Source organism: Epinephelus moara, chromosome 12 (assembly GCF_006386435.1).
Source record: "Epinephelus moara isolate mb chromosome 12, YSFRI_EMoa_1.0, whole genome shotgun sequence".
In the NCBI taxonomy this organism is placed as follows: Eukaryota; Metazoa; Chordata; class Actinopteri; order Perciformes; family Serranidae; genus Epinephelus; species Epinephelus moara.
Genome location: NC_065517.1, coordinates 11,647,085 through 11,772,434, shown reverse-complemented (window position 1 = coordinate 11,772,434; position 125,350 = coordinate 11,647,085). Strand labels below are relative to the sequence as shown.

General features: G+C 40.2%; 2 protein-coding genes and 1 non-coding gene across 3 annotated transcripts; 2 read left to right on the top strand and 1 right to left on the bottom strand.

Annotated features, from left to right (window-relative positions):
• Positions 1-11,952: 11,952 nt before the first annotated feature.
• mei4 (meiosis-specific, MEI4 homolog (S. cerevisiae)) lies at positions 11,953-107,666 on the bottom strand. The gene is made up of 6 exons (XM_050059008.1): positions 107,535-107,666; positions 107,041-107,170; positions 87,615-87,860; positions 79,087-79,610; positions 59,375-59,506; positions 11,953-12,322 (listed from the first exon to the last, which is right to left on the bottom strand). The coding sequence occupies exons 1-6, from the start codon at positions 107,664-107,666 to the stop codon at positions 11,969-11,971; spliced, it is 1,518 nt and encodes a 505-aa protein (XP_049914965.1). The 3' UTR covers positions 11,953-11,968.
• On the top strand, positions 87,034-87,105 carry trnae-uuc (transfer RNA glutamic acid (anticodon UUC)). The gene has a single exon. It is a non-coding gene; the product is annotated as a tRNA-Glu (tRNA).
• A 1,923-nt stretch (positions 107,667-109,589) lies between the features above and the next one.
• Positions 109,590-123,261, top strand: LOC126399177 (snake venom 5'-nucleotidase-like). Its single transcript, XM_050059006.1, has 5 exons — positions 109,590-110,146; positions 118,349-118,571; positions 121,211-121,399; positions 122,835-122,903; positions 123,197-123,261. The coding sequence occupies exons 1-5, from the start codon at positions 109,796-109,798 to the stop codon at positions 123,259-123,261; spliced, it is 897 nt and encodes a 298-aa protein (XP_049914963.1). The 5' UTR covers positions 109,590-109,795.
• The last annotated feature ends 2,089 nt before the right edge of the window (positions 123,262-125,350 follow it).

The following is a 125,350-nucleotide window of genomic DNA, read 5'->3' as shown; positions in this document are numbered from 1 at the left end:
CTGCATCAGAGCAGAAGAGCACGTTTTAAAATACATTTATTTTATCAATTAGTTATTAACTTTTACTATTTTTAGCAACTTGCCCGATCGGGCAAGTGAGTTGTTAGTTTACATGCCCGACCTTGAGTTTTACTTGCCCTGGGCAATCGGGCAATCGTTATTGTTGAGCCCTGCGCATAAAAATTTAAACCTGCATTACTGAGACAAGACAGACCTGACTGAGGATGGAAACATTTATATAATTTATTTAGCAAATGCTGTCATCCAAAGTGACATACAAATGAGGTATATCTAAGCCACCATCAAGGAGAGACTGTTGTTGGATAAATGTTTCATTGTAGCCTTTGGAAAGTGACAAAAAATTGTCCCCCCAATTTCCACTTGGTTTGAGGCATACTGACATATTATCTGTCCCATATGTCACCAGAACTCTGAAAAATTTGCTTGGGTGATGCAAGAAGGTATAAATGTCTTAAATGAAACAACTCTGTTACCAAACACCCACTCCATTTCTGCACAAAAATACAAAATTAATCACTTCATTTTGCGCATTTATATTTCAGGCACTGAGCCAGTTCTCTTACTGAGAATTATAAAGCAGCTTGTTTACAGTGTAAAGCACATTTTGACAGATATTGACTGACACACTGCTTGCTTGGATGTTCAAGATTTTGATCATCTTGTTCTCTTTGCTACAGCCGGAGAACTCCAGCTTCCTCAACAAGCCACTGAATTCACAGCTGTACAAGGTGCTGCTCTGTTTGGCTGCCCTTCCTGTGAGGTGAAAAGCGATCAATACAGAATGACGAAAAATACACTGAAGGTAAACTCACCGTGATTGTATGGAGGCATGCATCAGAGATGATCTGAAGAGACCACAGCTTTTAAGGTTGCAAGAGTTTAGCTTACTGTTTGCTGAATATTTTAGAGGGCTGCACAGCAAGAGGGAGGTAATGAAAATTTCTGACAGAGGTTAGATCAAACCAACCAGTAACACAAGAAAATGAGAGTCCTTTCCATTCACTCTACTCCATGGCTTATTTAGGAATTCTCAGAGCGGTCGACATGCAAAGCACAGGCCAAAATTGCTCTAGAGACATTGTAACTGAACTTAAGCATTGACCAACATGTTTTTAAAAAATCTAATCATGGCCATTCTGGGTTGAAGTAATTACAGACCGATCTGGAGCTGCTAAAAGTAAATTTGCATCAGAGAAAGAAAACAGAACTCCCTAAGTGCATCTGAAAGCTTGTTTACAGTTACCTTTACCGCAAGCATAAATTAATAACCATGTAAAGGCATCAGTTATTTTCTAACAAAGGAACGTGCAGCCAAATATACTGTAGATTGTACAGGTGAGTTCAAAATAATCCTACAATGATAACAATAAAAACACCAAAACATTTAAATTTGCAATAATAATATATGTAATAAATATAACTCAGATTTTACTGATGACAAATTTCAATATTTTTAATATTATGCTGCTAAGAAATCAAGTTAACCTACTAATTTGAGGGTGGGGGTTGGCCAGAAATATGTTTTCTCTCATTTAAATGCCTACAACAGATACTATCAGGTAAAGGCAGGCAGCCAATATACAGATTTAACCTGATTTTACCCCCAGTTGTTTGGTAGCCCCCGTCTAATTTTAGAACCAGGTCAAATTTCATGATAAATGTCAAAATTGCCAAACACTGTCTGGCTCTAGCTTTTTTTAATGTAAGGATTTGCTGTTTTTCTCTGTTTTATATAGTTCTAAATTGAATATTTTTGAGTTTTTGACTGCTCCTTGAACAGTCCTGGGAAATTGTGCAGGACTTTGTTCACATGCCTGACATCTTACATGTGAGCTAACTGATCGATAAAATCAGATTCCTCCACTTATTCTGAAAATCACAAATAGTGAAGTGTGTGATGGAAATAGTCAGCTGGTTTTTCAACAATCATTTGCTTGCAAGTCTTACTTGAAAATGTTCAGATTGGTGATGAGGTCACTGGGTGGGGAAGCTTAATAACAAACATAAACCTCATCTGCTGTGGCATTCAAAGCTCAGCTACACTGCCGGCTGCGATATTGACTATGTGCATCCATTACTGCTTGTGTTGATAAATGAATGTCATTAATGAGTAGCGGAGAGAGCACCTGGTAGCGATGGTCACAATAAGCCTCTGGAAAGCCCAAGGAGGCAGTTAGCGGGAACCCCTGGAGGACAGATGCTGGCTGTCAAATTAGTCTGAATTAAAGATAAAATCATCCATTTACTGGACTGTCTAACCAGGCAGGATGGATTCACACATGTAAATCGGAGTAAGTGGCACAAAGCTACAGTCATTCTGTTGCTCTTTTTCCGACTTTGACACAAAGATTTCACAAGAAAAAACTACTGTGTTTCATTGTTTGCAATGTTTAATTTTTTTTAATAAAAATCAGATTTTCTTCAGTACAGTTTCGACTTCATAATTCATGTCAATGTTTGGCCTATGTGAGATTAAGATGACAAATCTACAAGAGTGAGGATGGCTGTCTTCTATCTTCATGAGGTCACATAATGACAAACAAGAGGAACTGTAAATATGTGCGGCTGCATTGATTTTCAGCATAAATCCTGACACTCCCCCTAATATTGTTCGATATTAGTGCAGTAGTGTATTGAAAAAAAGCTCTCATTTTCTGTATTGAGATTGATAGACGCTGTCTCCTCCTCCTCTGTGTATTTCCGCTGATATGCTGAGAAGTAATGTGTCAACTGAACGTGGCCGAAGTGTAAATAATGCTGTCATCTCCCAGTGATGCAAAAATCTGCAAAATTAAGATGAACGAGCAGAAGTCATCCACAATTTACAGCCAAACCAGATTAGATTCATCAGCCTGACTGCGTGCTCATGGAGCAACCAAGCCAGTGAGATGGGGCAAGGACTGTTTGTACTCAGACTATATGACAGCAGGTTATTTGGGGCCTAGAAGAACTAACAGGGGGTATTACTGAACATGTTGTGTAACTGGAGGAACATAAACAAAACAGTTCTGTAGTGAGACGGTAAATTTAAAAAACTATTTGGCTCCACTGAAAAGGAAACATATTTATTGGAAGCTTTCCATCTCAGAGCAATTATGTCTACACTACAGGAATAAATGCTAAAACATTTGGTCAACAGATGCTTCCATGCTTGAGGTTTATTGCAGCTCTTAAAGGACAACTTCCGTATTTTTCAACCTGGGCCCTATTTCCCCATGTGTATGTGTGCGTATGATTCATGGGTACAACTCGTTCTAAAATTGGTTCAGTATTGAGCCGGAGCCGCGAAACGAGCTAAAACGGTAATGGGGCAAATACATCCCATATAAGTTTGCGCATTAAAAGTGTTTTTTTTCGCCACTGACCAGTTCAGATCGCCAGTGCTATGAGTGGAGTCAGCTGTCAGTCAGTGTTGGAGCAGAGAGGGGGAGGGCGGCCCCGCTGGGTACTGTAAGTGAGTATGTGTGTATGAAGTGTGTGTTTTTTCGCCACTGACCGGTTCAGATCGCCAGTGCTATCCCTGTAAATAGCATACTAGCCTTTCCCTTACCTCTGGGCTGTGTGATGTCACAAGCTTTTTCCCTTACCTCTGGGCTGTGTGATGTCACAAGCTTTGCTCCACTGTGTCTGTAGCTCTCTCTACACTGCGTTCCAAATTANGGCCCGTTTATTTGAGCACTCCAAAAACTCTGGTAACACTCCAGGGGGTAGCACGTAAAAGACTCCGTCCTCTGACTCTTCTAGCGTAACACACACTTCACACACACACTCATTTACTGATTGATTGATTCAAATCCAGTAAAATCAGAATACATTTGAATTACGGATCAAATCTTCCTTGGGTTCACTTTTCAGCATTTGTAACATCAATTACAAATAACTGTAACTCAGAGATCTGCATTCACCTAGTGAATAAGTAGGCTAAGTAATGATAAGTTAATGATCAAATGTGTCACACACATTAAAATATTAACTGTTCATTGATATCAGGGCTTGCAGAACCAAATATTTCCCACTGTTCCATATTTAAAACTTCCCACTAGAAACCCAGCAGGAGGCTTCAACTGTGCAGCAGCTATAGGAAATGGAGGGTTTGTCGCAGAGTGAGTGGAGTCTGTTAAGGTGCTTTCAGACCTTGCTTTGGTCCGAATCAGGGGCTAATTTTGTTTTCCAAAGTTGTATAATTGCCTAGAGTTGGTGCGTTCTCACGGCAGCATTTATAAGCCAACCAGATCAAATGCCTTGCGCAAACAAGCTGCCATTGATTGGTCAGAATTTCCATGTGGGAAAAATCCAGTAAGTAAACAAAGAAGAGTACAACATTTTCTAATGGGACAACTACGGGGGTTGACTTTAGCGCTGGTCATCGTGTACTATATTGCTTGCAAATCACAGAGTTTGAAAACGAGGCGTGGCTCCAACTAGAAAACAATGTTTTGATGGACTGGATGCACTGAATGCGCATATTAAGGCAGTACAGAAGGAGGTGCACATTAATGAGTGTGATTGCTGTGTTCACACCTGCCAAAACAAACCGCACTTTGGGGGCAAATGAACTTTGGTTTGATTGAACTGAAATACATGGCAAGTGTGAAAGCACCCTTAGAGTGCTATTCTTCAAAAACAGTAACAATATATGGACATCATTGGAATAACTAGAATAACCATCTCGCAGCTGTATGCCTCTGTGAACCAGTCAAGTTACACAGTTTACTGTCCAGAGTCAGACTCATATGTAACCATGAGTTGACAATGCTTCAAATATGGATGTTGCTGCAAAGAAGCTACAAATTCTAAAACATGGATGCTTCACACACATCTTCAACTTGGCAGCACAGACAATCTATACAATCAATTCAATATCTAACCAAATGTCTCCGCTTCTGTTCCTGAAATATGACACTGATAAATGGCCAGAAATGTGTTTTTGAACAACAATGGGATGTCACTTAAGGTGACCTTGATCCAGGATATAAAATTTAATAATTTCGTCATTTTATTCTATTCGACATTTATGTAAAATTTTGTCATAATTGGCGTATGAATTCTTGAGTTATGGCCAAAAACATGTTTTGTAAGGTCACCGTGACCACCAAAATCTAATCACTTCATTTTTTAATCTAAGTGGACATTTGTGCCAAATTTGAGGAAATTCCCTCAATGTGTTCTTGAGATATAATGCTCATGAGAATGGGTTGGACGTATGTACGGACAGACAGATGGACAACCTGAAAACATAATGCCTTTGGCCATGGCTGTCACTAGCACTGAGGCATAATAACACCACAGTAAGCTGTTAGATGAAGATAATACGTTTTGGGGGGATACCTGCAAACCAGCACACCTCCAACACATCATAAAGGAATAATACACCGCAGCGGAGAAACACAGTTACTCTACCAGCATGGTCAAGTGGCTTGTTCACGGCTCAGTCGGACATGACCAGCTGCACATCCTGATTCTGTGATATCGAAGATTCATCTCACTTTAGGGCTTTATATTACAGAAATTACATTATCTGTTAGTGTGCCATTATTGTTCAACTCGAATGTTAAAATTGCATTTGCAATTTTAGTGCTTCTGTGTATCTGCAGGCAGTGCCAGACCTTGCACATTCGGCACCCTAGCTCCAAAAAGTTTATATTATGATTAGAACTGTTATTACTATACTATGAATATCTTTCATATTTATCTTTTTTATGTATTTATTACATTACTGGGTGTAATTTTGGCTGCCTATGTTGCCAAAAGGAAGATCTGCCACTCTTTGCAGGTTGATGCCCATCCTGCTTTTAGAGAAAGTGTAATATGTGGAATGAATTCACGACCTCTGAAATGTATTATCTGAACCCATACATGACTGACAGTGAGAAAACAAGTCCTCTGCTTTCTACTCCCTAAAATATGTTCTAATATCTGGCTTTTGTCCAACCAGAGAGTCATTTTTGAGGTCGTTCCCAACTGGCATCCTCTCATTTCAATAAGCGTTTGCCAGACCAGTTATGAATATCTTTTTGAGGGTCTAATTTGGTGTGCTAATTGCTCCGCAGCAATAAAATAATTAGCTGCCGTTACAGTTGATTTCTGAAACAGCTGTCAAATAAGGCCAATGATCTAGAACATCAGACACTAAGCATCTGGGAGCGCATCAAAGTTCAATTAGTTCTCATATCAATCAAGGTCAAAAAGGCCTCAAAAGTCATCTACATCGGCCCAAATGGCTCAAAATTCACTGAGTCCTTAATGATAAAATGGAGAGTCTTAATACCCCTTTTCAGCTCTCTTTAACCCTCTTTTGAATTCAGAATACACGGACATGGAGTGGTTTAATCCTCTTCTCTTGCTCAAAGCATTGTGATGAATGTTTCTTTAAATCAATTCTCCCACAAGTTCAAGAGAATACAATTCTCTTTCCATCTGTTTTATCTCCATATGTAGTGTCAGTGTCAAGTCAGTCCATTTTGTTGTCTCATTTTAAAACTCTTTTGTTAAATCTAGCATTAAAAATGACCCACAAAGCAGCATATACTCCTTACTTTTACTTTTAAAGCTTCACTTTCCTGTCATCAGTAGAAATATAAAGGGGATAATACATGCTGAATTTATTAAACATCACTTTGCGATTTAAAAACCTGCACACGATCACATGCCACATTTTAAAACAGACTACGCTGGCTTTAACAACACCAGGCTTCTTTCAGGATCAGCCATCAAAACCTCTTTAACAGCAGCCACTGAACATATGGAAAATTTATTTTCATATCAATCAAGGTCGTCCAGATTTAAAGAGTCACAGAGCTCATAAATCATCCGCTCCTGATGGGAGGGTGTGGATATGCCTTACCAAAGCATTATTTACCCAATCTGCTAAGGTTTTTTTCTGCAGGATTTGCACACTAAGCCACCTCACACTCTCGCTGATTTATGTTCTCTTACCTTATTTCAAGCTTTTCATGCTTTTCATAATAGCCACAATAATTCATGGTCGAGCGGTCCAGTGTGCTGCCGGACACTCATTTTATCTCATCTAAAACTACAAACAGCAAAATAAATATACATATAGTACAGTGAGTAGTACGGTAAGTTTTGTTTTTATTGTTAAATGCCGAATATCTTTAAATGATAAGGCTTGTGTTATATATTTTTGTCAAAGAATCCCATGACAAGACGTAAACCAATAGTGTTTTAGTGCGTCTCTCAATACTTCCTGACTTCCTGTTTGTGGCTCTCAGCTCCAAGGCAATTGGTTCCTATGGAAAACATACATTTTTAAAACACAAATATATAGTTTGATTTTCAAAATGGCTCAATAATTTACTTAAAAGTTGGTCACTGTAGCTTTTATTAAACAAACAAAAGTGCATTTATTGGGGACTACTATAAGCTGCGGATAACTCAACATTTGGTGCTCTAGTCAGTGTTTTGGGCAGCAGGATGGTGTATGTAGGATTGAGTCAAAATAAACGACAGTGTATGTGTTCATGGTAGTGAGGGAACATGTCGCCCAGTGCAACAGTTTGGCTCACTGATGTGTTCCTTTTCTTTCACACATAACAGTTTTACTTCAACGTCCTGCCCCCTCTTCCTGTGCAAACTTTGTCATTTGTTGACACAGCTTAGGGAGACATTGTAAGTGCTTGCTTTGATGCTGTCAATCGCCCTACGGAGGAATCGCTGTCACACAGAAATGACAGAGGCATGAATCAAGATCCTGATAATAATACATAATACTATTAACTGTGCAGCCCCCTATGAAAATATACCAGGATTTGAATAAACATACAACACTTGTTGATTTGGTCTTTTCATGGGATTTGTCGACAGAAAGTAAAATATAGAATATCATTAGACAAAAAAGATGCTTTTAAGCACTTCTCTTGTTAATAAATAATACATGACTTAAGCTGGGGTAGGCAGTTTTGTTTTGACATCATTGGGCAAAAATCACATAATAAACTTTGAGCAAATCATAATTCGAGTGGACTGAAAGAACTCTAGCCTTTTTCACCTCCTATGGACTCTAGCCCCTGATGAGGGACTTTGGCTAATCACAGGTCAGAGAGACATTGTTCCTGCTGGCTATTTTATAAATGTAGGTGATCTTCTGTGAAAGCCTGATTCAATGGCGGAGAATCCTGCAGAGAAACGTGCTATTCAAGCATTGGTAACAACTGTCTACACGGCAAAGAAACCCAAAAAAGTAAGACAGAAAAAAGAAAGTTTAAAAGACAGTCTGACGAACGCAACAAAACGTGTCAGTATCAGCAAACTGTTTCGGAGATAGAGAGAAAATGTTGCCAAACAAAGCCAAAGGCTCATTGCTGCTGCTTCAAATTCATGTTTATGTATTTAACATTAGCTAGAGCCTCGAATCACAGTGTGTCCACTGCCTCACTCCTTGCCATTACAGACTACCTCGCCAGGAGGACAACAGGCAGCAGCTCTAGAGACGGACCCCCAAACAGAAGCCACAGTAGCCAAAAGCGGATCCAAACCTCTGCTCCAGGGGACTGGACCACCCTGACTCGCCGCAAAATCAGGAAACGTTCTGTTGCTGCAATTAAGGTTAGTCCTGGTGCTGCCACTGACCACCTGCCTGCTGTGATATCAAGTGCTGGAGGGTTTGCGCTGGCCGAATTCGAGCTGCTACAGCCACCAATGGAGCTGCAGCCTGCTTTACACCGGCAGAAGCTGTTGATAGTGGCAGGGAGCAAGGCGGAGGGACCATGGGGTGGCTAGCAAACTAATTCTTGTGTCATTTGTAATAAACAGAGAGGGAGCAGGGTATGAATGAATGTGCTGTGCACAAGTGTACAATGAAATAAAATTAAATAATGAATTCAATGTATGGGAAACACTGAGTTACTGTATGAAGCATGTGCATATGCTGGTGGCTGATTGGTGGGAGGAGCTTAGGGAAAGAGAAGAGAAAGCTGCAGGAGGTCAGTGTATTTTCAAATACTGCTGGGATTTTCAGCTTTTTCCAGATTTCTGCCCACCCCAGCTTTAATGTATTAGTAGGCAGATTCTAATATCCTATAGCTTCCTTTCATGATCCAAATGTAAATCTCTACTGATGAAACAGCTAATCCGCATATGCTAAGACTCTCAGTTGGGTTCTCTGCTGATGACGCAACCCACCATTTTCTGCAGCTGTCAGTCCCACTGAGGCACATTAACCATCAGTGCACGTATGAGCAGTCCATTTTGATTTTTTTAAAGCGCTGCCTATCCCTGCTGTGCTCTCAACAGGATATGAAAGATGAGGAGATCACAGACAGAGTCGGGCAGAAACCCAAAGCAGACTCAATAGTGGCGATAGCTATCTGCGCAGCCGGGACCCATGAGCCTCTGGTAATTCGTGACGTACCAGGAAACTTATTTAGCTGCGCTCATGCCCGATCCATTATTGCAGACACCAAATAAGCAGCGGGAGAGGAGAACATCACTGCAGATGGAGGCACTCGCTTTCTTGAGGAGAGGGTAAGATCCAAACCTGGGAATGATGAAAGGCTAACAGAGCATTAGGAAACAGATGCAGGCATAGCATCCATTAGCAGAGGGCTGCTGTAGCTTCCATTTCAATAATCTCTACTTGTGCAAGCCACGGCCTAATTTCCACTGGAGATGGGAGGAAACGTCCACCTCAGTTTTTAAAATACTTTTTTTTTTGTCCTTCTTTCTTGCTTGAATTACTCACTTATTTCTCTTATCATTGCCATCTGACAGTCCAGCTGCCGAACCCCATAGAGAAAAGAGGAGTTAATAAAAATGCTGATAAACTCGTCAGATTCAGCTCTAATTATCAGCATGAGCTCACAGCAATAGACAGAATGAGCAGCAGCAAATTACTTCTGTATTTCCGGTTTGCCCTTTAGGCTATGTAAAGGTAGACTGCAGGTACAAGGAAAGGAAATACAGCAAAGTCCACTGCATGTTTTGGGGGTGAAGAAGCCCCCCATTTCATCTGTATTTCTATTTACAGTGAATATTCCACTCAGCTAATGTTGATATTGGGTGAGCTGTGTTTTTTCTTTCTTTCCATTAGTGAATATTCTTCTAAAGAGATGTTAGACCTGAACAAGTATGAGGCAGCTCTTCTCAGAAAAGAGGCAACACAAAATGTATCCGCCATAATCTTTAAGGGCTCTATAAAGGAAACTAAATGTGATTTTAAGTAGGGTTTGTGTATCAATTTGCATTTGTAATGTTTTGATTAGAATACCATTAATATTAAAGGAGCACCAACAACCAATTTCACCATAATGTGTTACAGTAGATGCCAGATTGATGAAAATGCAGGAAATAGCTTGTCAAAAATAAAAGGATCATATTAGAAAATAAAGTATTCTATTAACACTAAAAAAAGACCTGAAAGCATCCAAATGTCACTTAAAACTTGCCAAAATAAACACATATTTCAGTTGTCGAGGTGTACATATATATACATATATGGAACAGTTGTGAGGAACTGCGAACAGCACACATTTTAAGTTAAAAGGTAAAGAATTAAACACGCATCTAATGAACAGAAAATTCTGCCATCAGAACGGCATGTTGGTATAAGTTTAGTGCAGATGTACATTTTTTCGTTGTTACTTTTGAAGGTAAATAAGTTGCATATTATAAGACATGGATGTGTATTAAGTTTAAGCTTCAGTCAGCTGCTTCTTTTTGAGTCTGCAGCAAGTTTTTGTTTTGTTATTGTGTTGTAATGTTTTGTTTTTAATCCATACGTGTAATTACCAGGGGTGGGGGAAATGATCGATATTGCGATATTTTGCATGGCAATACTCAATACGCAGACGCCAAGTATCAATTTTTTTTACTATATGCATATTTTATATTGCAAAAACAAAATTTTGGTAGCCTACTAGAATAATGTGAATTACTTATAATATTCAGCATATTGCAAAACGTATTGCAAACCTTACATTTTGTAAGGCCTCTGGTGATTCCCACCCCTATCAAAACAAATTTTCACCTTCAAGATGAAGCGTACTCTTCACTGTACCACATAAAATAATAGGAGTGCCATTACACATACTGCATTCTAAATGAATCAGAAATGAAAACTGTTTCCTCACATCATTTTATAAAGTTTTAACACTTTTCCCTAACCATTAACAAGACAGAGATGATATCAATCCATTTCTCACACGTGTAGTATTTTAAGATCTTCACTGAACCCCTGCAGGAAGTACAAAAACAGATATCTCCCACTGATTCAACACCAGAGTCTCTAACAGTCATGGTGAAGGATAATGTAGAGAGCCTCACATAAATTAAACAGGCCTTTTTAAGCACTCTTCACTGATGCATTACAGATTGGGATTCATATTAGTACATTATTAGTACTTAAAATAATCAATAGTAATTTTGTGCCTTGCACTGATGGTTTCAGTTTTATTACTCAATTTAAAAAAGCACTTCCAAGTCAAACAAGTCGCTACAACACTGACAGGATAAAACTTTTTAAAAAAGGTTTTGTTTTTTACTCAATTACAGATACATTTAATGACAGGATAGATAAGTAAACAACTATTAGAAAATATTTTTTCTCACTCAGTCATGCAGTTATGAATTTCACACCAGTTAGCAGAATGAACAAATTAAAACAGAATGAGCCCAAAATACAAACATGTCCCACATTTTTTGGCAGCTATTGCAAACTAAACTCCACTAAGCATGTAAAAAGATTAAAATCCAAATGTGTTGGTATTTGCCAACTACTTCTACGTCAACAATAATTTTTTGAGAGTGAACAATAAGAGAAGCCTTGATGTCCACCTTTTGACAGAATACTTTCAAATAATCAATTTTAGTATGTGTTACTTTTCCCCAACCTGAACTTTCTGGGCTTTATGTGAAATACAGGTGGATAATAAGTATGAGTATCATTGAATAGCAGTCACTGTCCACTAGGTTTAAGTGCTCGATATCTTAACTAATGTTGTACAGAATGATCCTGGACCAAACCCTGACGTTTCAAACTATTTTGGTCATATGAGGAAGTGGAAAGCAAACCCCTGAATGTGCCTGATGGCCCCTGCTCTTCCCTGTGCGAGGAGGTGAGGAAACGTCCTATCCTCCACATGCCAAAGCAAAACAAGGGGAACTCATCTGACAGTAGAAAGACGCGCTGCTCCAAGTGACTGAGGAGGCCCGTCTGCTCCGACCCCACCTCCACCCTGCACGGTACCTCTGACTTCTGCAGGAGCTCCTCCAGGATCCAGAACAGGTAGCACGAGTTCTGATGCTGGTCCACGGGAAACTGGTCGAGCCCTGAGCTCTCCTGCCCCTAAAAAAGAGGAACACCAACAACAGAGCTGCAGAATTTGTAAGACACAACACTGTGACATGATGTGGATCAGTGTTAAATGATAATAAAGGAAGGAAGTGAAGGAAAGTGCAAAAAGCAAAAGAACGCTCAGCCTGTGGTGGTCCCTTGTTGGCCCTTTGTGGTTCAGAATGTAACTGAAACACATAAATCTGATGGAGATTTGTAAATGCAAAATTGATTTCATTCATTAGTTTGCTTCTGTGGTGTTTCCAACAGTTGAAGCTTCTTGCTGAAGTGGCTGATAACTGCACAACTGTTAAAACTAGACTAAATATCAAAACAAAATTGTAGATCATCACCTTTATTTTAATAACATTGAAGACTATATCTTTAACATACAGTATAACCACTTCTACAGGATCTCCTTGTCGGATTTCTCGACAAAAGAAAAGGTGAAAACCTTTACATACAGGGCAGATTTGTCTCTGTGCTGATTCAGGAGTCCCCCGGGCTAAACAAACCCAAAAGGTCATCTTTTTCAATTTGACAGTTTCCTCCATCTCTGCTGTTGCCCAAGCAGCAACCATCAGGACCGAAAAACGAAGCCAAACAAGGAAGTGCCAAAAACTGCAGTTCCTAAAATGGCCACTTGAGGCTGGGTCCAGAAGCGAGTCAATCCTCATAAGTCCTGTTTCCACCAAGCAGTATGGTACGGTTCAGTTCGGTACACATTTTTCTCTTTCCACTGTGAAAAGTTGTGGATGGTACCAATGGAACCGTTGCGTACCGTCCCCATTTTTGGTCACCCCTCTGTTGGGGTACCTAGCACACATATCTGGTACTAAAAGGTGGAGCTGTGAACACTGCAGTCTGTTGATTGATCAATAGCGGATGGTCACTCTGCTCAGCGCTGAGTTGTGGCTGGTTTTGAGACTTTAGTACCCACTGGTCATACCGTGGAGAGTTTTATTAGTAAACTGGAACTACAAAATGAAAGGAAGTTTTGCTGCCTCTTGCAGCAGCTGCAGTCAGAGAAAATATAACTTCATTCACTGGGCCAACTGCCAGCAACTTTTAAGGTGGAACGTTAACTTGTAATGTTACTCAACGCATGAGTTGACGATATGAATCAATCAACACAGATTAAATATTCCATATGACAACTTTAACCATTACTTTAGTCTTTATTTTACATACACTTTTAGTAATGAGTGGATCTTCAAGCATTTATATATATACATATACATATATATGTTGGGGGGATGTTTATATAACAATTAAAATTTCATTAGGGCTTTAAATTAGGCATATCTAAGGGCAGGGCTGCTGGAGTGACAGTTTGTCTACAAGGCGTCGCTACATTCTATGAGTCAGATCCAGCCCTTGCTCCTCCACAGCTCAAAATGGCGAACTTGAGGCTTCAAAACAGCAGCAATGGGACACTTAAAACAGTGTAACTGCACTGTTTGCTGCCATTACAACCCTCTGGACACATCTCAGAGCAGCAGCCTCTCCAGCAGCAGCTTTGAACTCTGAAATGTTGAATATGTCAGAGCTTCCTACCACATTTAAAGGTCAACCAGCACAAGTGTAGAAACTACTGCGACCAAGATGTAGACATTAAAGACGTCCTTTAAATTACATGTCATGCCGAGCTGTTTCTCATCAGTGTAATCCGAGGACGAGAGCGCAGTAAGAAACCAGCAGAAAATGTGAATCATAACACAAATTAACCAACACTGGAGTAATTCTCCAGGGATGAAGGTTTATACATGATGTTGCAACATGCTGCAAATACTTGCACAAGCTATTTAGCAACACATGACACACACACCAAGTTCAAGGCATACAATTCACAAAACACTCCAAACCAAATGTTAATTATTCAAATAAACAGAAGCTCCTGCATTTCTTCCAGGCGATATCTCACTGTGCCTTTGTTAATGTGTGTGTGTGCGCGCCTCATTTTTTTTGCATGCGAAAGTTTCTGTGTGTGCACCTCTGTGTGTGTGTGTGTGTGTGTGTGTGTGAGATGTCACAGAGAAAAACAACCGCCAGATGGCTGTCAGGTATTCCTCCAGGCCTAAGCTTTCAGAGAGCTGACAGAATGTGACAACAACACCTCTTAACCCCTTACACACACACACACACACACACACACACACACACACACACACAGGATTGGGTCACTTCGCACTTTGCTCTAGAGTGCTCAGAACTCCATTTTCTTTTTATCTCATGATTCACTTTTTCACTTTAGCTTGCCTGAAAACTGTTTCTGTAGCTACACTCACAAATTATTAAAGACAGAATTCTCCTGATGATCAATGACTAAAAAGTGTAATCAATAACATTTTACTGGCTCTTTGCACAAAATGTCAGCAGTGTGTCTAACGTATCTGTTGCTATGTTACCACCAGTTATGCTCAAAGCACCTGAATTACTTTCTCCAGAACCCTCAGTAAACATCAGAGCCGCCTTTCAAACACTGGGGAGCTTTGATTCGTAAAAACTTCAACACTTATTAAATATCTTAATATTAAAGCGGAAACAGAAAACTTTCTCCCTTAGCATTTCCAATTGGTATTATTCTTGGTGATATAAAAACAACTGTATCGCTGTCCATTTCCTTTGGAGCCCAGAAAACTAGCAACCATACAGAACAAAAGCTTATTCATTCAGTCTATAATGGAGCATGGTTATTTTAGCTAACTAAATCTACACTAAAAACTAAAACTAGGTGTGAAAGAACATTTTTGTTCACTGAAATAAAAAACAAACAAACAGATTTTAGACAAAACACAGACTGAACTGAAACAGTATTGCGTACTTGCAACTGACTAAATTAAAATAAAATATACAGAAAATGTCTTTAGTTTTAGTCTTTGTCAATCTGGTCAAATTTGTTGAGCATGAGGTGGCAGTGGTGCATAAGTTTAGAGACTGCGATGTCTACATGACTGTGAGTTGCCTTTTAAGTGTTTGTATTGTAAAGCCCAGTTCAGACCAAAGATTCGTGACGAGATGAGCTGAAACAGGCAACTACTTGCGATGCACCGTTCTGCAACGTTCTAAAAACCTGCTGGTTCACACCAATGCAACTAGATGAGATGGTGTATCATCTCTATGCAACAAATCTATGAAACTCTGCTCTGTTTGCAGCTTTTCAAGCTTATTTGGTGGCTAAATATAATTTGTAGCTTCTTAAAATATGAATGAGGATAGTGATAGTGAGATACTGGCTACAGTTGCATTTGTAGTAGTGATGAAACAACGAAAAACAGGAACAAAATTAGCATTGAATGGACTGTATTCATAATAAATATGCCACAATAATATAAATAACTAATGCCAATTAATCAGTCAGTGAGAATGTGTGTGTGTGGGGGGGGGGCATATGTTCTAAAAGCAGCCGTCGGCGATTTGACTAGCGGAGTTGCAGGTGACACCATCAGCCGGCTTGAGTCGAGCTCAGACTGGCCAGTTCACACTGCACAAACTAAACTAAAACTAAACATTTTTAAACAGCAACAAATAAACTGAAATGAGCAAGCTCACTCTGGGAACTTACTGAAGCTAAACTGAATTGGAAACAAATATTTAAAATGAAATAAAAATAAAAACTAAAAGAAAAAACTACAAACCAAAAGAAAATAAAACTATAATAGCTCTGTAATGGAGACATGAAAGCAAATAGAAATGGTACCAGTCTGCCAGCGTGACTGGATCGTCAGTCAGTCATCATTCTCCAAGTGGATGTCTTACCCAGTGGCAGACAGGTGGCACAGTGAAAACGAGGCTAATAAGGAACCATTCTAATTGCAGAGGGTGTCACTGTCACATTGTGCAATCAACATTTATTTCATTATGACACTTTAGAGCAAAAAACTTGCCTATTGCCATCTTGAAAATAGATTGAATGAGAAGCATGAGAAAAAGTTTAATCAAAGTGATGAATCCACAGAGACATCTGCAGTTTAACCCAGCTCTACTTAGCTGTTTAATATTTGCTTTGTTTTTACAGCCACCAGCCTCACTGTTGTACTTCGGGCTCAGCGCTGTGATAAAGCCACTGTTCACAGCCTGCTCAGCAGCAAACAGCTGCCAGACACAGTTAGAGACTAGCTGGAGAACACGGTGGAGCATTTAGCAGCTAAAGAGACAGATATTTCCCTCAGGAGCTGGTGGAGACCAAAAACAGAGCTAAAAGAGAGTGAATATTGACTTACATTCATCAGGTGGACACAACACCACTCCTAATGAATCATCATGTTGTTATACTCATTTTATCTTATCAGGTCACACAGGAAGTAAATACATAGATGAAACTTTGGACTGTGTTCATGCTATCTTTTTCATGAATCCTTAACTTAGTAACATTGGGCAGATACACTCATTATTCATGAATATGTCTTCACAGTCAATGACACTGATGAGCAGAAAGCTTGCCATGAGAGGAAATCTCTGCTTTTTCATTCATCTTTGAATATCAGTACACTGATTCAAAGGCCTAGTCTGTAATTAAGAGGAACTCATACATTAAAGCCATAGAAACCTACTGTATACATTAATTAAAAGCTGCAGTGAGGTATAGATGCTCAATCATCTTTTACTGCAGTGCTTTCAAGCATGACTGGTATAAATAAATCTACAGCAACATGAAAATATATGCACAACAGACTCCAATCATGCGTTAAATTTGCGTTTGATTTGTCAATTAAGGGACTGTGCTATACGTATATATGCACGCATATTTGGTGAAACATTGCCATTAAGAGATGGAGCCAGGCAGCATGACACAGAGGCTTCAGACATTCACACTGTCTGCTGCAGCAACTGTCAACAAGATGGAAAGGACATATTGCATCTGAGTAAAGGAGGGAAGGGAAGACTGCAGCATGGCATGGTTTAGCAAATCATTGTTAGAGGTACTTCATCCACAAAAATGATCATTTGTATATCAATTACTCACCCCGTGTTACATCAAATTCGTGAAGAAGACTTTTTACATGTCTTCACAGTGAAAAGAAAAGCCCATTTGTTTGAGCTCTGCTCCTGAATTTCATTGAGCAGAGTTCAAACACACACGATTGCGCCAGGTGCCAGGTGTGCTACTCGTCCCTGTGTGAGACAGTTCATGTGGAAGTGTTCTAAATAGTGGTTTTAGCAAAATCAATGTGTTTGGGAAGTACTGAGCATTCAACTGGATAAATGGTACTTTACAAATGACACAGATTATACTGTATGAGTTGTGTGAGAGTTTGTGAATGGATGTTTTGATGTAGTTTCACACAGACCCCAAGACTTGAATTCATCAAGAATTTTCTCTGTTTTTGGAGTTTTAGTATATCTTGGAAGCATGTGAGAAAACAAAGTTTCCTTTGGAAGTTCAACGTAACATGGGCTGAGTAATTCATACACAAATGGCCATTTGAAGTATTCCTTTAAAAAGAAGATAATTTTAGCTCTATCCATGAACAGAGTCTCGATGTTTGGACAGGGGTCTCTCTTTTAAACTCAGCACATTTAAATTGTCATCTTGTAAGAGATTTGCCAATATTGTTGGATGATCCATTTAATACCAAGAACCTGCAAAAACATAAAATTAAATGAAGCTGCAAGTGTGGGAATTAAAGGATTTACGAGATTGAGAATGTTACGATTTATTTTAAACATGGTTTCAGTTAAACAGACTAAGCAGTGCATATCCTATTTGCAGGCTTTGCCGTTAATTAATATGCAGATTTTAAATCAGAAAAACAACTACGGCTCTACACACACAGGAAAGGTATCAGTTTCCAGGTCTCATCAGAAACCAGAGGCAGCATAAAAACAATTTCAGCAGCCTGGCCGCTGCAGATGGCTGCCTACCACCTCACTGATCTAAGGGTTGCTAATAACAATAACATTCATGATTACTTGTTTGGATTTGTTTGGTCTATAAAGCTCAAAAAATAATGACAAAAGCCCATCACACAGCCAAAGAAGTTGACTTCAAATGTCTTGTTTTGTCTGATCAGCAGTGCAAAACTTGAAAATATTCAGTTTACAATTATATAAAAAAGAAAAATCTTAAGGATTGGCATTATTGCTTGATCAGTGACTTAAATGATTAATCAAATATCAAAATTGTTACTTCACTGTCCATCAATGATTGACTGAATTATCATTTCAGCATGACTAAGGTCACAAAATTGATTAATTTAATTATTTAAAGCTAAGTGATAACCATTAGAGTAACCACTGAGATAGCAGCACACAACAAAATCCAGACAAGAGATGGAGAACTATGTTTGCTTAAATTTATTTTATTTTATTTATTTTTTTTTACCATTTTTAATTATTGTTTGGATCTTTAAGTAGTTTAATGTTGGAGAGAATAGCCAGACAGGTAATGGATATTTTTTAGACCAGTTTATTAGTCTTTCATATCATTATCCTTTTTACAAAAACACTGGAGTTGAGACAATGAATCTGCAATAATTAATGAAACAATAAATAAATAAATCTTTGAAGTCATTTGTGAAGCAAAAATGCTTGACATTCTCAGATGTTTCTTTCTCAAAAGTGAGGATTTGCTGTTTTTCTTCATTTTAAATTACTCTAAATTTATTATCATTAGAATTTAGACTGCTTGTCAGGAAAAACATGTCATTTCAATATGTGACTTTGAGAACGTTTCTGAGGCATTTTTGAGGCAGTTTCTGATATTCTATAAATGAATAAAGCTGGGGTAGACAGAAATCTAGAAGAGGCAAAGAAAAGGCTTCACACAATAACCCAGTGTTTCCCATGTATTAATTTATATCATTCTATAGTTACAGCTCTTTCGCTCAGTCCCTTCTTGCCCTGCTCTATCTCTCTGTCACAATCAGACCACAAATTAGCAAGCAAACCACCTCACCCCCTCTTCTGCTGAGGGGGGGAACAGGCAGCAGCTCAGGAGATGGACCTTTGGTCAACAACTTGAAATCTGCGGGCACAACGCCCCAACGCTCAGTGTTACAGCAGGCTGGTGGCCAGCAGCAGCACAGAGTCTACCCTCTGCAAAGGCAGCAACAGAAAGTTTGCTGATCTGGCAGGTAATCGGGGTTGTCTGGTCCCCAGTAGCTGAGGTTTGCACTGACTGAATCCTGGCTGCCAAGGCGGCTGACTGAGGTGCGTCTCCGGAGCTGCTGCCTCCTTGCAAGGTGGTCTGTAGTGGTGGGGAATGAGGCGGAGGACATGCTGTTATTCGAGGCTCTAGTTAATGTTAGCTACATAAACATGAACGTGAATCATCTGCAGCTATGACCGTTTGGCTTTGGCTTGCAGAAGGCTAAACTATGAGCAACATTTTCTCTTTATCTCTGAAATGTTCTGCTGATATTAAAACGTGTTTTAGTTCATTTATTGTCAGACTCTTACAGACTCTCTTTTGAATAAGTCTGTCTTCCTTTTTTGGGTTTCTTTGCAATGTAGGCAATTGTTGCCACTGCCGGAATAGTAACTGTCTCTGCAGTTGATTCTCCGCCACTGAATCAGGCTTTTATTTATATTTTGGAACAGCCAATAGGAACACCCTCTCTCTGAAATGACCTGTGATTGCCCAAAGTCTCCCATCACAGGCTAGATTTTTCTAAAGCCTGAAAAATAAGCTAAGAGGAGGCACTGAAGTCTAATGTTCTCTCAGTCAACTTGAATTACAATTTGTTCAAAGGTTACAATGGGATTTTTATCCAATGATGCCAAAATTGAACTGCCTACCCAAGCTTTGACTAAAAAAAAAATCATTAGTGGCAGCTTTATATTTTATACACATATATATATCTGCTGATATATCTGGAGGGGGCATTTTTGGTCAAGCTCTAGAGTAACAGTTAACATGGGATGGAAATGAAATCAGTGAATCAAAACTTGGGCAGCAAGGTGTCCCTGCCATTGTTTAAAACATGCAGCAAAAGTTTGCTCATTTAAGGAGGAAGATCATTTAAAACCACTGAGCTGGACAAACACTGTAATTCGAAGTAAAACAAGAGGGTGTCTTACAAAAGATGAAGAGCCACAGAGCACTCAGCCAAGGTACATAACTGCCAATAAACACTGTGCTTCAAAATGCAGTCTGACCACAGGAAATAAGGCTGTCCAACAGAAACACCGTTAACTGTAGTCTAAGACATGAAAAGCTCATTCTATCCTCACTGTTTGCTGCTTCTGCACATCAATCTGTTCTGGTCTGACACACTCAGACACAACAAACTACTCAACTCATCAGCCATCATATTTTTTAAATTATGCTTATTTGTTTTGTTTACACTATCTGGTGCGCTGATGCAGCAACCTGCACAAACTACCACCATTATACTTTTTATATGTGATCTATTTGGCAGCCAATCATCACCTCTAAAAAACAATATACAGTACCAGCAGTTTAATTTCACAATAACTTATAACAGCATTCAGGAAGTAGAGGTGGTTTATGTCAGTTAGGCTGATAAGAGTTGGCCTGAGATATTCTTACTTTCATTTCCAACCTGTCCAACGCCAACATGCCCGAAGAATTTATGAAGCCATGAAGCGGGATTTGATGGGCAGCAGAAATCGATAACTGGATTGAAAGTCTAGAGGGAGCTGTGATGGAACTTCTGTCAGGAATAAACACAAACAGCACAACTACTCTTCAGCCAGAGGGGGTAACTGAAATGGCCGCTTGAGATGAAACAACAGAGTGGATCTGCTGGCCTCTTCATGTGCAACCTGCTTTAGAAATCCTTTCCACATGAAGTCTTGCCTTGCTTTGAGCACCAAGCCAAGTCCAGACAACAGCTACTATTGATTCAATACCTCTCTGACACAATATCAACTTCACGAATACCTTTACAATATACGTGAGATTCATTTTTTGCCATACTTGTAGAAACATAAGCATGTTTTCTGCAATTCTACTTATAAAGGCCCAGTGTGTAGGGATTAGGGGGATATATTGGCACAAATGGAATATGATATAATAAGTTTGTTTTCTTTAGTCTATAATCACCTGAAAATAAGACTCTTGTTTTCGTTACCTTAGAATGAGCTGCTTACATTTACATAGGGAGCGGTTCATTGTCTACAGAGGTCACCATGTTGCACCACCATGTTTCTACAGTAGCACAGAACAGCCAAATCAAACACTGGCTCTAAAAAGGGCCATTTACGTTTTTGCAACACCATAGTTAGCAGCCCCTTTGCAACCAGAGTGTCAGAAAAACACTGTTTTGGTTTTTTTTAAACTTGAAACTTGAGGAAGACACTTCTGCGGATACTTCGGCTCACAGTAAAAACCACCTGAAAGTCTTACCAGAGAAAACAGGTGAGCACACATGAGCAGGAGCTGGGCGAGCAGCCCGTCTGCAGCATGTCAAAGAGTGTTGAAGAAACACTGATTTGTAACATGGAACTGCTTTATTCAGCGGTTTTCCTGGTTTAAATCATTGGGTCTGTTTGTTTTGGAAAGGAAAAGACCAGTGCACCTAATCTGGCTCCTGGTAAAAACCTCCTGAACAATGAACACTGAAGGAATTCTAACTGGGAGAAGTTTCACCTGATTGCAATCTGCAATCCTCACTGCTAGATGCCACTAAATCCCACTAAATCTTACACACTGTACTTTAATCTATACATTCTCAAACATGGAATGCATTTTGAACACAACACACTCAACAAGACCTTTGCCTGTATTAAACAATGTTTTTGACTTTCTCCAGCAAACAGCACACAGAAGGGACTGTAGTAATCCATACGCAGCCAGTTGAGGTCGTTGATGAGCACAAGTACAAACAAACACTTCATAAAAGTTTACAGCCAAGCTGGCAGCTCTGTGAAGCTGTGCTTGAGCTGGGTGCTAACATCAGCATGCTAATATGTTCACAATGACAATATGACAATACTAACGTGCTGATGTTTACAGTATTCACCACCTTTATTTAAAACCATGGATGGCTGTTTTATGCTATTCCATCTACACGAGTATATGTCCAGATATTTCAATTCATTTACAATTTTGACCTGATTATGGCCCTAGATGAAAAGTCAGGGACTACCAATGTCATTAGGGATTCATGCTCTGGGTGCCATACATATCTGTACCAAATTTGACGGCAATTCATCAAATACTTGTTAATATATTTCAGCCTGGACAAAAGTGGTGTACATACCAACCAACTACTTACTCACATAGCCCTTTTAGTTGTTACGATCAAGTGGCAACCTCCAGGGTTAAAATAAAATGAAGCCAACATGAAGTGTCAAAAACTGCAGTTCCTCTAATGGCCACTTGAGGCAGGTTCCAGAAGCCAGTCAATCCCCATAGTATGGGGTCAGATCAGTCTCATAATGAATGAACTCACGCAGGGTTTTTCACGAATGCACATGCTCTGGTTCACAGTTGTATTTCAGATTCACTAATGCACACGATCTGTTTCGCAAATGCACACACTCTGGTTCACAAATATAATGTTTATGCAAACTTGTAATATAAATTCAGAAATGCACACGATCTGTTTCGCAAATATAATTTTTATGCAAACTTGTAATATAAATTCGGAAATGCACATGCTCTGCTTCACAAATATTGTTTTGAGGCACATTTGGAATATAAATTCACGGATCATGCAAATCGCTGAATGTGCATTTACAAACTGCTTCTCATTTGTGAACCTCTCTACATTTGTGAGAGAAATCTGTGTGGTGAATTTTGAGACTCCCCTGACATTGCAGGTCAGCGAACGTCACCACTGGCTGAAAAATCTGTCAATCAAATTTATGATTCTGATTGACAGATTCATCAGTTAATCAGGTGTGTTCGCTTTCAGCCAATCGTATGGCTCCTTACATTTTCTACACACTTTTAAACCAATCGTAGAGCTACTGAGCTACTGTTTGCAGTGTTCAAACGGTGGAAGAGACATGGATCAATCTCAACCTGTAAGTAACACATTTATCTTATTATCCCCTCGTTGTAAATCATGCAATGTTATTGAATTATAATGAGCTGAAGCGTTCTGCTCAGCTAGGTAACATGTTTGAATGAACATAAACTATGAATACACCCTATGTAAGGAGCCATACGATTGGATGAAAGCGAACACACCTGATTAACTGATGAATCTGTCAATCAGAATCATAAATTTGATTGACAGATTTATCAGCCAATGGTGACGTTCGTGGACCTGCGACGTCAGGGGAGTCTCAAAATTCACCACACAGTTTTCTCTCACAAATGTAGAGAGGTTCACAAATGAGAAGCAGTGTGTAAATGCACATTCAGCGATTCGCATGATCTGTGAATTTATATTACAAGCGTGCCTCAAAATAATAGTTGTGAAGCAGAGCGTGTGCATTTCCGAATTTATATTACAAGTTTGCATGAAATTTTTTATTTGTGAACCAGAGCGTGTGCATTTGCGAAGCAGATCATGTGCATTAGTGAGTCCGAAATACAACTGCGAACCAGAGCATGTGTATTCGTGAGAAACCCTGCGTGAGTTCATTCATTATGAGACTGATCTGACCCCATACCATAGACACCTATGTTAAAATGCCCACCTTTACAGCAGCAATAAAGATATTCACAGATATTTAGCCTGTTAAAAAAAATGGTTTTAGTCTCTATAGCTAATTTCCCCCTTCATGACAATTGTTCGCGGGGGTGAATTTTTATATGACTCAACTGGTTTACATTTTATTAAGGCTTAAAGTTATGCATAATTAAGGATGGGCCACGTTGACTGACAGGCTGTCTGCTGACAGTGTCCTCAGCTTCTCAGTCAGATCCGTCCCTCACCCAAATATGGTCAACTCTGGCTTCAAAAAACCAAGATGGCGACGGCTGCAATGCCAAACTTGAGGCATCAAAACTGGGGACCACAATCCAATGGGTGACCTCACCTAGCTACATCCATTATTTATACAGTCTATGGTTATGATGCACTTTCGTATTTTAATAAACTGTATTTTTGTTGTATGTTATTTTGTTTGATCTATCAAAGGTACTAAGATGTGTGTACTCTTTGCTGTGTATACTTTTTAACTGACCAACTGTTGATGAATACAGTAAGTGACCTGATAGTGATACAACCATCTGCAACACAAAACAAATGTATGCCAAAAGCGTAAAATAGAGGGGTCAATGGCCCCTACTATCTAACTGGCCCCCTTGCTCAGATCACAACCATCTTCGAACTCAACCTTCATTTTGATCTCAGTTACACACCTGTAATGTTTCATGACAGCATCTTGCATGGTTGTGATGCTATCATGGTGACAAAATTTGTCCAAAGACAGACTTATAAAGTTTTAAGTTTCAATATGCACATTGAGTTGTAGCGTACACACTACAACTCAATATAGTGTATACTAATGTAAGTTTTATACAAGTTATTGAAAGTCATATAAAACTTGTAATGAGTTATGTATAATTTAGATTAAAGCTGTCTGCAGTGCCAATGCTTCTATAATGGCTACCAGTGTTTATATTCCTCTAACAGTGGCAGCCAAAGAACAACAGAGCAGAACAAACAGAACATAAGACAATCAATAAAAAGGACAGAAAGATTTGGAGATAAGAACATTGGATGGGGTGATGGAGGGCTCATCTGCATGTATCCTAACCAGAGTCCTTTTCTAAGTGAGAGGGTGAAAACAGCAGGACAAACTGATTGTGCTGTCTGTTGGCTCGTTAGCACTCCTTGGGGATCTGGCAGGCCGCAGGCTGACAGTGACAGGATTCACTGCAGCCTTTTAATAATACTGATAAACTACCACCTCTCTCCACGCCAGCTACAGCACCGTTTTTCACTTCCAGGCCAAACTGCAAAGTCAAAATGAACTTCATCCTCAACATCTCCTCCCCCAGTAAGGGACTTCAGCTAAAGGTTAAAACGTGAGAGTTCAGGTGAGGCTGAGGTCGAGGGGAAGGTTATTCCGTAATCGACTTTCCGGGTGAGCATGAAGATGAGTTCTGGCTTTGAAGCTCGGCAACAGGATGCTGTGGAGAGTCTTTGACTATCTGCAGGAGGTTGCAACTTTAACACAGAGGCTTGTGCACTACAACTGTGCCCTCAAAAGGTGATAATTAGCTGCCCTGAGAATCACGTCATTAAAACTGAACACAATCATCTGTGTTTGCATGGTGCAACATGTTCACAGCTGCTGTTCTGTGGATTCAACTGAAATTTAGTACGTGATTTTTGCTATTTTTCAAACACTGTATAAGTTATAACATACATTACTTGTGTTAACCCCAACAAACACCACAGGACTTTGTGTCGGCTATAACATGAGTCCTTTGTCAATGCAACAATGCCTTTTGTCGGCTGGATGTGTAAAGGGGCAACTATTTTCTAAAGAAAAAGAAGGAGACATGTTATTGATCCCAAAGGGGAAATTCAGTTTCTCTACTCTTGTTATAATTTTACACATCACACACACACAGGCCCGAAAAATTTGCACACATACGCAAACAGGATCTAAACACAGGGGGCTCTAGTTTCGCAGACCGGGCAAGGCGGGGGCGCAGCGCACCTGCGCTTCGCCAACTGGGTATGGCCAGGCGGATTTTGCAAGTTTGGCACACCGTGCGCCTGGCGCAGCTACTCCTTTTTCCTACCTCCGTCCCTCCTACCTGCGCAAGTCGGAAAGAGGGAGGGGAGAAGGCGTGGAGTGGGTTTTACACACATCACACCAATCAAATGAGCCCCTCTCCTCGCCCTTAAATGCGCCGCGCGAAGGCGTAATGAGAGTTTACTCAATTCGCCATGGCAGAAGAGAGCAGCAGCGTCAGACGGCCAAACTTCTCCCAGGAGGAAACTGATGTTTTGGTCCGGGAGGTCCAAGCTCGCAGTGTCCGAATATACGGAACTGCGAGCAGACCTCCACGGGCTGATGATGCAAAGGTAGCCTGGGAGGAGGTCACCACAATTGTAAATCAATGTTGCGTTTCTCTCGTGCGCGCGCGCTCTCTCTTTCTCTCTCGCAGTCTCACTCTGTTTCTTTTCTTTTGACTTTTCTAAGATGACAGATGCTGAATATATACTCCCTATCTGATGCTGTGGCTGTTTGTGGTTGGCTGAGAGGGATGTGAACTCATTAGTTTGCAGCTGTGTGTTGGGTTTCCATTACGCGTGCCAAACGTGCCAAATGGTGCCAATCCCCTTTGATCTGACATCAGATGTGACGGGACAGTCGATATAGAGATACATTTATGTGCTGATTGCAGATAGCTGCATTGAATAGTGTTTTTTGGGCATTTATTGCATTGTTAATGTGCCTGATACTCTGGAAACCTGCCTGTGAGGTTTTGGTGACGTGCGCACTGTCCGCCGGTCAGCCAAACTTCGGCTTACACTGGCTGCGTTCCGCCTGCGCTGACAGTAGACCTGGTTTCAGCTGGCGAGCTTTTAGCGCACCTTCGGCGAAGCCTTTTGGCACGAAACTGTCACTGCACCAAGGTGGATCTGTCGACACCTCCCCCTGCTGCGCCGCCACACCCATCTCAGCGCACCTCGGTCTGCCAAACTACCAAACTGCGCCAGGAAACTAGAGCCCAGGGAATAATGGAGAGATGTCAGAGCAAGGGAGCTGCCCATGGACAGGCGCCCTGAGCAGTTGGAGGTTTGGTGTCTTGCTCAAAGGCAAGTCCCCATGGACTAAGCCACTGCCACCAAAAATGTTTCTAATAGATTTTATATAAACTGGTGTGTTTCTGTGAGTTTGTTGGCCAAAAAATTGCTTTAATTACTTTACTGAGAAGGACTTGGTTTGGGTAGTTTTTGTTTTCATTGCAAATGGTTCATGTTTCTACAAAATACACATTTGTCTTTGTCTTTAGCCATGCTAGCAGCCAGGCTGTATGGATCTTGGTCAGTCAGTCTACCACTTTGGTCCAGACTGAAATATCTCGACAAATACTGGATGGATTACAATGATTTTTTTACAGACATGCATGGCTTCCAGAGATGAATCCTACTGACTTTGGTGACAACTTTCACAACTTTCCTCTAGTACATGTTCCCCTCAGGAGGAACTGTAATAACTTTGGTGATGTGTTACCTTTTTGCCATCATATTCATAAGCATTAGCAAATGCACACTAAAATAAGATGGTAAATATGGTAAAGATTATACCTGCTAACATCAGGATGTTAATATCATCCTTGGGAGCATGTTAGCATGCTGATGTCAGCATTTAGCCCATAGCACCACTGTGTTAAGTACAGCCTAAAAATGCTGCTAGCATGGTTGTAGACTCTTGTCCCTACATAACAAAATAGCATGTATTAAAGTGATAACCAGAGTTTGAAGGAAATTTTAAAGTAAAATTCATTCTTGACCTCTGCAACAGGTATTTGACAAAAAAAATTCAACTGAAGGTCCATTTACTATGTTTTTTTCCCCAGAGCTTTCAACCGTTCCACATGGTCTTCAAGGACTTAAATATCATCCATTACAGTTCAGTTTTATCAAACTATTTTTAAGGTCAAGAATGAACTTAAATGCTTGGCTGAGAGTACTTTGGATGAAATCATAACAGGTGACTAAGTAGCAGACGTTGCGCTAGACTTTTTCGTCACCGGTCATTTTGACCGTCAGGGTCATAAAAATCCGGTCATAATCTATTTTTACCGGTCATTTTAATTTTCGTTTTTAAATGATAATAAAGATATTCAAAGACATTTAGTTTTCATTCGTTCGTTTTTAATAAATCCAACAAGCAAGTTATAAAGTGTGCATTAATAAGGACATGAACGAAAAGATGAACAGACATCCACACACCCGTGCCATTAGGCTTCGCCCTGGACACACCGGACGGCAATTTTCATACATGAAAATTAGTTGAAATGAAGTTCAATTAAAGTGACAGAATGAATGTAATAGAGTAAAATCTCCTGACGTGACAGAATCATGTATGAAACAGTAAACAGGGTCACATGGGTCAGTTTCCACCATAACTCTACGTCGCCCTTCAAATCGACTGTCATTACTCAAAGTCTCAACACTGTGGTCTAAAGGAAGAAATAAGAAATGGCTCATCAGTATCCAGACAGTGTTGAAATACCAAGCAGTAGAAGATTTCATAGTTTGGGGTTCCTCGTAGAGACGCTTGAAAACTCTGTCAAAAGAACCAACTGACATATCTATGCCTGCAAAGGAACGCTGTTAATTACCACTGGTGGGATTTGAAAATGTGAAAGGCCTTTGCACTGCAGTGGATGAGGACCTGGACTGTGGTGAGGAGACAATTCATGGATCTGTATGCAGCAAGGGAGCCTGAAGCACCATGACCCAGATAACATCAGCTGCCTTCAGATTATAAAGCTGCACCCTGAATGGGATTTAATGGTCCATTTGATTAGACCTGGAGCTTGTTACTGTTCTGGACTGCGTCACAGGCAAGCCGGCAGCCTGCACCTGATGGAGGGAGAGTCAGACTGAGGGGTGGAATTGAAGGTTTCTCATGTGAGAGAAAATACAAGAATGAAGACAGATTAGAAGATGGATATGAGGGGACCACTTCATGAAAAGGGTTTGACTTTAAAAAAAAACACCACTGCAACTAACATTTATTTTTATTTGATGATCCTCAATATTCTCAATTGATCTTCAAACGGTAAAAAAAAAAATACAAAAGATGCTTCTTTTTTTTACCAAAGCCCGATGTGATGCCTTTTAATTGCTCTATTTGTCTGACTAACAGTCCAAAAAAAAACAAATATTCTGTTTCCCATGATGTCAGATGGTTGTCAAGAGTAACAATACATCAATATTTGTCAATACCACGTGTTTGATACGATCCCCACAAGCCATCTATGACTGATGCATCCCACATGTGTATATTTCCACTGCTCGAATATTCTCCAACTAACAAACACTGATGTTATGGATTATCTATTAATAGCTATCATCAGTCGAATGCCATGGTCACAGGCCTTGAAGTACGTAATGCTACAATGTAACTCTGCTGTGGTGATGGTAAGTGAAGGAACATCAGCGAAAAACAGAAATGCTAAAAGCAATAACGACATAAAGAATGGGTAGGCAGGGGAAAACCTTTGACCAGTGTCAGAAATTAGCAAGGGCCACGGGCCATTTGGCCCGCAATTTATCCAAGAATGCCCCCAAAAACCATGTTCCAGGAGCCAAAATTGCCCCCAAGTTTTCGAAACAACTATATGTATTTATATTTTTAACAGTATTACAATCTGACATTAAAGTATAATTTTATTTTCATTAAATTAATTTACCGTCACGTCTACAACTCATTTTCCAGACATAATCAACGAGATTGCACTGATTACGTGAGAGTAATCTGACAGAGAAGGGGAGGGGGCTTTGCTGTACCATAAGTATAAATTAACCATTTCTTGGGTGATCTGTGTCTACACAATGACAAATTAATGAAAAATTAAGGTAGAATGAATGTTAAATTTTAAATTAACTTACTTCCAGGATTGCATCTAAGGAATTTATAGTAATTTGGCCTTTTTAACAGTAAAAGTAACTGTAATGTGGTGAAACATTAGTACTGCTATCAGTAGATTAATGGTTAAATCATCACATTTAAACTGGTTGAATTATAGGAAATCTGAGTGATATTTTGCAACCATAACTTTATGTAACCCATTATTTATTTCATTTATAGTGGTTTCTACTGAAGAGTGAAGACACTATCTTAGTTGGTTTTGCTTTTCATGTGCTTATTGTTAGAACATAATTACAATTTTTTGATGGCCCCCAAACATTTTGAAAATGCCCCCATTTTTTAGACCGTGGGGGCCAAAATTGCCCCCAAAATATTTTGTTAATTTCATACCCTGCCTTTGACAATAGTAATAATAATGTTCATTACTATTAACATTTTTATAAGTGTTCTGGTGTGTATGCAGGGGCTTTTCCTATATTAGCGCTGTGTGCAGGTTGTTAATTTAAAAAAAAAAGAACGAGAAATAATACATACTTTGTGTGCCTAAGACTCTTCTTTTTAGGATTAGTGTCTAATCAACTCCAACCCACAAACATCATTACATCTTGGAAAAGATTAGAAACATTAACAGAAATATAGGACATCACTGTTCTCCAACTGAGCCTTGCCATCTTCAAGCCAACGAGAAAACAAAGGACAAAAGCTCTGGCAAAAAAACTGTGTTCATAAGGACACCCTCGCTCATAAAGAGAAGCAGATTGAGAAAATACAATGTGGTGTGTGCTGCTCTTAAGTTTTGTGTTTTTGTCTTCATTTTCCAGACACAATAAATACTTTTTGGACATTTTCTGTGGGTGGGACTTGCACTCCTGTAGTTTGGGTACAGATGATCTCACCTCTTAAGCTCTGGGAGTTGCTTTGTGCTACTTTGAAAACTCACATATCAAAGTGCTAATTGCCAGAACTTCTACAGCTGATAAATGCTGCTAATTAGCTTTCAACCTTCTGTGACTCGCCGCTTTACTGCTGTTTGTAACTCTGATGTTACTTCAGAGTTTACATCAATACCTTTTTTCCTGGAGGTGTTGCTTTATTTATTTTTTTACACTGTCGGATCTACATCGCTGAAAAAGACAAAATAATAATCCAGAGATGGAGAATACAGAGACAAAAACAGACATCAAGGGAAAAGATTATGAAAGGAACAAGGTACATAGAAAATGCAAAATGCAGAGAAAGAAAAGCTCTGACGGGAAGAGATTGATTAAAAAAAAAAAAGGAGAGAAAGAACATGTGACAGAGTCAAACAGAGAGTGAGGCAGTAAAAGTGGAGAGAGTGAAGGAGAAGCTGACAAAGAGTACATAATGAAGCTGTGCTCGGCTGGGAGTGTGAAGGGCAGTAATTTACTGATCAAGGACAGAGATTGATTTGTCACCAGAGTGGAAAAGAAAGCCCACAGCGTGAGTGAGAAGCTTCAGCCTACTCTGTACAACAATACTGTGGGTTAACCGGCACAGTATTACCACATAAATGCATAGAAGTTCAGCCTGTGTTGACCCAGAGTGCAACTTCACTCTTCGGTCTGCCACAACTGCCCGGTCCAGTTGATGCTGAAGCAGGGCTAGTTTCTCAGTGCTGCTTCCAAGTCAACACCACATGTGGAGATTCAGTAATTCATTTATGTTTCTGCTGCAACACAACCTGTTAAATATATATTGTTAAATATATATATAGTTTAATTGCTAAACAAGTACTTTTTCTTTTCTATTCTGGGTTTATTTTTGAATTTCTACATGTATCTTGTACAGCCTTAACCACTTCAAACAATTTCCCCTTCTTTCTCTTTCTCCGATCATTTCTCTTAATAATAAAAGCCAATAATGTCACATTATGAATATTACCCAGCATCTATTACAAGGTTAAGCTTCCTTGAAATCAAATTAAACGACAAATACTGCCTGTTTCACTTACAAATAAGGTTGAATGATGATGGTGGAAGACTATATACAAGACAAGTACAGTTTTATCATCTAGCCAAGATAGTTATGATATGGCAGCACATACTGCATACTGTAATAAAATATTCTATTTATATCATCATTTTTACCCATTCTAGTTAAACTAAGTTAGTATTTGTTAAGTGAAAACTTTCTCTCTGTTTTAATGAAACTTAATCTTCATTTTTTTAAGAGACCTTCCAAACGTTGATTAACTGGTACTTCAAATGTTGCTGCTCCAACTGCTTTGCTCTCTCTCAACATTTACTTAAACATTACCACCAACTTTCTGATAAGAAGTAGGTATGACACTCCATGAGATCAATGCCTCTGATAAATTACTAATGTCCAACTTCAAACAGAACTTAAAATAATGACAAGAGACATGAAGACAAAAAAGGTCAACATCTAAGGCGTAAAATTACCTGAATCTTCCATATCGTTGGGCGCACAGGGCAAGCACACCAGGCCCTCAAGAACACAGCTCAGCCTTGCAGCCAATTTTTCACTGTGGCCATTTTTGGTACTGCAGAAAAAAAAAACCTGCGTCTCACAGAGTATTTTCCCCATAGGTCACCATTATAAAAGAAATATTATGACTCTTTTTATAATGAATATTTGATACATGGAGGTTTAATATTTGTAAAATATCCCTGGAAGCCAGAGAAGCTATTTAAAAATCTGTGATGTCATCACATTGTAAAGTCTATGAGCCAAGCCTGAACTCGCTGGCAGGGCCAGCAGAAGAAACACTACTGCACATATGCAGTGGGTTGCATACCACAGGAGTAAACCTGGAAGCCAGAGACTTTTTTTGGCATATACACCAGGTGAGGAACTCCATTGACATGAAAAGCCACCATCTTGGGGTCTGGCATCTAGGTAGTATTATTATTATTAGGGGTGGGGGGAAAAATCAATACAGAATAGCATTGTGATATAACGTAAGCCACCTGCTCCACCAAAAAAAATCGACCAGCACTGAACACACTTAGCTTGATAAAACTACCATCCAACTCTGAGAGAGCTAGGAAAATAACACAGTCCATCACTTACTTCATGTGCAAAGATCTGCGTTCATACGGCGTTGTTGAAAACAAATGCTTTTGTTACAAGCTAAAAACACTGGAACCCTTGTATGTGACTCCATCCCGACATTTTTTTAAATTCATATATTGCAATATATCGCAATAAATTGTATCGCAATACTTGGCGTATTGTATCGCAACAGTGCAATGATATCATATCGTGACCCAAGTATCAGGATGATATCATATCATGAGTCCTCTAGCGATTCCCACCCCCTAATTATTATCAATCTATGACGCACACTAGAGAATTAGCAGGCAGAGTGGCTATCCTCTGCCGGACAATCTGGCTAGTTTAGGAGGCTGATTGAGGTGATTGAATCGTGCAGCTTCTGGACTTATTCTGGACTTTCATATGTTAGCGGACAATTGGATCAAAATCTGATAGTGAAACGAGTCATTTCACTGGGTTTGTGAAACTCAAGAAGATTTATCCACTGACTTGCAGACTTCTCTTTCACAATGTAAGTCTTTTTGGGCTCCATGACATCACATGACAGACATGGAAGTTGTGATTTCATGGTTTGGCCACTGAGTCAAAAATTGGCTTTTGCGCCCAGCAGTACTGCGCCTGAGGGCTTTTGTCTTCTGCTATGTGTAATTAATTTTCTGTCCAAGTTACAGCAAGACTCAAACCTGAAATGCTAACTGGCTAATTTTCTGTTAAACATTGTGGTTGTGCATCACAGATGGCTTATCTGACATGACAGCTTCCTTTGGTGTGAGCATGTCTGGAGTGATATGAAAAAGTATCAGGGATAAAAATGCAAAATAAAATCCAGACAGTCACAAACACAGCAGACATTTAAAATGGAGACAAAGCAAAAGGCAGAAAACAGCCGGAGCTCCTTCTTATTCCATTTCTTGTTTAACAAGGTAAGGCAAGGTAAAGCTAGTAGTGTCTGTTACTATGCTTTAGAAATCACATTGAACTTTCATTATAAATCCATTTTAAAATACAGTATTTAATTGTTTTAATAATAAAAGATGAAAATCATAATTTCCCAGTGGCCAAGGGGACATCTTCAAAATCAAATTACTTTAAATGCACAATGGTGTAAACAGAAAAGCAGCAAATCCTCACATTGTAACAAACTGTATTGATGACAAACTCTTTTTGGACCTGCGGTCTTCCTCATACAGGCGTGTTAAGCACAGCAGTCTAATAAAACCTATAGTGAGACTCTCCTTTGAAGTTCATCGTACAAATGACTCCTGGTGGTTCTCCACTGAAGTGAGTCCTACCACTGTGTGCTTCAGGCTCATGCACAACTCGACCACACACCACCTTCCCCTCCTGTTAGCCCACAGCAGACAACAACTCCCAGGAATTGATTTTTTCTCTCTTCTTTCACCAGCATCTGTCTTGTAGAAGCGTCCTCTTGCAGTGTTTTATTTTTTTCCCCTGACCGTCTCTTTCAAGGCGGTCCGCTGACAATCCACTGATTCAACCGACAGAAAATCGATCCAATCTCATCTAAGTCAGCGTTCTCTGCGCTCATATCTTGACATCTTGACTACCTGAGGTGGTGGAAGAACACAGGTTTGTCTGGTTCACACACAAACATACAAAAAAATGTACTGCATCCCCTTGTTTTCTGGAAGTGTATCTCAGCATCAGCAACCCAAAAGGGGTTCACTAGGTTGGATGATTATTTTCTTTTTGTTAAATGGTCTCATGAAGCAGTGACAGTCACAGGGAGAAGGTCAGTTCTGTCACATCTGGAGACGGCTGATATGACAGCAGCCTTTCCCCAGAGACCAAACCACAATATTTACAGTGTTCTCCCACTTAGAGAGACCTGATAGAGCAGAAATGCCAAAGCTGACAGAAGAGCTTCACCTTAGACCCAACAAGTACAAGTCCTTTTCCTCTTTTCTCTAATCCTTAGTTCAACTTTGCCTCTGCCATTCCTCCTTCACTGAGGGTGGGATAGCCTCCAGGGGCTAGGGTTGGGCCGGTGTAAAAACTTTCAAACGGATATTAAGTAAACCAAATTTGACAGAACAGACACACAGTAAGGAAGTGTCCGGCTATCACATCACATAACATCAGTGTTCTCTGTCCACATTAAACCCATAAATATTCTCTTATGTCATTTAAACAAACCACATAGCTATCAGCAGTGAGGTTGAGGTCACAGTAGGTTGTTGTTACCGATGGTCATTAACCAGAAACTTTCAGCTCCCTGGCGATCTCCCTCCAGCCAGCTACCAGCTTATCTATGTTTTTATAATAAAATCGGGAGGTATCGTATAGATAACGCTTCATTTAAACCTCATGAATCAGCCATTTGTCACCCACTGCGTGGCTATTTAAGTGAGCGACAGGAATAAACAGAAACATTCAGGTAGGACACCTCTGTCACTGGCTGCAAATCCAAAATGTTGCCACATTGATGCAGTTTTAGGTTTCTTGATAGACCAACTTTGCACTTTCATGTCCTGTCACCCCAAAAAACATGAACTTTCTAGTAAACAAACATGATGTGCACTGCTCCACCCCCCCTCAAACCTCAAGTGAAATTTGATCTCTTCCATGTTGCCTGCCTCAGACTGCAACAAATTGTGCATGGCCTGTCAGACAGTAGTGGCTCAATTAGTCCATTTATAAACAGACAAAACTATGTTAATCAGGCTGTCATGTTATTTATCACTAATGTAATACAAGTTGGATTAATGCTGGGTCACAGTCGGCACATGTTGCTGATGTAAGGTGTGTTTTTTAATTTGCCAAAATGTATCAGAATACCTCATGCCGATTCAGACAGTCTGCATAAAATCCAACCAGTTCAAGCATGTACACCGGACTGGACCATCAAAACTGGATATTGACCCAAGTCCACCAGGGGCCAGGTTCATAACCAGACTCTCAAACTAATAGACTTCGGACAGATGTCTAAATCCATCTGTTGCACAAAGCTTTGGTTTATAAGAAAAGCCAAATCAAGTTCATTTGTATATTTTAGGACTAAACTGCCATAAATTCTGGGTAATTAAGCTAAAAAACATGGCTGACTGAGCAACCAAGTCAAACTACTCAGCTTCATTCACTCTAGAAGGATTTCCTTCTGGAGGGACTCAACAGTTACGAGAACATTTTACTGTGAAAATTCAGCCAAGAGTGTAACAATACAAAAACACTTTCAAACCACAAATTATGAGCCATGTTTGCATCTTTCTTGTCATTTTGGTCAGCAGGTATCTGATAGTAACTATGGAAACATGACTCTTGGTTCATAGTTAGCTTGCTATTGCACAGAGGGGGAATTAAGTCAGTACTTCGTTTTTGTGGAACTGTCAAACCTGGGTTGGTCTAAGTTAACTTGGCCTGTCACTGACAGTGGCACTACAGGTCAGTCTAAAATGCCTTCATGAAACTGGATTCACTTCCGCTTGTGAATCCTAAAACTGACAAACTACAGTCACTTGAGTTTTTTTCCCCACACAGAATGCGTCTTGTTCTTGCCGTTTTCGTTCCTATCAGTATTAGCGTTACTCTCACCAAGTTAACTTCAACTGTCACCAATTCAGTATGTGATCAAATGTCTCCCTCCTTGTTCTTGAGCTGAATAATGGCCACCATGTTCCACCTTTTCTGCTGTCAGTTCTTTTCTGATGTGTTGTGCCCTGTATTACCTTGATATACAGAACATGTCATTTGTGATCTTCTTAATTTCAAGTGCAAGAGTAGGAAGAGTAGGCAGAGTACACTTTAGTTACCTGTGAAGCTATAGTTCAAGATCAAGATACAAAAAAATAAACCATATAAAATAATAGGTAGTGGAGGCAAAACTAGACCACCCTTTAATTTCACAGGCAAAATTAGATTATAGACATCCTAAATTAAAGATTCAGGTGGTCCTTTCACTGAGTGAATACAGAGGAAGTTAAAAACCTGTTCAGTCCACAGAGGCTCCCAGGTTTAGTTTTATAAAGTGACTTTGATCAACCAGTCTCATTTTCCTTCCTGGTTAGACCGCTAATGAGAGCTGTGCGCTTTGAGGATAGAGGACAGCTTTGATCCTCAACTAATTGTCCATCAAGTTTTCTTCCCAACCCATTAATCTGATGAACGTTCTTCAGATCTGTCACGTGTGCAGGGTGTATGAGGACGAAGCCGTGCTCACCACACCAAAAGTAAGAAGGCAGTCCTATGTCCGCCATTAAGCACTTTGTTGAGGAAGGAAACTGGTTGGTAATGAACACCTACAAATGTAAACACAGAGTTCCAAATCTACTAATTTTCAAGTCAACAGGTTTTTCAAAGTCGTCTGTGCCTTCTACTCATGACTTACTCAATGGTGTAAAAAAAAAAAAAAAAAAAAAAAAACGAGAGCTATTCTGTACAGCATTTTCTCTGCTAATTAATATTTTCATCATTAACAATGGATCAAATGTCTGCAGCTCTACAGAGCTTGACAGCATCTTTAAGCTCTTAATTTTGGTCTTATTTACTATATAGCCTCTTTGACACTGTCCTGTTCAACGCAGGAATGTTGTGCCATTATTCTGCCTCGCCATTCTTTATAAAATGTACAATTATGGAATGGGGGGGACAGAGCTGTCTTGAGTTTAAGCTGGCAGGAGAAGTAATGACAGTGCCGAATTGACGTCATAGTTGAAGGGACAGCTGGCAGCACGGGACCATGGCCAGGATGGCCGTTAAGTTTTGACGATGTGTGCAACCCAGGGAGATTTAAAAAGCAGCTAGAGGCAGTTAGCAGCTGACTCAAAGATGAAGAACAGCGGCAGAAAATGTCTCCAAGGGAAAACAATGAAGTCAAGGAGCTCCTTACCCTTGAGGTACAGGACAAGACCATCCTCTTTATAACACGGACAGTAAATGATTGTTATTGCCTTTGTAGCAGAATGATATGCCACATCCTTGTGTTAGTGCAAGTGGGTCTGTGTTACCTTGCTTGCTCGCAAGAGAGCATTCTATAAATGGAGGCAGTGTCCATCTCATCTCCCTGTTGCTCTTTGGGGTTGAAGGCATGTCCACCTCCTATGCCCATTGGCCTAGCTTCCTTCTTCTGAACTGAAATTGTTGCAGATGCTTGTCTTGTCGATCCCCTGTGTGGCAGTGTGAACATCTACCAGCTTTGCTACCGGTCGTTGCCAGGGTATGACGAGCATTACGCTCCCCTCTCGCTCACTGTGTTTACAGTGCTGCCTGATCAGGACTGTGGCACAGGTCCTTTCTGTTTACTGGGAGCTGCAGCGACTACGCCAATTTAAATACAGGAACACTGTTGCTTTGCCTATCACTGCTTTGTCTGCCACTGCTTGCCTGCACTCACTGTTTCAATTTCACAACTGTTTGACCTACAACATTGCAGTAAAGCTGACTTGGGTGTAGACTTCCACTCTTTGGGCCTCCTTAGTGCAGTGGTTTGAGCACTCATCTTCCATGTGGAAGGTCCAGGGTTCAAATCCTGCTGGGGTCGACGTCAGCAATGGCATGCAGTCGCAAGAGGTTCCCACCGCCAAATCAAACAGGATCAGATTCCTTAAGGAGGCTTCAGGATAAGAGAGTAACTCCAGAATCTGAGCCAAGTCCTCAACAAGGGCGCATCTCAAGTCCGTTGTAGACGTGAGATTCCAGACATAAAAGCTCTCAATCTATTTTGCTCTTGATCTGCTATGTATTTCCTTGTGCTAATATCTTTTTTTTTTGGTTAGTTTATGACTAAATTTGTATCAGTTGCCGCACATGACGACACATCATCAGCCACTGATATTCTTTGTGTATATCTTATTAAACTGGTTCTTATTGAACCGATTATGTTGAACAACAAGGATCACCAAAAGCAAGCCAAACACATTTTAATTCTCCTTTTGTTGACATGCTGTGCATTTAAAGTTGTGAAAGTTAGACACATGAGTGGATTCGGAGAATAAACTGGTAGACAGTCTCCCTCTCTCTCTGCAGAGTAATAGTTTGGATTCTAGTGGAGCTGTTTTTGGAAATTCTGCCAAAATATATTTTGTTCTGGGCCAGATTCCTGCTCTTTAAATGTACTTGGCAATGATGCAGATTGGTCTAAATATTGGCTCAATTAATTTTACAACTTCTCCTGCAATGACAGCTCAAGTTTAGCTGCTTTGCAGACTTAATATAGCTGAATGTGTGTGCATGTCTCCACACAGCGCTCAGGATGATATAAGTTACCTTGTGGTGAATTTGTAGGCCAGACAGATAGTAGCTCAACCTAAAATGCCAAAGCCATTATGACTATAACTGTGAAGTGCGGGTAGCCATTACTCAAGTTGCCTAAGAATGCTATAGCTTGCATTTAAGTGGGGCACATCTGACTGACATTAAATAATGCTTCTGTCCATTAAAAAAGGAAGAATGAAGAAAGAGAAGGGGTATATTTCGCCTGCCTGAGGCCTGTCTGCAGGAAGTAACCTTCATCATGTGGTAAGAAGGCCATGATAATCATGAAAACAAATATTTCCAATTCATTTCTGCACTATAACATAATACAGGCAGCACTGCTCTACCATGTACTGCATGTAATACCAACAATTAAGCAGAGCTGTGGATGCAGTGGATTATTTTAATGAAAGCTGAGACAGGCGAGCACTGTGGGAGGAAGATGACAGATAGAGATGAAGACAACAGGCAACTGGAGAGCCAAAGAATGCTAATTAATTAAGCCATCACCACAGATGCCACCAGAGCTTCCTCACAAAAGATGTCCCCAGAAAATGCCTGAAAAATACTAACAAGACAAGCAAAGTGATAATAGTGAAGCATTTTTCCTTTCCTTTCCTTTCCTTTCCTTTCCTTTCCCTTTACACCTTTCTGTTTCCTACTGCATAGATTTTTTTAAGCAAATGCTATATCTGCTGCTCAATGCTGAGAGCACTGATGGTGAGGGAGACAACAGTCAGTCATAATTTTACAGGTCATGTTGATTTGCAAGCCTCAACTATGGCTGAGTACAACACAGTCAGTCTTCCATATGACTCAGCACATCAAGTAAAATGCCACCACTACTACAGAAAATGAGATATAGACTACACAGAAACATAGACGTACACACATTATGTATTAAGAACGGGTAAGATCATTAAAAATGTTATGATATGCGCATTCAGCTTTCATTTTCCCATGATGTCCAGCAGCAGTGAGCCAATGTGGAAAATAAATTAAATTAAATTAAATTATTACTATAGAATTACTGTCTGGTGGCTATATGCCTCTTCCAACCAGTCAAGTTGGAGCTTACGTTCTTGTCTGTCCAGACTCAGACGTAGCCATGACAGGAGACAATGCTTCAAATAGCGAAGTTGCTGCAAAGAAGCTACTCTAAACGTGGTTACTTTACACACATCTTCCCCCAGCAGCACAGAAGCACCAACAATTCTAATCAGTTCATGGTAGGGTCCAAGTGGACGTTTGTGCCAAATTTGAAGAAATTCCGTCACAGTGTTCCTGAGATATGGCATTCACAAGAATGGGAAACACCTGACATGACTAGATGTATTAAGGGACAGTGTTATTAGTGGAAATAGCCACATGAGCGGGCAACTACCTAGTTAGCTCCTACCAGACTGGGGTTGTATGTGGTGCAGTAAGCTGAAGAGTAGCAAAGTAACCTATAGGTGTAATATGTCAAAAATATTCTCAGTGGTTAACCAATTAACAGTTTAAAGGGAGATAGAAGTGGTTAGAGTCAACCTTTGCGGCTACACTAGTGCAGAAAGTATGGTGTGACATTATCAAGGACAATGCTGGGCTTAGGCTAAAGGTTGGACGTGGCATCCTTTAGATCTTCCTGGGAGACCTGAAGACGTTCCCAAACGAGATATTTAAGCTCCTCTCCTGGCAAACTGAACTCACTTATATTTTGGTTCATATTCATCTTATTCTTTCAGACACTCAAATTCAACTTTGTTTATATCAACATTATAGCTGATTTTTTTTCTTCAATACACCTTACCCACAGTTACAAAAAAATATATAATTCATGGCCTTCACCCAGTTACAGTGCAGTCCAGCTTTTCTGCAGAGCAGCTGCACCACAGTTAACTACTATTACAGCCAACACAAGTCTTGTGTTTCACCTCTAAGATGTTTTAATGCCTTAGTCATCTACACAATGAGAGAGATGAAAAGTGTGCCTTCTGCTCATAGTCCACTTACAAAATCCTTGTACACCAAGGAGTATATCTCCTGCTGGTGATAGGCAGCTGAACAGGATGACAGTAGAAGAGGTTGTACCAGCGTCTGGACATTTCGGCAGCAGCTCTAACAGGTGTCTACTTAGAGATGGGATTTGGTATTCTGAGTTGAGCCTGCCTGAGTGGAAAACAAAATTCAACACAGAATACTAATAAAACCATCATATGAAGAGACAAACTGAACTAGAATTACTGCCTCAGGGTTGTATGCCTCCACGCACCGGTCATTAACGGTTTATATCCATGTCTGTGAAAACACACATCTTACCCCCAGTAGCACAGAAGATCTATACAATCAGCACACTTTTAAGATGAACACCCAAGATTAGTGTCACCAATTCAGTATCTGTTCCTGAGATATGACATTGAGTAATGGCCAGAGAAATGTTTTTGCAGAATATTATGATGTCACAGTGAAGTTGACCTCTGACCTTTTGGATATACATTTGGAAAATTCATCATGTCATCATTATATCCTGTCATCAAAATATGTCTTGTAAGGTCACAGTCACCTTTGACGTTTGACCACCAAATTCTGCTAAGTTCATCCTTGAGTCAAAATGGAAGTTTGTGCCAAATTCCCTCGAGGTGTTGACTTACTGCGTTCACAAAAATGAGATGGACGAAAGTTCACAGTGACCTTGACCTTTGACTACTAAAATCTATTCAGTTCATCATAGAGTCCAAATTTGATGAAATTCTCTCAAGGCGTTCTTGAGATCTCAGGTTCACAAGAATGGAACAGACCAGGTAATAGTGATCTTGACCTTTGACCACCAAACACTAATCAGTTCATTGTTGAGCCTAAGTAGACATCTGTGCCAAAGCTGAAGAAATTCCCTCGAGGTCCTCTTCAGATATCGCGTTCACCACAATGGGACAGACAGACAACCCAAAAACACAACGCCTCCAGCCACAGCCATCGCCTGCGCTGACGCATAAGAAAACATATACCAAATACCATAAATACATGAACAGAAAGTAATAAGCTAAAAGAATTATGTCTTAAAGTGCTTTAAATCATAACAAAAACAGTTTTCATACTGCAGTGAGAAAATAAATGTTTCGTTTGAAATTAAAGGCTGATAGAAATATAGTTTTTATTGTGTAGTTGACATAGAATAATCTCAACGTCCTCTGTCCTGGCCACCCAGTTACTGTCATGTCCCTTTTAGCCCCCATAGCCACTGATGACAACAAAGCAGGCTACGTCTGGGTGGGAAGCAACAAACTCATTCATTAAAATAACAAATGCCATCTTAGGTGGGTAGACCAGAGAGTTGGTGCTCCATTAATTTTACTATCTTGTCACATCTTTCCAGTGTATATTAGCATAACAGCAGCGGATAACATTTACTGAACTCACCGATTCACATCTTAGTTTGCCAACTTTTCATTAAGAGTCAAGGTACAGGGGTCAGTTTTGGACCGAATAAGATTCTAATCAACACAGGTTAAGTGGTTGTTTTCAACACTGAAAAATCTAACTGCTGATAAACGTTTAATAAGGTTAACATGGAGACTGAAAAGCAGCCTGACTTTTACCCTGAGATGTGTGTCTTTGTGTCTGCAGCTTTATCAGCACCTGGATGTTGCACTGAGTGTTACCACACAATCGTTTCCCTCTTGCTGCTCTTCCTGTATCAGGACCGACTATCTCCACTTCTCAACTTACAGCTGACTCAACTCATCATGCCAGCATCCTCTCCCCACCTGCCTGCCCTGTACTTTTTACAAAGCTGTACAACAGGAAGAAAACTCGAGCAATGTCGTCATCGTTTGTTTCCCTGCGAAGGTGTGTTATTGGTTTTCTTTCTCCCTGAGGATACGAGCAGAGCTGGTGAGTAAGGATAAAAAGAGGCAGAGATACACTGACGAAGCTCTTTGTGGCAACTGGAGCCGAGAAGACCACTGTTTATTATTCTCATAGTACGTTTGTGTGAACATTATAAAGCTGACACAACTAGCAAATCATGTTGGCTGAAAAAAGTTCAATTTTAGCTTATATAGGCATTAAATATACTGTATATGTTACCTTACATTACTCTGGCCTCGTTCATACAGATTTCAAGCACTGCAGTTCAGCTTAATAGCTTAGTACGTATAAAACATAAAGTGTAACAGAGCTTAACAGATGAATCAGCTTGTAAATTAGATTAGATGCACTAATACTGATGTACTGTCAACTGATAAGACACAAGAAATGGTAGTAAAATAATACCAATGATATGCTCATTTTCATCCATCAGAGGACGCTGATTTCTTTATCAAATTAAAAAAAAAAGTTTTTCACAGCAGACATTTTGACCTGTGAAACACGGATGTAATGAATAATGCAGGTAATGGCTGCATTGCAATAACAACTGAAATGTAGGCATCCTTAATGTTATTAGCTCCACCTGTGCTTTTACTGCTATGACCAAGACAAACAAGAATTCTCTGCTGCTGAAAAGACCATCAAGATCCAGGTTTTTCCCTTCAGTTGTGTTTGAATTAATTTAAATGAATTATGCGATTATTCCACCTTGATTGTTTTTGTTTTTTTTAAAGGGGGCAGCTTAACTAAGGGGCAACTACACACCCACGCTACATGCAGTGGCTCAGCAGGAGGGCTGGGGTCGTCCACTAATCGCACAGTTGGTGGTAAATCTGCAGCTCAACCTGTCCAAATGTCAACGTGTCCTTGAGCAAGTCTGTCACCGTGACAACAAACACATTTCAAGCTTATGAAATGGTGGCCGAGGAGACAACCATGGTGAACACAGAACCAAGGTACAAATCAGTTTACATGTGTATTTTTCACTACCACGATACTGTTGTCCTCTAGAAGCCATCAGTTCGTTTACTGGGCTATTTTGTAATAATCTGTTACCGAACAATAAAACGTGTGCTAACATTAACATGCACGCTAGCTAACGCAGCACATTTTATCATCATGCATTGACGTTCCATGCGTTGTGGTGTAAGCTACATGATCTATAGGTCTAAGTTACATTTGATAATGATAATGACAATGTAGTGCTGATAGTTTCAGCACTACATTGATGGATGTTAAACTGCTATCTTCACTGTAGAAGATTGTTGTATTAGATTTGTGGTCAAATGCTTGACTAGTTGTGAATATTCACAAAAGGTGATATAGACACAGCCAGCATCAGCCACAGCCACTACGCTGTGTGGGCAGTAAAGTTTTATTTTACCAAGTTTTTTTCCTAGTTTTAATACAATAAATAAACAGATAAATATCAGGCCCAACACAGCTGTGTCTTCTGGACACTTGATAATGGTGTACTAGTCTGAATGATCTGAAATCTTGTTGTCCCTGTCTTGTTGTACAGGGAGTACAGCAGGGGACCCAAAACGCAGCCTTGGGGTACTCCCATGTTAAATATAAGCCTGGAATTTTGCAGTTAAAAAAATAATTAAAAAAGGTAATTCATGACATAGCAGCAAAAACTATATAATAGACTATTTAGAACAGTTTAGAACACATGCAGGATGTTATACACTGGGTAAAGAGAGTAAGTCTGCACTATATTTATATCAGTATTTACTGATGTGATGTGTTGACCAGCAAGGTTTTCATCAGGTAGTAAGGTTGCAAATGTTGGCATTGGATTCATTTATTTTATTGTTATTTATCATCAGTACAGAACTGATTTGTCTGGGTACCTCCACTTTGTACCTTCACAAAGTGCAAGAACTAACACTTTGTGGAAGGAGTTACCTGATACCTCATAGTGCAATCCAGCACACAGTATTCCCCTCTACTGTTTGACACTATGGTCTTTAAAAGCAGATTTACCCAAGGGTCAACTTAGCACAACAAATGATTTCTTTCAGTTTCACAGTGAGTCACTAAGTGCCTTGGAAACAGTGGTCTCAGCTGAACTTTCTGCTGTCACGGTGACACATGTGAGCACAAGAACAAATGAGCTTTAGGGCACATGAAGCCCGTTTCTTGGTAATGTCATGAGCGTGCATAGCAGCTTAACTCATATCTCCTGAAGACTTTCCTCCTCCAAACCCCACCACCACTCACACGGACAAAGCACTTCTATTAAACTCACACTTTTCAGAGTCAGAGATTACAATCAAGCATCAGACGACCTGGCTCTCAAGAAATAATGTCGGACTGGGAGTGTTTATAATGCAGGAATCAGCCACCTCTTGGTATTTAAAGATGAAATGTGATGTGTGGAGCAAAAATATTCCCTGAGCATTCATTGAGGGCTGTGGAGCCAGAGAGTGCAAATTGAACTGGCAGTGGCCTTTAGAGGCATCCGCTGTGATGCTCATTTCCTCTGGCTCTGCCACCACCACTGAACCCTGCGTGTCTGAAACCTCACCCCAAAGCCAAATTTAATATCCTCGAGCCAAACTTAATATCATTAAGGGCAATCAGCCCAGACACTGGCTGGTTATGAAACTCATCGGATCATTCTAATGAGACAATAACACAGAGAAGTTTCATGGGATCTCATGCCAAATGAAGGTTGGCCAGGAAGACCACTTTAACACACATATGCCTGATGATTCCTCAAAGGAAATCCAATCTAGAAGAGCAACTAATGATCATGTTGATGATGTTTTAATTAATCAATTGTTTAACATATTAAATGTTTATTATCTCATTTTCCAGTTATTTCATCTTAAGTTTGGTTTTGTTGAGAGGCTGGAGCCTGCAAATGTTTTGCAGTTTCATTTAATAAGTTACTTACAGCTGCACAAACCAATATTTTTATATTATCAGTGATTGAAAGGACAGACACAGCTAGAGACCAGCTAGTGAACATTGTGGAGCAGTAAGCAGCTAAAGAGACAAAAATCAGAGCTAAAAGGGAAGTGAATATTGGACTTAACAACCTGCACACCAATCCAAAACAAACACTACTCCAAGGGTGCTTTCCCTCACCCCCGTCTTAGAGATCTAAGGCAGGGATGTGTAAAATACAGGTTTTTCCCTGTTCTAAGCTCTTCTAGAAGCCTCCTCGATCCTCACTCATTCCTCATCTTCATAAGGTGCATTTAAACCACTGGACGATCCTATGATAGCAGAGGAGGAATGATGACAACTGTTGGCAGGCTGTTTTCATGCACTATTCGTACATTTTTCGAAAGTGATGAAGCAAAATTTGTACATATCTCACATAATCATGAGCCAATTAATTCACGTATTTTGGAAGGCTGCGATCACATGACCAATGTGCTCATGGGAATAAAGGACTTTCCGCAGGAGACCGGTGACCAGAGACCAGTGATGGGAACATTTTTAAGGTACGCCTTTACCATGTTTCTTTTCCTAAACCAGTAACACGGTAACTTCATTTGCCTAAGCCTATATAACTTTACGTTTAATAGTAACTTTACATTAATGTCATTTGTGGGGCGCTAATTCATAGGATATTATATGACCGTTGTGAGAGGAAACGTTGTTGGTAAGGTGTTCACAATATCATCTTAGTAAGACAATAACATGTCGGTGTCGTGTTTTCAGTTTGTTGTGCAGCCCTCAAGTGGTAAAAAATGAATCAACTTGTGGGGCTTTAAAATTAATAACAAATAAATAGAATGCTTTTTTAAAATATGTTTCTGGTCAATTAAAGCCCCTATATAATGAGTAGATCATTTTAGGTCATTTTAAAAAGACAGTCGTTAGTACACACCACACAGATCTGACCAGGTGACACTTACATGAGTGACAGCGTCAAATTTCAAAGTTGGCATCTGTACTAAAAACATATGCCATTGAAATAATTTTAAATACGTTATCAATACAAACAAATTCTGCACATGGCAGCTTAAATGAACTGTTTAAGCACTTTCACAAATTCTTTATTCCTTATTTTTCCCACACTTATATCTAAATCAGTTAATACATATTACATTCCTTCTCTGTTTACTATCAAATCATTTTTCACTCATAACAACACTGCCATATATAGACTGTGTATACACAACTTATAATCTCATGATTGTATTCCCTACCACAATCAATTAGTCAAACAGTAGAAAATACATTTTACTTTTATTTTATTATTTTCATAACTGAATAATTGTTTAAGTCATTTACAAAGTAAAAGTACAGAGCATTCTCTGGTTCCAGATTCTCAGATTTAAGGATGTGCTGCTTCTTTCCACATTGGTTTGTTACTTGGGCTGAAATCACCTTGTGTTTGGGAAACTGATGACTATTTTTAACTATGTTCTAACATTGTATAGACAAATCCATTCACAAGTAATACAGTAATCAAAGGACTTATTAAGAACGAATATAATCATTAGTTTCAGCCTTACACAGTTCATTTTAAACCATTGCCAGGTTAACAACAAACACTGATGTAAATAATTTAAGTGATTAATCAGTTTCATCTTGTTGTTTTCTCCTTGTTGTACAGGATCCATCTCAGATCCTGTGGCTTTATCTGCTCTACACGCACCTACAATCCTCTAGACCACCCACAGTTTGCATAAAATGCAGACACTGGGACAGGGACAACTGAGGGTGCATAGTAATACAGTTAGAGTGGCATTTACACTGCCCAGTGGTTTAGTGTTATTGCTGGGTTTCACGGTGGCTTTGTCCTGAGGGGCTGTGGCTGCTTGGTTTATGCCACTGACTGTCACGCCCTCTGACAGAACAACGCAGCGCCCAGATGGCACAGCTTATCTGTATGCTGCGCTGCTCCAAGGACAGTGGCACCGCGCTACAGAATCTCTGAGGGTGTATGTCAGACAGGAAACACTGGCCTCAGCCACTCTGCTCCTGGTAGGACACTCATGACTTTAATGCCTCCACTCACAATGACTTATGTCCTTGAAATAATGCAACCAAAATACTCTTTCTTTAGAGGATCGCTATGACACCTTTGAAATTCAGAGATTCAAAGTGATGCATCATGTAGCTTGCAGTATGCAGTTATATTCAAATGCAGACAGTATACCTGTACTGTGATGTCTGCTTTACTGAAATCACAGGTCTACCTAGAGCTGGCACAACTACTCATGTAACAGACAGGACCATCAAAAGAAACATATTAATTAAGGCTGCTTAATCATTGAGCAATTTTTCTTATTCGAAATATAAAAGTACTACAAGTAAAGGTACTCATTATGCATTAGTTCAGAATAATACATTCAATTTGATTATAATTATTGATGCATTAAATTGTTTATCACTTTAAAGACCCATAAAAATGATATATACATTTTCCCAGTTTTAATCCTGCATCCCTGTGTCAGCCCATCATTGTTAAATGCTAAATAATGTCAGAAAACCAGTAACAGAGTATTTTTACATTAAAATTCCTGTCTTTTCTCTTTCTGTAAAACCAGGTATAATGGTTTCAAATGTTTGATGATAATCATCCTGCACTCAGAGGCACTTACAAAAATTCATCCAATCAAATAAACCTTTGGGCAACTAGCAAACCACACTGCTCATATAAACCCACACTTCACTGTTTGTGGGTTTTAGTAGCTGGGAGAGAAATATGAAGAGAGATAGGAGATGATGTGTGTTTGGATATCAGAGAGCAAAACCGTTGTTTTCACTTTCAAAACAATGTGCTGAAGGTCTAATTCATTCATCTCTCTCTGCCTCATCTTCCTCCTGGCGGCAAGGGAAGTGTGTGTGTGGAGCCAACAGTCCACTCAGCAACAGACTTCACTTTAGCTCTGTATCGCAGTAAACTCTAACCCCCACACACCTTTTAGTGGTCACAAGCAAAGGATTTGATTTAAATCCTTAAAATCAATGGGCTGCAGTGCTTGGAGGAGGGGTGATGAAGAAAATGGATGGAATGGAACAGTTCTATTGATACTATCCACAACTTTGAACAATGGAAACTCTAAAATAACTGCTCTGATGTGTAACAAACTGAAATGAGCTGGACTGCTTGGTGGAAAGAAACTTTAAGGGGTACCGATTTTCAAACAGCTCTGTGTCAAAACAGTTTGGGTAATATGTGTAAATGAACTGTGGAAGACTTCCCCCATCTATTCAGTGCCTAGATATCCCTCCCCGACCCACGGCATCATTTGGCGAAGTTTCGCTGACTCTTGGGCTGTTGCTTAAACTGACAGCCGTCAGGAGGACCACACTTGCCTACAATGTTTTTAGGAACAAATTTTAGTACCGTGTGTAGCTGTAATAGCCAGAGTTTGGGAACAGGAAGTGAGCGCCATACTGTTTTCCTGCACAGTGAAAACGGAGGCGGAAAAAACTGAGAACAAACGGTACAACTAGGCAGCACTGATAAAATATAAACCAAGATTCTGTTAACGAGTTGCCGATTTCTCTCCTCAAATGTTTTCAGAAACATGTTTTAGCTTACTGTTTAACCATAATACGACACTGTTCTTGCCAGCCAGCCGCCAACGGGAGCGTTTATTAATCTGTGTGTGTGTGTGTGTGTGTGTGTGGTGCAAGGCATTCTGGTAGTTGTAGGTTTTCTTCAAAAGTTTTGTGCAAAAGCATTCTTTTCCTCTGTTTTCTCTGGTTCTGTAACACCAATTTCAAAAGCGTTTGCATCTTTCTACTGCATAGACATCCTAGTTTTCTTAAAAAGCCATCTTTCCTGCAGTGAAATAGGTCTTTAACTTAAAAATACCCACTTATCTCTGTGTATGATCATACAGTTTTAATATTTCTCAAACAAAAATCCCAAAAATCTGGAAGTCTTCTGACTGGTTTCCTCTCGACCTCGTTTTCTTGCATGTGCATTACCAGACAAATGCCCTGAGGGACTGTTAAGGTCTCCCCCACTCTAATGCGAATCATAACAAGGAAATAAAGCTGATGATGTGTGAACATGACATAAAGCCCTTCAACCATCATCGCCTGTCCTCTCAACCTCTGGAACATAAAGTGTGAGTCAGCTAAACGTCCCAAGACAGATGGGAACGATCTGCTCTCTTAACCACCAGCTGGAGAAGGGTGGAGGCCTGTTTGGCAGTCACTATGGTAACAGGTGGTGTGCTGATGAACTGAGAATTTAATATCTTAATAACAATCATACAACTACTACTTAGGGATTTAATTGTAATGATAGGCACAGCCTATGATTTGGTATCGCCAGGGGCGCTGCCAGGGATTTTGGACCCCATGAAAATATTTTTTACTGGGTACAAAGCACAGCTGGCCAGGAGGCCGCCAAAAATTTTTGATGCTATTTTACATAAAACTATACATTTTGATGGTATTTTTGACTATCATTCCCATATTTGTGAAAGAAGAACAATCTCTTCCTCCACTTCCACATTCCTCCCTGACAAACTTGAAGAGGATCCTGGACCTGGCTCTGCAGAGTGTACGTTATAGGGCTGACCCAAAAAATTCAAAGCTTCGAAGCTTCGAAGCTTCGTTCGATGGCACGGGATTCGATTGTAGAAAAAAAAAAAAAAATCGAATATTCAGCCTTTTTTTCTCCCGTTTTTTTTGGGGGGACCTTGAACGCAACACCATCTCCGAAAAGGAAATAGAAAGCCCGACGTGCAATGAATGGAGACCTATTATCCTACATGAACTCAGACAACTAAATTCTTTCAACAATGTGACTCAAAATAATGATAAAATAGATTTTATTGATGTAAGATAATATGCTGATGGTGACATTTTCCACCGGTCCGCTGTGCTCTGAGTCTGGTGTCAGTGACACATGCGGCTCTGAGTCACACATCTGTCTGCTTGCGCTGCAGTACGCGCAGAGGGTTTTAATTTTTAGTGTTAAATCAAAAGTTAAACACTACTTATCAGCAACCAGAAGTGTTTTTTCGTTTGTGAATATTTTTATCTTAATTCTAGGGTTGCAAGAAACTACCTTTTCGCCATAATTTGTAAGCTATTAACTTTTTTGGACTTTTTTTTCGCTCAGCAAAAAAAAATAAAAAATGTTGTTTGCTTGCTCATCCCTAACTAAANCAAGAAACTACCTTTTCGCCATAATTTGTAAGCTATTAACTTTTTTGGACTTTTTTTTCGCTCAGCAAAAAAAAAAAAAAAAATGTTGTTTGCTTGCTCATCCCTAACTAAAATGATCACCTTCTTCTGAATATTAACTTTGTCCCTGGTCTATAAGCTGCTTATAGACCTATAATGTTTCCAAAACAAATAAAGTTATTGTTACGAGTACATTGTAAATAAAATATATTTGTGATTATAAGTTAGTTAATGACTTAGTGTCATATTATTTTTTGTCACTATTATGATTTTATTAGGGGCCTCTCTGGGCCCCTCTTAATCATGGGCCCCTAGAATCCTTCTCATCCCCCCCCCCCTTTTCGGCACCCCAGGGTATTGCTGCTCTAAATGTAGATAAATACTTATTTATTCTCCCTTTGATATAAAATCTTTCTTCATTTTTTCTTTCATAAAATAGATTCAGTGTTAGTTTTGATAGGTTTTGGGGAAAAACGGTTTCAGACGAGTAACAGCAGCTGATTGCCATAATGCACTGTGAAAAGTAACAAAGCACAGAAAAGAGGGACAAGAGGACAATGCATGTTAAAAAAGTATATGGGCTTTGCAAATGTTTGAAGTATTTAACATGTTTATTATAAAGAGTTAAGTACATTATCCTGGTCCCATCCAAGCGATCAGTACAACAGATGTCATTTTCCTCTTCCAGTAAATTTTTCAGTAAAAATTCACCCAAAATTACAACATGAACATCATGTTCATCATCCACTTTGGTGAGAGACGATGAATGCATGTTAAACTGGGTTTGTTTGCATTTCAAGGAAAACTGTGCAATGTTCTTCAAGGGCACGCCAGTGTTGAAATATATTTGCAAAATGTATAAATGAGACCAAAACTAATAACTAATGCACTTATATCAAAATGATTTAATGATTGAAACTATCTCTGGGAACAAAACATTTGGGGGAAGAGGGGCTGCAGCGATGACTGGCCAGAGATTCAGACCAGCAAACCATATGGTTTTGTTATCAGCTGGAGTGGAGGGTTGCCTGAATCTAAACACCCACATAAATCACTGACACAGAGACTAAAAATATAATGCACAGCAGCTGGCTGGTAGATATGATGATGGCAGACTGACACTGCATGCAAACACAAACTCAAACACACAAAGGTTTGCTTTGGGTAAAACTGAAGTTGCAGTAAATCTGTGTGTTTGCTTCCCTCTTAGGGCGCATTCACACCTATGTGTAATTTAGGGCGCATTCGCACCCGGATGGCCCGGGGAACTCGGTTCAATTGGGCGGGGAATACCGAAAAATTTCACACCTTCATTTGGTTCGGTTCACTTTCACACTACACTTTTTAAAGCGGACCAAACCGCCTGGACAAAGTCATGCAGTTACAACAGCTGCTTGTTTGGGGGCGGTACTGCCCAAAACGGCCACTGACCAGGAAGAAAAAATACATGAGAAAGAAGAAAACCCAGCTCATTGATTGGCCAGGACCAAAAACAGAAATCCATCCCCTTCAGCCGGCTTGGTCACCACAAAAATAATGGAGCAACACCAAATTTATGCAGTCTTGGGGTTTCTGTTTTTACTTTGGTGTTCAAACCCAATTGTTGTTTCACAAGAAGTTGCCCAGTATGAGCAGCAGGCGAGGCAGTGAGCTACCCAGCATGTTGCTAGGCGCTGTGCTCTACGTCAATTCCTCTCTTTGGTGCGCTGGATAGTCCGTTTGAATTTCCAACTGTAAGCAAACCGCACCAGGGTTTATTTGCAAGTGAACCGAGACCCCCAGTTTTCAAGCGGACCAGGGTTCGCTCGTTTGGTCTGCACCAGAGTTCGAATGAGCGTTCACACCACTCTAAACGAACCAAACTATCCAGGGAAGTGGACCAGGGTTCTTTTAAAGCAGACCAAATAGCGCCAGTGTGAATGTGTCCTTAGAGTAGCAGGTAGTTGAGTGTAGTTTTTATGTGAAAACTGCAATTTGAAAGAATTTTGAAATGCAAGAGCTCAATTTAATTTGTAATTTAGATTTTGAAAAAATTAATGAAAGTACTTTAATTAAAGTGCACCATTCTAAGTTATAATCCTTAAGATTTTCACAAAAATCCCTGTTTTTATTATCATTTATGGTTGGCCAGTCACTTATTCAACTTACACACATTGTACACTGCATTCAAATCACCTGCTGCCTGAGAACGCCTCAGTAAAACCTCGTGTCATTATTAATCAAGGAAATTAGAAGTAAGTAGTAGAATAAATGAAGGGAAACAGTGAGTAACCCTCTTATTTATAAAATCAACTCAAAGATTTAAACCACAGCTATTCACCATTTCAGCTTCTGAAGGATTATTCTACTTTTCAGTTTGAGGTAAGTATGACTAATGCTCTTTGTTGATTACTGTAATCTCTACTTTCATCAGGAACAGATGCATAGCAATGCTGCATTTGGTGTATGCCTGATGACGGCTCATTTTACCTATTAGATCGGAGTGCTTCAATGAAAAAGTAGCTTTTTCAGCAGCTCAGGCATTTTATCCTGTGTTCTCAGATGTTGTGCTGTAGGGCGGCTGCAAGTCTGTTTATCCATGCTATTTATATAAATTGAAAAAAGGCTGCACCTGCCTTGGCCTATGCCTGACAAAGGGTCACACCTGTGATTCAGTTCATCCGGTATGGGCAGACATTGTTGATATGACAGGTCGTCCTTTAGTTCTGGTCTTGTTCATTTTCACAGTGACTTTTTGCAAACAAACCTAAAGGAGTAAACAGTTATACAGAATGACAAGCCCTGGCCACCAGCTGCTAACAGCTAACGTTGACTAGCTCTCCTCCGGCCAGTTATAACAGAGATTTGTTGTTCACAATGAAGCACTATCAGGGAAACAATAGGCTGCATCCCGTAATGCGCCGATAGTGAGTCTACCTCGTCCTTTCGTCCCCAAGACTGCTCTTGTAGGATCTCTGTTCCTCCCAAACATATTTTCTATTGTCCCCGGAACAACAGGACAGCTGCAACAAGCCATCTCGTCCAGTTTGATTGACAGCTTTCACATCAGCCCCAATTACTGCCATTTCATTTTAACCAAACCAAACTGGTTATTAAGGCAATATTATCACCAGACAGACCTTTGGTATCTTTTTGTGAAATCAGAAGTAATTTCCTCAATTACAAACAGTTCTATCACCAAATGATGTACTGTACTGAAGAAATGTGACCTTGCACCAACACTTGCTTTAACCCTAACATTAAAAAACAAAATTCAAAAAAGAGTGGAAACTGAACTAAAGGGAGACAGAGAAACCAGCCACACATCTAGTTTTATATGTCACTGCCATGACAGTTTCCACACAAAGGAAATCCTCCACGCTGAGAAATACTTTTCATTCGGCACTATCGACGAGGAGCTGGGGGTCTCCTGCTGCTGACAAAGAGCTGAGGCAGGGGTCTGTTCATGGCTCCGACTCAGCGTGGAGACTTTATGAAAGCACAGTTTTATAACAGGAGTGTGGAGCTCAGTGGTATTCTAACAGGAGACAAGGAACTCCCAGAGGGTCTTAATAGAGTCCCAGTCTGCAAAGTGACATACAGTTTAATGTCACTAGAAGTTACCTCCATGCACTATATTCATCTTAAAGGTAAACGACCGACCATGTGCTACATCCACACGGGATTAGTTTTACAAGAGGAAACCTGGTACCAGAATGTTTCACTGATAATTTAATCCTGTGTAGTGCTGAACTATTAATCTTTTTTAGTCGTACAAAAACAAGAGAGCAACCATTTTCCCTTTACATAACGTTGTTATTTGATACAAGCAGAGCTACTGCCTAGTGGTTGTATGCCTCCATGAACCAGTCAAGTTGCAGTTACTATTTACATCGGTCTGTCCAGACTTGTGTAGCCATAACAGTGGACAAATGCATGTTTCTGCAAAAAAAGCTAAATATTCTAAAACATGGATGCTTCACACACATCTTCACCCCCTCAGCACAGAAGATCTAAGTAAGTTAGTAAACAGTATTACATTTTTTTGGTGGGCGGGGCTTAGCTGGAGGCAAAACAATTCTCCTTAGACATTAGCCAGCGCTAGCTAGCAAGTTCTGTTGGGTTGCTTATAGACAATGGAGGAAGATGATGCAAGTGGTGCACTCAGAAATACTGATTCTGATTGCCAGAACGCACTCTGGCACAAACTTGTACTGTTCATAAATTCGGAGGACTGTCAGAATGTATTGTTTGGTTATCCAGAGCACCGCACTCTCAGAGTGGCAGAGAACACTCTGGGCACACTGTCTGGGGAGACAGCGCAGCAGAGTGCAGAGAGGAGTGAATGTGTGATTAACCTCACTGTCTGTTAATTTATATGAAAATATAACGCTCCGTTTCTTCGATCAACAGGGCTCTCGTTTTAGCGTAGACCGTCAGACTGAATTTACGAAGGCACCATGTCAGGTCACTCACTCTCTGGGACCACCAGTGTTACTTGAATAAGTACACACTGACCAAAAGGACCAGACTGGCCGACCCATATGCTGTCACTCAGTGGATGGATGATTGGAGGATTGCTGAAGGTTGTATGGCGGCTTTGTTGTTGATTACTATGCCAATCTTACAAAAAAGGACGACACCTGAATGGTTTCCTCCAGTTTATTTTGCTATCGAAGCTAATGTTAGCAACTGCGCTAAAAAGTTACAGAGAAATCCCACATTCCTCTTAATACCTCCCCAATTTCTGATTAAGTGGATATGATAAGCCTTAATACAAATAAGGCTTTTCTTCCCTACAACAGGAAATACTTTTTCTGTGACCTCATATGAAACATGCGCTGCACATGCAGCATTTTTGATGATTACCTGCATCCAGTCCTTTTGTCTTATCACATTTAGCCATAGTTGTCTTTGTTTTTGTTGACGGGCAGTGGCAGCTGGTATGCAATAAAATTTAAGTTTTGAGCCATGACTCCTTCTATTCTGGCTCCCAATAACACAAGAAGACGACATTTTAAGACTCCTATGTAGCCTACAGCCCTGTGGTGGCGAGTAGGTTTTGCCTCCAGCTAACAAACTGATATCATGGTGACAACGGCCTTAAAAGGTTCTATACAATCAGCACAGTTTCAATGTGGACACCCAAGATTGGTGTCGCCAATTCAGTATCTGACCAAATGTCTCCCCTTCTGTTCCTGAGTTATGCTGTTGAATAATGGCCAGAAAAGTGTTTTTGCAGAACATTATGATGTCACGGTGAAATAATGTCATAATTAGCATATGATTTTTTTTAATTATGGCCAAAAATGGGTTTTGTGAGGTCACAGTCACCTTTGACGTTTGACCACCAAATTCAGATCACTTCATCCTTGAGTCCAAGTGGAACACTGTGCTAAATGTGAAGAAATTCCTTCAAGGCAACAAGGAGATATCGCATTCATGATAATAGGCCGTCCATATGTTTGTACGTATGGCCAGCATTGCAGACAGATGGATATACAGACTGACGGACAACCCGAAAACATAATGCCTCCAGCCACAGCTGCCTCTGGCCACGACTGCCGCCAGCCCAGAGGCATAAATATATCCATTATGGTTGCTTAAAGTAAGATAATGTTTGTTTGTTTGTTGTTTTGTAATTACTTCAATCAAACCTTTTAATTCTCTCCCTCTGTATCACTGTCTTAATTAACACATCTTTATCCTGCCATCTCAAGTCCAGGAGTATTCTCTTATATATCACCTCCAGAACAAATACTGACAAACTTAACACTTTGCTTGTGATGGCAGTGATTCAGTAAACTGACGGTTTAACAGTTGCACTCATTATCATTCACTCTGTATAACAGCATGAGCTAAGTGCGTAAAATGTTAATGGAAATATAGATGTAGTCTCCCCTACAGCTTTTTACATAATGGGGTGGCACACAGCTTTTCCCTTGAGACCTCTCGCCCTGAGAGAATGAACCGCAGAGAGCTGCAGGCGTGGAGCTACAAGCAAATAAAGCAGTCCAGAGATTCAGTCTTCAAACACACAGAGGCTTCAAAAGCAATCTCGTCCCTTCTTTAGCCTTGAGAGAAAAGAGATGAGCGGTGGGGGTGGAGACATTTCTGTGGGCACACTAATGGCTGCAAGGGCAAAATCCTCAGTCAGACATTTGGTGTGACCAACCTGGCAGGTGGAACCCTCAATATGATGTTCCCTCAATTTTATTAAAGTGATAAAACATGTAGTAGTAATTCTATGTATTTCATTTATCAACTTTGGACTGTAATGATTTGTGTATTCGTGCCAAACCATCATGGTACAGGACAGTGTTGCTCCACTTTTGTAAAGATGAACAACACTTCTTCACTTCCTTCCACTGTACAAAAAAGAAGCCAAATATCCCAAATCAGCCGCTGCCATCTTGTGCTAGTGATGTCATTTGGAGATAGGCTCTGCAGAGTGATTTCTGTGGAATCAAGGTTCCACTGACCTACTAATCACAAGCAGCGGCACTGATCGCAAGCACACCGATTGGCACAAAAAGCTGTCAATCACAATGTCAAACCAATTTTTTTATAGCAAATAAGCAGTTATGATCAAACATCAGGAAAAAACCCATGCTGAACATACATCAGCATTATAAGGACTACCTAAAATGACAGATACCAACAGTGCAACCAAAAGTTTACTTGATGTGTACTTTAAATTTCAGTTTGGCCCATGTTCCATCCATTAACACGGAGAGGGTGGGGCTTAAGAGCTATACTGCAGCCAGCCACCAGGGAGCGATCGAGATGTTTTAGCTTCACTTCTGGGGAGTCGTTGGTCCTGTCGTCCACCTTTATTACACAGTCTATGATGGAAACACTTTGAGCATGACGCACATTCAACAGCACAACCCAGATGTGCCGATGACCGGGACGAGGGAAAAATCAACCACTATTTTGTAGTTTCATATCATAAGAGATGCTTATCAGTTTTACAGTGATAAGCATAGTATAGTGACCTTTTGCCTTTTGGGAAAGTGTTTGTTCAGTGTCCATACAGTGTAATACAGAATTGCTTGTAAACTTCCATATTTTTGTAATGAAAATGGTTTACTACAGTTGCCAGTGGGCAAAATAGTTCCTCAGTCCCCAGCAAGAGGATTTGGTCTGTCTTTGACACTTGCACTACCGTCTGTTCAAAATAAATGAAAAGAAACGGATCCTCAGGCACTTGAGGTTCTTTTCTGCTGTACTAAGCTCACACCGAACCATGACTCCTATATACTGTTACAACCCTAGTGGCTACACAATGGATGTTCAGTCAAACAGAACACACAATACACAGAGCGATAAGGACCATGCCCAAGAAGACTGAGTTTCAGAACAGCTACCTGCAAGCATGAGTGCGTTTAGACCAACAACACATTGACAACCCAGGCGGTTCACAGCAACACAGTTTAGTGACGCATCAACTAGTGAGCAGTAACACGCTGGTTTATATATAGAGTATATACATATGTAATGGTGATGACGCTTCTTGTTTGGAAATAGCCTTACTGCTGTTTTGTTGGAGACCCTGGATCCAACTCAGCGCAAGGCTATTTTGCATTGTCAATATCTCCAGCGAACAGTGGGTTCAGCTATTTTTTCTCTTCAACTTGGCCCTCAAAAATGCAGTGTTGATAAAATTCTCTTTTTTGGCATCACCCGCCTCAGGAGGCTCTCTTGAGGAGGAGGAGAAAAACAGGCGCAAGTGAGCATGACCGACCCTGCTGAGTGGGAGGGAAGCTCAGCGGGAGGGGTGAAGGGGGGAAAATCATCTGTATCCTTTTCCTATTTTACACATTTCCATTTCCAAGGACCCCCGGTGGCTTGACACTCAGCTCTGCCTTTCATGGGAAGCAGGCCGGCCAAATGCAGCTCTCACTTGGCCTGTGACTCAGATGGTTGAAAAAGCTACTGAGAGACGTTTGAATACATGGCAGACAGGAAACTGGTGGGACGCAGTATTGATTATGGAGGAACAGAAGAGGCTGTGGCAACCGGTCAATAGGGCAAACTGTTTGCACCTGAAGCCTGGCACAAAGGCTGACTGTCTAAGAGCAAAAAGGTGAAATAAAACAGTGTATGAGAGGAATAGAAAGGGAGATGGTGGGGGAGAAATAAACAGAGACAGAACTAGTGAGAGCACGAGAGAGAGTCATGATCCTAATATGGTTCAAATGCGAAACTGATGTTTATATGAACTGTAAATATGGTTGCTAATAGACAGCAATGTCAAAAAGTGAACGACCTGAGCAGCAAAACACACACAGACAGGGAGAAAACAATCATGAGGCAGTGGAGGGATCAATGCTGTCACTGAGCCAAAAGAGAAAGAGCCAGAAAAAGAAGAAGAGGAGAATGATGGGGATGCAGGAGCAGGTGTGGTGAAGCAGTGAGGGTGTTTACCTGGAAGGCCTGCCAGAGCTGATCAGCCAGGGTGCTGATTTGAGAGAGGATGTGACGAATGAGAAAGGACTTTGACATGCTGCTGCTCCCCAGCGTGATCAGGTACTCCATCAGCTTCTCTGCAGCCTGGAGCTGAGGTTTGGGAAAAAAACAAGACTTAACTTAGGGACATTCCCTGTAACTTTCTTTTAATAACCTTTAGAACTTTAATAACATTAAGGGAACAAAATCTGTAAATCAACTGATTCTAATTTTACTACAATAAAGAAAAAATACAATAAAGGAAACAGGGTTCTGCATGCATCTTCCAGCAGCACACAGCTAAGTAAGGTGCCCCTCAGCTTAAGGACAGAGTGTCAAAGTGACTCTGATGAAGACACAGTGGTGTTGCAACATTGTGTGTTTGCATTAATAAAGGTTGTAAATTGATCTGTGTGCTCCAGTCATTTCTTCTCTCTTGGTTGTTACAATAAATATGTGCTGACAATTCATGCCATACTGACTAATGACATCACAGAGCTGTACACTGCATGTATGAAAGACTAAAGGGCAGTGACTCCAATTGCTTTCATTATCAATTATTTTCTCGATTAATGAGTTTATCTACTATTAGATACATCTACTGGAGATGCTAACACCCTCTGTCACATTCTCTTGACTGTAGCTTTCAGTCAAGAGAAGATGTCCTCAGGTTGCGACCAAATTTCCTAGGACGTTTCAACAACGTCCTCCAGTTAGTGGGTCGGCAGTGATGGCCAGTCACTGCCCATCTCTTCCTGGCTTCCAGCTCAACCCCTTTCCGTCTGTTCTAGAGCCAACAAAGGGCCCGTTCCACCACTTCCCCCAACCTGCGAGCAGCTGTCCTCCTTTCCCTCCCTGCTGTTTCCAGAGCCGTAAGTGTATTCCACACAAATTGTGTGACAAACCTCTGCAGCCAACTTCAACTGGAAATAGCCAGGCCTGTCACCCTTTGTTCCTGCATTGTCAGACCTGGTCCTGATACTTGGTGGCTTTCCTCTGTGAGGCCTCTTCCCACCAATCTTTCCACGGATCCGTCAGTTCCACCAGGATGATTTTCTTATGCCACCTCAGCCCATATGACCACATTAGGTCTCAGGGGTGTTTGGACAGTCTGGGGAAAATGCAGTTTCCTTCCAAAGTTCACCCTCATCTCCCATGATTGTGCCATCTGCAGGACACTCATCTTGGTCTTCCTGGTGGCAGCTGATAAACTGGATGGATTAAACTGGTCTCATGTGGGTCTGGTGCTTTCTCCATCTCTCCTGCTCCAAGATGTCAGCCAGTGCTCTGAGGACCTTGTTATTATGCCATCTGTATCTCCCCTTGCTAAGGGCAGTCTTGCACCCCACCAGTATGTGCACCAATGTGCCGCTCCCACCACAAAACCTGCACAGTGGGTCCTCCCTCATTCGCCACCTGTGCAGGTGGTAAAAACTACGTGGGCTGCTAGCACAGACTGTAAAAATAATGGACATCGCTACTGTGACGTCATCCATTGCTTCATTGGCTCCAGTTTTCGGCATTTTGGCCGCTGCCATCTTGTTTTTTTTGGAGCCAGAAGTGACCGTATTTGGGAGAGGGGCTGGAGCTGTGGAGGAGGGAGGGGTGGGTCTGACTGAGAAGCCAAGAACCCTATCTGCATACAGCCTGCCCCTCAAAGTGCTTGCCCTTAATCATGCGTAACTTTATGCCTTAAAGAAAGGTAAACAGGTGACTTAAAATACATCTTCACCCCTGTATAGTTGTTATGAAGGGAGAAATTAGCTATAGAGACCAAAACCTGGCCTCCAGAGTCAGCCTCAAGCGGCCGATCAAGAACTGCATCTTTTAGCACTTCCGTGTTGGCTTCACTTTGCATCCCCTGAGTTTGCCGCTTTGTTATAAGCTTGAAAGTGGTCCTTGTTCGACACACAGCTTTAAAATGTGGAGATAGGTCTTGCTATTCAAGACTGTAACATGTTATTTAAGTCATGCTAATTATGCTGCCTTTTGTTTTCTCGCAACATTTTCACATCCAATGCATTTTGGAATTGAAAAGATTGCAGGTTGGAGCCTTGACAGGTAATTAAATTTGCAATTTTCAGCTCACTGGTAAATAAGCTGCATTTATATAGTGCTTTTCTGGTCTTTGTGACCACTCACAGTGCTTTACAACACAAACCAGCATTCACACTGGTGGCAGAGGTTACCATGTAAGGTGCCACCTGCTCATCAGCAGTGGTAAACATTGGTGTGTGAGCCATTGCAATCAGTCCAAGGAGAGTTTGACATGTAAACTGCAGGGGCCAGAGATCCAACCACTGACTTTCTGATTAGCAGATGACCTCTCTACCTCCTGAGCCTCAGCCGCCCCACAGCTAACTGGAATTCACTTTGACAATAATTATTTGCATGTATCATTGAGCCATGACATGAAATCCCACCTGCAAAACTTTTCCAACTATCCGCTGTTTTTTTATGTCAGCCACAAAGAAACCCTCCACACATAAACACTAACTCTCTGCTCCCCGAGCCTTCATATGCATCACAGTGAATGCAGTCTGAAGCTCAAAATTAAGAACCTTGAAAATTAGTCCTGCTGCTGATTACTCTGTTAAAAAAAACCACATACATGTATATGATCACAATTGATACAAAAATAGTTACGCAGACAATTTCATATTCCTTTTAAAATAAATGTACCTTTGAACTGAAAATAGAAAAGAAGCAAAAGATGACAAAGGAGCAGCAAAATATGCTCAGTCTTCAAAATCGTTAAAACCATGAGTAATAGTGACTATCTCGATGTCTGGCACAAAAACAAAAAACAACAGCAATGCAGCAAAATAATGCTGCCTTCAGTTTTTGTCACTGAAAATCACACACACAACAGGCAACAAGGAACTCAGAACTCTTTGAGAACTTACTGAACTTACATCTGGCACTCCAGTTATAGAAGAACCAGGTAGCTTGTATCAACAGCCCCATGGGACGCATACTTCGATAATAACCCAGTACCTCTGCACAATACTAACCTGGTTTCAGACTTCTTAATCACACAAATAAATAGTTCCATTTTTTAATGTAATTTGCTAAAACAGCTGGTCTCTGTAGTTTTAATCAAACAAACAGCAGGAACAGCCCATTCTCATTCCCAACTTGTCAAATACTGACGCTCTGTCAGTGATTTTGGTATCAGATCCCCACGCATAGAGGCACCTTTGCAGTGATATAATACGCCAACGTGCAGCGTCAGGTTTGTAACACCACTGGGCAGTGTCAGCTTGTAATGCCGCCTACGTAATATAAAGAGCTATGAAGTCTGTATAGGGCAAGTGGGAGGGGAGATGGATGGGGCAAACCAACCCTTTTCACCCAAGAGCCAGCTGTTTGCTTCCCATGTGAGTTTTAAGCCAAACATGTTTTGTTTTTTTTCTTAACCTAATCGCATACTTTTGTTCCCTAAACCTATCCATGTGCTTTTGTTTCACGAGGAAATTAACATAGAAATCAGGGGCCGTATTCACAAACATTCTGAGAAGACTCAGAGAGCTCCTAACCTAGCCTAAAATCTTTTAGTAAGGAGTCCCAACTTGAGTGATTTAGGAAAGTTCTCATAGCAACTCTGAGCAAGGAAGAGACAGAAACTTTTACCTTGGTGTCAAGGTGTGGTTGACCCCATTGCTAGGTGTGATGCTTTCTTTTAACAGATGTGACTGGTTGTCAGAGACACACCCTTTTGTGAGCCTGCAAGGTGTGGACACCCAGTGGAAATGAAAATTAACTGCTGACTGTGAAAGTGTTGTCATTGTTAGTGTGATCACTTTGCCGATGGAGGGTTTAGACAGACTCAAGTCATCACTGCTGCACTGTTCCATTTTTTCAAATATCTTAGTGTTGTGATCATTTTATTTCTGGTGTTATAGCATTGGTAATGTGTGTGTATCCCTAATGAGATCGACTGCACATATTATCACTGCATGATCTAATCTGTAGCATTTCATAAACTCACTGTCATCCAGTGTTTGGAGAATGTTTCTCCAACTTCTCCATCATTCCACCATTTTCTCCTCTGTTTAAGAAACTCTTAAAATACCTCCTCCCTGTTCCTAACAGTCTTTCACCTTAGGAGCTGTTTAAAAGGTTAAGACACTTTGTGAATAACTTTGATCTTTACAAGGACCTAGCCTTAACTTTAAGGGGAAATTCTAAGAAAACGCACAATTCTAAGAATTTTCTTAGAATTTAATCACAGGAGTAACTCTTAGTACTAGGAAGTTTTGCGAATACGGCCCCAGCTGTTTCACCTACACTGTCAGTGTATTTTTAAAATACTGTATGCATCTTTCAAGCAGAAACTGTACATTTCCTGTGAAAACAGAAGTGTATTTTAAAAAAGACACAATGCATCTAAAAAGTGAAAATGTCAAACCATCCCAGAACGCTAACAACAGATGCAGGAGGTTACCTAACGTGTCATATTTAGACATGAAAGTCCACTGACAATGTGGCCACAATTGAAAAGTTGGGATGAGAACGCATTGGAAGGAAATAGTGCATTTTTTTGGGACTACTTTCACCAACAGATTAATCCACATTTGGTGCACTGGTGAGTATTTGAGGCAGAAAGACGGTGTATGTGTGGTAGAGTCAAACTAAACTACAGTGTGTGTGTGTAATGAAGGAACATGTTGCCCAGTGCAACAGTGTGGGTTATTGATGTGTTTTTAATAGTCTTTGGACAACAGTGGAGATCTATGGCACAGAGGAAGAAGATACATCAGGCTCTGATACACACACAATACTCGTTGGCAGATTCACTTTTGGTTTGGTCTTTTGACAATCAGAAAAAATATGGAATCACCTGACGTATCCAAACGCATGCAGCACACAGTTAGCTGCTGCTACAGGTTTTAATTTTTGTGATCCTGGAAGGGGGTACGCTTATCATGCATGCTCACATTCAGCAACAGCCTCATTTATATTCACTCAGTTTTTCATATTTTCAACACATCCAAACTGTCCTCTGTTGTTGTGCCAGTAGGCAGCGCCGCTGCAGCAGCTGGGGATAAATCATTTGGCTCAAGGGCGTCATGACCATTGTTGCCTTTTAATTTGGTTTGGGGAATTCAACTAGTAACCTTGCACATCTCTGAAGTGCACAGCTGAAACAGTTTAATGCTTACAGCTGATCAGATAGGCGTGTTTGGTTGCGTTCTTCAGAGTGTGAGCAACTGAAGGAGGAGAAAGAAAATTCAATTTGCTTTGTATTGCCTCTGCTACTGATTACCCCAGAGCACTGGATGATACGAGGACATCATGTGAAATCGTCTGCATGATTATCCTATCGAGATTAATTCATAATTTGAAACAACTGAAGGGAGGAGATTGTTACTCAGTTTTTCTAACCAGATTTTCTCAGGCTGTAGATTGTTGAGGCCTTCCGTCTCTGACCTCTTTACTAGTGTGGTTGTTTACTTGCAGAACAGATATTAAAAAAAAGAAATATATAAAGCACTTGAAGATCTGCCGTGTTTGAAGTGTTTTGATTTTGTGATAGAGGTCAGTTTCTCGGTGAATTCAGCTTTCTCACTGCATTCATCAGCTGATTCACCACTTCTCTCATGTCAAGCACTAAAGCCCTATTCTGTTCAAGTCTTCTCCATTCAACACTGTCCTTATCCTTCGACCACTTTTCACAATCCTGGTGGATGCAGAATTGATGTCATGCTCAAGAAAGTATTATCACAAGCTTTTGTGATTTACACCTCAGTTACATGCTGCTTGCACTGACATAGTAAAGATGCAGTGCAGAGGAATACTGAGCTACAACCAATTTTTTGCTTAATACATGACTTTTTATGTATTAAAGTTGTTGACTAACTGATTAGTCAATAAATAATTTCAGCTCTAAATGCAGCAGCCAGTCCTCAAGCATACATGAAGGCCAAATAAGTTATTATAGTACTTGAGCTGTGTTCCATTAGCTTAAGGCAAATTAGTTTTCAGACTGTTCAAGACTTTTTTTAATTCCGGTCAGAATGAAATTTAAGATCAATTTTACCGTAACTAAAATCTAAGAAAACTAAAGCATGATCCAACATCCATTGGGTAATCATTGCAACATGAAACAAGACGTTTTCATCACGTGGTGAAGACGAGGGTAGAATATAACTGGGAAATACTTGGTGTTTGTTGGTGGGTTTTCACAGCAATTTAGTGTTTCTCTGATTGTGATTTAGTGATTCTGCATGTGGAATTCCACTGCCTTGAAGTTTGAAAAACTTTCTTGCACAAAGCACTATACAGCCAGCCTTGTATGCATTGCCTTGTTTCAGCCATGCCAGATCCAGTGGAAACAAAATATGAGGTGTTGTTGGTTTCACTATTCTGATCTGTGAGACGTACATGCAAGAGGCATTCTGTAGTTTTTATTTTTTTCAAATAGGGGTTACCAATAATGTTAAGATTTTTAAATGCAACGTCAGAGAAAAAAAACAAAGGAAATCTTACTTCCCATGTCTTAGCAGTTTTAGACATTCTGAAAGACTGATTCAAGACATTTTAATGTCAATTAAGGCCTTATTTTTAGATTAATGAATGAGTGCCGTTTAGGGCTTTTTAAGGATCTGCAGGAACCCTGATAAAGAGTAACTCCACACTGGATTTTTGGAGGAAAAATACATCTCTTATTTCTTAGGAAGCCAGACATGACTGAAAAACACTTATGGCTGTCAGTATATAACCATGTTTTTGGGTAACATGGAGCATGCTGTAGAAGAAACTGACAACTCTTTCACTGACGAGGTTCACCTCCAGAGTGTGTATATTTACATAACTTCTATCCCATCCTTCATGTTTACAGGCATATGCTGTAGCCATAACGGTGAAAGGTGGCACTGTCTGAAAAATGAACGAAGTGATAAAAGGGGTACTTGAGCGTTCTGTTTGGGGTTGAACACACGAGGCAGGCTGCATGCAATATGTGAGAAGGTAATAAAAGTTCTTCCAGTAGACAAAAGGGATGACACAGTGAGATGAGTTGGCTGTGAGACTATATGAGGACAACCAGACACTAAACTGCTCTTCTCTGAAAGGTTATTACATGAAATATGCCTGCAGTTGAACACAGTGGGAGAGTGACATTTGAATGACGCCACTTGGGATTCAGGGATCTGCAATTTCATCGTCTGGGCTCTTCATCTTGTCCAATCTGCTTCCTCCCTGGACCGTAACAACTCCTCCAGGTGTGTCTGAGAACTGAGCCTGGGAAAAAAAGAGCTAACTTGTGGCCGTGAGCGACTGAAAGTACGGACCTGCTGCTGGGTAAATTGCTGCCGCTCCCAGTATCACTGCTCAAAATGGAACATACTTAATACTAACAGTTATTTCATTTTTATATACACATACATATATATATATATGTTATTTTTCAAGAAAAAGTGATGCAGTGGAAAAGGGGGGAGGGGAGGAGAAATGCGACATCTACTGGCTAATGTTATCAATAGAACCTTTAACAATATAATGTTGCACCTTACATATACCCACATATCAGTACAACTGTCTATCCTCACCTGGAGTAACACAATCAGATGATAACAGACTAAACACATGAACTAGGGCTGGGCGATAAAACAATCTCGAAACGGGATTGCAATAAAATATATGTCGATGGCGATGATAAACTATAGTCATTCTTACTCGATATAGATAGACCTTAATAGATCCAAACAGTGTGTCATGCAGCAGAAATTAACAGACAGCTGTCAGTCAATCTGCAGTGTTGGGGATGCGCTTCATTGTACACGCCCATTTTTCACAGCAAAGTTTGTGCTGAGGTGAGTGTGCCGAGGTGAGGAGGAATTTTAAGTAGCGTGGACATAACGAAAAGGGGAAAATGAGTGGAAGTGAGGAGCAAAGCGGCAGTAAAGCTTAAGAAAAGCTTGCGTTATCCTCAAACACGGATGAAAATGTGGATAAAAAAGTCCAAAGATGGTCTGCAAAATGTGTCCTCAGTTGGTGCCAGCCAAGACAGGAAACACAACAAACCATTTCCATCACCTAAAATGGCGGCATCTCAGTGACTACACTGTGAGCATTCAAATCTGAGCCAAAACTGCAGTAAGAACACGAACAAGTGTCGCTCAAAGGCCTAGCACTTGCTGCTGTGGGCCTGTTCCTCTTCTGAGTCACCACAAGACTGTCCAGGCTGAAGAGCCTCTCCACAGGTGCACACACCTTTATTTATGACGGGCCACCACAATTCAAACATCTGCCACCACATTTTGATTTTCTATTTTTGGAGCTGGACCGTTAATTAGGTGCGCTGTTTGAATATATATATATACTGTTCGGTTATTTGATCTCCACAGATGGAGGGCACAGACTAAAGCAGCTGAGAAGGCCATTTTGACCCAAATACCTAATTTATCTCTGCTATAGGACCATGTTTGCGAGCAGCAGATTGTTGGGCTGGGTTACAGCTCCCACAGAGAACACATGTTCAGCAAACTTCCATTCCCAGTTTCAGTGGTTGAGAAAAATTACAGGCAACCTGTATGAGCACCTGGGCCGCCTCCCTGTTGAGGACAGGCCAAATCCAAATGATACATCACTTTAGGCAGGGCTTGATGTACAGTAAGATATATTACACCCCTCCCTGTATGACAACAAAGCAGACCTACAGGAGCCTGTGGAAGACATATCTTAAACTCAAACGTGCTTGTCACCACAATCTAATTTCCTGAGGCTGTGATTCATGTACACAGACCATCATGGACTGACTGGCTTCCCTCTTTCCTTTACCAGGAAAAACAGCATGTCACATAAACAAGAGTTACAGTGTAATTGTAGAGCCCTGTCTCAGAGAAATATTTTTATATACAACAAATTTGAAACTGCAAAGAAGTTTTGGGAAACATAATGCCAAGCAAATTACACTTTTATTAACATAATGAAGAAATGTTGCTAATTAACGAGGCTGACATATTGCAAAACTGATGATAATGAACGTATCAGCAAAATGTGACAATGTATTCATTTGTTTGTCTTGCAATATGCTTTCCACTCATAATGAATACAGCATCATTTTTTATTACTACCTTTTTATTGAAGGGGACCTCTTATGCTTTTCCTTATTTTCTGTCATATACTGTGTATTTGACTATGTCGGATGTTCATATTAAACATGGCCAAAGTCTCCAATAATGAGGTAAACATATATAAAGTAATCCCTGTGAGCAAAAACTTCAAGCTACAGAATACTCTGGAGACATCTGAATAATTTGTTTCCAATGTTTGTCTCTACTTTGGCTCAAGTTGACGTCAGATCACAAGGAATTTCTTTATATTGTCATCTTCTCTAGATATGCTTATTTACATTCTGTTCTTTTTCTCATAAAAGGAGGTCAGACTGTACTTGAATTTATATATACAATACATGTCTTTATTCTATTCCATTTTGTGACAATATGAAAAATGTTCTGAATTACATATGCTAAGTAATCCCTTAATATTGTCAGATGTTAGGAAATACACTGGAAATCTATTCAGTGGTTCATGAAGACAATCTTATCCCACTCCAAATATAAAAAATTTTTGAACAGCGTGTTGGAAAGATTAGTCTGGTGTCAGAATGTTTTAGAGTCGTGTCGCAGTGGTGGTTTTCCTCCGCTAACACTCCTTGATCTTGTCAGGAGTCTTTCCAGTATTGAAATTACCCCTGCCCTTCATCTCTGACCTCCCTCCTCCATATCTGAATTGTCTTCAACAATCAGTTTGACTGGCAGAGCGATGGAGTGTTCACTCAACGTCAGAAATATAAAGAGTTCATTAACGTGTATCCTCAAAGTCTTTTGCAACGTCCTGATGGAGAAAGTTAAAGAATGTGCAAATCTTTGAGGACAGTTCTTTGAAGGGAAATTGCGAGAAGGTTATCGTCTACACACAGAAAATGCTTAGTGTGGCGAACATTAAGCTCTGCGGTCAAAGTCAAAGCAGTGACGTGTTGCTTTGAAATACACATCAACATACATACATCTCATACACTGTAATCAGTGAACTCTACATACAGATAATGCAGAGTGATTTGTGCATGGCAAGGCACTCATACAGCCAGATATAAAAGTAGAAACGGCTACGGGGGAATGCTAATGTGCCCGCTTATGCACTACATCCCAGGCAAAAACTCTGTAAACAGGTTAAAAAGTCTTAAAATAAGAAGAGAGGCAGTTGAAGTGGCAGTTAATGTGTAGATGCTAACAGCTGTTGGGATGTCAGTCTTTTCAGGGCTTTTGAGGCACTTGCACAGGTGCTGCAGCTCCTCCATTTAAAATGCAATGCTTCAAAGTGCAGAAACATATAATTAATTCTACTGATGTTTGTGGGTTTCGGACAACTGTGGAAAATAACATAATTCTTGACTCCAAGCTAAAAATAAAAAAAACACTTTTAGCCAAGTGAAAGTTGAGGTAAAGACAATTTCAAACAGGGCTGTGGGCTTTTCATTTTCAAATTACAACTAAACTCAATATACTTTACTACATTATTGACCACCATTTTCCTCAGTTCACAGTGAGCATTTAGATTGATTCCCTACCATCGTGGCAGCCAGTGGTTTCTGCTCATTTTAGTACAAAGGTCAAAGCAACTTGCAGAGACTGGTAAATTGTGTGGGACTGCGGTTTAATTGAGGACCACTGTTCTGGTGGAGTTTACAGTTGATATGGTGGAGGTATTATTGTATATATTATTATGATTAAGTCATAGTCATAGTTTGTATAGCATATTTTCCTGGCTTTATTTCAGTCAGAGAGTCTGTTCTCACAAGAAAAATGTCATCAGTCCCTAGATCTTCTGAAGTGGGGTTGTATGAGGTACTTGTCCTTAGTCATTACATACAGTAGGCATCCGTTGGCATGCCCCCAGTTTGGAAAAGTGGGCATAAGCACCAGCGAAAAAGCTAAGCAATGTACTGCTGTGGACAGGGGCAGTATCAAATTGGAACTAAGCCATCTAAAAAGCCCCACCTAACAAAAAAAAAACATATTCTAAGTTTAAGTGTGTGCTATATTATTTTCACCACTTTACCTTGCCATCAGACAGCAATTTTCCGAGGGGGAACTGAAGTCATTTTATCACTTTCTTCAAAGCCGGACTACACTGAGAAAAACATTAATTTGACATTACTGAACACAGGAGCAGCTGGTGTACTGCTGCCTCTATCGGTTAGTTAATTTGTGTTATTATGTGACTTTGGTGTTTTAAAGGGTTAGTTCGGATTCACCAACTAACTAACTGATTGAGAAAGCAGAAGACCAGCAGTTCCTGTTTCCAGTGAGGTTAAATTTCTATTTTTGTAAATGGAGTCTGGTGGCTTTGATGAGAGCACACTGTAGATGGAGAACTAAAGCTGTTAATGGTTTCCCCTTCGGAAAGGGCTGTCTGCGGCAAGGTAAAACGATGAAAATATTCTCAATATAGCATACACCATACACAAACTGTTACTGATTTTATTTTAGGCGAGCCGTTTTTTAGATGGCATTTTGTTGCTGCCCCTGTCCACAGTAGTACCAAAGATACTGGGTTACTACAAGATGGCCCACCTACAATATACTTCCATTGTATGAAATGGTATACATTTCTCTTCTCCTAAGTAGGCGTTGTTCCCCGTACCCCAATCAAAGACGATGGAGAACCGCCAGTATCCCCAACCTCGCTTCTGTCAACATGTGTGTACACTTACTGGCCGTAAGCTAAATAAATAAACGGCCCGTGAAAAAAAATATTTTTTCCAGTGGATGTCTTAGTTACAACATGATTGAGCTAACTGGAGTAGTTTCATGTTGTATCCGACAATGGGAGGCTTTTAACAGATGACGTCCTGATGTTAGCTTTGCTGCTGCTGTTAGCTGTCCCTGTCAGCTGCAGCCACTGATGCTTTCTAGACATCGTGATTTCCCAAAACTGAATAAATACCACACATAGCAACACAAAACTGCTTTGCTAGCTCAATCATGTTGTAACTAAGATATCTGGAATGTTCTGAAGATATGTGGCTTGTGATAAATGGGTCCAATATTTGCTTCTGTGACTATGGGGCGAAAGAATCAGCCATAATCTGTAATCACGTTCATTTCTCCCACTGAAGTCAATGGACTCAGGACCTGCTGTTAGTCTCCTAAAGGGGCGTGGTGGTCACGAACCCCACATGACACTGATACAGGAAACTGACTCGCAGTGGACCGTCTTGGTTTATCCACCGTCTTCAGTAGTACATTGCTTAGATTCCATTGCAGTACTCCTGTCTGCTTCTCCAAACTGAGGAGCAGTTCCCTGAGGTCTCTGACTCTTGACTGTGGTTCAGTTTGTTGTTTGCTGTATATGTAAATATATGTATGGTGAACATGTATCAGCAGCTCATCAGTTGGTTTCAAAAATGTTTTAAAGACCTAGAACAACATCGGGTCTCAGTGACAGCTCCTCAAAATCACTGTGCAAAGGCTTCTTTCCCAAGCTGCCGTTGGGAATATCAGCCACCAATACAAGGGCGCATCCATAATAGAAAAGGCAGAGAAACCAATTTCTCCAGGCATGGTTGTGTCAATAGACCAAACTGTGATGCAGCCACAAGGTGCTGCATTTTGAGCAACAGGCACAGCTCAGATCAGTGACCCATACCCGCAGCTGAATGATCACATTTTAAAAAGCTATTTCTCTGCCTGTAGATGCCCATATTTGACCCAGAGTAACAAGTTCACATCTCTTCACTGAGGCCTTGTCACAATACATTCTGGGGAAAAACTAAAATAATACTCACTAAAAGGAGAGGACCAAGCAGGCGAGTGAGCACTTCAAAAACATTAATTACACATGCATTGAGCATCACAGATATCCAACAGTAGTGGTATCAGAGAGAGGGTTTTTACTTTAAACAGAAGAGTGTAGTCTCTCTCAGAACTACTAGGGGCTATGATGAAAAGGTAGGAGGGCCTGTGCCAAATCTCATGGGAATCCCACAGAGATGTTTACAGGTGCAACGTGTCTGTTACTGAATAGCATTTTAAAATAAACACAGGACTACAGGTGCTCACACCATCAGAAACCTGTTGACAGGTCATGTTTACATCATGTGGGATGGAGGGCATCGATGGGGAAGAATCCCATGTTTACAGCTCTTGTGCTTGTGTTCTCTTGGCAGAGGACTCAAGCTCTCTCACTACTTTTGAGTGCTGAACACCATTTGTACTTCCATATTATTTAGCACCAAGTCAGTTAAAGAGCTCAGTGTTTCCCTTAGATCAACTGGCTTGGGGTGGTGAGGAACTTAAATAAAGTGTGTTGTGCCGCAACTTCACAAGCTTTTTTTATAACTGATAAATTGTACAAGTCAGTTTTCATGCAAAAATGCCAAATATTGTTCATTTCAAGAAATTGTTGCTTTCCTTGCCTTACATTACAGTAAACTGGCTATATTTGGTTTGACAAAATAAGACATAATAACACTGCGGACTGGAAACTGCGATGGGCATCTTATGCTTAACCTATTACTCAAGAAAATATAAAGCAGATTCATTAATAATTAAAGTAACTGTGAGTTGCAGCCCCAATTTAGAGATATGAGTTTCACAGTCATACTTAGGATTTGGATGTTGACATTAACAATATTTGGAAATCAGAAACCAACAGTGGTAACTTTTGCATTACATTAATACACCAGGATGGATCACACCTGGATCTATGCTTGATGCAAGACATATGCAACTGTGGCTTATGTTTTGATTTATAGTTTCTAGGGCTGTACCCGACCGTAGACTGTAAAAATAATGGATGTAGCTACCGTGATGTCTCCCATTGCTTTGTAGACTCCCATTTTGAAGCATCGAGTTTGAAATTATGCTCATCGCCACCTTGGATCTTTAGAGGGGTGGATCTGACTGAGAGGCCGAGGACGCTATCGCAGACAGTCTGTCACTCTATGTGGCCCACACTGAATTATGCGTAACTTTAAGCCTTGATGAAATATAAATGGGTTAGTTATATATAAATTCTTCCCCCTCTACAGTTGTCATGAAGGAGGAAAGTAGCTTGTACCAGGCCGTAAATATGTTTATTTCTGTTGTAACACTGAACATTTTAACATGGGGGTCTATGAGGATTGACTGGCCTATGGAAGCAGCCTCAAGTGGCCATTCAAAGAACTGCAGTTTTTGACACTTCAGTGTGGCTTCACTTTTAGGCCCCGGAGATTGCCACTTGCACCCAACTCAGATTTGTATCAGTTAAATACAATTTGGCTGTTCAGTACAATTATTCACCTGTTCGTTCCTTTTTTCCCATATAGGGTTTGAGAGTTTGAACAGGGTTCGGCAAGATGTTCAGGGTGACAGCGACATTCATATAGTACATTTTTTGATACTAGATATCAAACAAAAGCCAGAGAGTGTATTGTATTGTGAGCTGTAAATTCACCACTTCTACGCAGAAGATAACGTGATCTCAGAGTCTGACCGGGCAAAGCCTCTCTTACTCCACACAGCCTGACAGTGAGGGGTGCTCACTCTGAAGCTAAATCTGGGAACTAATACCACACCATACACCGCAAAAAAACTGTAAAAAACAAAGCAAAAAAATCAAAGAAAAAAAATAAAAATGAATCCTTGACTGGAAGTATCTCAGTCGACTGAGGGTTCTCCAACTGATGATACGAATCTTCAACTTTCAGAGGACAGCCCTAACAGTTAACTGCCGACAGCAACACCTCAAAACTAGAACGATATACAAGTGACAAGGTCGTATTGTGCTTTCTTTAAATTGCCAACAGTTACTTTACATCCTTTCATTTACTTTACCATATGGAGCAACAGAGGGAAGGTTGTCTGGTTTCTTAAAAGTGGACAACTGTTGTGCAGTAAGTCATTCTTTTATTTACTGTGAATAAGGTTTGCAGTGGAGATTACTTTGCTAATTTGCTACGTTACTGTAGTCTTTCCTCAATTTCCTTTACATTTTCTTTAGTTTGTGGATGCAGTGGTCCGATTCACTGGACCAGTATCCCTGGCCTCGTGTTACACTACATGAAAAAGACTCCAATAAACTCTAAACAGTGAGGTACTAATTCTAAATTAGGGGGAAAAGAACACTGCTATTGATTTGTATTCGGCACCATTAGATACCCTGAGCTATCGGAATCCGTATCTATAAACTGCTCACTGAAGTTTCCCGGAAATGTACACATTTACAATGCAATCAGCATCCAAAAGTTCCAACACTATCCTGCTCTACAGTATTTTGTGACTTCTCTTTTGTCTTTTCCTTTAAGCCATTTTCGGTATTTTATGGTGCCCAGTTTTTTGATGGTGCTGTATAATTATTATCCGTTCCTCTATGGGGTTTGTATGCTTTAGTGCCCATTTCCTGACATGGTGAGGTAAAGCCAATTTTCCACCTCGATGGACAAAAAAATGTGTTCTTTTGTATTCTGGTCTAAAATGGTTTCTTAAACTTTTATACCCACACATTACCAAATATTTCAGCAAGTTACACAATCCCTAAAGTCACCACTCCAACCCACCCACCCATCAACATAGGGGCCTGCTTTAAGAGAAGCTGCCTATGCAACATTAAATAAACTGTAGTCAGAACGTACAGCCTAAACAATTCAAACGTCTTATTCATCACATCTAAATCTCCGACAATGCAAGTTCCCTTAAAAATGATAATGCATTGATTCCATCATAACAACTAAGTACTGTCCTTCCATAATAATCTAATACTGAGTCCAGCTAATGACATTCCTGCTCTTTTAAATGTAACCACATTATTGTGATTGGTTGTCTGTCTCTAAGTAACCTGTCCTATAAGGCTGTAGGCGCCTTGTCTCTGCCGTGGCATTTAAGTTTCTCAGAGACAAGCGCTGTGTTAATCGAAGTCCTCATTAAATTTACATTACTTTACACCATCCTCACCACCATCATCAGTTTCATTGACAACTGCTTAACATCACTTCGCCTCTTTGGAAGAAAACTCCATCTCTTTACTATTCGTCACGGCAAACAGAAAGGGCAATTTGCTGTTAAGAAGAAATTGCCTGCAGCCATCTTAGCTGGGTAAGCCGTTCTCTGAGCGTTCAGTTAGAGCCAGATGGGATAACTTCATCCTTGTCAGCTCCGGCTCTCTTTCATCTCCATTTCCCAGCTGCTGAGCCCTGTCATGACGGTAACATGTGCGAGGCGGTGACTGACTTTTACGAGCGGCTCTGAAGGCAATTTTACCCTTTATGGACTCAGTGGGCTTTGAGTGAAGGTTGAGTCTAATGATACAGGATACTTCTCTCCTTCTTTATTGTGATGAAAATATTCTCAATGACATTTCAAAGGTAATAAAGGTTTAAGCGGAGATATTATGAAGGTAGAGCATGTGGCGTCTCACAGAAAAATTGTGGCAAGCTGCTGCTCCTTTAAAAGTCAATACACTACCTAGTACAGTGGAAACCACCTATGTTGATCACATCTGTCCAGGTGTAATTGATTATAACCTTTTCTTTCCTTTATGTCTCATGCAGATTACCATCTAACTGACATCTGTATGAATATTACATGAATATAATGTAATTAAACAGACAGCTTCGCCGTTTGTTTTTTAAAATACAGTAAAGCTGTTTCATTACAGGGGCATTACATGTCCAGGCATTATCAATCCACCTGACAAGGGCGACTTTAACCATAGGTGTTTTCCTGATGCGCCTTCATTTTCTGTCTCCATCACTGGGTGCCATGACTGTTTCTCGTTTGAATAGGTTTAGGCTACATTCACACCAAATCAGACATTGCAGCAATTAGCCACAGGGCTATGTGCTGTTGTAGAAGGGTCACTCATGCCTGAAAACAGGTTAGTAAACAGTAAAGCAGATTCAAGGCCAGTGACAATGTTATAGTGGTTACTTCTTTTATGTATCACTTACTTATTCAGTCTCTCTCTCAAACTCGGTGCTGACTAAATTTGGACTGATGTTCGAGCACCGTTTGGGCGGAAACAGATAATACTTTTCAGTGGCATGTCATTGCATCTTGCCAGTAAGGGAGCTATAATTAGCTCATCCACAGGTGTCATATTTCCATCACTGCTGATCACAGCAGATCAGAGCTAGAGTTTTCATGACTATTGCAAAGTCATTTGACCCAGGAGTGAATGCTGATTTTAAGCTTTCCCATTAAATACTAAAGACAGATGTCAGTAGGTGTTAGTGGGTTTTTTGTGCAGTGGGAAAGAGGCTTTAAATGGCCATTTTGTGAGGGAGGCAGGGCGGGGACCAACTATGAAAAACCAATTTTCCCATCTCAGCAATTGTCTCTGGTGGATTTGTTTATGTTGGCTTAAAAGATCTAAGGATCTCCTGTGTATTATCATCACTGTAGTATCTTTATTGCCACAAGACACGTGTATGTGCAGATATAAACGAGTGCTCTTATTTCCTATACTCTCTATAACATTTAACAATAGAAAGATTCTGTATTACTTGTTCTGGTGAACTGTGGGTGTTTTCAGTCTGATCGCTGGCTATGTGATTGGTCACTGCACTGTGATGTTGGGTTGCAATTCAACTCAAAATTCATTCTGTTTAACTTTTCTGCATCCCCTGCGGCTTCACCACTACAGGTATGACGCACTATCCACATTCAAATGAACGGGAGGACTTATGTTTTCGCTACAACGCCAGATTTGGTGTAACAGCAGTTTTTGTTTTAAAATGTTTTCCTATATGTTGTCATGTGTGAAAAGACTTCAAATAAACACTGTCAGCAGACTATTTTTGTAAGCAAATTATTAAAACAGCATTTGTATTGGTATGATTCTGTTCCAAGCTTATTAATCCAAGTGGTTGATCACTGTATCCACTGTCATCATCGGATACTGCAGATAGTAAGAACTGTATATTTAAAGCAGGGCTGCTTAAAGTTTTGAGTGCAAATTTAGGGAGCCACCATTTGAGTGAGGGTCACAGAGAAAAAGTGTAGTAGTGAGTTGTCCACCTACATTGCTGATTTTGGTGAACGGCACTAGCACTGATGACAGAGTGTAATTCCTTGCAACACTTGTGAGGTGACACTAGTTGCCACGCAACCAGTAGCTTTCTAAAGTTTGTCATCCCTGACCTGACAAGACGTTTGTTAGGGGGCGCCGTTCAATGCAGTAGCAGAGTGGTATATTATATGTAAGCTATTGAAAGTGAAGGCATTGAAATGGACAATGGATGATTCATGTCCCTTTCTGAGAAAGCACAAAATCGCCGACATTGGCCTGTGGGCCAGATTTTGAGCAACAATGATTTAATGTCACCTTGTGATGAGCGTTTTTCACTATTCTCAGTCATTTTATAGACCAAGCACTCCAGCATTTTTTCACCCTATTTGCAGCTGCCTTTGAATCTATCTGGCCCATTATATTCAAGCTATTTGGTTTTCAGCAGACAAATTATCAATTCTTACATTTGCCTACAATCTCTGGGCTGCAGCAGCTGAATACATTACACTGAGTCAACACATCTTCTTTACACAAACACCAATAATATTTGTCTTGCCTTGATAAAATAAAACATCATCAATCTTTAATGATGCTCGTGGGAAATTGTGAAGTATTAAAACTTAATTTGGGCGAAGGTAATGTACTCAAACTACTGCAACTGACACGTAGGTACCCTAAGCCCTATTTGCAAAAAGACTAATGTTACTCCAGGGATGTCCAGTGGTAATAAAAGAATGTGACCAATATGGTGACTGATTTCATCTGCAGCAGCTTTAATCTATAGAGTAAAACTTCATGAAGACAGGGGTTCCCTGGAATATGATTTGTATCATTATTTCCTGTTTCAACTCATGTCAGGTTGATTTGAATGTTAAATTCCCTGCACCTACACCATGCTGAGGCAGATCACTACAACCTGGCCTGGCCGTGCTTTCTCTCTTTGTTTTCTACTTAGTGCAAATTTTCTTTTTTGTTTGTATGCTAGTTACATTTTTTCCTCATTTTATCTTATGCTGGATCTTTTCACCTGCTGTGGCAGAGGAGTTAAAGTTTTGTTTTGATACTATCTTTCTGCCATCACTGGAGTGCATTTTTATTATCATGCAGCAGACTTTTAATAGCCAGACTTCACAGGAGGTGACTGAGATGTTTGATATAAAGGGATACATTCTGAGGTTTGTAATACTTGTATTAAAAAAATATATGCACAACAGTTATCTTTATAGGTAGAATGTTAAGAGTAAGTTTTAGGTTGGCCTCCTGTGTAGGCAAATGTTGAAGAAACTTTCTTACACAGACATTGAAAATGACGCAGCTAAGTAGTTCAAATTCTACAACATAAATAGGGATCCTTATGTCAGTTTGATGAGACTGAAAATACAATTCATAAGCATTTGACAGACCACAGTCTTATAATTTAGCTCCTGCTCAGTGCCCAAGATACCAGAATAAGACAACACTGAGGAGAAATAACAGCCATCCGCGAGAAACTGAGTTGTGGTGTGACAAGAACTGATACAGCATTGTTTGTTTGTATGTTTATATATCTGATTTTTAAAAAAGACCCAGATCAATTTCTCTCGTTAATTAAACTGCTCTGACTGTGTGGGTAATTTTCCAGCTGTGGCCAAATTGATAAGGAAATACTGTGTGCATGTAAACGTTCCCTCCCCATGGATCCTGTTACTCACCCTGCTGAGCTGATTACTGTGCAGCAGCAGCCCGGTGAGCTCTCTCAGACACTCCTCCACACGTCCCATGAACTCCACAGACGGCAGCCTCTGAAAGCAGAAGAGATCCATCGCCTGGGCTGCCACCTGGCAGGCCTGAAGGACCACGTCACTGGGTTCTAGAGGAGAGGGATCTCTGCATGCTGCCACCACTGAGTCCAGGAGTTGGCACACAGAGTCCACCAACAGGGACCCTGCACTTCCATCGGGGCTGAACCACAGTGACTCCAGGCCTCTGTTGTTCCCTTTTACTCGGTGTAGGGTGCACAGCGACTGGAGTAACTGTACATGACGAGGCATAGCTTTCCCACGAAGACTTCTGTAGCAACCGGAGGTCACTGATGGCTGAGGGGATGTGATGGCAGGTTGGGGGTCCTGGTGCAGGAGCTCAGGAGTCTCTGAGTCTGACTGAAGGTCTATGCTGCACGTCTCACTTCCTGGACCGAACAGATCCTGCGAAGTGTCGTCCATCGTGGCATCATGGCCTGGAGGGTTTTACACAGAAACCTTAAGAGAAAGTAAGGAAGTTGGTCCGGCAAGTGGGTGTTTTTTTTGGGGGGTTTTTTTTTCATTTCAGTTTGACTGTTGTTTCTGAAAACATCTGAAGCAAGAAACAGGCAATGCAGTAACAGAATCTTGATTCATATTCGATCAGCCCTGCCTCATTTGACACTTTGCGAGCATTGATTGACATGATTGACAGCTGCATTAGAGACTCCTCGGCTCTGATTGGTTGTCGCTGCTGCGCCACAGTCTTGTTTTTGTCTCATATAATACGGTGTGTATGAAGTGACAATTCTAGCAAATCCATTTTGTGCTATCTTATACTCCTACTCCACTACATTTCAGAGAGATGTTTCCTTTTTACTCCATTACATTTTTAGATTCCTCTAGTTACTTTAAAGATTCATATTATGAATATAAATTACATTCAACTAATAAATTCTGATGTATTATCATATCTTCATCTTCTTCTAACCGCTTCATCCTCTTGAGGGTCGCGGGGGGGCTGGAGCCTATCCCAGCTGACATCGGGCGAGAGGCAGGGTACACCCTGGACAGGTCGCCAGACTATCACAGGGCTGACACATAGAGTCAGACAACCATTCACGCTCACATTCACACCTACGGACAATTTAGAGTTATCAATTAACCTAGTCCCCAATCTGCATGTCTTTGGACTGTGGGAGGAAGCCGGAGTGCCCGGAGAGAACCCACCCTGACACGGGGAGAACATGCAAACTCCGCACAGAAGGGCTCCCACGCCCGGGATCGAACCGGCAACCCTCTTGCTGTGAGGCGAGAGTGCTAACCACCACACCACCGTGCCGCCCCCTTATCATATCTTACTTAGCCAAAAAGCTACCCGCAAAATCAAAATTTTCACATATCTGCATTACAATTGCATGTCCCTTCTTTGAAGTCTGGCATGTGACTCACTCAGTGACACTGAACATATGAAGAGTCATTAAAACGAATGAGCATGTCACAATGAAAGAGGAACAAAGGAACAAAAGGCTCACAGAAGGAGAAATTTGTTGCTATTAAAATGTTGACCTGTGTGGCAAACAGAGAGCTAATGTCAGGCTAAATAACATTGATTCACTCAACTCTTTGCACTACCAAAAGACCATATTAATAAAGCACAGAGCATATGATCTTTTGAACTAATGCTATAAGCCATAGCTGTAGTCAAAAGGTAACTGCAGATACACAAAGCCTATTAAAGACTGTTAGAAAAGCCAGCATTGAACTATAATACAAATGATCATGCATAATATTAATTCAAAGTGATATTCACATAATTAGACCATGCTAATAAAAGCACAATGCACATAATTAATCATTGCCAATATGAACCCTGTGGTCATCATCAGGACATCTCAGTCAACCTCAGTGTTTATATTCTACTCACTGCTTCTATGGTTTTATTCTATAAAACAGTATTTTTCTTTTCACACAACATCATAAACATCCAAAACAGCAGGACCACACATCTTGAGGAAAATGGTGCTAAATAATACTTTTCTCTGCAAGTAAATTGTTTTTCTGCTGAATAAATATGAAAGGAAAACACAAAGGCGAAAAAATCCAGAGTGGGGACGAGACTGACACCAACAAATATGCATTTCTGTAAGTCAATATAAATTCTTTTCACACAAGCATATGTTAAGGTAAACATTCTGAAGGCAGACCATGACTCTCTGTTGTAGTTTAAGGCCTTAAAATCAGATCAGTGGGCTTCTAAAACCTAAATTATAGCTGGGGTAACTCATAATTCTATGAGCAGGTGGACCTTGGTTATCATTTTCACAGGCCACAGCCCTAAATGTCTCCCTCAGCCCTCGAGGTTTCAGATTTAGGGGGACAAGTGTTGTAGTGAAACTAAGCTGTCATAAAGCGACAACATTTATATCTGTGTATGTTTTTATATGGAGTGGGCTGTTGTTCCAAAACGACATAATCTCCACTGGGAGACAGTGACAGCTATCATTGAGAAATGAATGATAACGTAATTTAAACAAGTTATTACATTTGACAAAAAGAAGGACGAACAATTGGTGAGAGAGGAGCCTCTTAATACCAGAGATATAGAAAGATGTAAGTACAAATACAAATTGTGCATATTTACTTTGAAAATGACTTCACAGTGTTCAATTGTTTTTAAAGATATTTTTTGGGGCCATTTTGCCTTTAATCGATAGGACAGACATCTGGACTTATTTACTAAGTGCATGAATTTATTGACACTGATATCACATTTTTGTCAGCACTTGCCAGCTGTATGTAACAATAATTCCAAGTAATATATAATTAATTTATCATTAAATACAACCTTAACCTGGATAAGCATCAGGAAATAGATGGATAAATGGATAGATGGATTAACCTTTTAAGAAATTTAAGGCCAAAAGCAAAGAGAGGATTTCCGCACACCTGTAGGTTGAGGAGCATTTAAAGTATCAATCCAAAAAAGCTCCCTTTGGCATAACTTCATATCTATATCTCCCCCTCTTGGCAATTCAATATGTTCAATGCCCTGAAAACGTAAAGAGACAGGATGAGAGGCCTCACTGAATTGATGGGCTACAGGATAATTTATATCATTACGTCTGATAGAGCTCTTATGCTCACTAATTCTTTGTTTCAACATACGTGTTGTTTTGCCTATATAAATCTTATCACATGGACATTTTACTAGATAGATGACATTTTCTGTACTACATGTGATAAAACCCTTAACAGAAAAGCTTTTGCCTGATCTAGGATGTCTAAAGACAGGAGTTCTCCATGTGTTGTGACACTGGGCATAATGACCACATGGATAATTCCCATCCTTAAGAGGAGCTAAAAGAGTCTGCTTAGGGATTGCCTTAATATTAGCCCGCACTACTTTATTACGCAGATTTGGACCTCTTCTATAAACGATGACGGGGGAATCCTTAAAATGCTGAGCTACTGTTGGATCAGAGGTCAAAATAGGCCAGTATTTTAAGATGGTGTTCTTTGCTATGTAAGCCTGGGGAGTTTATGGGCTAATAAAAGAAACAGAGTAACTTTTGTCTTTTTTGACACTTTTTTGTAGAAGATCGGACCGGGTTTTGGAAGACGCAACCTGGAAAGCTTCATCTATACACTGTACAGAGTAACCTCTCTCCAGCCACAGCCATGGCAGCTTTATCAGTGTAATCCTCATCAGAGTGACAAATTTGTCTTAGTCTATAGAATTGACTCTTTGGTAAACCATATTTAAGAGCTCTGGGTTGAGCGCTGCTGGCTAAAAGGAAAGTATTTTTGTCAGTGTCTTTCTGATACAAGGTAGTAATGAGGTTGCCATTGCATAATTCAACCCACATGTCCCAAAAAGACACACGTTTTTGGTCAAAATTAACTGAAAATTTGAGGTCAGGATTCATACCATTAAGAAGATTAACAAACTCAGTCAGCTCATCGCTGGTACCTTGGAAGATGCAAGAGACATCATCAAGATATCTAAGCCATTTGAGGATCTTATGAAGAAAAGGGTTTCTGTTAATGTCAAAAACATAACTGTGTTCAAAAAAACCCACATACAGATTTGCATATTCTGGGGCAAAAGTAGAACCCATCGCTGTCCCTTTACATTGTAGAAAGAAATCTCCATTAAAGGAAAAATAATTCAGTTTAAGAACCAAAATAGCCATCTCGCAAATAAATGTGCTGGGAGGATGAGCTTCCTCAGTACGATCTTTTAGATAATACTCAAGAGCCTCAAGACCTCTATCATGGGAAATGTTAGTGTACAGGCTCTCTACATCTAAGGTAGCCAGGATGATATCATTAGGTAAGTCTTTTAATGTAGATATCTTGTTGATAAAGTCAGTAGAGTCCTGAATGTATGAAGGAAACCTCTGAACATATTTAGTTTGAGAAAATAATCAACAAAATGGCTCTAAGAGAGAATCATTACTGGCTAATATTCAGGATGTCTCTTTGTTCTTGTTTCTGTTTTTTTGTAGAACTTGTGGTCTATGGTTCATGACGGCCCTCGCCTGATACCCCTCCATAGCTCTCTGTTCTATTTTTGTAGTCTTTTTATTGTGGATCTGGGGATCTCTGATTTAAGATGGCCTTTCCTGATCCCTTCCAAAGCCCCATTTACCATATATGACTTTTTACTACTGTACTTCAAAAGTGCTTTTTTGATTGTTTTGTTTTTCTTTGTTCACTGTGTTACATTCTTCTGTGGTATTTTGAGAAGGCCTCCATGTGTAGGCCTCACAGCCAGAACCTTAAGAACTACAAAACTACAATTCCCAGAATGCCTTGCCTCTACCAGATGATTGTACACAGGTGTATTGCATACTGCCAATGATTAGAGTAGGATTGGCCTGCTTTTAACCTGCCTATTCATTGTCGAATCATGTATGCTCTGATGAAGGTCTCCTAGACCGAAAGCTCACATTAAAGTGAAGTATTGCACAGATGTAAGTATGCGGAAATCCTCTCTTTGCTTTTGGACTTTTTTGTTTCCAGCACCTTAACCAAGACTGATCCAGGTTGAGCGGTGGTCCGGCTGCAAGAAATTTAAGCCCCCCATAAATTTTACATTAGGTCAGAGGTCTGAAATATTACAGAGGGTTTTCAAGCTATTTTTTACTAAAATCTCAGACAAACACATTTTAAATTTAAGACCTTTGAAGGCCTGTTTGTTTTAAAGTAACTGAAATCAGTGCTTTTTAATACTTCAAGACCTTCAGATAACTCTGGTATAACAACATGGAACCACACAGCCCATCAATCATAAACTAGCTTCATTACACCCTTCATCACTTCATCACCACGAAATTGTAAATACATTTTCCCAGTGTTCCCCTGTGTTAAGTGTCCATATAGCTCTAGCTATATACCAAATATACGTATGTCCAAAAATCAGTATCAGCGTATTTTTACATCAAAAAATCCCTGTATTTTCTCTTTCTGTAAAACCAGGTAAAATGGTTTCAAATGTTTGATGACTCATCCTGCACTCAGGAGCATTAACAAAAGTTTATTCAATCAAATGAGACTTTGAGCGACTAGCTATCCAAAAGTGTCATATTAATCTGCACTGCATTTGATTTAAATCCCTCTTGTATTATATATACACACACCACATAAATCTTGTGTGGACCATGGACCTGGGAAAACCATCACAGTAGAGAACCTAAAGATGCTCTAGCTTTCATCTCTTTGGACTTTAAGGCGCCCTGTTTGAGAACTAGCAGAGCTATGGAGCAGTTTTGATATTATTTCAAACTCAACAGACTAATCTTATAGCTCAGTAAATATAATTATTATCCATTTTATAATGGATATATAGATGAGTTTAGAATTAGGGAAACACTGACATGTGACATCGTGCTGTATTCATCATGTCATCAACATCTTTATGTTTAGATATCTGGGTTAGGTGCCATGAAATATCATCACACTCCTACATTCTACCAGTCTGAAGAAATAGCAAATCTGTTTGTACAATACACACTGACCAGTTCAGCAGGAGGGAGGAGCAGCTATAAACCTGAAAACTAAACACTCATGAGCATTATGTCTGTAATCATTAGCAGCCTGGTGAGATAACTTCAGGACAGTTCGCTCAGTGTCAGGAAGACATGAATGTCCTTGAGATATCCTCTCCTCAGACAAAGACACACTCTACGCTTACATATCTTTACAAAATTGTCTGCACTTCTTTTTGACACGAGCTCACCTTTCAGCTGACGCTCTTATCGGTTAAAGCAGCTACTCCACAGCTCACTGAATGAATTATTTTGAAACTTGTGCTACTTTTTAACAGTGGTGGGAGAAGTATTCAGTCCCTTTATTTGAGTTAAAGTACTAATGCCACACTGTGAAAATACTTCACTACAAATAAGTCCTGCATTCAAAACAAAAGTATGTAAGTATAATCAGCAAAATGTACTTAAAGTATGTAAAATTAAAATATTGACTGTGCAGTTAAAGTGTCCCTGTCAGTGTTTTACTATCATATATGATTCCATGTTGCATGTTACAGCTGTAGATGTTTAAGGTTGTGCTAATTTTAACTCCTTTACATTCCGTTGGATAGTTTTACCCACAGCAATGCATCATAAGATCATGATTTGTTTATAGCCTGGCTGTCCTGTGAGAACCATGCATCTATAAAAGTCTACTTTTCATGGTGTCAGAAAAACAGCCTTGTTTTCAGCTTTGTGACGATGCATTTTCCAGCTGATCCAAGAGGGTTTTTAAAGGGTTAAAGGGCAGGAGAATATCCTCAACACCTAAAGGAACACTTCATCCTTCAGTTTATCACAAACATGCAAAATCTATACATTTGGAGATATATAGTTTTCACTGGACAGGAAGGAGATAAAAATAAAAAAATAAAAGTAAACTGAAAAGTAACTAAAGATGTCAAAACAAATGCAGTGGAGTCAAGTACAATATTTCCCTCTGAGGTGTAGTGGAGTAAAAGTATACGTTGCATAAAATTAAAATATTTGAAATATAAAAACACCTCAAATTAGTATTTATATACAGTACTAGAGTACATGTATTTTCATTTACATTCAAACAACTGCTTTATATGGCAAAACTTTGAACAAATCTTATGTTGTGACAGTTTGACTTTTCATGTTCTCTTTTTTAATCTAACTATAAAGCAAGGGATCTCTGTCTTTCTGTCTGTATGTATGCATGTCTTTACAGCCGTCCATCCAATCTACATCACACTTTGCACATGTTCTGCTGGGGACCCAAGGATGTTGCGGTTTTAGTGGAAATTGGACAAGCAACACGTTCAATTTTAATAAACATTGGATAAGCAAGCAAATGGCGCTCTGTGCAGCATAACTTAAAATTATACCATTCAGGGCCACACTCAAAACGTTCAGGGCCAGACAAGCGCTGCCAATGGCCACCAGCCCACTGTGAAAATTGGAATTTGGATTTAATTTACTTTTCCAGGCCGGCCTAGTAAAGCACATCTATGGGGAAACGCTGCATTTTTATTTGTATTACTTTTATATTGAAGATCTATTTTACAATTCGATATCACATTATTCAAATGAAGATTGATTTGAACCGGAAAAACAATTTTTTAAATATAGCCCCAGTTGGCACACGTGTTCACAAAATGGCCTGCTTCCGTCAATCTTTATATACATAGTCTTTTTCCTCTAGTTGCAACAACAACTATGGTCCATGTTGCAGTGTAATACATCCACTACAGTTCCTAATGTTACAGCTAATGTTACAACTCCCCTGGGATTTCACTCAACACATGTCTTGTGCTCTCACTGGCTGTAGCTCACCGACAAGTTGCAAGCCAACACTGAGTAAAAAAACAAGTCTTAAGTCTTGTCGTGTGAAGTAAGCATACACAAGACAGTGTTACAGGTATCCCATATGGTCTAGCGGTTAGGATTCCTGGTTTTCACCCAGGCGGCCCGGGTTCAACTCCCGGTGTGGGAACATATATTTGGCAACCTCCAGCTCACCTGGTAGAGTCTGTGCCCCGTATAGGCCAAGTTCCTTGCAGCACCTCAGATTCAGTTCCAATCTATGGCCCTTTGCTGCCTGTCATTCTCCTTCTCTCGACACTTTCCTGTCAGTCTACAGCTGCACTACAATAAAGGCAAGAAAAAAGAATCTTTGGAGGCATCAATACCTCAGTTGAACCAGAGGGTCGCCAATTCAGTTCCTTTTATGGACCAAGCATGAAGTGTGGGCTGGCAGCTGGAGAGGTGCCAGTACGCCACTAGGAACCATATAATGGCTGACCCTGTGCAACCCCTCCACTGTAACTGCATGTGTGTGTTGTGTGTAATAAGAGGGATATGCGAAATTCTTGTGTGGATTAACAAAAAACATTCATTACATTTAATCAAATTAAGAAGTGCTTTTCTTGTTATGGTAGTCCTACTTATATGACTGATATTCTACTTATTTTTAGTAACGTACATACACAGAGAAAGGCCAACCTGCTGCCTCCGTGGTGCTCTTTGTGTTTGATGTCATCCTGGTGATCAGTAATTCCTGCCGCAGCCTCAGCACCTCCTGCTGCAGCCCCTGGGCTTTTTCCTTCCAGCTTTCATCCTGGCTCTTCAACTTGCAGACCAAAGCCTCAAGGTATTCTCTGCCACTCGTACCCGAGGGTTTATTCTTCATTATAGCCACAGCCAGGGCAACTTTGGCTTTTGTTAAAAACCACTCCGCTTGACTTGCTCCTAAAACAGAGTGAGGAGGACAGAGTTTAAGGGAAGTCAACCAACAAACCATCCACAAAGCGCAAATAACCTCGAAATTCAGCCACGTTCATAGATTTCACGTTTTTAAAATAATGTTGTATTTTGCCGAAGCACATGGCAAAAAGAAACTTTAGAAGAGGGACCAAGTGTGTGTACATCCAGGCAAAAACATGTCGTGCAAGACAGAAAATACTTCACAACAGGGCACAAAGGAGGTCTGCACACTGTTAGGCTCCCAAAAAAATAGTTTATTTCTCTTTTTCTCCTTTCAAGGCAACATTTCGATCTACAACAACGTCCTCAGGCAGAGAAACCTAGCAGCCAAAACAAAAACCTGGGTGGAACTGAAATCATTCCTCTTATAGTCAATAAATAGTAAATTAATCTGCAAAAATGTTTATATTCAAAATCACTCCAGCTTATCCGTATTAAAGTTATGTGTAGTATATTAGAGTATTAAAAGTAAAAGTACTCTAGAATGAAAGCTCTAGGTATGAGTTTTTTCATGATGGATTAATCTGATTATTTTTTTCTCCATTAAAAAGGTGCAGTGTGTGTAATTTAGGGTGAGGTGAGGATTGCAGATTGCAACTAGCTGGAACTTCTCCTGGAAAGAATTCCTTTAGTGTTTATTGTTCAGGAGGTTTTCACTGAGAGCATAATAATCTGCAAAGGTCTCTCCCTCTCCAAAACAAACCGACCAGGTGATTAAAATTGACAAAACACTGAACAAAGCACTTTGACGTTACAAAGCAGGGTTCCTCTAACACAGGTTTTTCTCGGTTTGCTTATGTGCGCTCGCCTAATTTCTCTGATAACTTAATGTGTGCTCACCTTATCTCGAATTCATATGCCCAGGAGGTTTTTACCAGGAGCCAAATTATCCACAGAGGTCTCCTCTTCCCCAAAACAAAAAGGACAACCGATAAAAACCATTCAATAAAGCAATTTCACCTTATGTATTTGTGTTGCTCTGATGCTGCTTGGCTCATTAGAGATGGGTCGCTAGCCCAGTACCTGTTAATGTGTGCTGACCTTTTCTTTCTGATAACTTAAGACCCAGACTTTCAGGAGGTTTTTACCAGGAGCCAAATTATCCCCAGAGGTCTCTTCCTCTCCAAAACAAATGGACTAGGTGATTTAGAAGGGTAAAAACACTGAGTAAAGCAGTTTCGTGTAAAAAAAAACAAAAAACAAAGTGTTTTTCTGACAGTGCTCATCACAGGGGCAATTAAATATAGTGGCCAACGCTAAAATGCAAACAGCCCTATCTTGAGCCAGTGTTTCGTGACCATGTAGAAACATGGTGGCACAAAATGACAGACTCCTTGGACCAGGACCCACTCCTTATGTAGATATAACGGCTCATTCTAATGTAACGAAAAAACAACAATTCTTATTGTCAGGTGATTACACACTAAAGACAACATACCAAATACATTATTTTCTATTTCTGCCAATGTATCCCCCTAAATCCTGCACACTGGACCTTTAATCTATTGATTGTTTGGTTTGTAAATGTTCAGAAAAAAGCAAGAAATGTTGTCACAATGACCCCGAACCCCAAAGTGACACATTCACAATGTTTGTTTTTGTAGAACCACCTGTCCAAACCTCAACATTATTACTAAGACTTTACAATTATCAAATGGAAAAGCAGCCAATCTTACATTTATGAAGCTAGAACCATCATATGTTTTTGCATGGAAAATGACTCAAAATACTGTACATGTATAAGCATGTATACCCCGTATGTTTTGTATGCAAAAAATTTTACAGTAACTAGTAACAAAAGCTGTCAGATAAATGTAGACATAAAAAAGTCAAACATACATTTACCTCTGAAATGTAGTTGATAGAAAAAGAAAACACACAAGTACAGTAAGGTACCTCAAATTTCTACTTGTGTAACACTGAGTAAAAGTACATAGTTACGTTCCACCACAGCTAAACAATTCTATGAAGTATTACAAATGAAAAAGAGTGAAATTAAATACAGTTCCTTCAAATGGAAAAATATGGCTATTTCTAAAACATTAGCAGATTAAGATAGAGTTAAGTAGCCGAGTTTTAGGCCCTGGGTCTTTGACAGGGGGTCTGTGACCTCTAGTGGGTCCTCAGAGTTACTGCATGGGGTGCACGAAATTATTGCTTGGTAATTTTTTAAAGCGTTTTTTTTTTTTTTTTTCAGAAATTAAAACATGTTTGATTATGTATTTTGCCTTTTGCAACAACTTATCAGTGTGAAAGTAGAGTGTCCTCTCTTAACTACTTAAAAAGCAAATACAGGTCAAGACTGCTGATATAGCAGTATTTGTGGGGAAAAACGTGTTTAGAATAAGACAGTTGTTTTGTCGGTGAACCTTGTGAGTTGTAATGGAGACAAATTATGTACCTTTACCTTTGTGTTGCCATTGTCCCTTGATTTTTATGTACAGAGGAATAGATCACTAGCTGCTTGGCTAATTTTTACAATGTAAAATGCCATAGGCTTGTGCTACTAACATTAGCATGTTGTATTTGTGGGGAAAATGTGTCCAGATAAAGACAAGTGCTGGCTGTCAATACTGCAAGTTATAGTGAAGCTGATTTGTGTACTTGTGTTTGAAATTGTCTCTATTAAGCCATGTTTAATGTGTGTTTTGGGTGTAACTGCAGAGTGACACAGACACATGCACAAGTGTAAATGCTCACAACAGCGTAGGCGACGCACAAGTATAAATTCCGCTTAATGTGCAACTCAGTTTTACACAGTATATGTAGTAAGGGGTCCCTGGTCCATCTCCCTGTCGCGAAGGGGTCCTTGGCCTGAAGCACCTTAAGACCACTGACTTGGTCAATACCCATATTGTCACTACAGTTAGCTAGTTCTCAAATAACTCAAGGATCCATTATCAGTCAGTTTAACCATATTTATATTGTTGACACATCGCTATCCACATTGTTTTAATATAACCAAATCTACCGAGCAGTCTTTTCCAAATTATGTGACTGTAATTGCAAAATTTTACTACATAACGTCATTATTTCGTAATTTAGCTAGTTTCATGATTTAGCTAGCTAATATGCCATGGGCTAATGCAAGCACGGCAAGCAATGTAACGCTAGCTGAAATTAGCATGTGTTTGTTGTGCAACCATTTTATTTTTTATGAAAAACAATGGTGGTAGATACCATGGTTTGTAGACAAAAGCCAATAACACACTTGTTTTTTAATTAAACTATGGCAAACTGTGGTTATTTGTTAGCTAGTAAAGCTTAGTTAGTGCTAGCTAGCTAGCTAGCTAACTACAACATCATACAGTTTAATGTTAGGTGACACAGCATCTTCAAACTTTTAATGTTAACTGTCAAACAAATAAATCAGCTTTTAAATTAATTACCTTTTAAATGGCGCTCGCTATTTTCCATTGCTCGGTGCCTGTTATCATCAACATCCCCATTTAATGTTGTCAATCATTACGATGCTAATTGAGCTGCACCGGCTGGGCAGGTGTTACACCGATATCTGTGACCGGGTAGATCTGTGACACTGAGCAGTCAGCCATGACACCATCGATCAAACTTGACCCTGTTAAAAATCTAACCCTATGAAATGAATTTAAAATTATTAATGCTTTATTTTTGCATGTTTTTAATTTATATAAAAAATGTTAATAAAAAATGTAGCCTAAAAAATTCAATAAGTGTGAACGTGAACAGAAAAGGGGTAACATTCTATGGGCTGATTATTAGGCTGCAATGTGTGACCACAGTAGTTTCACATGATTCCTAAGGGCCATATTATGGTTTTATATTTGTTGCTGTTGCTTGTTATTTATTTACTTTACAAATAACAGATTTTCATACCCTTCCTGTCCAGTGAAAACCATGTAACAACCTCAAGATGTGTTGATTTTGAATGTTTGCGATAAACTGAAGGATAAGGTGTTCTTCTATGTGTTGAAAAAAATCTCCTACATCTTAGGCTAAATAACACACTCAGGATCAAGAGTTACAGAAAGTCACATAAAAGTCATAGAAACCATCAGTGCCACTGTAGGAATAAGCTCCCGTGTCCACCCTGCTGAAGTGTCCTTGAAGAAGCTGTTGAATTCCCAGCAGCTCCTGGGAATGCTGCTGCGTGGGCGACCGTGACCTCTGACCTCCTCAGCAACAAGACGAACGTCCTCCTCAGAGATCAGAGGAGGTGTACGGACATGAATCAAGTGGACGCTGAGGCATTATCAGCAGGGTTCAGCGTAAGCGGTCATGTCAGCTACTTTGCTCGCCGGCTGACCACCTCATTATCATCGGGATCGTTAGAAGGTCAGTGCACTGAAGAGGAGTTTTCATTGATTGGTGAAGATGTCAGCCTGAAGCTCAGACATGTAGGCTGGTCATGGGACTGTTCAAAAAGAAAGATTTATATCACAGAGTCAGCCCTTGTATTCATCACCAGCTGCTGATAGAGTGCTCCTTACCAAGGCAGTGACCTTCAGACGTAACGGTGGAGCTGTTCAGTAGTTTGCAGGACAGCTGAAGCCCTGAAATGATCAGTCCTTTGATAAAGTCATTCAACAGAAAAAAAATAATAGCATGATTGATTATTTATATGGAGACCAAATCGGACGGGGTTATCACCACAGGGAGGAGGGGAAAAAACCTAAATATTCTGTAAAACATCTTAGCCATCAGGACATTCAACATATCCTCATACAACAGTTCATATGATATCTTACAAAAATGCACACGCAATGATTTGTGTGATACCTAATGAATAAGTGCCCTACAAATGGCGTCACCATGTACTTAAGGTAAAGTTCTCAACGTAAAGGTACGTAGGTTAGGTTTAGGAAAAGAAACATGGTGGCAGCGCACCTCAAAATAACTCAAAGTTCTCCTGGTTTCACACAGACACTGGTCTCCTGGGGAAAGTCCTGTGTTGTTTTACTCATCCACCACCCTACTTTGTGTTCATATGGACTTTCGCTCCTAACAGTACTTCCTTCTTTACTCTCGTCAGTGCAATTGTTAAGTAATCACAGCCTTCCTGATTACATTGACTACATACAAATGTGGTGCATTACTTTTTGAAGGTATTTGTGTGACCAGTGCATGAGAACAGCCTGGAAAATCACAGGATGTGGTTTGTAAAATGACAAGGACTACAAAATCCTCCACGGGGGGGCGATAAAGAGTTGAAGGGGAGGCCAAAATACTGGGTGTTTCTCAAAGTCAAGGCAGGATCTTTAAATGGCTGAATGTCAAGGATGCTACATCATCAAATTCCGCCTAAGGACTGTTCCAATGTCAAGGATCCTTGAAACTCTACCAAGAAAAGAGTCCTTCATTCAGAGAATTTTAAAGGATGCATGTGTGTATCCTCAGCAGGTACCCACAATTTTTTTGCGCACAATTTGCTGGAAGTGAAGGCGTAGGTCTCTTCAATAAAACCCGCACCAGCAAAGCCCAGCATGATTTCGATAAATATGTCATTTATTTGGATTAATATCTCCAGGAGTTTTTATCATACAAGCATAAAAAATACTGACAGAAACCTCATAATTTATGCTTTCCAATGAGTCCACTGCCGAATAATGAGATTGTTAAATCACATGATTAAGATAAAACATAAAAGTATTCAGATTGATCGATCAAGCAGTGATGGAGCGATTAGTGCCACAAAAGTTTCGTTTAGCCTATCTGTTTGTTTTTTGAAGTATAATCCAGAAATATATTCTCCCTAAAAGGCACATGACTTTGAAAATACTGCTTACATTTGTTCAAATTGTACAACAACATTGGAGAGTGCCGGAATTCTCACAGTATCCTGAAACCCCCTCAGTGCGCTGAGGGTTAATGTCGTACACCTGGGGACACTCGTTTTTCCAATGCGTGTTTACCGAATGCTAAGAAGGACTCCTGCCTTGCCTCTGGTGAATCCTTCCTTAGAAGGACTTGTCCTACCAAGGAAGGATTCTTGACTTGCTTGGCACAAACTGTCTGAGCTTCAGTCAAAAAATTGCACTCCTTTCTCTGAATCAGTCAAATGTTATCACAGAGACATAAAATCTACTGATATCATTCAGAGTGACTTACACTACCAGATGATATCACTATTGCTGATGACCATTGAGTATAACCATCCATAAATCTGGTCAGAAATCATAAAAAAGGCACGTCAGAACTTGCAGATTTTTTTTTATTGTCACACATCTGTATGCAACAAGTAGATACGAATTTTCATTCTTCACAAACAAGAAAAGGTGAAGCAAGTTCATCAAGATGAAACCAGACGCTCTGTCACCTTCCCTGTAGTGTGAGCACTGCAAGACAGAGGAAGAAAAAACAAAGCCTCCACAGGGGGGCGCCAGAGAGGTGAAGGGAGACAAAGATACTGCGACTCCTTCTGGGAGCGATATCTCAGTCAAATGTTATCACAAAGCCATGAACCATATTGATATTATTCAGTGTGACTTCCACTTTCAGATGGTATTATTATTTCTGATGTCCATCCAGAGTAAACGTCCATAAATTTGCATTTAAGTTATGGAAAGAAAGACATAAACATAACATGTTTAGTTCTGGCGACTGTGAAGGCCACAGCAAATAGTTCACATCGTTCTCATCAAACCATTCAGTGGGCCTCTGTGTTTGTGTGGAAGCTTCCGCACTTTGTTGTTTCTCAACTCCTTTATTCAGATTTGTCCCTTTTAATCTGTCACCCGTCTGTACACAGTCAGTCACACAGACAAAAACAAGGTGAAACAAGTTCAAACAGTCGACACAAGAAGCTCCGTCACCTACACTGTTGTGTGAACGTTACAGATTTCAGCTTTAGCACACAGAGAGGAGATAAAGGATGAATACATCAGGGAGCGCTGTCTCTGTTGAGAGTATTAATGCAGGACGGACAGGATGAATGCATGAAGGAGGAGTTTTATTATAAGCCTGCTATATTCTCATTCTCCAGATACACTTGGTCGCTCTCTGGAGAGCTGTTGTTATCCATCAGCTGGAATAAGAAAGGCTGAGAAAAGGCTGCGTCACTCTGCTGTTCTTCACCCCTTCATTCATTTTATTTAAGTCCCCCGCAGCGCCTGTTAAAATAAGCAAACATCCCTCACGATGACACACCAGTTATTGCATTTTTCATATCAAACATGTACATAAATATAACATGTAGAGAAAATATGACTTGTGTTGTTCTGCCCTGACATGTTATTGTGTATTGTGAGCAGTGAGCATGACTCCTCTCCTGATTCATTTCTTGCTCTCTGCTGCCCTCCCCTGTGACAGGGATTCATATTTAATAGAATCTGGTGGGAAATAAACAGAAGCCACCGGCAAAATGCTGCTAAATCTTCCCTGAGGCTGATGAATTGTTTGGTCTGAGGCAGGTGTGGTGAGAAGAGGTGGGTTTAGGGATGTGAAGCTGATGAATAAATATGTTTCCTGAGCTGTTTAGGCAATTAAAACCTGCATTGACCACAGCTGCTTCAATAATAGTAAACCGTGTTCAGTGTTTGGTGATTTATGAATGAAACTTTGACAGGATTCAGGATTTTTCACTGTGGATCTGTTAGTTGTGTGTGAAGAGATTAGGAGATCAATCAATTAGTTAAAGCGAGTTGGCAGAAATCTGAAAAAGGGGAAAAAAGGAGGAATTTGAAAATACACAGTCCTCCTGCAGCTCCCCCCTCTCCGTCCTAAGCTCCTCCCACCAAACAACCATGGGCACATGCACTTGTTCATTCAGTAACTCAGTGTTTCCCAAACATTCATTTATTTAGTCTTATTCCATTGTATAGCTGCATTCAGCTCATTCATGCAGCCCCCTCCTCGCCCTACTCTCTTTCTCTTTACCATAAATGAAATAAGAATGAGCTAGCTAGCCACCCCTTGGTCCCTCGGCCTTGCTCCCCGCCACAGTAGATTGCTTCCCTGGGAGGTGAGCAGCAGGTCAGGAGATGGACCTTCAGTTGGCAGCTTTGAATATGGACAGCTCAAACCTCCTCAGTGCCGGATGTCACAGTCGACTAGTGGCCAGTGGCAGCATCTGGTCTAACCTGTGTAACAGCAGCAACAGAAAGTTTCCCCATAATTTGCGCTGGGTGGATTCTGGTTGCCTGCAGCCACTGACTGGCGGTCAATCTCCAGAGCTGCTGCCTGAGTCCTCCCAGCGAGGTGGTCTGTAGTGATGGGGAGTGAGGCGGAGGACACACTGTGATTTGAGGCTCAAGCTAACTTTAGCAACGTAACTATGAGCATCAAGCCGCAGCTGTGAGCCTTAGCAAAAGGTTAGCAAAAGGCTAAACTTTTAGCAATGTTTTCTCTCCATCCCTGAAATGTTTCGATGACAATGACATGTGTTTTAAGATTTTTATTGTCACTCTCTTTTTGATAAGTCTGTCTTCCTTTTTTGGGTTGCTTTGCAGTGTACGCAGTTGTTGCCAATGCCGGAACAGCAACTTTTTCTGTAGGATTCTCAGGCTTTTACTGAAGGGACATGCATTTGTAGAACAGCAAATAGGAACACTCTTTCTCCGAAATGCCCTTTCTCCCATCATGAGCTAGATTTTCTAAAACCTGAAAACACAGCAAAGAGGAGGTGCAGAAATGTAGAGTTCTCTCAGACAACTTGAATCATAATATGTTCAGAGGTTATTATGGGATTTTTGCCCACAGTCGCCAAAATTGAACTGCCCACTCGAGCTTTAATGGACAGGAAAATGGTTATGTAACTACATATAGCTTTTGTCCAACCAAAAAATAACATTAAGGCTTTACTGAACCATATACAGTTCAGTTTTGGGTCCTACATGACTTAGTGTAAAGCGAGAGCCACACAATTTGTAAAAAAACCTACTTTTCATGAACCGACAACCTAAGCCTTTCCAGACTTTTGAAAATCATGCAAAAATTGAAATATGTTAACAGCTACTGGATAATCTCTCATGACATTTTGTACAGGCATTCGTTTCCCGGAGGATGAATCCTACTGACTTTAATAATACTTTGACTGTCCCTTCAGTATTACTAGCAGATAAATAAAGTCATTTATCCCATATCTCAAGACCTATATTTGCACAAACATTCGTGGTTCCCAGAGAATGGATCCTAATAACTTCTGGTAATCTCCTGATGTCTCCTCTTGCACCATATTAAGGCTGACATTTGTGGTCTTCTGTGTCTCAGCAGCTGCTGGATGCCATGAAATTAGGTGCAGATATTCACACCCTCCTCAGGATGCACAGAGATATTTCACAGTAGACATTTGGCATGTCAAAGCAAGAAAAGCACAAGAGGCATTCATAACATTATATGACTGTTTTCCTCCCATTGGTGTCATTCCTATGTTCCAAGGATCCTACAGTATGCTCCCCAGATTTATATGGCACATAAAAGGAGCATTACAAAGGGTCCTATGTCTCCCAGTTCTGCATATGTGCTCTCCCAGGGTTGTATGTTGCCCAGATTTATATGGCACATAATAGGAACATTGCAAAGGGTCCTATATGTTTCCCACTTCTATGTGCTCTCCTAGGATTGTATGTTTCCCAGCTCTATGTAGCACATAATGGGAACATGAAAAAGATGTACCTCAGGTCTGTATTCGCCTAATATGACATGGGCTGGCAGGTTAGGGTGCTGTGATTATGATTCTGACAGTCATTAAATTGCACTGGCACAGGTCTTAGTCTAGATATTAATTACCCTTTTTTAGCCCTGAATTTAAATGAATAAGAATTAGAAGCCACTTAATTAACCAATCAAAAGAGAGGAAAAAGAAAAACAAAAGATGAAACCATTAACTTGAAAGGGATCAAATGGGATTAGGGCAACATTTTGAAGGGTATGCGCTCTTTTATCTTCTCAGTCCAAAACCAAGGTACTTGACAATGTCCAGGTACGTGAGTGGAGGGAGTGCATCAGGGTCTGTGATTCAGCCTTGGGCTGCCAACTCATATGGATTTATGTTGTTTATTGTACTAAGTTTGTCCAAATACCATTGCCTGACCACCGTAGTAGACAAAGGTAACTCAACACAATCCTCACAAGATGGCGTCCACATCCAAAACACATCTTTACATTTTCCTATGGAGGGTTAATTTGTCATAACAGCTGATTGAAATGTGGAACATGGGGCCCTGGGAACATAGATACACTCTTCATTCAATTTAGGTGAGTTAGCCCCAGGGTGCTGGTATTGTACATACTGGCTCACTGTCATGGCTAATAGGGAAACTAAGCCAATGTTAACTAATAATGCGTATCATCTGTGCTTTTTTTTCTTCCATGACAAGTGGTTAGTTTGGCAGATGTTTGGTCATATCCCCAAAAAATGCTACCAATTAAATTTTGACCTGATCATGGCAATAGATGGAAAGTTAATGGTTCATCTAAGTTATTATGATTCGTCTGGAGGAGAGAGTGACTGTCTGAACCAAACTTAACTTTTATGTCAGTCCATCTAATAGTTGTTGAGATATTTCACTCAAAACAAATATTGCAATTACTGTCAAATATTGTAACTCTAACTCTTGTCTCTCCACTGGAAATAACCCAATTAGCCAGGTCTCATGGAAGACTCATATTCGCTCTGTTTGCAATAAATGTCTAAATCTATTAGCATCATCTGCAAAATAAAAAGTTAGGTTCGTCAGAAATGTTTAATAAATCTTTATTATTTTTGGGGAGCCTCTTCATAAGCTAAGAGATAAGTTTATCCTGTTAAAACAATATTCATAACTTGGATTCATTTTTATTAAAAACACTTTTGACAGTTTTGATCATTGGACCCTTGCAGACTAAAGGAATATAAATAACTTGTTGAGTAATGGAGGATCTGACTTTATGACAGCTTCAGAGGAAGGGAGTCACCACTTGTTTTTTCATCATGCAGGTAAACCTGAATGACTTATGGTCCTCTCTGGTGCTCAGCCTTTTAGTAAAATGCTCAAGTGGGTAGCCAACAACCTGCTTTTATACATCCAAGAACTTCTATAAAAATTAACTGCTTGGCAACCAGACCAGGCTTCTCATTGAGACAGGCCTTTATTTTTAAAAATGTGTAGCCACACTGGGCTAGTAAAAGGGACTGGGTGTTTAACTGGGACTACACTTTCAATAGAAGTTTTATGGTAATTAAGTATCAAACACTTATTTTCATTGATAAAACTTTGCATCAGCCTGATAAGTTTCCCATGTCTTGCAAAGTATTTTTCCCAGTCTAATGATGAGGTACATTATTATAATACCAGACATGCCAAATTGTTACACCTCCCATTGTTTTGAATTGGACTATGTCATATCTCTATAGGGGTGCTCAGCTCTATAGAACACTTATATTTGATTTGCATTCCAGTCTACCTCTCTGAGGAAGTTCACCAACCAGTTGAACCAAACTATTCACACTGATCATATCTGATTATAATTGATCCCTATCTCTCTTTATTGAAAGTCTATACATAAATATGTTTTTGTACGTGCATGCTTTCACACACATGCACTCACTCATACACAAATACACAATCACACTCTCAGTTTATTATTATAATTATTTTATATGTTTCCTTGATTTATTTTGTTTATTTCATGTTCGCTTCTTGACCCTTTGGTTGCTTGTTTGTTTATTTTTCTTGATAACATGACTTTTGTATTTGCTGATTATGCTTACTGAGGTGACATTCCTTATAGGCTCCTAGGGGTTTGTTCTTCTGTTCCTATATTTCTGTGTTTCTATTATAATCCACTGCACATCCAAGTAGATATGGTAAATAGATGTCACTGGTTAGACAAACCATATTAGCTGCTGAATATTCAAATACACAACATACATTATTTGTATTCTCTTACTTTGACATGTTTGCTGCTGTGCTGGCCTCATGTTGTCAGTTCATTTCTTGCAGTCTGCTGACCTCTAGTGAGACAACACGCTCTGCAAAACTGCCTCACATGATTCATATTTTAATAAAAAGGTTCAGGGAGGGAAATAACCACAGAGCCAGCAGCCAAATGCTACTAAATCTTCCCTGAAGCTGATAAATCTGTCAGGTCTGCGGGGGCTGCAGTGGGTTGGAGGCGTGGTGGCAGATTAGAGGCAAAGAGAGGAGGAGGAGAGCTGCTGTGTGTCACTTTGCTTTTATGTGCTGTGTAAATGTTTATTTCACTTGCCTCTTTCAAACTCTTTTACAGGCCTATACCTATAAAATAAAAGTTGTTTTATATCCTACAATATTACCTAATAAGAATGATTACTTATACCTGTGGTCGTCCCACAGTTTCTGAAGTCATTGTGTTAAGACTGTGTTACCTTTAAAACCTTCTGAACTTCATGTCTTCACCGTAGGACCATAATCGTCTGTTTAAGTCTTAAATCTCCAGGGGTGTCTGGTCGGAATCTCCCCCAGGAGAAACTTAACAGCTAAAACTGACCAACAATCTTGGGTCAGGGGTCAGGGCGTCCCAAACTTTTGATGGCACAGTACCATTTTAGGGAGCCAGCATATTACACAGGAAAAGTGCACACAATGTGACTTTTTTAATGACATATTGTACAAGGACTTTTTTTAGATGATGTTTTTTTTTATGACAAACTATACTCTGACTTTTTTATTACTGTTTATGACATGCTAACACTTGACAAAAAACTATCACACTGACAGTGATATAGCCTACATAACACTTTTTAATTTTTCATACATTTGAAATAAAGAGAAAGTACAATGTTTGACACTGTTTGTGTCTACACAAACACGGCAACACCACTCAGATAAACCACACACAGAACTGCAGTACACCATAATACTAGATCCAGTAGCAATAACAATAATCCATCCATTTTCGTAACCACTCATCCTCTTGAAGGTTGCGGGGGGGCTGGAGCCTATCCCAGCTGACATTGGGCGAGAGGCGGGTACACCCTGGACAGGTCGCCACACTATTACAGGGCTGACACATAGAGACAGACAACCATTCACACCTACGGCCAATTTAGAGTCACCAATTAACCTGCATGTCTTTGGACTGTGGGAGGAAGCCAGAGTACTCGGAGAAAACCCACGCTGACACGGGGAGAACATGCAAACTCCACACAGAAGGTCTCCCTCCTGGGATCGAACCAGGAACCCTCTTGCTGTGAGGCGACAGTGCTAACCACCACACCACCGTGCTGCCTAATAACAATGCTAATAATAAAGGAAATTTATTAAACTTATTCATGATTATGATTACATTTGCTAATGATAATTTCGGACAGCAGTGCATGATTGCCTGTCAAAGCATAGCCAGTTTTTCTATTTATTCTTTTTTAAATCAGTAGTGGGGGAGGGGGTTCAAGTTGCCTATATACAACTCCATGATAACAACTGCTGATGAGGAGCATGGAAAATGATTGAAAGCTTCAGATCAGCCATTTTATTTTGCCAGTTGGATTTTTTTTCATGTATTATGTTGATTTAAAGAAAACATAATCTAGATCCTCTTAATGTAGCCTCTTTCAGAGATGAAGCTGCTGTCAGTCACCTTCTTATCTGACAAAGTAAGCTTCCAAAGTGTTTCTATCATTAGCAAAGCTGTTGTGTGAACTGATTTACTCTACATGCATATTTTATCCTACATCCTGTAACTGTGGAATTGCACTGTAAACAGATTCCTCCAGCTTTATGGTACTTTGCTGCGGAGACCCTGGGTTTTCATCCTCTTCCTCAGCGTCTTTAGAAAGGGGGAACTAATCTGTCTCCAGTGTTTGTTGCGTCATTCGGGATGTGTTGAACAGCAGCAGCAGCAGCAGAGCGCCTACTCTGAAAGCCCGGAGGGTCGACATCTAAGCAGCCACTGGTGTCAAGACTGTGATACAACATATGTATTCATGTGATAAGTAGGACACATCTTCACCCCCACAGAGCACAAACACATATAGTACTGTAAATATACTATACTGTATATAACACAAAATGAGTTCAAACACATATTAAAAACTACATGTTTATCAGGAAAATGCACAAGAGAACCAGAAATATGCACAGACACATTTTAAATGCAGGCCAAGAAGGAACAAAGAATCAACACTACATAATTTCAAACATATATGGCCAAAAATATGTGGACAGCCCTGTAACTATCAAGTCTGAATTTAAGGGACACAGTAGCTCACCTGGTAGAGTGTGCACCCCATGTACTAAAGCTGTGTACTTTCCACAGCGGCCTGGGTTTGATTGCAACCCAGGGCCCTTAGCCCAATAACAACATTAAACAAGAACAAGAGTATGAACTCATGCAGTTTTTGGGGGGAAAAGACATTTTGCTTGATTTTTCAGCTGGCTACGTCAGTGATGAAGATGTTTCCCGGTGTTTTAGCACCATTTTTAATGCAACCTGAGTGCAGGACTCAAACAGTTAAACAAACCCAGACTCCCTCAAGAAACCAGAAACATTATTTCTTTGAAAGTAAAACCCGGACTAAACAGAGACATGAATCCTCAGTGCTTAAAAGTTTAAAGAGTTTGTAGAAAGAGCAGCCAGGAATAATAAACCGTCTCTTGTTTCTGCGTTCAAAATAATGAAAGCCTGAGGCTGAATGAGTGAGTGAATTAGCAAGTTTATTTGACAAGCTCAAGCAAAAACATACACTCAAAAATTGAGTCAGTAAATCCTCAGGAGAGTTCATCGCCTTATTTCCGTTATGGTCTTCTGCATTAAAGGGGCACAGGTGAGGGTGAGGTGACACATGGGACGAGACAGAAGTCTGAATAACATGTTCCCAAAACTCAATACACGGTTAAATAATTTCAACTCTGCTTCCACCTGTAGTTTGTGCAAGAGGATGGTGATCAATTCCACCTGCCACATATGAGGAGGGACATCACACCAGCGTGGCTGCAGGCTCTGCATTATTTTCAGATTACTACGGTGTTTTGACAGCAGCACCCTCATCAGCTTTGTAAATTATTCCTCACAGCTGGAGGGCTTCTCCTCATAATGATCATTTCAAGGCTCATAGTCAGTTTTTCTCCTGATAATGATTCAGATACCTCAACTCAGGTTATTTGCTGATACTGAGTACTCATCTATTTCCCAGATTTACTGCGTCAAAGTCTTTGGATTCATGGAGGCTAAAATCTGATTCAGTGGTCCACCATGACTACAGGAACTTTTGTGGAAACTCAACTTTATAATGACATTGATGACTGTATCTAATGGGGATCAGTCACATCATCAGTGGTGGCACCAGAAATCTTTCACAGGGGTAGCCAGATGTGGCCACTGAAAATATTGGGGTGGCACACAAAAACCAAAAGCCATAACTGAATTTCAGGACTTTGTTTAGGCTGCTATAGTGCATAGGCTTGTTAAAAAACTATGTCACTATGGAGAGTTAAAGAATTCCATAGTGATATACTGTACCTTGGTCTCTTATGCCACAGTTAATAATACTGGTACAGTTAACACGCGTTCCACTACAATCCTGTTTTAATGTGTCTTGTAACTGTAAATACATGTTTGGGGATTCATTGTTCTTCAAACAGGCTGGTTATCCAGCTTTAATTTGAAGGAACACATTGAACAAGCCTTCTCAAGTTTAGGGAAGACTCGTGAGTACCCGTAGAACCCATTTTCATTCAGATATCTTGAGGTGAGAGTTCATGGGATCCCTTTGAAAATGGCCACACTAGTTGTTTACCAAATTTAGCCCAACTTCAGAGCTTTGTTTAGCCCCCTTCCAACAAGCTTTGCCAACTATGTTTGCACTATTTTAAAAAATGAGTGTGCCACAGCTTTTTAAAAACAGTAATGTCCACCTCCAATTATTTTTGTTGGGGGAGCCAGTAGGGTGGCCAGCAATTCTTCAAGGGGCCATGGCCCCTGCCGCCGCCCTTGGGGGCGCCACTTCATGTTAAGCCGGATACCCAATCTGGGGAATCGCATCAAAGTTTCCATTTAACATTTCATCCCAAAATCTGACCAAACAACCTGGTCTCATTCCGAAGCCATTAAATACTGGTGCAGGGACTTCTGTGTCAGACACAGACAAAAAAAGCTGTCCTTTCATGTCGACATGACACGTGGCTCGGCACCATCAGTGTGTAGCGACGCCCGACAGCATCAGGGGGAATTGCTGAAGGACAACAATGAAAATTAAGGGGCCGAAAATTCCAAGCAGGGTGGGTAGGAGAGCTGGTGGATGGGTCCAACAATCACCAACTTTCACCAGGAGGCTGGTCTTCGCTTCCAGTATGAATGTAAAGGCAAACCCTATTAGCGGTTCAGTGCTTTTGTTTCCTAAACCTAACCACATGCATGTTTTGTTGAAGGAAAAAAAAACATCATTTCGCATCGTAGAACATTTATTTTGAAAGAGACTTTTATACAAACTTTTCATTTCCTGTGAAAACAGAAGTGTATTTTGAAAAGACACAATGCATGTAACAGGGTGAAGTTGAAACAGCATCCGGAAACGTCGACAACAACAGATGCGCCCAGGCTGCCTTGCTCATCACATGTCAACGTGGAAAGTCTACGACCAAGCGGCGATATGTGACGAGGCAGGTGTGAGAATGTATTGGACTAAACAAGGGTGGAAAAATAGATATTTTCACATTTATTGTATCGACTTAATTATGTGACAGTAAGTGCAAAAGTAATTAAGTAGAAACACTAGAAAGTCTTCAGAACTCACATCTTCATCAAGCCTGCACAATACTTTAGGTGTATTTTAATGATACTTAAAAGTGTTTATTTTGCATCTTCATACAGATTCAGATCTATATATAAATACTGTATACATTATAACAAACTGCCATGAGATTATTGTAAAGAGGTGCCTGTCTGTAGATGGATTTAATTAGTACTAGGCAAGGTTATTTATTTAAGTAAGAGCAGGAGGTGATAAGAAAATAGCACAAAGACTTGTTCTGGGCTTATTGGGGTTTTTTTTGTTTTTACATAAACACATTTTTGATGAGGATGCCTTGAATACAGTTGAACTATTGACACATCTATACTGTACTGCAGTTCTATGTTGTTGATGGCCTGACAAATGCAATTCCTCTCATACTGTTAGGACCAATTTATCAGTCTGGTTCTTGTGTCTATAGTCTGAGCTATAAGTCAAACATGTTCACGTGGTCACTGGCCTCAGCTCTGTAGTGAATCACATGGAACCGTCTTGGTGTACTCCTCTGTACATACTACACCCACTGCCTGCCTGTCTGTCCTAGAAGAAGGATCCCTCCCCTGCTACTCTTTTCTTTTCTGATAAGAGTTAAGGCTCTAAGGAAAGAGAGTGTGGCTCTTTGTCAACACCATCATAAATATACCTGACCCGCTGTTACCATACCAGACTGTAATCAAAGTGGTTCTGCTCTGAAGCATGCATTCTGAAGGCTGAAACCACGAGACGGTCTGCAGTCTGTTTCCATGATGACGTCTGCTTGGGTTGGCTGTGTTTGGTTTGTGCGGGAGTGTGTAACACCCTGAACTGGTGCTCTGCAGCAGTGCGGGTCACTTAAATGTCAGCTACAGACAGCAGTGTGATGACAAACAGAAACCTTTACTGTCAGTCAGTCCGGTAGGATCATGGTATATTCTCATCACAAATATCACACTGGATCACGAGTTACGTGTCTTGATACTGAGCAGTTTGTGTAACATGTAAATCTCCACTCTGTGATCATCTCCTAAAAATTTTATATGCTGCCAAATAGTGCTGCCAAACCTGTTTTGGAGGAAATGTAATTGCTGCCTATTACGATCACTGGCAACGTGTTTTTTACAGATCTTGTTCCACACAGGATGGCAGGGCAGATAGTGGTCGTACAAAGCTATTATCGGGAAGCAAATGACATATGCCGACTGTGACTGTTCTGTCCTGTTCATTAGGAAGGCTTCCTCATTATGTAGATAAAAAATGTAATTGCAGAGCCATTGCATTTCTTTCTAAACAGATTTCCTGTTGCAAATCAGTAGAAAATAGGCATGATTGTAAGGAGACACAAGAAACACACTAGTCAGAAAGCAAGCAAGTAGACACACATGAATACTCGTACAGATAAATGCATTCACACTCTGAAACACAGACGAATACAGAGGGAGTGTGGTGGAAGGTTTGTAGTGTGAAAGTGATCCGATACACTCCATGAATGCTTTGTGTTAACTCCCAAACAACTTTCCTGGACTTGTTGCTTTATCAGGTGTCTGAGGTTTATTGTGATGTACGTAAGCTACTGATAAACCTGTTTCGATAAGTAAAGACACGTCAGATAGGAGAGGTGTGTGATGATGAAGGACCAAAGATAATATGAAGGGCCATACTGCTGCTGTTTTGTTCTGGCCAACTGACAACAAAGCTTTAATAAGGTGTGTCTTCTGTTTCCTTCCTTCCAGGCCGCCTCAGGTTTCCTTTCATTTTCAGGTTTCAACCTGACAAAGTTACGTAATCCACTCCAGTGTACGTCATAGCTGTCTTTATTTTCAGGTAGATGTAATTACAAGTCAAAGTGCTCTGTAAACTTAATATCTGAGGTTAGAAATATCACAGAGCATAGAGTAACTTACTTAATGTACAGTAGGTTGTTTATGTGGGTCTATTGATGGACACAGTATATCCAGAATGTACGCAGTGTGCTCTGACTTGTTTGACTCTCAGTGGATATTATGTGCATGCTATTGTATAACACATAATACACTATATAAGTGCAATACATTATCTGATCTAAACCAGACTGTGATGGATGCTAGCAGTGGCGGTCCAAGACAGTGTCCCCCTCTCTGAAGATAAATGTGAGACAAACAACAGATTATTACTACACTGCTCAAAAAAAATTAAGGGAACACTTAATGGTCACAGTTTAACACCAAGCCAGTTAAACTTCAGGGATATCAACCTGTCCATTTAAGAAGCACAAGTGACTGTGAATCAGTTTCAGCTGCTTTGGTGCTAATGAAAGTGACAACAGGTGCAATGGAGAGACAAAAGCAAGACAACCCCCAAAAAGACAATGGTTTTACATGTGGTGTCCACAGACAGTTGCTCTCTCCTTATCCTTCCTGACTGATTCTTCTCTAGTTTTGTGTTCTGCTAGTGTCCTTGTCACTACTGGTAGCATGAGGTGGCGCCTGCAGCCCAATCAGGTTGCACAGGTAGTCCAGCTCCACCAGGATGGCACATCCATACGTGCGATCGCGAGGTTTGTCTCCCAGCAAAGTCTCAAGAGCATGTAGGAGATACCAAGAGGCCAGCCGTTACATGAGGAGAGCTGGACAGGGCCCTGGAAGGCCATCAACCGCAGGACCGGTATCTGCTCCTTTGTGTGAGGAGGAACAGGAGGAGCACTGCCAGAGCCCTACAAAATGACCTCCAGCAGGCTACTGGTGTGCATGTTTCTGACCAAACTGTCAGAAACAGATCTGGGACCTGTGCTCACAACCCAGCACCATGCGGCTCGATTGGCATTTACCAGGTAACACCAGAATTGGCAGGTCCACCACAGGTACCGTGTTGTCTTCACAGATGAGAGCAGGTTCACACTGAGCACATGTGACAGGCGTGAAAGAGTCTGGAGACGCCGTGGTGAATGTTATGCTGCCTGTAACATCATCCAGCATGACCTGTTTGGCAGTGGGTCAGTGATTGTCTGAGGAGGCATATCCTTGGTAGGTCGCACAGACCTCCATGTCATAGCCAGCTGTACCCTGACTGTTGTTAGGTACCAGGATGAAATCCTCAGAGCCACTGTCAGACCTTATGCTGGTGCAGTGGACCCTGGGGTCCTTCTGATGCAGGACAATGCTCGGCCTCATGTGGCCAGAGTGTGTATGCAGGTCGTGGATGACAAAGGCATTGATGCCATTGACTGGCCCTCTCGTTCCCCTGACCTAAATCCACTTGAGCACCTATTGGATGTTCTGTATCAGTGCATCAGACACTATCGCCACAGACTGTCCAGGAGCTCACAGATGCCCTGATCCAGGTTTGTCCCTCGGGACACCATCCGCCGACTCATCAGGAGCATGCCCAGACATTGTCAGGAGTGCATGCCATGATAAAATTCACGTGACACACGACATCACATCACAAACATCACTAGTGTAGTATGCCACAATTACTAGCATACTATGCTACATCATTATCAAAAGAAACCAATGTTGAGGAGCTCAGACATCCAGAGGGAGCTTGGAGTAGAGCCGCTGCTCCTTCGAAAGGGGTCAGTTGAGGTGATTCGGGCATCTGATCAGGATGCTTCCTAGGTGCCTCCTGTTAGAGGTGTTCGGGGCACGTCCCACCATAAGGAGGCCCCACAGCAGACCCAGAACACGCTGGACAGATTACATATCTCAACTGGCCTGGGAACGCCTTGGGGTCCCCAGGAGGAGCTGGAAAGCATTGCTGGCGAGAGGGACGTCTGGAATGCTGTGCTCGGCCTGCTGCGAGAGGGACGTCTGGAATGCTGTGCTCGGCCTGCTGCCCCCACGACCCAGCTTTGGATAAGCGGTTGAAAATGCTAAATGCTGATATGCTCATGGTGAATTTGAAAAATATTTCCTGCTAAACATTAGCATGCTAGCATTTTCCCTATTGTTTAGCGTGTTAACATGCTAACATTTGCCAATTAGCAGTAAACACAGAGTACAGCTGAGACTGATGGGAGTGTGATTCGTACTAGTATTGGACACATTAAAATGTTGACCTGATGATAGAGATAGGATCATCAAAGATATTACAATTTATCCTGAAGGAAACATGAATTTCTGAACTACATTTTCAAGGCAATCCATCAAATAATTGTTGTTCATTTAAAACAGCAAGTGTCAACGGAGGTGGTCCCAGAGGAAAAAAGACATTAGGGTTTATCCTCTGGGGACCTCCCAGCCAAATAACTGTAACACACTGAAGACGCCCTGTGCTGAACATGGAAACTGAAAAACAAAACTGAGTGTTAAAACTGATTTAAGGGTGTGAAGTCTTTTTCCCAAAAAAGACAGGAATGATGTTAGCTGTGATGGATTTCCTCATTCAACCTAATTTCTCTCTAAAGTCTCTATAAACAGATTTTCTCATAACAGTGAAATGGATGGAAACCAGCCGCTACAGCTCTCTGTCTTCAGCTCTCTCGCCTTCAATTACATTTGAGCTTGTCAACTTTATTGGCATGGCAGTGGGAGAGAGACACTGGTGGTGCACTACAATAATGTGCCATTAATGAATAGCATGTAGAAATGCATCTTATTTGGCACCTTTAGAAGATTCTTCACAGTGATTAGTATTCACAGTGCTTTTAAACTGATACAGCCTACATGTTTTTGTCAGCAAGCCTTACTCAACAGCACTTTGTCTCTGACCAAATTTAACAGCCAATAACATCTCCAGTCTTTCACAGGTGTCTCTTTCTCTGGCTCGTGTCTCCTACCAAACTTTATGTAGTTTTATTAGAATTAATATGAGAAACAAATCTTTTCCACCTCCAGATATACAGATTCATGGTGTGTGTGGATATTTTATTCTATACATGCTAATTTTGTACTGCCTTGTATTTATCTTGTCTATAGGCTGAATAAAGTTCCCTTAAAGCAGATTCTCTTCACACTGTGCGCACAGCTTCCATTCAAAGTGTAATAAAACGTAGTTAACAAATGTGTGAAGAGGTCAGAGGTAGGTGGAGGGACATCGGGGAAGAGGCGTATCATAACAACCAGATTCCTCCCTGATGCCCTCCTCCTCCTCCTCGTCTTTTTCCCGGAGTCCCTCCTGACGCGCACTCAGTCTGCCCAGCATGTAGTGTCAGCGGGACTTATTTAATTAAGACTTTATAGCAAGCCTAGGAGCAGATAGAAGGAAGGCAGAGAGGATTCCTGCGGGTCATGTGAGAAAAAAACAGCCACCATCCCAGTTTCCTCCTCCAGTGTTTTTGCGCGCAGCGGACCGCGGAGAGATGGGAGCGGTGCGCCCGGAGCGGAGCGCTCTGCCGCTGCTCTGCCTCCTCCTCCTCCTTCTCCTTGGCTTCTCCGTGTCCACCTCCGCGGCCTGGGACCTGGTTCTGCTCCACACCAACGATGTACACGCCCGGGTGGAGGAGACCAGCAAGCTCTCCGGGAAATGTGGCCGCAGCGAGTGTTTCGCCGGGGTGGCCCGGAGAGCCACGGTGATCAAGGGGATCCGCAGCAGCGAGAGCAACGTGCTGCTGCTGGACGCTGGAGACCAGTTCCAGGGGACCGTCTGGTTCAACTACTACAAGGGAGCCGAGGCTGCTCACTTCATGAACAAACTGCGTTATGATGCCATGGTGAGAAACTCAGAGAAGTTAATAAGTTATTAATAACAACTGCAGACTGTTCAGCTGTATGTCTAATCAGAATGTTGTGATTTTAAAGTGATGTTGTGCACTGATAGATAGATACATAGATAGATAGATTCTATCAGGAATTTGCCTTATGAATTTCTTTTAGTCTGACCATAACTAAACTGAAATGTGTTTTATATCCAGTAGTTTAGGAAGTATTCAGATCCTTTTCTAAAGTAAATTATAATCAAAATGCATTAATACTCTGCCACCCAAGAATGTATGTTTAATTTCAATACTGGGGAGGACCGGGGGGAATTTAGGAGTCCTCTGCCAGAATCAGTGTATCATCAGTGTATGGTGTAAATGGTTATGTTTGGCAAAACAAACGTCCTCTGCTACTTGTTTTTATTAAGGGGGGGGGGGGGGGGCGTGTCCCCTGTTGCCAGTAAAAGGCCAAAACCCAATTTTCAGCATATAAAGTATCAGATAACTATGGAGTTAGATTTGTCTCATTAATACCTATAAATGCACAGAGGGTGATCTACAAATATTTCTTGATCTGCACACGTTTCATAATTATGTGTGTGAACACATCGACAATCTGTGTGTAAATGTGTAATCTGTAAATATAAAACACATTCCACAAATACAAAAAATATCTGTGAATACATTCAGTTAATTTGCAATCCAACCTGTAAAAGATAACTTGTGTCATGTTTCACTTGCCATTACATTTATCGTAATCATGCACCCCATTTGTTGTTTTTTAGCATAATTGGTATTTTCTATATGTATAATCAGTTGGCAGTTGTTTTTGTTTGGCCAGCAGACCTGCTACTGCCATCTACTGGTCAAAGTGTTTTTGTGTCATCATGATTTATGGCTCTATTGAAACTAGAAAACTCAGCAGTTAGAACATAGACTGCATGGGTTAGATCAGATGTAGGTACACTTATATTTTGCATTTTTATTCATTCTTATGAATACAAATATATTTCATGAATAGCTGTATTTATTTTCTATTATTGTTTAACGATAAAATGGTCTTTTAAATGCTGTGCTGAAAATAGAGTTGGGCGATCTTGTCCATATCCTATCGTCCTATCGCCATCTAGTGAAATCGCCGATGAACGATGTCATCGCCCGGGGGGGCTCATTACGCGTCGCCGCTGAAACGTTCACTTATAGCCTCTCTTTGGCGTTTGAGCAGCTTTATAAAGCTCTTGAACATGTAATGGCTCCTTAATTAGCAAGTTGACTTTACATAGACGGCATATCTTTTCAATTTCTCCTGACGTTGTGTTGTTTGGACTCAAAGTGGACGTCCGCAAGCCCTGTGCGCGCAAAGCTCAGATTTTACGACCGCGCGGACTCCGATTTTTCACGGACATTTTTACAGGAAACTACAACGTGGAAGTGCGCTCGACTATATAAACCCGAATGACTGCGGACATTCCTCGCGGAGTCCGCTCCGCTTATAGTACGCCCGAGTATGCTTGTGTCGAGCAGGCGGAGGCGTTGATCTCCCCCCCCCCCCTCCACTCTCTCACTAAGCAGCCTCCCTCTGTCTCCTCTCACTCAGCCTCGTTCAGCCTCAATCTCGTCAGCATGCTCCACACAAGCGCTGTCTCCCCCCACACCTCGCAATTGCATCGTCATTTAAAAAAGACATCGTGAAACAACCGTTCTATCGCCGATGGGCGATCCGATCGCCCATCGGCACAACCCTAGCTGAAAATGTCTAAATCTTAAACCCCATAATTTTGTACTGATTACACTAGCATTGAAAGGATGTGGAGAGATGTCTGGATGTCAGTCACCAGCATCTTCTACCGTGGCCCTCTTTACAGGTTGGATGGTACTGACTTCTGGTCTATTTACAATGTATAAAATGCTGCACCCTGCTTTCGTCCCCCCAGCCCGCAACATGAATGTTTACTGTTGCCATGGCAGCAGATGCTGTTTCAGTAGCTAATGTTAGCTTAGCGCAATCTACATATTAACATTGAACAATAAAACTACAATATTACATTTCTAAACAAAAAGACCTACCAACACCAACAGCTGTTCTATCAAAGACCTTAACCAGGGTGTTGCCACTTGTCATGTCTTACAACAGTTAACGTAACCTCACTGAAACGATGTAACCTAACTAAACACGGTGCGGTCAGCACAGACATTACAACTACATTAGTAAGAGTACACTAATAATAAGATGTGAAGTGCTTTGTGACTTTAATCCTACTCGAAAGAATAAATGAAAAATATAAAGGATGAGCTGGCTGATAACTGCCAACTGAAGAAGCAGCCAAGCCACCGTGCCTTTCATACTCAAACAGAAATGTATACAGAAGTGTGTGCCAGATACATAGAACAAATAAACACACACTAATACTCACTGTATGACATTAACATAAAACAATGAATGCACGTTACTTATCACTGATTATTATTAAAAAAACAACAACAAAAAACAGCTCATAGAAAGACTGCGTGCTCTTACTTTCACATGTGGAAATGATGTCATCAGCTGGGTGATCACGTGCTATCCGAAGATGGCCGAGTGATATGAGTGCATTTTCGTTCGGGACCGGCGGAAAGTTTGTCTCAAAAATCCGTGTGTGTAAAAAGCAAATCCACATGCGTAGAACTGAGGTCTCAAAAATCCGTGTGTGTAAAAAGCAAATCCACATGCGTAGAACTGAGATCCACAAATGTTTTTTTCGATTCACAAATAAAAACTGAGTTCACAAATGCCTGTTCGAAAATTGTAAATGTTAGGAAGATATTCACAAATGCTTTTCATTTATTTGCAAATTAATTGAATGTATTCACAGATATTTTTTGTATTTGTGGAATGTGTTTTATATTTACAGATTACACATACAGATTGTCGATGTGTTCACACACATAATTATGAAACGTGTGCAGATCAAGAAATATTTGTAGATCACCCTTTGTGCATTTACAGGTATTAATGAGACAAATCTAACTCCATAGTTAAAGTACTCGTCATTGTTTCATGAAACTATTGATGCATAAGCATGCATAATATTGAATCCTATGGATCATACTTTATTCAAAAATAAATCATATTTTGTATGTAAATCTAAATCTGCAAAGTAGCTGTCAGATAACTAAGTAAAAGTATTAAGTATCAGAAAATAGAAATGCTCAAGTAAAGAAAAAATCTGTGAAAACTGTACTTAAGGACAGAGCTATTTTAAATGTACATACTTTATTTCTGCTGTTATGTATGATAATACTGTTACATTATTTCAGTACTCTTAATTATAACAATGAGAGCCTGTAGTTTGTTGGTGACAGTGATAACCCTGGTGTTACTGTATCTCTGCTGTGAAAGGATCACCGTAGTGTTCTTGTATTGAAATTCAGTACTTGGCTGATTTTTTGATTGATTGATTTACAGTTAAACAAACGTAAGTCCATCAAAAGTAGACATAAAAAGGTCTCAGTTGAGCAGACAAATCGGACTCTCCCCAGTAAAGGCTGACTTTGATCTATTGATTGAGGTCTGAAGGTCTTAGATGGTTTTAATCAGCTTAACAGCATCCACTTAGAGAGAAACATTTTAATAGATCAGCTTTCTGCTCCATGTGCCTTTAATCTCTGTACCATTTTAAAACTTGATGGAGATTTATTCTGAGCTGTTTCCTGTGGAGGAGTTTTAGCTGAAAAAGAGATGTTTTTTAATTCTGTAGTGTTGCATGGTATACCGGTACTAAAATAGTACCGCGGTACTAGAGTATTCCAAACGGTACTATACTGCATTTGGAAAATACTGGTACTTTGAAATTGATTCAATTCATTAATTTAGTTAATTTATTTTACTCATTTATGCACACAAACGCCTTTCTTGTTCCTATTGGAGCACAGATTGCACAAGTGGTGTGTATGACAACACCTGTATCAACATTCGCAGCTGGCGCACGTGAAAAAAGGCAAGAGAAAGTCTGAATCGCAAAGGGAGACAACACGAGACAACACAAACTTGGTGGAACATTTGAGTTACCAAACCGTGACGTCCGTACCGAGGGACTTACCGAACCATGATTTTTTTTTGGTACCGTTACACCCCTACTATTTATTGTTCTAAAGGTTTGTATCCAAAAGGACTTTTCCTTAGGAAAAGTACAGAAGAGTATCGAAAAGTATCGATATAGTATCGAGTAAGACTTTGGTATCGTGACAACACTAATTCTGTATGTGTAAAACATGACTCGCATACGGTGGCCCAGACAGGTCAACACACTGCAAACGAGGAAAACATTTGTCAACACTTTTTGAAAATAAATGCTGCAAATGAATAACACATGAGCAAATTAAGCAAGGTATTCACACAATTTAAACACATAAATGACTTAAAGAAATATGCAAGTCACACAAAACAGAAGTTTCTTCAAGACAATATAAGATTCATTTATGTAGCACTTTTCTAAACAGAGCTACAAACAACAAGTAAACATTGCAGTGTGCTACAACAATGAGGCTGCCAGTACAGTTTTTAAAAACATAATACAGCAGTAAAATAATGAGGAGCATATAACAAATATAACCTTGACAGGTTAAAATTTAAGGTACGGTCTTCTAATATAGGTTTTTACAAGTGAAACTCACATGGAGCCAGTGCAAAAGACACAAAGAATTGGAGTTAATAGGGGTTTTCATGATTTCATGTTAAATCAAAAATGGATTGAACTGAGCTTTCAATTATAATCAGAATCAAAAGCAAGATCGACGATCCTCTCCACCAATTGCTTACTTTTGTGCGGCCAAAGAAAAAATAAAGAACACTCAAAGAAGATGACACAGTGTAGTTTTCCGGTAGCCTGCAGCAGCACTTTTCAGACATCCTGGCCACTGCTGACATCTGAAATGACGGACAAACAACAAAACTGGAAAATCCTTGTACTTAATCAAAGTCAACATTTTGCTTTCACTGTGAGTTATGTAAAGGCCAAATGAATCTTTGCCAAAAAAAAAAAAAATTGTAGGGTATGGTCCTGAAGTGCAAGTGAATGTGAAGCGAGGAAACTCAAGCTGTTGTTGTAAAGTACCCTCCTAAAATCTAATGGTTTGTCTTTTTGTTTTCAATTGACTGTTTAAATAAGTTCTTGACGTTACATTTTAGATAAATTATTTAATTTTGACCAAAAGGCCTAAGTGTACATTCCAAGAAAATATGGCAGTTATCACACTTGATATTATCCTTTTTATGAAAACCCCTTCAGTGTTGGAAAAAAGGTTTAAATTAAAAACTGAATCACAAATTAAATCAAATGATAGATTTGGACAGTCGTAACACCTGTAGGACTGATTGAGAAGCATTTTGAATGAGCTGGAAGCCAGTAAAAAACTCAATGGTTTGGGATGGAGTAAAGAGGATTATAGTGGTAAATGAACCACTTTCTCAAGATCTGCAGTTGCTAAAAAAGGTTTAACTTTAGCTGATGTCCTTAGTTGAATGCAGCATGACTGTACTGCTCTGGACACCTGGTTGTCAAAAAATAGACTGTGTCAAATTTAAGCAGAAAATTTGGGGAATGTGAAAGTTGTGTATCATCTGCATAGAAACAAACATATCAAGTCGATGTTGGTGAAGATTCTCAGTCATTCAAGTCATGGTAATCTTAAGTGCTATGTTGTAGGCAACTGGACCGGACTTGCTTGAGTTTCTCAAGTCCAGTTATCTACACTTAAGATATCCAGTTGATATATTTTAAAAATTACCACAATCATGCAAATAAAGTGTTGTTATCTGACATACCAGCATTACTGACAATGTGGTTAGCAGGTCAAAAGACGTCTATGTTCAACCTGGGCTAAATTTGATAGAAAATTGTGCGACTACATGTCAGAACCCATTTCACTTAGAAATATACATTTAAGTTGTTGAAGCAGCAGTTATATGTAACCTTGATGTCTAAGAACTTTCATATTTCAACCAGATGTGAACTAGTTTTAAACCGAACGCATAGTCGTCTTTTGACCTGCAAATCATCAAATTAATGCTTACTGGGAAACGACTACCTGTATCCATTACTTGACTATTACTTCTAAAACAAAATCATTTCACTTGTGTGATTTGTGGTGTGTGGCATATTTAGTGAAGCATCAGAGATCTTATTCCCTAAAAGGAGCTGCATTTCGGAATCAGATCAACTGACTGAAGAGCGGTCAACCTTTGTGGGTCACATAATGACCAGACTTCAGTTTCCTCTCGTTTAATTCTGTCCTTTTCACATCTGCAGCTGCTGGCTGTCGGATGTCAACATCCATTTTCTTTTATCCAGAAACACTTACAGTTTGGTTTCCTGTAACTGGCTTTAATTTAAATTCCTTCTCTTTAATGAGCCACTGCACAGCTCTTTGGATGAGGATGTTAGATTGTTCATTCAGATTCAAACAAACTGAAGTACAGGAGGAAACACTCCAGAATTTAAGTAAACTATGACTAACCTGCTCAGTGTTGTTGTACTTAAAGGACTGAAGCGATAACATGATTGATCAGCAATGTGAGAATCTCTTGTCTCTTGCCACTAAGATAAGTGAGGTCAAAGGTCAGTGGATTGTCCAATTAAAACAGGTTTCTGTCTAACCTGTGCTCCACCCGTTGTTAAATTGTCGCACAATGTTATACTTTCAATCGGATTTTCAAATAAGAAATAATTAACAGAGGAGAAGTAGTGTTCTGACATCTAAAAATGTGTAAGATTCCCAGTGTTCATGTTGGAGAAAACGACTGTGTGTCTAATTGCATTATTTATGTTTTGTTGAAAGTATTTAAGTTTTTCTTCCTTTGAAATATGCACTGTAAGTTCTCAACCTGGGCTGTAAAATGTCACACAAGTTTGCATGTACCGACAAAGAAGACTCATAGTGACCACAAAGAGATGCAAATGAACTGCAAAAGAGACACAAAATAACAACACAAAGGGGCAAAATGACCACAGAGAGACACAAAACCATAGAGAGACTTAAAAGAGATGCATAACAAAAACAAAAAGAAGCTTAACAACTATAAAGCTTGTGTGTCTTGCTCGTGTGAGAAAGAGGTGATGGGGCCTTCTGCATATCTGTGCCCAGGGGGCCCATCGGCTCATAACCCACCCATGAACCATGAGTGTTGGGAACTAATCAGTGAGGTCACAAGATAATCAAAGGCCTCAAACACTGTGATAACAGCCATCCCTGTGATAAAATCTCGGTCACAATTTGTTAGACTGCTTGTTATCAGTGCTGAGGCTGACTGTGTGATAAAGTCTGCTGAATTGTAGCACAACAAGTCAACAGAAAATTGATATATGTGAGTGTGTGTGAGCAGAGAAACATCACTGTGGAACACTGCCCAAAAATTAAGCTTCGGCCACAGTCCTACCACTGTTTACTTTATTTACCTTTATACAATTTTTACCATAGATAAACAGTATAACACATCACTGGCTATTTACGTGTTTATGGTTGAGTAACCAAGTAATTCTATATGATGTCATCAGTTGTTGAAAGTATCTAAGTACATTTACTCAAGTACTGTGTTTAAGAACAATTTTAAAATATTTGTACTTACCTTAAGTATTTCCATTTTATGCTGCTTTGTACTTCTACTTCACTACATCTCAAAGGGAAATATTGTACCATTTACATAAATAAACATATCAATATAATGCTGTTTTATACTAGTATTCTACCCAGTAGTACAAAAGTATCTAAACTTGGCTCCACATGATGAACCACAACGTTAAAATGCCCTTACATGCATTAGTCATCAATGGAAACAGAATAACAATATAAAAAAATTCTAAAATAATATAACACTTTGACAGCAGCCATTCTGCGTGATGAGTAGTTTTACTTTGATAGATTAAGTATGTTATGCTGATGATACTTAAGTACTTCTACCTAAGTAATGTTTTAAATTCTGGACTTTTATCACTTGTAATGGAGTATTTTTAGAGTGTGGTATATCTACTTTCACTTGAGTAAAGCATCTGAATACTTCCTCCATTCATTTCATTTCAGAATCTAAAGAGACTAATCAGTATGCGATTTTACTTAACAAGGACGTTGAAACTTGTCATATACAGTATGTCTACACTTGTGTACACTTCCATCTGATATCAGTGAGAGCAGCTCTGAATCTCTGTCTGCAGTTCTAATTTAAATTTCCCTTTTATTTTTCAGGCTTTTGGAAATCATGAGTTTGACAATGGAGTGGAAGGACTCATGAAACCGTTCATGGAGCAGATCAAGTGTCCAGTTCTCAGCGCCAACATCAAACCAGACAAAACTTTGGCCCCGACGTTCGGCAACTCTTATTTACCCTATAAGATCCTTAATGTTGGTGGTGAGATGGTGGGCGTGGTGGGATATACATCGCGGGAAACTCCTGATCTGTCCAAACCTGGTGAGTGGAAGAGGAAGTTTTCTGTCTGGGGTTTCTCTGTTTGCTTCTAACTCTGTCCCCTGCTCATCTGGAGTTCTCCACACTGTAAACAAGATCATGGTGTACTCACTTTCTCCTCTCATTGCCTACATTAGTGTAGTATACACTGTTTCCTGTCCAGCTGTCATGACAAGTGAAAATGTTTGGTATGTTTACGAAAAAGTCTTTGGGAGCGTCGGTGGCTTAGTGGATAGAGCAGGCGCCCCATGTACAAGGCTGTTGCTGCAGTGGCCCTTTGCTGCATGTCACTCCCACTCTCTCTCTCCCCCTTTCACACTTGTCTGTCCTATCAATTAAAGGCCAAAATGCCCAAAAAATATCTTTAAAAAAAAAGTCTTTGAAGGAGAAAAAAATCAAGATTGTGGAAGCACAAATCCACACACTTTGTAGTGGCTTCATTCAAAACGAACCTCAAAGTAAAAAAAAAAAAAAGATTTCCTGAGAAAACTTAAATCAGGAAAAATCCCTGCAAAACTTAAAAAGAGGCAGGGAATTCCCAGAGGAAGGAACCAAAAGATGCAAGAACATTATTAGCAGTTGTGTGATACCTAACTAGAATCAGTGCTTTACTAGTGGAATAACTGCTTAAAAGATCTGAGGGCCTCTCAATACAGGACGCTGATATTTGCGCTCAAAGTTCATCTTTATGTGTTTCTGTCCAGTTCCTGTTTTATCTGAAAAGGGTTCTCCTTGTGTTTAGTGATTCTTTTGTTTCCTGAGTTTTTCAACCTTTGTCGATGATCTCATATGTTTCACCTGTGTCTTGTTTCACTCACTTGTGCGTAGTTCCTGTGTGTGTAGTGTAATCAGCCCTTGTGTATTTAAAGCCCAATGTTTCCCCCATTCAGTCACCAGATTGTCATTGTGGCCATAGTGGGGTCATTGTCTCCAGCCTTTTCCTCATGTTTGATTCCCTGGCTTTTGACTCTGCTTGGATTTACAGACTTTTTTTCTTTGTGTGATTTCCCTGAACGGAATTTTTTGCCGTCACTGACTGCTTCCACATGTTTGACTCCTGATCTAAGTAAAGATTTGGATCTGATAAACTGTTTGTGTTCGGTGCCTTTCTCTGCAACTGAGTCCCAGCTTCTTATTAATTTGTTTAAAGTTCACCACATGTTGAAACGTTGTCGTGGAGCTATAATAAGAAAGACACTCTATGAGGTTGATGTCCTTTTTTACCTTTCCGAAGACGTTTAACACAACAGCAAAAGTAAGTAATGGATTAAACATTGTTTTTTTCTGCTCTGATGTAAGCTGCTAACACTAGCTTAGCACCTTTTAACCGGGCCAAGATTTAGCATATTTTTAATAAAGGCTTCTGTATGCAACATTCAGAGCATTAATATAGCAGCAAACCACTATTTGCTAGGGAAATATATACGGGGTAATGGTGTCCTGAGAAGAGAGAGAATGAAGTCATGTTCCCTCTGTGTGTGTCAATAATCTGAGCTTCTCTGTGGTTTGTTGTGTGTGCATGTTTGTAATCCACTGGCTAGCTCATAGCTGCTGCTTTGTGCTGCACTCACACAGCAGTTACTGTTGATATTGGGACATCGTTGCAGAAGCGCAGCGCCCACCCTCTGGTTACCCTCTTGTTAAGACTGTTAGCTCTGTCAGCACTGTCGCTGTTGTTTAGTGCTGCTTATGGAGTTAGCACTGTTAGCTGCTAGCCACCTTTATGTTGAGAACTGAACACTGATCAGTTTGGCTGCTGTCAGTTAGCTGCACATGTCAACCCAGTCGCCAGAATAGATGTTGGCATTGTAGACTACGCTTCCACAAACCATGGATATGTTTCATTGGTTTGTTTTATACGGAAGCGTATTGCATTCACTTGACAAATAAAAAAAATCTGTTTTATTGAGTAATTTTTCTGTTTTTTGGTGTAAGTTCTATTGCTCTCTTAACTCAGAAAAAATACTCAGAAAAACAGAAAAAATTACCCCGAAAAACAAAACAAAATTACCACGAAAAACAGAAAAATAAAAAAATTACTCAATAAAACAGATTTTTTTTTTATTTGTCAAGTGAATGCAATACGCTTCTGTAGTTTCACATATGTTGAAACTGTACATTTTTTCTTGTTTCAGTTTTATCAACAACGCTGTGGTTAACACATGGTTATGTTTAGGCACAAAAACCACTTGGTTAAGGTTAAGGAAAACTTAATATTTTGGCTTAAATTACCCACTTTGATTGTGATGGACATGGACAATGAAACAATGCTGATTCTTTAAAAATTACGTGTGCCAAATGCATATATAATAAGATGTGGCTGACTGCTTGTTTCTAAAGTGCCCCCAGCTATGGTTAAAGCAGACTTAGCACAAAAAAGTCCAACAAAAGAGAATTGAGTTCATAATTCAGGAGATAAAGTCACTGTTGAAGCTGCTGAATCAAAAAGAAATCCAATTTTTGCCAGTCAGAAGAGAGCCTGAAGAATTATAACCAAAGTATGGTTGAAATCATGGGTAAAGTTGCACAGTCAATTGTTTAAAAGAGAGAAAATCAATATGAATCGGGAGGAATTACCATGCTTAGAAAAAAGGAAACTTCATAACAGTGTTTCCTCTCACCTGTCCACGATGCCTCTACAGGACCACACCTGACGTTCGAGGACGAGGTGATGGCCCTGCAGCTGCAGGTGGACAAACTGCAGACGCTGGGAGTCAATAAGATCATCGCTCTGGGTCACTCAGGCTTCACTGTGGATCAGGAGATCGCCAAGAAGGTCCGAGGAGTCGACGTCGTCATCGGTGGACACAGCAACACTTTCCTCTATACAGGTGGGGAACATCTGGCTCTGATATGTGTTTGTTGATGGTGATGTGGTGTCTTTGTAGTGAGTCCAGATTGCAAACTTCACCCTCATTGAGCTGAGTTTAATCCTGCATTTACGCACACATAGTAAAATCTGGAACCTATGACCTTCATGATTATTTCAAGACGATTTCCCTCACTGCCAGTGTAGTCACATCATTAACATTGTGTTGTGTTGTGTGGTTTGTTAACAAGAAACAGATGCAAACAAACTATGTGATAATGTCTGATTTTATTTTGATGTAACTGCCAATTTGTCACCAATTTTTTGACACTTCTGTGGCTCTTTTTGTCATGGAAGGATTACTGTACGGGCCTACAGAGCACAGACCCAGGGGCCCATAGTGTCCCCTCTTGGCCTTCACCTGCAAAATGTCACTCAAAGTAACACGAACAGATCAGGAGGAGATTATTAATGACACAAAAAGACCACAAAGAGAAGCAAAGGAACTGCAATGATAAACAAAATAACTAATAAAGGGAGAAAACAAACCACAAAGACATAAGTAATCACTACAATGAGTCGCAAAATGGCCACAAAAAAGACATAAAATTGCCCCCAAGAGACACAAAACAACTATAAAGAATCACACAATTGTCTCAGAGATATGAAATGACAAAAAAGGACATAAATACCACAAAGAGACACAAAGTTACTTCCAATAGAAACAAAATACCTACAGAGAGACACATTTGTCTCAGAGACACAAAATGACCCAAAAAGACAACATATCACCACGAAGAAAAACAAACCAACCCACAACAGATTCATAACGACTACAAAAGAGGCAAAATGACCACACATAAAATTACTACCAAAAAAAAAAAAAAGAAGTAAAAGCATCACAAAGTCTGTGAGTCTTGCTCTTATGTAGGAGAGGTGGTGGGGCCTTTTGTATATCTGTGCCCAGGGACCCATTATGTAATAATCTGCCTATGCCAAGTTACATCATCAGAAATTCCTGACATCTCCAACTATGATTTAAAAGTAAGACACTGACCTGAACAGAGTTTCTGATGATGGTAAGTTCCAGAACAAACTGAACTTTTATTGCTGAGAACGGCAAAGTTGTGTCTGGCTTTTCATCCATCCAACTTTTCAGTTTCTTAATGAGCAGTACAGCCTGGAAGTGGTGCTAAAAACTTCCAGTTTTGTTAATTAGCTTTTTACTTTCCTGACATAATCTTCTTGGGTTTTCCTCTGAGCAGACATTGTCCTTCAGGAGAGATCCTGCACTGCTGGTTAGTGTTTCATTTGACTATCCTGCAATGTTTAACACAGTGAGCTGTACTACCAGAGGAAAATTTGAGTCTTCATACTCGTGGTTAGCTGGAGAGTAAACATGGTGTCGACACAAGTCTGGTCTCCATAAATAACCTTGTAGTGTTTTATTTAAACAGTGGTCACTGAGCAGGCAGAGAGGAAGAGAGTTGTTCGTCTGGACTTCAGGACACAGAAACTCCAGGAAAGTACAGATATTTTTAAGCAACAGAGATCAGGGAGTGTGTAACTGTCAGGCCAACACTTAGTCACTGCTTGGACAGTGGGAGAGTGTCTGAGAAGCTGGCAGTGATGCATTTAAGTGCTGTAAAAATCAGTCAAACCAACAGACAGAAGAAAAAAAACATGAACTTGGCATCAGCAAGTTTTTCAAAGATCTTTTTTTTGCCATTTTTTGTTAGTTAGCGGCAGACAAACAGAGATGGCAGACTAGAAGGCTCTTTCCCAGTGATCGTTGGTGTGAACCATTGTTTTCTTCTAGAGAGAGCGGTGACGCTGAACCTCACCACAGTGTTACCAGATTTTACAATTCTCCACTGCGCTTAAAGGTCCAGTGTGTAAGATTTAGGGGCACTGATTGGCAGAAATGGTATATAAAAATGAAAATAAAAATTGTTGTGTTTTCGTCACCTTAGAATGAGCTGTTTATGGGGCCGTGCACACTTTAACCGCCTGGAAAACGAGAGGTCAGGCACTGGGCGCTAATTTTGTGCCTTTTTTTAAGCCAGCAGGTTGTATCTGAGGTTGCTAAGCAACCTTAATAAGCATCGTATCATAGCCTATTTACCTGCAATCCTGAGTGCAGAGCTGATCTTCTTCCAGGCGCTGTTTTTAAGTATATTGTCTGTGGGACTGATGTAAAGCTCTGCACCAAAATTATCAACTTTTACATATTTATCACAGACATGTTTTTTGCGTTGCGATGCTCCTCGCATTTCTGGGCTCTAGGCGCCTAGCGTTTTTGCCGGAGCGCTCTGAACTCCTCGAGTTGAAAAAACTTCAATTCAGAGCAGAAAAATGCTTCACGCCATCTCCGCCTTTTCTGCATTGCTCAAACAGATGATTCGAGAGGCAGGTCTTCTGTGGTGGTCATGACAACTAGTTTACAGTTAGTAAACAATGGTGGAGAAACTGGTGGTAGCGGTTGCTGGATACCCAGAGCTATATGGCCTGATGATAGATAGCAGGTTTTCAAACTGCCCCCAGTTCATCCTTAAATACGCCTCATTGAGGAGAAGCTCCTGGACCAACTGGTGGTACTCCCAGTGACCCATGATATTAATCATCAGCTGCAACCATAGTAAACGCACCTTAAAACATACTGTTAGTCAACACATGCAGTGGCAAAAACAACAAAGCTTCCTGTTTCTTCACAATAAAAGCTTCCACTTCCTCCTAATACAGGATAATATGTACACATGCAGGCAGTGGTTTAAACATTTGTATTACAGTTCAACTTGTACAAAATGTTGTACTCAAAAAATCAGTATCTATGATGGCATGTTCAAACCTTGAACTTAACACATACACCACTCTTTAAGCCTTTAATAGGAGATCACACCCTAGTCTGGGAAAGATGATTATTTCTAAACCAGCGGTGAGTAGCTTCTAAAAGCATTCTTTAAAAAGCCGTCATTGGATGATCAGTCACACAGAGTATTTATAACGCCTGTGTTTTCAGACTTAATGCCCATAAGTAGGACCAAAAAAAGTGTGTTCCTCACAGTCAAGTCATCAGATGTAAAGTGATGTAGTTTAAGTGTTATTCATAGTGAGCTTAATGTTGACAGCGTGACCACAGGGGTGAGATTTTCTCAGCTTTTCTGTCCACATTGAGTCACTGTTGAGGTGGAATGTTGTCGTGAGGCAAACACTTAATGATGGGGTCAGAGGCTCCTTTGAAGTGATGGCAGAGAGCCTGGACTTTATCCCCCTATCGCCATTCATTTCCATTTAGAGGCGAGGAATGCTGCAGTTGTTGAGAAGAATGTGAAGAAAAAAACTGGCAGCTACTAAACCAGAACAAAAAAGCAATATATAAGTTATAAACTTTGTCCAGAGGGTATCAACTTCAATACAACCGGGGCCTCATCAAGCAGCCAAGATAAAGTTTTACAGACAATGTTGATTACTGACAAGAAGCCAGATTAGAAATAGAAGTTTTCCAGGAGGAAAAAAGAAAAGAAGCTCTGATTGAGAGCATGTGAAGTGTTTTTTCATTTTTTAATTGTAGTTTCATCTGAAATCGAATCACTTCAGGGAATCTTAAACTAAACAGTTAAAAGGAATGAAGTGATGAAATTCAAGATTAAGTTCTGGGCAAGCTCTTGAGGCAAATGTGTCAACAAGAAGTGTTTCCATGGGGTCAGTGAGTTAGCTCTAGGAAAATCAGCACCATTAAAGTGAATTATCTGTTTGCAGTGTTCCCATGGATAACAGACAAGTCACTGGATTACTTTGATACTGAAGAACACTTTAAAATGTGATGATTCTCAGGCAAGTTCTAAGGAGTTATATGGAGTGTTATTTTTTCTTTCTGTGACCTCTGAGTAAACTTATGAACGCTCATACGCAATGGACATAGATAATAATATCGCTGGAAAGTATAAGTTAATAATTTTTCTTCATGCAATTT

Coding starts and splice junctions, on each gene's coding strand:
- mei4 (XM_050059008.1), bottom strand. CDS start 107,666: ATGAGGCCGAGCATTGTCCTGCATCAGAAGGACCCCAGGGTCCACTGC. Junction 59,507..79,086: donor ACAGTAATCAGCTCAGCAGG/GTGAGTAACAGG, acceptor CCCAAACCTCAG/CTCCAGGCTGCAGAGAAGCT. Junction 12,323..59,374: donor AGCTCTGGCAGGCCTTCCAG/GTAAACACCCTC, acceptor CCTCTTTTTTAG/GGGCAGGAGAGCTCAGGGCT.
- LOC126399177 (XM_050059006.1), top strand. CDS start 109,796: ATGGGAGCGGTGCGCCCGGAGCGGAGCGCTCTGCCGCTGCTCTGCCTC. Junction 118,572..121,210: donor TCCTGATCTGTCCAAACCTG/GTGAGTGGAAGA, acceptor ATGCCTCTACAG/GACCACACCTGACGTTCGAG. Junction 122,904..123,196: donor GACACAGAAACTCCAGGAAA/GTACAGATATTT, acceptor GTTTTCTTCTAG/AGAGAGCGGTGACGCTGAAC.